Genomic DNA, 144,179 nt, shown 5'->3' on the forward strand with positions numbered 1-144,179 from the left:
TAACTGGATTGGCAGCAGGTGGTAGTGTTCATGGATAAAATAATAAAGTGTCTTTCACAATCACAGGATGTCCCAAAGTGCTTTACAGCTAATTAAATACTTTTGAAGTGTAGGGAAACACAGTAGCCAATTTGTGCGCAGGAAGGTCCCGCAAACAGCAATGCAATAATGATCGGATCACATAAGGGGAGATGGGAGAAAACTGAAGATGTGGATTCAGGTATAAGCAGTGATAGCCGAGGTGGGGTGGGGGTTGGATTGGATTGGTAGGCAAGGGGATGAGGAAAACAGACAGCTGAACAAATAGTCCCAATCTTAGTGATAAAAGTCCATGAGCTCCTTTCATTGTTAGAGGCAAGGGCAGAGAAGGGGTTAAAGGAAAGTTGGTTGTGGAGAAAAGCAGTTGGGGGTTTAATCACTGCTCTCCAAGGTGATTCTGGAGTAGTGAGCAGTTTTGACAGACCACAAAGCCCTTGATCTGGTGATGGATAGCTTAACCAATTGTGCACGAGGTGCACTGAAGTCAGCACTCCTTGGACTTGGATCAAAGATGGGACTATGCTTGAAGTACCAAACACGATGCAAGATCGTAAAGGTTTTGCTGTGACATTGACAAAAGGTGGATGAGAGGGAGCGGTTAAATAGATCAATAGCTGCAGAAGTATTGTAGCAAACATTAAGCAAAAAGTTTTGGGGTTACAATTTAGAAAAGTGACTTGGAGATTTAAAAAAAAACCCAGGACAGACACTAAAGTGGGGTTGGGAAAACAGGGATGGGGAATATGTTTGGAAATGGCTTCTGAAATTAAACCCAGATCTAGTATTGAGAGAAAAGCCCTTCCTTGTTGTCAAGATTCAAATTGAAATTCCAACAGTGAAAAGACATTTGCAATATACCATGGGCCTGAAATTAGTGGTTTCGACAGGGTATGCACAGCGTACGCTGTCAGAAGCCTTCAGAAAGGCCCCGAAAGTGCAAAAACCCAGAACGTGCGATCTGTCAAATTTCACTGACCGATCCTTTGCATCCGCTGCAGAAACACTGTCGCTGGTGCAGTCAGTCTATTTGCCCAACTACTGCCCAGGAAACCCTTATGCATGGCTTTCTTATACCAGCACAATTTAAAACATTTTATTTTAAATCCTCAACACATACACAAAATTAGTTCAGGTAAATTTTGGCCTGTCTTAAAATCTTTCTTTATTTTTCAAGAACTATTTTTTTTATTTTCAATGCTTAATTGAAGTCTTAATGTTGAACAAGGGAACATTTATTTTTATCTAACTGATGTGAATTCTTATTTGGGGATTGCCAATATGCTTTTGGGAATTCTGTACATAAATGGAATCCACCCCCCACCCCCAATGATGGGAATCTCCTTTTTGATTGATTAACCAGGCCCATGTGATCCCAGGGACACTAGCAAACTGTGCGTGCACACGTGATCCAAGGATGCTTGCGACCTGCGTGCGCCCCGGGATTCGTGGGCCTTTACGCAAGTGTAGCCCTGCAGGCCAGAGAAGGGAACTCTCCGTAGCTGTGGAACCAGGAGTCATAGTACATAAATATTTTGTGGGTTGGAGGCATTCTCAAGGTACGCCTCGGACTACAAATTCAGGGCAAATGCTATTCAGTTTATAAGGTTTAAGCTCCAAATTCATCCTTGAATGAGTCAAAGGATAAGGGCGTCACAATACAGTGCAATGAACCATACAGAGCAACAAGTTTCTAATACAAAAGCAAAATACTGCAGATGCTGGAAATATGAAACAAACAGAAAATATTCAGATAATCAGGCAGCACCTATGGATAGAGAAACAGAATCAAAGTTTCAGGTCGATGACCCTCGGTCAGAACTGGAAAAAGTTAGAGACGTTAACAGATTTTCAAGCAAGTGCAGGGGAAGGGAAAGAGATTAAAAGACAAAAGGGATGATGGTGCAAGGCAAAAGGAGATGGTAATAGGACAAGAACAAAAGGAGTTTCGATGAGGTGTAAATGGAAATGGTAGAATCATCAATAGCCGCCATGTGAAAAAAAGATAGGGGCAGATATTATGGTCTGAAAGGGTTGAACTCTGTTGAGTCCAAAAGGCTGTAAAGTGCATAACAAGTTTGTTTGATTTAGGGTATGTGGTATATTTTTTACTGGGATTAAAATTGCTCTGAATATCCATAGGTTATAGGGAGAACTTGTCCAGAGCTCCCATTCTTGATTGGGTTCAGTAAATTCTGCTACAAGTATACATATGGTCACTAGGGAAAAACAGGATTGGGCTCACCTGTAATGCTCTTACGGTTAAATAGCCAGTGCCTGGAGTCAAAGAGGTCGTAGAGGCCTTGGGATCACAGCTGTATGATTCAGACCACCGCCACCTTCAAACAGAAAGGGTATCAAAGCTAGAAGTGAAGGAAATAAACTTTTGGTATATGTATTGCTCTTTTATAAGACGACAAGAAAAGTTTTCAACTAGAATTTATTTAACAAGATGCTTTTCAGTCTCATTAAACTTCACACCACATTTAGTTACAGGGCAATAGTACATTTTGCATTCTTAAGTTACAGTACACAGATAAACATCCAGTTTTCTATTACTGATGCATTGTACATCAACATTTTTAGTCAACTTCTTCAATGGTTGGTCCAGAAGATCCTCCTCCAGGAGCAGCTCCAGCACCAGGAAAGCCTTCGGGCATCCCACCAGGCATCCCGCCAGGCATGCCACCAGCACCCTGATACAGCTTGGTAATGATGGGATTGCAGATCTTCTCAATTTCTTTCAGTTGATGTTCATACTCGTCCTTTTCCGCAGTCTAAAAAAATTTTTGGCAAGTCAGCCCAATACAATAGGTATACATATATACACACACCATTATCTAGTGCTTTTACTTGCCAATTATATCAAGACTTGAACTGTTTAACTAGATTCCTAATATCAGTCTTCCTTTAAAGGATCTGTCCATCTTGTAGCTACAGAATAAAGATACTCATCTCCAGACAATAGAAAAATATCACAAGCATTTCTAATCACAGGAATATATGGCCCTTTGTTAAAACCCTTCTCTCTTCCCCACCCGTCATACAACTAATTTCTTACAAGTAATTGAACCAAGCAGCAGCTAAGAATCACATTTTATTCATTGCCTTATTGGAAAAGACCCAGCTACAGATTGTTGTAGCTCACTTTGCTCAATATCTTGTACTCAAGGCGGTTTCATAGCAATAGACCATTCAGCCCCTCAACTCCATATCCTTAGATACCTTTACCCAACAAACTCAATCTTGAAAATTTGAATTGACCCAGCATTCTGGGATAGGGAGTTCCAAATTTCAACTGCCCTTTGTGGAAAAAATGTTTTGTATTTTCACTCCTAAATAGCCTAGTGCTCATTTTATGTCCTCTTGTTCTGAAATTCATTGGAGGAAATAGTTTCTCTACCTATTCTATCAAATCCCTTTATCATTTTAAAACAACTCAATTTAATTTTCCCTCAATTTTCCAAACTCACTCAAAGGACTACATGCCAAATTTATGCAGCCAGTTGCCATAATTTAACCCTCCAAGCCCTAGTATCATTGTTGAATCTGCACTGTACCCTCTAAGATCAATACATCATTCTTGAAGTTCGGTTCCCAAAACTGAACACAGTACTCTTGAAGCATCACTTCCTTACTTTTGAATTCCAACCTCCTTGACATAAATGCCAACATTTCATTAGCATGTTTGAGTACCTTTTGTATATGTCCACTTGCTTTTACAAATGTGTACCTCAGTCAACTTCTTAAGTTGCATTCCATTTTCCTCACTAATCTAATTCTTCCTAAAGGAGACAAATCAAGAAAACTTTTTTTCTAACTAGCTCAGTAGTCAATTGCAGCATCTAGTGTGATACTGAGCCATAAACACCAAGAGGGTTCCAGGTTTGAGCCATGTGTCTGCCAAATTAGCAACATGGGCACTACAATTAATTGGTCTCAACAGCCTGGGTGGACAGGGGAAAAAAAGCCAGGGTTTTCAGTCAAGATTCCCATTAGTTGACTCCTACTCAGGAGACATATAGAACTAATTGAGCAGAGACCAAAAGCTTTTACTCTCCTCAGGGAATAACTTGTCAACACTAACCTTATGAGCTGGGCAAGCAACAGGAGGGCTGCTGGCACCAATGGAAACATTTTCCAGCATGAACCAAAACAAAATTGGGGATAAACAGCTTTTAGGTAATATGGACAGCCAGTGGAAGTTTTGACCCATCATCCACATGGTCAAATATTTACCTGTTCCAAGTTTTTAAAAAAACTGTTCCACGTGACGTGAATACAATAATCATCCTATAACACACTAACTTATGAATTTTATTTCTTGCAATTTACCTGGTTCTTATCCAGCCAGCTGATAACTTCATTACATTTTTCCAAAACTTTCTGCTTATCATCATCACTTATTTTGCCCTGTAGTTTATCATCCTCAATAGTAGCCTTCATGTTGAAAGCATAGGACTCCAGAGAGTTCTTTGATGAGACTTTGTCACGCTGTTGTTCATCCTCTGATTTGTACTTCTCAGCTTCCTGGACCATACGTTCAATGTCTTCTTTGCTCAAACGACCTGTTGATTTAATCCAAATGATATTTACTTTATATAAATGCTGAGCTCCACATCATCCATGTTTATGTCCAGTGATAGTGATGTCAAACAGCACACAGGAATTACTTAAAAAATCTGCAGAGCCTCAACCAATGTTCTGTGAAATAGCTCGGGTTGATCAGTGCTTCAGGGAAGTAGTGGCCTTTTGTCAACAGTCCCCAGAGTAGCACAGGCTCAATTCCTAAGCTATATAATGCTGCCATGGTGTCACTTGTTTCAAATTATACTTCTTTTGGCATATGTTTGATGATTTGGATTAATATATTTACTCCATTATGAGTTTTATGGCTGCAAGTTTGCTACAGGATGGCATGAGGCATTTGAATGAGTTTAGCAAAAGCAAATTTTCACAAAAAAATTCCAGCAGCAACAGCTGGAGGAGCCTGCGCAGGACCTCCCAATCAATGTGCAGCCACGCTTCTTATGAGGAACATTGGTTGTAGGGGCATGGTGGGATTTGAACATGAGGATGAGAATTTTAAAATTGAGGCATTTGTGGACTTAGACCCAATGTAAGTCAGTGAGCAGAGAGGTGATGGGTGAATGAGGCTTGGTGTGAGTTAGGATATGGGCAATAGAGTTTTGGCTGAGTTCATGGAAGATGGGAGGCCAATCAGGAGAACAATGGAATAGTTGAGTCTGGGGCTAAGAAAAGCATGGATGATAGGGCTAGAGACAAGCCATGTTCTGGAGGTGGAAGTAGGCAGTTTGTGTGATAGAAAAATATGGGGTTGGAAGCTCAGCTCAGGGTCAAATAGGAGGTCATGGTTACAAATAGCTTGAGACAGTGGTCATGAAGCATTAGCCAAGGCACTTCAAATAATTTATATTAACTATTATTAACTAAAATGGCAAAGCAGTCATTGTCATTGCACCTTTGTCATTTGTGATGGTAATCTTATTTTCCTTTCCAGTGCTCTTATCCACTGCAGACACATTCAAGATACCATTGGCATCAATATCAAATGTCACCTCAATTTGAGGCACACCCCGTGGAGCAGGCGGAATTCCAGTCAGCTCAAACTTGCCCAGCAAGTTGTTATCCTTAGTCATGGCTCTTTCACCCTCGTACACCTATATTAAAACAAGCGATTGTATATATTAACTTTAAATTAAGACACACACACACACACACACACACACACACAATCAACTTCCAGATACTGCAAGTACATGTTCTGCATGGTATACATACACTTCCTTTAGTTGATTCAACAGCTCAATTACAAAAAAGGTGTACAATTGTCACTTGGCTCAAGACCAAGTGTTAAAATTGGTTTAGTGCATTTGTAAGGGAGAAAGACAGTAGAAAGCTAGCCCACAGTTGTATGTCAATGTTGGGAATATTTTCATCTTATTTCTGACAAAGTTGTCCCAAACAAGTGAACTTCTCCCAATGTCCCACTGTAAAAGGAACCACCAGGCATCTTGGCAAGTTGTGCATAACAGAAACCGCCCAGGTTCACTCCCCATTCTGTTGCATTTGCTCACAACCAGGCAGCAGCAGAAATGTTAAACCTGGCTTCACCATTAAACTGAGGGGGTAACCAATCAGACTTCCTTCTCAATTGCTATTTAGTAATTACTCCTGGAAAGTGCAATTGTATGGCTATTAGACAAACAGCTCCAGCTCAGCTGCAATGCTGGCATTCTAATACCAAGTCCAATAGTCACAGTCCAAAGAAGAGCAGCACAAAAGAGCGACATGGACAAATAATTGCAACACTAGCACTCCTTGTGAAGGACACACATCAATTTTAAGATGGGGAGAAAACTTAACTTATTGCCTCACATTAAAGAAATGTACTGTTTTCAAAATCATTACACAACCTTGGCGTTCAATTTCAACATGAACCGAGCTCAGCTTCTGACCACATATCCTCACCATCACAAAAAATGTCTATTTTCATCTCCGTAGAATCGACCGGCTCCACTCACCCCAGCCCAGCTGCTGCTCAAACCCTCATCCATGCCTTTATCACCTTCAGACAGAACTATTCCAATGTTTGCCTGACTTGTTGCTTGTATCCTATCTGGTACTCAGTCCTGCTCTCCCATTAGTACATCTCCCAAGCCTCTTGGGACTTTTTGCTACATTAAAAAGGCACTATATAAATGTTAGTTGTTGTAGTAGTGCTTGCTGACTTGCATCACCTTCTAGTCCACTGATGCCCCAAATTTAAAATTCTTAATCAATCCCTCCATGGCCTTGTTCCTCCCTTTATCTATAATCATCTGCGACCCTGCCAACACCCGTCTTTACATTCCTCAGACTGTCCTCTTGTGCATTTCCTTCCCTTCCACCCACTATTAGCAGTTATGCTTTCAACTGTATGGACCCCACACTCAATTTCCCTCTCTAAACCCCTCTGCTTCGCTACCTACCTCTCCTTTTAATCAGCTTTTTAAAACCCACCTCTTTTGGTCACTCTTTCCCATCTTTCTTTGGCTCAGTGTTCACTTTTTTCCCTCGTGTCTCTGAAGCATCTTGGAATGTTTTTCTACTTTAAAGGCACTATGTAAATGCATAGTTAATATCCTGCACATTTATGTGCCCAAGTATATTAATGTTTTCCAAAATTTAGTCACACCAAGCTTGGATTAAAAGCAAAAATTAAAGTTCTCACCTGGATCAGCACGCCAGGCTGGTTGTCAGAGTAGGTGGTGAAGGTCTGAGTTTGCTTTGTTGGAATGGTAGTGTTGCGTTTGATCAGGACAGTCATTACACCACCAGCTGTCTCAATGCCCAGGGATAGAGGAGTGACATCCAATAATAGCAGATCCTGTACATTCTCTGACTTGTCACCAGCCAAGATAGCAGCCTGCACAGCTGAAGACAATGTTAAATATAAAAAGAGTTTGTTGTTGATTTGGTAATGGCAACAGAAGGCTTAAAAAAGTAGATGCTTTAGACCACAAGAGCAACATTTCCCAGCTTCATGATTACAAAAAAAAGAATTATCCTACACCATTCTCCAGCCAAAAAGAGATGCCCATTGCTGGACCTCCATTATATTTAAGCATTATATGGAAAAAAAGAGAGAATGCTTCCTGGTACTTGCTATTTTCTTTTTCGTTCATGGGTTGTGGGCATTGCTGGCAAGGCCAGCATTTATTGTCCTGATGGTGGTGAGCCACCTTCTTGAACCGCTGCAGTCCGTGTGGTGAAGGTACTCCCATAGTGCTGTTAGGGAGGGAGTTCCAGGATTTTGACCCAGTGACAATAAAGGAACAGCAATATACTTCACATCAGGATGGTGTGTGATTTGAAGGGCAACGTGGAGGTGGTGGTGTTCCCATGTGCCTGCTACCCCCATCTTTCTAGGTGATAAAGGTCAGGGGTTTGAGATGCTGCAGTGCATCTTTTAGATGGCACACACTGCAGCCACGGTACACCAGTGGTAGAGGAAGTGACTGTTTAAGATGGTGGATGGGGTGCCAATCAAATGGGCTGTTTTGTCCGGCTACTTGTGTCAAGCTACTTGAGTGTTGTTGGAGTTGTACTCATCCAGGCAAGAGGAGAGTATTCCATCACACTCCTGACTTGTGCTTTGTAGATTGTAGAAAGGTTTTGGGGAGTCAGGAGGCAAGACACTCACTGCAGAATACACAGCCTCTGACCCACTCTTGTTGCCACAGTATTTGTGGCTGGTCGTTAAGTTTCTGGTCAATGGTGACCCCCAGGATGTTGATGGTGAGGGATTCAGTGATGGTAATGCTGTTGAATCTCAAGGGGCAGTGGTTAGTCTCGCTTGTTGGTGGGTCATTCATGCCACACAAGTGCCAGTCAATGTTACTTGCCACTTAGCAGCCCAAGCCTGAATGTCATCCAGGTTTTGCTGCATGCAGGCATGGACTGCTTCATTATCTGAGGAGTTGCAAATGGCAGTGAACACTGTGCAGTCGGTGAACATCCCCACTTTAAACTGGCTTGGCAGGGGATGAGAACCCAGGAGAGAGCTCTGAGCTAGTTAGAGTGGGTGGGAGCTCAGGTGAACAGAACCCCAAGAAAGAATGCAAAAGGCAGGAGGCAACAGAGCAGAGTAGCACTGGGGTAAGTGTAAACCACAAGGTGATAGGAAGGGACAATATGTATGAATATAAAGGAGCTGTATGAGGGGTCAAAACAAAAAATCATGGTTTAAAAACTAGTATTAAAACACTACCTAAACACACGCAGCATTCAAAATAAAGTAAATGAGTTGACGACACAAATCATTACAAATGGATATGATTTGGTGGCCATTACAGAAACATGGTTGCAGGGTGGCCAAGACTGGGAATTAAACATACAGGGTTATCTGACAATTCGAAAGGATAGACAAGAAGGGAAAGGAGGTGAAGTAGCTCGGTTAATAAAGGATGATATCAGGGCAGTTGAGAGACACGATATTGGCTCTAATGAACAAAATGTTGAATCATTGTGGGTGGAGATTAGAGATAGTAAGGGGAAAAAGTCACTGGTGGGCGTAGTTTATAGGACCTCAAAAAATAACTTCACGGTGGGGCGGACAATAATCAAGGGAATAATGGAGGCATGTGAAAAAGGAACGGCAGTAATCATGGGGGATTTTAACCCACATAATCGATGGGTCAAATCAAAATCACACAGGGTAGCCTAGAGGAGGAATTCATAGAATGCATACGGGATTGTTTCTTAGAACAGTATGTTACAGAACCGACAAGGGAGCAAGCTATCTTAGATTTGGTCCTGTGTAATGAGACAGGAAAAATAAATGATCTCCTAGTAAAAGATCCTCTCGGAATGAGTGATCACAGTATGGTTGAATTTGTAACAGATTGAGGGTGAGGAACTGGTGTCTCAAACGAGCGTACTATGCTTAAACAAAGGGGACTACAGTGGGATGAGGGCAGAGTTGGCTAAAGTAGGCTGGGAACAGACTAATCAGTGGCACAATTGAGGAACAGTGGAGGACTTTTAAGGAGCTCTTTCATAGGGCTCAACAAAAATATATTCCAGTGAAAAAGGGCAGTAAGAGAAGAGATAACCAAGGAAATAAAGGAGAGTATCAAATTAAAAACCAATGTGTATAAGGTGGCCAAGGTTAGTGGGAAAACTAGAAGATAGCGAAAATTTTAAACAGCAAGGAATGACTAAGAAAGCAATAAAGGGGAAGATAGATTACGAATGTAAACTTGTGCAAAACATAAAAACAGATAGTAAAAGCTTTTACAGATATATAAAACAGAAAAGAGAGTGACTAAAGTAAATGTTGGTCCCTTACAAAATGAGAAGGGGATTTAATAAATGGGAAATGTGGAAATGGTTGAGACCTTAAACAATTATTTTGCTTCAGTCTTCAAAGTGGAAGACACAAAAACCATGCCAAAAATTGCTGGTCACAGGAATGTGGGAAGGGAGGACCTTGAGACAATCACTATCACTCGGGGGGTAGTGCTGGACAGGCTAATGGGACTCAAGGTAGACAAGTCCCCTGGTCCTGATGAAATGCATCCCAGGGTATTAAAAGATGGCAGAAGTTATTGCAGATGCATTCGTTATAATCTACCAAAATTCTCTGGACTCTGGGGAGGTGCCATCGGATTGGAAAGCGGCTAATGTAACGTCCCTGTTTAAAAAAAGGGAGCAGACAAAAGGCAGGTAACTATAGGCCGGTTAGTTTAACATCTGTAGTGGAGAAAATGCTTGAAGCCATCATTAAGGAGGAAATAGCGGGACATCTAGATAGGAATAGTGCAATCAAGCAGACGCAACATGGATTCATGAAGGGGAAATCATGTTTAACTAATTGACTGGAATTCTTTGTGGATATAACGAGCATGGTGGATAGAGGTGTACCGATGGATGTGGTGGATTTAGATTTCCAAAAAGGCATTCGATAAGGTGCCACACAAAAGGTTACTGCAGAAGATAAAGAGGAGTCAGAGGAAATTAGCATGGATCGAGAATTGGCTGGCTTACAGAAAGCAGAGACTCGGGATAAATGGATCCTTTTTAGGTTGGAAATCGGTGGTTCGTGGTGTGCCACAGGGATCGTGGCTGGGACCACAACTGTTTACAATATACATAGATGACCTGGAAGAGGGGACAGTGTAGTGTAACAAAATTTACAGATGACACAAAGATTAGTGGGAAAGCAGTTTGTGTAGAGGACAGAGGCTGCAAAGAGATTTAGATAGGTTAAGCAAATGGGCTAAGGTTTGACCGATGGAATACAATGTCGGAAAGTGTGAAGTCATCCACCTTGGGGAAAAAAAACGTAAGGGAATATTATTTGAATGGGGAGAAATTACAACATGCTGCAGTGCAGAGGGACTTGGGGGTTCTTGTGCACGAATCCCAAAAAGTTAGTTTGCAGGTGCAGCAGGTAATCAGGAAGGCGAATGGAATGTTGGCCTTCATTGCGAGAGGGATGGAGTACAAGAGCAGGGAGGTCCTGGTGCAACTGTACAGGGTATTGGTGAGGCCGCACCTGGAGTACTGCGTGCAGTTTTGGTCACCTTACTTAGGAAGGATATACTAGCTTTGGAAGGGGTACAGAGACAATTCACTAGGCTGATTCCAGAGATGAGGGGGTTACCTTATGATAGATTGAGTAGACTGGGTCTTTACTCAGAGTTCAGAAGGATGAGGGGTGATCTTATAGAAACATTTAAAATAATGAAGGGGATAGACAGGATAGAGGCAGAGAGGTTGTTTCTACTGGTCGGGGAGACTAGAACTAGGGGGCACTGCCTCAAAATATGAGGGAGCCAATTTAAAACAGAGCTGAGAAGGAATTTCTTCTCCCAGAGGGTTGTGAATCTGTGGAATTCTCTGCCCAAGGAAGCAGTTGAGGCTAGCTCATTGAATATATTCAAATCACAGATAGATAGATTTTTAACCAAAGTGAATTAAGGGTTATGGGGAGCGGGCAGGTAAGTGGAGCAGAGTCCACGGCCAGATCAGCCATGATCTTGTTGGGTGGCGGAGCAGGCTCAAGGGGCTGGATGGCCTATTCTTGTTCCTAATTCTTATGTTCTTATGAATGTTGGGCAAGTCCAGAACCTGGGGTCACAGTCTAGGGTAAGGGGCAAGCCATTTAGGACCGAGATGAGGAGAATCTTCTTCACCCAGAGAGTAGTGAACCTGTGGAATTCTCTACCACAGAAAGTTGTTGAGGCCAATTCACTAAATGTATTCAAAAAGGAGTTAGATGTAGTCCTTACTACTAGTGGGATCAAGGGGTATAGTGAGAAAGCAGGAATGGGGTACTGAAGTTGCATGTTCAGCCATGAACTCATTGAATGGTGGTGCAGGCACGAAGGGCCGAATGGCCTACTCCTGCACCTATTTTCTATAACCTTATGATAGAGGGAAGGTCAATGGTTGGGCCTGAGGAACTCCTGTAGCGATGTCCTGGGGCTATGAAGATTGACCTCCAACCACCACAGCCATCGCAAAGAAACCCCAATGTACAAAGCTGCATTTTCCATTCATACTAGTTTCAATATTCTCAGAGATTGGTAGTCTGCAAATCAACTAAGTATCCTATTTATCATGAGATTTTGATTCAGCAAACTAAACATCCTCCCCTCTACAAAAATAAACTGGGTTACCTGCACCATATGCAACAGCCTCATCAGGGTTGATGCTCTTGTTCAGTTCTTTGCCATTGAAGAAATCCTGCAACAACTTCTGGATTTTGGGAATGCGGGTGGATCCACCAACCAGCACAATGTCATGGATTTGAGCCTTGTCAAGCTTGGCATCTCGCAAGGATTTCTCCACAGGGTCAAGTGTGCCACGGAAGAGGTCAGCATTGAGCTCTTCAAATCGTGCCCTTGTGATGGAGGTATAGAAATCAATACCCTCATACAGGGAGTCTATTTCAATGCTAGCTTGCGTACTGGATGACAGTGTACGCTTGGCACGTTCACAAGCGGTGCGGAGACGACGAACAGCTCTTTTATTATCAATAATGTCTTTCTTGTACTTTCGCTTGAATTCAGTAATAAAATGGTTGACCATGCGGCTGTCAAAGTCCTCACCACCAAGATGGGTGTCACCAGCTGTAGATTTGACTTCAAAAATACCATCTTCAATAGTTAAGATGGAGACATCAAAAGTGCCACCACCCAGGTCAAAAATCAATACATTTCTTTCAGCACCAACCTACAAAAAAAAACTTGTTTTTAATGGTGGTGCTTTATCTCAAGAACCCAAATGAATTACTTTCAAATGCAGTGCTTCAAATTTACAAATTCTGCAACTATTTAGCATATGACAAAATTCCACAAACTTCATGATGTAAATGACCATTTAATCTCTTCTTGGTGGTATTGATGGAAAAGGGAATGAATATTGGTCAGGCAGAAACAGTATCGTGGGTGAAGATCTACCCGATGCTTTCAGTTGATCACAATGACAATCATCCTTTTTGGCCCCCTCCACTTCCTTATGATGGATTCCATCTCCCAAGCTAAATTTGAAATCCCACATCCCATCCATTTGCACTTTGCTGCCTTTGAAATCTTATATATTTTGTCTTGTTCAGACTCTGATATCCTCCTTGCTAGTCTCCCAATTGCCATCCTCCATAAATGCCAAATTGTCAAAAACTCAAATGCCTGTACCTCAGCCCACACCAAGTCATCCTTCACCAAGGTCCTCACTGACCTACCCTGGCTCCTAGACCTTCAAAAACATGTTTTAAATTCCAAAACCTCACCACTCAACCGATTTTAAGAACTCTCTCCAGCCTTATATCCCCTCCCATATATATATATTTCAGTCCCTGACTGGCGATTTATGCATCACCCCATGGAGGTGGGGGAGGCGGTAGAAAAGAGTAAGACACTCTTCAGCTGCCCTTGCTCCACTCTTAAAAATTCCCTTTGCTTCTCCACCTTTTAAATACACATCTCCTGTTCCTTTTATTGCTCATTTTTTCTCCACCTTCTGTAAAGTACTCTAATTAAGATTGGTTGTTGGTTGTCTCATCTGAAGGACAGCAATTCCAATACTACAGCATTCACTCACTGGAATAGAATGTCAGTCTAGATTAATCCTGCAATAGGGCTTAAATTAACAACCTTCTCATTCATGCAATAACAGTATCAACTGAGCGTTAACTAATAGGTGGTGTTCAAGCTTTTCTGAGAGAGGTCCCTTGCGAATATGGAATTATACTGGAAGCTAATGTCCCAACTTCTGAAAGGCAGGTTGGATAACCAAAATAAAACTATTACCGCAGAAAGGGTATTCAGTAGCAGAAATAAGCCAAGTCAAAAATACAGAAAAAAGTGCAACTGGTGAATCTTGTAGCAAAGGACCCTATTTTTAAAAACTTGTACATTAGTTAATAAATTGTAAATACTTTATCAAATAGAACAGATGCTATTTGACATACCTTTTTATCCAAGCCATAAGCAATAGCAGCAGCCGTTGGTTCATTTATAATACGGAGAACATTAAGACCAGAAATTGTTCCAGCATCCTTAGTTGCTTGGCGTTGAGAGTCATTAAAGTAAGCAGGTACAGTAACAACAGCATTTGTAATAGTCTGCAAGATAAATACTTAAATCCAACAATGCAGTATACTTCAAGATATTGCTCAATCACAGTCATGCACAAGTCATTTGGATTATAGCCACTTCAGTATGTGTATTTTCAATATTGTAGTGGATACAAACACTACCTCACCCCCTCCTCCGTTCCTACCCAAGCACTTCACTGTCAATTGCCTTCTGCAACCAGCCCCTCCTCTTCATCTCTGTTCATTACCTCCCATCTCAACATTTTTACATCATGTCCAACTTACTGGCTGCTACTATTTCTCCTCTAACCTGTCCCAGTACCCCAGGATTGAGTCCAACGTCTTCCCTCTATTCTAGAGGAGGTATATTCGACCACATTCATGGTTTGTGCGGTTGGCTCTCCCAAGGCAACAAATGGCATAGTTCTCATTCCCTCATCACACTGCAAAATAATCCACCTTCTCTGGGAGCAATTCTCCCCTTCTGTCCCCACTGCTCTTTTACCTTTGTAGGTTTCCTACTATCCATCCACATTACCCTTAATACATTTATTTCTTTGCAAATAGGTTTCTCATCACACTTACAGACGAAGAGCTTGGTTCATCTATCCAGAAAGACCCTAGAGTCTCCACATTACTGCAACAGACAACTGAAATAATTTCAGCATTTGTCTACAATAGAGTTCCCCAAAGTACTCCATTTATTGGTCACTAGAAGTAGTAGTACCTCCATCATCAGGTTGGGCAAGTCCAGCAATCTCCTGGGCTTTATTGAAATTTGGCTCCGACAACTCCTTTCCTCAGATGAGGCTGCTGCATCAAGGTACATGTTCCATTATATGCCCTTTCCCAACAGCTATGACATCTGCTTGGCTCTTGTGTCCCCTCTCAACATGACCCCCTTTCCTTTAAATACCTTGCCCTCTACCATCTGTGCTTCAGAAGTTATTTACCACCCTCCAAACGTCACCAAAATCTCCTCCCTCGTCTCTTCCTTGGAGTTGCTGCTCAGTGTAAACAGAGATTTCAACCTTTAACTACCTTCAAGTCTCTATCCTCCAATTTCACTGCACTTCTGGCAGTAGAGTATTACCCTTCATATCAAGCCCCCCATCGACCTAGTTCTTATGGAGGCTATGCCAACTCAGAGGTTCATCAGTGACAAAGCCCTGTCTGCAAATGTTGTGTTTCTCTCTGCCTGCTTCCAATCTGATTATCCACGACCCCTGGAAACTACCCTTAACTCCAGTTTTTGCTGTCCCTCAATCTACCTTAACTCTGCTGCAGCTGCAGACCTGCTCAGCAGCCCTGTTTTTGATGCTCTTGACCTGTCCAAGTCCCTCATTCTTTTCCAAATCCAAGATTCACATGGTACAATTGCCAAATTAGTATCCTTTAAATCTGAGTACAACTGCCACCTGACTGGTCTGGTTATTCAATACCAGATCTGGTTGGTTCACCTCAACTAAACCTCCCTCTCCATCAAGAAATGCTCCTACCACTCCAGTATTATACTGGTAGGTAAAGACAACTCTGACCCCTTTTCTCTGACTAGCCAGCGCCTCTTATTCCTTAATCAAGTGAGGGGAGCTTGGGGGTGGGTTAAATAATACTCAGCCATCTCCACATCTGCCTGATCTACCATTCTTTGACTCCCTTACTTCAATTTTAGCTTGTCTCTTGCAATCACCCAGCTAATTTCACCACACAAGACCCACCTCCTACAGCCTTGTGCCCATAGCACTCCAATGCTCAATGACTCTTTCCTCATTCTGTCTCTCTACCAGTCAGGAATGCAGTCATCAATGCCCTCAACAAGTAAATGTTCAATCTCTGAACCCTCAGTTACCCAAACTCCTCCAACAGGCTATTTTCTAGCTCAGTGTCCAGATTTCCCATCACTCTCCTTTCAAATTTCTTCTGCCCAGCTTCCACGTTGACCATAACAAAACAATGTTTTGATAGCAACAGATGGAATAAGGAAAAAATAGTTATGAAAAGCCAAAAACAAACTTTCCTGCAACATTACTTAATTGCAATACTGGTTGATCCATCATGGTATTGCAGAGTCAAGACAAAATATTGTCTTCAGGTGAATTGGGGTAGAAGCAGGGGATAATTGGATCAGGACATGCTGATGTAATTCAGTCCCTATTTTAAAGTCACACATTCTATATTATAAATTCCATGTCTGCATTTATTATAGAAACGGTCTGTAAATCAATCTACTCCTGTTTCTATGCTCCCAGGTCAACCATATGAAATACATAAGTAAACATTTAAAAATTCAGGATCTTGCAGATAGGAGGCAAAGATTCATTAAAGATATCAAAAGCATTATATAGGGTATGGGCTTATCACATTGAAGTGTTACATACCTTTCCAAGGTAAGCTTCTGCAATCTCCTTCATTTTTGTGAGCACCATTGAAGAAATTTCTTCAGGATAAAAAGACTTGCTTTCCCCTTTGTATTCCACCTGAACCTTGGGACGACCTCCATCATTTACTACGTCAAAAGGCCAGTGTTTCATGTCAGCCTGAACCACAGTGTCTTCAAATCTACGTCCAATCAGGCGCTTGGCATCTGCAAAATTCAAAAAGTTTTAACCCAATTAAACAAAAAAGTAGTTAACACTCAAAACACAGAAAAATAACCTCTCCTGCCATAAGACAGGTCCTTATACTAGTGTACGAATTTACAGATTATAGCAGTGTTCTAATGCCACTTTTCCCCCATGTGAATCTGGACACTGGTCATTGGTCATTGCCAGCACACCAATCATTGCGGCATGTGAGGAAAAATACAGCCAACTGCTATCCTGTCCTCAACCAATGCACACATATATATGCAACAAGGATTCTTTCTGCTTCCCCTTTCTGCAACCCCAAACCAACTCTTGGGACACTGCTGCTATTTGTAGTGATCCTCCACCAGCTGCAATTGGTCAACTTAGCTCAGTCAAGGAATCAAAGCATGGGTGGAATTACCCAATATTTATGGCTTAATATTGGGACGACCAAAGCCAGATATCGGTCCCCGCCACAAACTCCATTCCCTTTCCACTGACACCATCCCTCTCTTGGGCAACTATCTGAGGCTGAACCAAACGGTTTGCAGCTTTAGTTATATTTGACCGAGATAAGCTTCCTACCACATATCCGTGCAATCATTAAGAACGGCTACTTCCACCCCCACAGCATCGCACATCACTGCCCTTGCCTCAGTTTATCTGCTGCTGAATCCCTCCATCCATCCATGCCTTTGTTACCTCCACACTATTCCAATGCATTCCTAGCTGGCCTCTCATTCTACTCCATAAACTTGAAGTCACCCAAAACTCTGCTGCACATGTCCCAACTTGCACCAAGTTCCACTCACCCATCTACTGTGCTTGCTGACCTACAATGGCTCCCAGTTAAACAACACCTCAATTTTAAAATTCTCTAGTTTTCAAATTCCTTCATGGCCTCGTCCCTCTCTATCACATGGTTTTGGGTGGGGTGGAGTGTGTATGTTGTAATGCACAAGGTAGCGCAATTGTGTAAGACAGACTTGATGGACCAGATGGTCTTTATCTGTCCATCATTGTTCATCTCAAGCTCCTCCAACCAAACCATCCCACCCCCAACCCACAAAGCACACTCCAACCCTCATGTTTGGATGTAGACATAAAAGCAGAGGAATTAGTATACCAGAAATGTGCACTAAAATACCAGAGCAAGAGTGCAAGAAAACATTTTATATATGGTCTCAGAAGTTGTTCATCTACACAAGAACAAACTTTATGTAACTCACCAAAGACTGTGTTGGTTGGGTTCATTGCCACCTGATTCTTAGCTGCATCACCAATGAGCCTTTCTGTATCAGTGAAGGCAACATAGCTTGGAGTGGTTCGGTTGCCTTGGTCATTAGCAATAATTTCAACTTTTCCATGCTGGAAGACACCTACACAGGAATAGGTTGTCCCAAGATCAATACCAACTGCTGGTCCCTTAGACATTTTGCTGCAAAAAAATAAGCATTTAAACATTTAAAAATTGTGGTACTTTGTATTTATTCATCAACAAAAAGGTTGGACTGTATGTGATTGGCAAGGTTGCATTAATTTCCAATCGTGAATCTTTGCAACCATTGAGTACGACTGATGTTGATTTATTTAATTGGATGCTTGTAACTTGGAATTGGGATACACAATTACCTCAACCCTTCCCTGCTCTCAGTAACAAAAACATTAAGTCAAAGATATATTCATGTCAGCACCATCAGGCCCAGAGGAAATAGAATTTGAATTTAATTTGTTACAGTTCATTTAAACAGTCTCATTAGTTTACAGGTTTTATTGATTGTGCATCCTTAACAAGGGGGCACATGGTTGGCTTTTAAGAGTCAGTATGTTGAAAAGCACATTTCTGATCAGTTAATTAAAAAAATGAACAGAAAGTCATGAGATATGATCTCAATACCCATTCACACAGCATTTGCACCTGTACTTAAACCCTTTTTGTGCATTTGTTGGTTAAATGGCAAGATAAAAGGCAGAATGCACAAGTGCTTTTTGATCAATGGGAGTAGGTCATTCAGTCCCTCAAGCCTGTTCCACCATTCAATGGGATCATGGTTGAATAGGAGTGCTTTACTTCTGCAGTTATTGAATGGTCATGTTTGTTAAGTAGATATATACACATGTGACATACATTTACCTATGGTGTATTCAGTGTATATAGGTACAAGGCATTTTCTACTAAAATTAGTGCAGGTGGCTAGTCAGCAATTTCTATTGGACAGCACCAAACTACAGAACATCCTTAATCAAAAATGTAACATTTTAAATATATTTTAAATTATGAAGTGTTTAATAATCATTCCTTTGGGATTGTAATTCTTTAAATCCACACTGAATTGCAAACATACCCCAGACACACATTCCTGCTGATATGTCAATGTAACATCTTCAGTCCAACCATGCAAAAAATGACGAGCAGAATTATTTATTTGGACGTTAACAAACATTCAAATAGCTATTTTTTTTTTTAAAAAGGGGTGGAGAAAGAGATCATACAATTTCCCACACCAAGCTTGAAGCATCTGCAACATAAATCATAAAAATTGCAGATGAACCCTAATCATTAAAAATGGTAATGATTAGAGCTTCATATAATTTTTATTCAATTCATTTAAGATAATCTTCAGATTGTTACGAGTGATTCGTGAACATACCTCCTGTCTGAATCCCCGAATTAACATTATTTGAAAGAGCAATTTGTTGGCTGCTAAAAGCCGCGTGATAAAACATGTACAATCCCATTATCCAACCTGCCAGATGTCACTTTTTCCTCAGGATTGGTTTCTTAAAACTTGCACAGGAACGAAAACTCCCAAATCTATTGCTAAATTAGCAGAACTCTGCCCCCCGCCCGCCCCTGGCTGAGAATTAAAAGCCCAGTTTATCAATGGGGGCAAAAAGGGACATTTTTTTTTTAAAAAGGATGGTAAGGTGCCGAGATGGGGATTTGGTCCAAGCAATGTCACCTTGATGTGTCCGCAAGAGCGGCAAGTTTAATTATTTCAAGCCAGTGAAATAAATCCGCTTTCCCTGCCAGACATGATTTGCCCATTTAAAAAGGAAAGGTGTGGAAAATTATCATGTTTCCATGATTACTCCCAACAGTAAATTATTTTAACCAACCAGAGCTGCAGGATATTTTTTTCTTACAATAAGCTAGTATTTAATAAAAAAGAGTACTTACTTTTTTATTTTAAAAGAGTCCTAACGTGACGACAGGCTCTTTTTAAAAATTAAAAAAAAAAGAAATCACCCTCACGGCGGTCCAGCTCTCAGCTCACACCGCTACTCAAGCGCTGGCTCCACAATCGCCGCAAGAAGCTTCTGGAAAGAACTGGAAGCTTCCAGCCAATCAGCAGCTGATAACCAATCAGAAGCACCGCCTCTGGGATTTACGTCACCCGGCCCCGCCCCCCGCGGAGCTCAAGCGACCAATCGTAGAGCCAGCTGGAAGCCGGCCGGTCTCAGGTGGTCGGCCGGTGGAAGCATCTGGAAGGGAGCTTCGTGTTTCCAGGTGACCGCCAATTCAATGATCGCCCGTCTGACGGGGTGGCGGGGGAAGGCTTAAAAAGCTGCAGGAAAGAAGTGTAAGTCCCTCAGGCGAAAGAAAAGATTTCTGAACATATAAATTAGGCCCGTAACATAATTTATCCGGCTTTGTTCCCCTCCCCCAAGGTTTCGCATTGTCGCAGTTTATAATCCAACCTTCATCGTCGTGTTGCCAAGATTTATTATTCAATTTTAAAAAACATGCAATCGTGAACTCAATAAACAAATTGTGAATCAAATACTGCAAATGTTGCAGATTTTCAGTTTTGTCCCAAAAATAGGAGGTTTACTTGTCTTTCCCAGACCAGCTGTGCATTTGCTGCAGTTTTTATTTCAAATTGCCAACCTTCGTCCCCTCTCTTTCAAATGATCGTATAAATTATTTCTTTTTGTTTAGCGGTTGTATTGCACCGTCTTAAAATACCCATATATCCATTTTGCTGATTCCAAGCCAGAGCAGAGGTGGACCACAGTTCAAGGTGATGACCTTATTCCTGAGTGCATAATGTCATTACTAGGGATGAATGCTGAGATTATTTTCGGGCTGCAGTTACAAGTGCCTGTAAAATGTGATTATATGTCAAGCCCAAGATCCAATCCAGGGTGCAAGCTATTCTAGTCCACTCGCAAACACAGATGAGTGCTTCATTTTAGCACAGAGAATAGAATACATTGCTTTGTCTGCGCAGAGATGGAATGGATGCAGGCACCACTTCTAGGCCAATCAGCAAACTGACAGGGAAAATGGATGTCCCTTCAGCCGGCAGCAGTTCTCCATCCATCAGGCCACGAGGACCCAAAACATTTACATTTTATTTGTTTGGGGTTCATAGACAGCTGCTGCTTGCCTCAAGCTGTAATGACAAAATGGATTTGCAAATGGCAGTAAGCAGAATAGAATGCTCCAACATAAGGCTCTACAATAGTGTTATTCTGAAGTATTTTTTTGTCCCTCTCAAGTTCTTTTATCTCCAGAAGCTGCTGATTTACGGTTGGGATGCATTTCCATGCACAGCTCTCCCAGTTTGGGATTGAGTCTTTACGATGAATGGGATAAGCTATTTAAATATGGGGCATATCACAGTTAAGAACATAAGAACATAAGAATTAGGAACAGGAGTAGGCCATCGAGCCCCTTGAGCCTGCTCCGCCATTCAAAAAGATCAAGGCTGATCTGGCCGTGGACTCAGCTCCACTTACCCACCTGCTCCCCATAACCCTTAATTCCCTTATTGATTAAAAATCTATCTATCTGTGATTTGGATACATTCAATGAGCTAGCCTAACTGCTTCCTTGGGCAGAGAATTCCACAGATTCACAACCCTCTGGGAGAAGAAATTCCTTCTCAACTCGGTTTTAAATTGGGTTCACCATATTTTGAGGCTGTGCCCCCTAGTTCTAGTCTCCCCGACCAGTGAAAACAACCTCTCTGCCTCTATCTTGTCTATCCCTTTCATTATTTTGAATGTTTCTTTAAGATCACCCCTCATTCTTCTGAACTCCAACGATTAAAGACCCAGTCTACTCAATCTGTCATCATAAGGTAACCTTCTCACCTCCGAAATTAGCCGAGTGAATCATCTCTGTACCCACTCCAAGGCTAGTATATCCTTCCTTAAGTAAGGTGACCAAAACTGCACGCAGTACTCCAGTTGCGGCCTCACCAATACCCTGTACAGTTGCAGCAGGACCTCCCTGCTTTTTGTATTCCATCCCTCTCGCAATGAAGACCAACATTCCATTCGCCTTCCTGATTACCTGCTGCACCTGCAAACTAACTTTTTTTTGTGATTCATGCACAAGGAGGCTATGGTGGGATGTGGGCAAGGCTCACGTCCGCGTCTTCTGTCAAGAGTACGCGAGGGGGTCGACCAAGAGGCGGGCGGCCAGAGTCGGGCGCCTAGAAAAAGTCGTCCAGGACCCGGCCCTGCGGACGGTGTACGAAGCGAAGAAGGCCGCGCTGAAGGACCTGCAGCTCGTCGGGTCCCGAGGCGCGTTCGTGAGGTCGCGGATCCGGTTCCTGCGGGATCTGGACCGCGGCTCCCCCTTCTACTCGCTGGAAAAAAGGCAGAGTGTCCGTAAGCAGCTCTTGATGCTGCTGGCCGACGACGGCTCTCTCGTCTCGGATCCGGAGGGCGTCAACAACAGGGCCCGTGAATATTACGGGGCTCTGTTCTCTCCGGATCCGTCCAGCGAGGAAGCGCGTAGAGTTTTGTGGGAGGACCTGCCGAAGGTCAGCCCGGAGGGCGCCGAAAATCTGGAAGCTCCGCTAAGCCTGGCGGAGCTGACCGGTGCCCTCGCCTGGCTCTCGAGGGGAAAATCCCCGGGGCTGGACGGGCTGACCGTGGAGTTCCACAGGGCGTTCTGGGACGTCCTGGGGAGCGACTACGCGCGGGTCCTGGGGGAAAGTCTGGCGACCGGGGAGATGCCCCTCTCTTGGCGCAGGGCAGTCATCATCCTGCTGCCTAAGAAGGGCGATCTCCGCCTCCTTAAGAACTGGCGCCCGGTCTCCCTCCTCAGCACGGACTACAAAATCTTCGCCAGGGCGATGTCTGCTCGCCTTGGTGCCGTGCTGGACCACATGATCCACCCCGACCAGTCCTACACGGTCCCGGGGCCGACAATCCACGATAACATCCATCTGGTCCGGGACCTCATCCATTGTTCCCAGGAGGCTGGTCTGTCGGTCGCCTTCCTATCCCTCGACCAAGAGAAGGTGTTCGACAGGGTGGATCACGACTATCTGCTCGGAACTCTGCGCGCTTTCGGGTTCGGGACGCATTTCGTCGCCCGGATCCGACTTTTGTACGCCGCCGTGGAGTGTCTGATTAAGGTTAACGGGTCCTTGACGGCGCCCCTTCGCTTTAGGAGAGGGGTGCGCCAGGGATGCCCCATGTCCGGCCAGTTATACGCCGTTTGCGTGGAGCCTTTCCTGTGCCTCTTGCGGACGAGGTTGACGGGACTGGCTCTGCAAGGGCCGGGCGTGGAGGTCGTCCTCTCGGCTTACGCCGATGACGTGCTCCTCGCGGTAGAGGATCCAGCTGACCTGCGGAGGATGCGTGAGTGCCAGGAGATTTACTCGGCTGCGTCCTCCGCCAGGATCAACTGGGAGAAATGTTCCGGACTCCTGGTGGGCAGTGGCGGGTGGACTCCCTGCCGGAGGAGCTCAGGCCTTTTGCCTGGAGCACGACCAATCTCCTCTATCTGGGAGTCTACCTTAGCCCCGACGAGGGAGCCTGGCCGGCAAACTGGCAGGAGCTGGAGGCCAAGGTCGCCGCTCGCCTAGGGCGCTGGACAGGACTGCTCCGAGTGCTGTCCTACAGGGGTCGAGCGCTAGTCATAAACCAGCTAGTGGCCGCAATGCTGTGGTACCGGCTGGTCACTTTGACCCCTCCCCCTGCGTTTGTCGCCAAGATACAGAAGAAGCTGGTGGACTTCTTCTGGAACAACAGGAAGCACTGGGTCTCTGCTGCGGTCTTGAGTCTCCCGCTTGAGGAGGGCGGTCAGTCGTTGGTGTGCGTCAGCGCCCAGCTCGCGACTTTCCGTCTTCAGACCCTGCAGAGATACCTTTACGTCGAGCCCCCTCCTAGGTGGTGCGCTCTGGCGAGGTATTTCTTCCGACAGCAGCGCGACCTCAATTATGACACGCAGCTCCTGTTTGTGAACTTGGGGGGTGCCAGGACTGCCCTCCGGGAGCTGCCTGTCTTTTACAGGGAACTCATCAGGGTCTGGAACAAAGTCTCCACCAAGCGCAGCTCTCCGCCGGCTGGAGTGGTGGCCGTCCTGCAGGAACTGCTGCTCGGGAATCCGTACCTCCACGGCCGAGGCTTTATGTGGCGGTCGGAAGAGAGGGCTGTGGCTGGTGAGGTGACCAGGGTCAGGGACCTGCTCGATGGTGGAGGAGCGGGCTGGATGGCGCCAGACACGCTGGCGCGGCGCCTAAATTCTGCCAACGTCCGCCACGCGGCCGATGCCATCGAGTCGCTAAAAACAGCTCTGGGCCCTGACTCCGTTAGGTGCATCGAGGAGGCTCAAGCACGTGGGGAGATCCCGTCCGAACTGACCCCCGTCCGGACGGAATTCCTCATCGGCGCCAAACCCCGGAACCTCCCTCGGGGGCCGGCGCCTCACAACTTGAGCCGTCTCGGGGAAATCCCCTCCGTGCCTTTCAGTTCCGCGCGGAGGGGTTTCCTGTACGGGCTGCTCCTGCACACCCTCAACTTTGCCATCCTCGCCGTCCGGACACGCCATGGCGTACCATCTTGCCGTCCGGAGGAGGCGGGGGTCCCCAATGGAGGGCACTCTACGCAGGGGTCCTCCCACTATTCATCGGGGACTTGGCCTGGAGGGTGGTGCACGGAGCAGTGCCGTGCAACAAATTTTTAAGCCGGTTCACGGACTCCCAGGCCGCCTGCAATTTCTGCGGTCTGGAAGAGTCCGTGTTCCATGTTTTTATGGAATGCACAAGGTTGCAGCCGCTGTTTTATTATTTGAAGGGGCTGCTCCTGAAATTCTGGCTGCACTTCAGTCCCACTCTCCTGATCTTTGGGCACCCTGTGCGGAGGGGAGCGGGTAGGTCCGAAGGCCTCCTCGTAGGACTGCTCCTGGGCACGGCCAAGGGTGCCATCAGCCGGTCCAGGCAGCGGGCGGTCGAGGGAGTCGTTCAACCTGACTGCCTGCCTCTCTTCCGCTCTTACATCCGGTCCAGGGTGTCCTTGGAGATGGAGCACGCGGTGTCCACCGGTACGCTCGCGGCCTTCCGCGAGAGGTGGGCACCGGAGGGACTGGAGTGCATCATCACGCCCGGCAACCAAATTTTAATTTGATTTTACGTTTTAAAGTTTAATTTGTTTTAATTGCCGGTGCTTTTAGTGCCCCCCTTCCCTTTTATAGGGGGCACTGGGGATAATTGTGATTTTAGTGCCCCAAAAAAAACCAAAAAAAAAGAAAAACACAAAAAAAAAGGGGGGAAAAAAAAAAGGGCCTTGTAAATGTCTGGAGTGTCACCCAGGTCGGGTGGCACCGTTTAATGTTTTTTTGTTTTGCAGATGAACTCCAAAAAGAGTTTCATGCACAAGGAATCAGCCGGTCCAGGCAGCGGGCGGTCGAGGGGGTCGTTCAACCTGACTGCCTGCCTCTCTTCCGCTCTTACATCCGGTCCAGGGTGTCCTTGGAGATGGAGCACGCGGTGTCCACCGGTACGCTCGCGGCCTTCCGCGAGAGGTGGGCACCGGAGGGACTGGAGTGCATCATCACGCCCGGCAACCAAATTTTAATTTGATTTTACGTTTTAAAGTTTAATTTGTTTTAATTGCCGGTGTTTTTAGTGTCCCCTTCCCTTTTATAGGGGGCACTGGGGAAAAATTGTGATTTTAGTGCCCAAAAAAAAACCAAAAAAAAGAAAGAAAAAAACCCCCCAAAAAAACCAAAAAAAGGAAAAAAAGGGCCTTGTAAATGTCTGGTGTGTCACCCAGGTCGGGTGGCACCGTTTAATGTGTTTTGTTTTGCAGATAAACTCCAAAAAGAGTTTCATGCACAAGGAATCAGCCGGTCCAGGCAGCGGGCGGTCGAGGGGGTCGTTCAACCTGACTGCCTGCCTCTCTTCCGCTCTTACATCCGGTCCAGGGTGTCCTTGGAGATGGAGCACGCGGTGTCCACCGGTACGCTCGCGGCCTTCCGCGAGAGGTGGGCACCGGAGGGACTGGAGTGCATCATCACGCCCGGCAACCAAATATTAATTTGATTTTACGTTTTAAAGTTTAATTTGTTTTAATTGCCGGTGCTTTTAGTGTCCCCCTCCCCTTTTATAGGGGGCACTGGAAAAATTTGATTTTAGCGCCCCAAAAAAAACCAAAAAAAAAAGGAAAAAAAAAAAAGGGGCCTTGAAAATGTCTGCTGTGTCACCCAGGCGGGTGGCATGGTTTTAATGTTTATGTTTATTTTCAGGTAAACTCAAAAGAGTTTCATGCACAAGGAATCAGCCGGTCCAGGCAGCGGGCGGTCGAGGGGGTCGTTCAACCTGACTGCCTGCCTCTCTTCCGCTCTTACATCCGGTCCAGGGTGTCCTTGGAGATGGAGCATGCGGTGTCCACCGGTACGCTCGCAGCCTTCCGCGAGAGGTGGGCACCGGAGGGACTGGAGTGCATCATCACGCCCGGCAACCAAATTTTAATTTGATTTTACGTTTTAAAGTTTAATTTGTTTTAATTGCCGGTGTTTTTAGTGTCCCCTTCCCTTTTATAGGGGGCACTGGAAAAATTGTGATTTTAGTGCCCAAAAAAAAAGGGCCTTGTAAATGTCTGGTGTGTCACCCAGGTCGGGTGGCACAGTTTAATGTTTATGTTTTGCAGGTAGACTCTAAAAGAGTTTCATGCACAAGGAATCAGCCGGTCCAGGCAGCGGGCGGTCGAGGGGGTCGTTCAACCTGACTGCCTGCCTCTCTTCCGCTCTTACATCCGGTCCAGGGTGTCCTTGGAGATGGAGCACGCGGTGTCCACCGGTACGCTCGCGGCCTTCCGCGAGAGGTGGGCACCGGAGGGACTGGAGTGCATCATCACGCCCGGCAACCAAATTTTAATTTGATTTTACGTTTTAAAGTTTAATTTGTTTTAATTGCCGGTGTTTTTAGTGTCCCCTTCCCTTTTATAGGGGGCACTGGGGAAAAATTGTGATTTTAGTGCCCAAAAAAAAACCCCAAAAAAAGAAAGAAAAAAACCCCCCAAAAAAACCAAAGAAAGGAAAAAAAGGGCCTTGTAAATGTCTGGTGTGTCACCCAGGTCCGGTGGCACCGTTTAATGTGTTTTGTTTTGCAGATAAACTCCAAAAAGAGTTTCATGCACAAGGAATCAGCCGGTCCAGGCAGCGGGCGGTCGAGGGGGTCGTTCAACCTGACTGCCTGCCTCTCTTCCGCTCTTACATCCGGTCCAGGGTGTCCTTGGAGATGGAGCACGCGGTGTCCACCGGTACGCTCGCGGCCTTCCGCGAGAGGTGGGCACCGGAGGGACTGGAGTGCATCATCACGCCCGGCAACCAAATTTTAATTTGATTTTACGTTTTAAAGTTTAATTTGTTTTAATTGCCGGTGTTTTTAGTGTCCCCTTCCCTTTTATAGGGGGCACTGGGGAAAAATTGTGATTTTAGTGCCCAAAAAAAAAACCAAAAAAAAGAAAGAAAAAAACCCCCCAAAAAAACCAAAAAAAGGAAAAAAAGGGCCTTGTAAATGTCTGGTGTGTCACCCAGGTCGGGTGGCACCGTTTAATGTGTTTTGTTTTGCAGATAAACTCCAAAAAGAGTTTCATGCACAAGGAATCAGCCGGTCCAGGCAGCGGGCGGTCGAGGGGGTCGTTCAACCTGACTGCCTGCCTCTCTTCCGCTCTTACATCCGGTCCAGGGTGTCCTTGGAGATGGAGCACGCGGTGTCCACCGGTACGCTCGCGGCCTTCCGCGAGAGGTGGGCACCGGAGGGACTGGAGTGCATCATCACGCCCGGCAACCAAATTTTAATTTGATTTTACGTTTTAAAGTTTAATTTGTTTTAATTGCCGGTGCTTTTAGTGTCCCCCTCCCCTTTTATAGGGGGCACTGGAAAAATTTGATTTTAGCGCCCCAAAAAAAACCAAAAAAAAAAGGAAAAAAAAAAAAGGGGCCTTGAAAATGTCTGCTGTGTCACCCAGGCGGGTGGCATGGTTTTAATGTTTATGTTTATTTTCAGGTAAACTCAAAAGAGTTTCATGCACAAGGAATCAGCCGGTCCAGGCAGCGGGCGGTCGAGGGGGTCGTTCAACCTGACTGCCTGCCTCTCTTCCGCTCTTACATCCGGTCCAGGGTGTCCTTGGAGATGGAGCATGCGGTGTCCACCGGTACGCTCGCAGCCTTCCGCGAGAGGTGGGCACCGGAGGGACTGGAGTGCATCATCACGCCCGGCAACCAAATTTTAATTTGATTTTACGTTTTAAAGTTTAATTTGTTTTAATTGCCGGTGTTTTTAGTGTCCCCTTCCCTTTTATAGGGGGCACTGGAAAAATTGTGATTTTAGTGCCCAAAAAAAAAGGGCCTTGTAAATGTCTGGTGTGTCACCCAGGTCGGGTGGCACAGTTTAATGTTTATGTTTTGCAGGTAGACTCTAAAAGAGTTTCATGCACAAGGAATCAGCCGGTCCAGGCAGCGGGCGGTCGAGGGGGTCGTTCAACCTGACTGCCTGCCTCTCTTCCGCTCTTACATCCGGTCCAGGGTGTCCTTGGAGATGGAGCACGCGGTGTCCACCGGTACGCTCGCGGCCTTCCGCGAGAGGTGGGCACCGGAGGGACTGGAGTGCATCATCACGCCCGGCAACCAAATTTTAATTTGATTTTACGTTTTAAAGTTTAATTTGTTTTAATTGCCGGTGTTTTTAGTGTCCCCTTCCCTTTTATAGGGGGCACTGGGGAAAAATTGTGATTTTAGTGCCCAAAAAAAAACCCAAAAAAAAGAAAGAAAAAAAAACCCCAAAAAAACCAAAGAAAGGAAAAAAATGGCCTTGTAAATGTCTGGTGTGTCACCCAGGTCCGGTGGCACCGTTTAATGTGTTTTGTTTTGCAGATAAACTCCAAAAAGAGTTTCATGCACAAGGAATCAGCCGGTCCAGGCAGCGGGCGGTCGAGGGGGTCGTTCAACCTGACTGCCTGCCTCTCTTCCGCTCTTACATCCGGTCCAGGGTGTCCTTGGAGATGGAGCACGCGGTGTCCACCGGTACGCTCGCGGCCTTCCGCGAGAGGTGGGCACCGGAGGGACTGGAGTGCATCATCACGCCCGGCAACCAAATTTTAATTTGATTTTACGTTTTTTAAGTTTAATTTGTTTTAATTGCCGGTACTTTTAGTGTCCCGTCCCCCCCCTTTTATAGGGGGCACTTGGAAAAATGTGATTTTAGCGCCCCAAAAAAACCAAAAAAACCAAAAAAAAACCACAAAAAAAGGAAAAGAAAAAGGGGCCTTGAAAATGTCTGCTGTGTCACCCAGGCGGGTGGCACGGTTTAATGTTTATGTTTTTTTTCAGGTAAACTCAAAAGAGTTTCATGCACAAGGACTCCCAGGTCCCTCTGCACCACAGCATGTTGTAATTTCTCCCCATTCAAATAATATTACCTTTTACTGTTATTTTTCCCAAGGTGGATGACCTCACATTTTCCGACATTGTATTCCATCTGCCAAACCTTAGCCCATTTGCTTAACCTATCTAAATCTCTTTGCAGCCTCTCTGTGTCCTCTACACAACCCGCTTTCCCACGAATCTTTGTGTCATCTGCAAATTTTGTTACACTACACTCTGTCCCCTCTTCCATGTATGTATATTGTAAACAGTTGTGGTCCCAGCACCGATCCCTGTGGCACACCACTAATCACCGATTTCTGAAAAGGACCCATTTATCCCGACTTTCTGCTTTCTGTTAGCCAGCCAATTCTCTATCTATGCTAATACATTTCCTCTGACTCCGCGTACCTTTATCTTCTGCAGTAACCTTTTGTGTGGCACCTTATCGAATGCCTTTTGGAAATCTTTATACGACACATCCATCGCTACACCTCTATCCACCATGCTCGTTAATATCCTCAAAGAATTCCAGTAAATTAGTTAAACATGATTTCCCCTTCATGAATCCATGTTACGTCTGCTTGATTGCACTATTCCTACCGAGATGACCCGCTATTTCTTCCTTAATGATAGCTTCAAGCATTTTCCCCACTTGAGATGTTAAACTAACCGGCCTATAGTTACCTGCCTTTTGTCTGCCCCCTTTTTAAAACAGACGTTACATTAGCTGCTTTCCAATCCGCTGGTACCTCCCAGAATTCAGAGAATTTTGGTTGCAGTTCTAACTCAATGTCTTTGCCTACTGTTTCTTTTTCTATTCTACATAGTATTTTATGTACTTCTATAAGGTCTCTTTTTCATAATAAGTATATAAGAACATAAGAATTAGGAACAGGAGTAGGCCATCTAGCCCCTCGAGCCTGCTCCGCCATTCAACAAGATCATGGTTGATCTGGCCGTGAACTCAGCTCCACTTACCCGCCCGCTCCCCGTAACCCTTAATTCCCTTATTGGTTAAAAATCTATTTATCTGTGACTTGAATACATTCAATGAGCTAGCCTCAACTGCTTCCTTGGGCAGAGAATTCCACAGTTTCACAACCCTCTAGGAGAAGAAATTCCTTCTCAACTCGGTTTTAAATTGGCTCCCCCGTATTTTGAGGCTGTGCCCCCTAGTTCTAGTCTCCCCGACCAGTGGAAACAACCTCTCTGCCTCTATCTTGTCTATCCGTTTCATTATTTTAAATGTTTCTATAAGATCACCCCTCATCCTTCTGAACTCCAACGAGTAAAGACCCAGTCTACTCAATCTATCATCGTAAGGTAACCCCCTCATCTCCGGAATCAGCCTAGTGAATCGTCTCTGTACCCCCTCCAAGGCTAGTATATCCTTCCTTAAGTAAGGTGACCAAAACTGCACGCAGTACTCCAGGTGCAGCCTCACCAATACCTTATACAGTTGCAGCAAGACCTCCCTGCTTTTGTACTCCATCCCTCTCGCAATGAAGACCAACATTCCATTCGCCTTCCTGATTACCTGCTGCACCTGCAAACTAACTTTTTGTGATTCATGCACAAGGACCCCCAGGTCCCTCTGCACCGCAGCATGTTGTAATTTCTCCCCATTCAAATAATATTCACTTTTACTGTTTTTTTTCTCAAGGTGGATGACCTCACACTTTCCGACATTGTATTCCATCTGCCAAACCTTAGCCCATTCGCTTAACCTATCTAAATCTCTTTGCAGCCTCTCTGTGTCCTCTATACAACCCGCTTTCCTACGAATCTTTGTGTCATCTGCAAATTTTGTTACACTACACTCTGTCCCCTCTTCCAGGTCATCTATGTATATTGTAAACAGTTGTGGTCCCAGCACCGATCCCTGTGGCACACCACTAATCACCAATTTCCAACCCGAAAAGGACCCATTTATCCCGACTCTCTGCTTTCTGTTAGCCAGCCAATTCTCTATATATGCTAATACATTTCCTCTGATTCCGCGTACCTTTATCTTCTGCAGTAAACTTTTGTGTGTCACCTTATCGAATGCCTTTTGGAAATCTAAATACACTACATCCATCAGTACACCTCTATCCACCATGCTCGTTATATCCACAAAGAATTCCAGTAAATGAATTAAACATGATTTCCCTTTCATGAATCCATGTTGCGTCTGCTTGATTGCACTATTCCTATCTAGATGTCCCGCTATTTCTTCCTTAATGATAGTTTCAAACATTTTCCCCACTACAGATGTTAAACTAACCGGCCTATAGTTACCTGCCTTTTGTCTGCCCCATTTTTTAAACAGAGGCGTTACATTAGCTGCTTTCTAATCCGTTGGTACCTCCCCAGAGTCCAGAGAATTTTGGTAGATTATAATGAATGCATCTGCTATAACTTCCGCCATCTCTTTTAATACCCTGGGACTTGTCTACCTTGAGATCCATTAGCCTGTCCAGCACTACCCCGCTAGTGATAGTGATTGTCTCAAGGTCCTCCCTTCCCTCATTCCTGTGACCAGCAATTTTTGGCATGGTTTTTGTGTCTTCCACTGTGAAGACCGAAGCAAAATAATTGTTTAAGGTCTTAGCCATTTCCACATTTCCCATTATTAAATCCCCCTTCTCATCTTCTAAGGGACCAACATTTACTTTAGTCACTCTTTTCCATTTTATATATCTGTAAAAGCTTTTACTATCCATTTTTATGTTTTGCGCAAGTTTACCTTCGTAATCTATCTTTCCTTTCTTTATTGCTTTCTTAGTCATTCTTTGCTGTTGTTTAAAATTTTCCCAATCTTATTGTATCCCACTAACCTTGGCCACCTTATACGCATTGGTTTTTAATTTGATACTCTCCTTTATTTCCTTGGTTATCCACGGCTGGTTATCACTTCTCTTACTGCCCTTTTTCACTGGAATATATTTTTGTTGAGCTCTATGAAAGAGCTCCTTAAAAGTCCTCCACTGTTCCTCAATTGTGCCACCTTTTAGTCTGTGTTTCCAGTCTACTTTAGCCAACTCTGCCCTCATCCCACTGTAGTCCCCTTTGTTTAAGCATTGTACGCTCGTTTGAGACACTACTTCCTCACCCTCAATCTGTATTACAAATTCAACCATATTGTGATCACTCATTCCGAGAGGACCTTTTACGAGGAGATCGTTTATTATTCCTGTCTCATTACACAGGACCAGATCTAAGATAGCTTGCTCCCTTGTAGGTTCTGTAACATACTGTTCTAAGAAACAATCCCGTATGCATTCTATGAATTCCTCCTCCAGGCTACCCCGTGCGTTTTGATTTGACCAATCGATATGTAGGTTAAAATCCCCCATGATTACTGCCGTTCCTTTTTCACATGCCTCCATTATTCCCTTGATTATTGCCCGCCCCACCGTGAAGTTATTATTTGGGGGCCTATAAATTACGCCCACCAGTGACTTTTTCCCCTTACTATCTCTAATCTCCACCCACAATGATTCAACATTTTGTTCATTAGAGCCAATATCATCTCTCACAACTGCCCTGATATCATCCTTTATTAACAGAGCTACCCCACCTCCTTTCCCTTCTTGTCCATCTTTCCGAATCGTCAGATACCCCTGTATGTTTAATTCCCAGTCTTGGCCATCCTGCAACCACGTTTCTGTAATGGCCACCAAATCATACCCATTTGTAATGATTTGTGCCATCAACTCATTTACTTTATTTCGAATGCTGCGTGCATTTCGGTAGAGTGTTTTAATACTAGTTTTTAAACCATGATTTTTAGTTTTGACCCCTCCTGCAGCCCCTTTATATTCAGTGGCCCTTTTTGTTTTTTTCCTTGGGTTTCTCTGCCCTCCACTTTTACTCATCTCCTTTCTGTCTTTTGCTTTTGTCTCCTTTTTGTTTCCTTCTGTCTCCCTGCATTGGTTCCCATCCCCCTGCCATATTAGTTTAACTCCTCCCCAACAGCACTAGCAAACATTCCCCCTAGGACATTGGTTCCGGTCCTGCCTAGGTGCAGACCGTCCGGTTTGTACTGGTCCCACCTCCCCCAAAACCTGTTCCAATGCCCCAGGAATTTGAATCCCTCCCTGCTGCACCACTGCTCAAGCCCCGTATTCATCTGAGCTATCCTGCGATTTCTACTCTGACTAGCACATGGCATTGGTAGCAATCCTGAGATTACTACTTTCACGTCCTTTTAAAGCTGAAAAGTCTTGTTTCCCTTGACTTTCCTTATAGTTATCAATTTGGTTCTATTATAGATACATTCATGGGTCAGTAGCATCAGTCACTCCCTTAAATAGTCTGAACAGCCTACTTTAATCTGAGTGACTCACTCTGTCCTTTATCTACTAATAATGTAACCTGGAAGTGTAAAAATAATAACGGTTGTGTTGTCTGAACCGCACATTGACTTTTGAATAGGTGCTTCTTGAATCTCTTGGTGAGAAGAGACCAGGCATGTATAGGCTAACTATTTTATTTCACAGAAAAGTGAACATACAGAACAGCAGTTACGATCGGACTCAGTTAATTCAATCAGTACACCATAATATTGTGTAATATTCAACCCTACGTAAACTAGAGGTGATCCAAAACTCGGCTGCCCATGTCCTAACTCGCACCAAGTTCCGCTCACCCATCACCCCTGTGCTCGCTACCTTATTTTCAAATCCGTCCATGGCCCGAGATGTCCGTGCTCCTCTAATTTTGCCCTCTTGAGCATCCCTAATTATAATCATTCAACCATTGGTGGCATGCTTTCTGTTGCGTAGACCCCAAGCTCCTGGAACTCCCTGCTTAAATCTCTCTGCCTCTCTACCTCACTTTCCTCCTTCAAGACGCTCCTTAAAACATAACTCTTTGACCAAGCTTTTGGTCACCTGCGCTAATTTCTACTTATGTGGCTCGGTGTCAAATATTTTATCTCATAATACTCCTGTGAAGCGCCTTGGGACGTTTCACTACATTGAAGGCTCTATATAAATACAAGTTGTTGTTGTTGTAATAATATAAAATAAAGAACATGCCACACAAAATGATGTTTAACTGTCGTCTAACAATCCTGACCTCTTGGTTTCAGTGAAAGCTCTTGCAGCTTTCTCTTTAGAAACCCGATTGATTTCTTCTGTCTCTTTTTTAATCTCCCTTTGTTCACAGCTGGCAGGAATCAAGAACTTTTCAACACTATGGGTGTGAGGTATTTTCTAATTGGCAAGATAGGTGAATCAATTCAAAAGTGAAATACTGCGGATGCTGGAAATCAAATAAAAACAGAAAATGCTGGAAATACTCAACAGGTCAGGTAGCATCTGTGGAGAGAGAAACAGTTAACATTTCAGGGCGATGATCCTTCATCAGAACTAGAAAAAGTTAGAGATGTAACAGATTTTTAAGCAAGTGTAGGGGTGGGTGGAGAAGAAAGAACAAAAGGCAAGGTCTGTGATAGAATGTAGGGCCGGAGAGATTAAAACACAAAGAGTTGGTGGTGCAAGGCGAAAAGAGACGGTAATGGGACAAGTTAAGAAACAAAAGATGAGTCTAAATGAGGTGTAAATGGGAATGGCAGAATCATCAACAGCTGATATGTGAGAAGAAAAAAATAGGGGCAGAGGTTGTGGTCTGAAATTGTTGAACTTGATGTTAAGTTCAGAAGGCTGTAAAGTGCCTAATCGAAAGATGAGGTGCTGTTCCTTGAGCTTACGTTGAGCTTTGTTGGAACAGTGTAAGAGGCCGAGGACAGAGAGGTCAGAGTGGGAGTGGAGCGGAGAATTTAAGTGACAGGCGACCGGAAGCTTGGGGTCACGTTTACGGTGGTGATCCGCAAAGCGGTCACCCAATCTGTGTTTGGTCTCCTCTATGTCGAGGGAATCGCATCGTGAGCAACGAATACAGTATACTAAATTGCAAGAAGTACAAGTAAATCGCTGTTTCACCTGGAAGGTGTGTTGGGTCCCTGGACAATGGGAAGGGAGGAGTTAAAAGGACAGGTTTGCATCTTCTATGCTTGCACGGGAAGGTGATGTGGGAAGGGGTGTTGGGGGTGATTGAGAAGCGGTGTTGCGGAGTGAGTGGTCCCTTCGGAATGCTGAAAGGGGAGCGGAGGGGAAGATGTGTTTGGTGGTAGGATTACGCTGGAGGTAACAGAAATGGCGGAGGATGATTTATTGAATGTAAAAGCTGGAGGGGATGAAAGGCGAGGACAAGGGGAACCCTATTGTGGTTCTGGGAGGGAGGGGAAGGGATGAGAGCAGAAGTGCGGGAAATAGAACCACGGTCGAGGGCTACATCAACCACGGTAGGGTGAAATGCTTGGTTGAGAAAAAAGGAAAACATATCGGAAGCACTTGTATTTAAGGTGGCATCGTCAAAGCAGATGCGATGGAGACGGAGAAATTGGGAGAATGGAATAGAGTCCTTACAGGAAGTGGGCTGGGAGGAAGTGTCATCCAGATAGCTGTGGGAGCCAGTGGGCTTATAGTGGATGTTTGTTAATAGCCTATTCCCAGAAATGGAGACACAGAAGTTGAGGAAGGTAAGGGAAGAGTTGGAGATGGACCATGTGGAGATGAGGGAAGGATGGAAATTTGAAGCAATGTGAATTATTTTTTCTAGTTCAGGGCTAGAGCAAAAAATGGCATTGATGTAGTCATCACTGTACTGGAAAAAGGTGAGGGAGGGGTCCCGAGTTTGACTGGAACAAAGAATATCCCGAATAACCCACGAAAAAGCATGCGGGTTCCCATAGCAACATCTTTAATTTGGAGGATGCGAGTGGAGTCAAAGGAGTTGGTCAATGTGAGAACAAGTTCAGCCAGGCGGAGGAGGGTAGTGGTGGATGGGCACTGGACCTCTGTTCAAGGAAGAAGCAGAACGCCCTCAGGACGTCCTGGTAGGGGATGGAGATGTAGAGGGATTTGACGTCCATAGTGAAAAGCAAACAGTTGGGGGAAGTTAAAGTGGCTTTGGGTGTTGGAAGAGTCAAGGATGTAGGTGGGAAGAGACTGGACAAGGGGAGAAAAAAAATAGCCGCGATAGGAAGAAATCAGTTCCGTGGGGGCAAGAACAGGCTGAAACGATGCCTGAATGTGGAGCCGGGTGGGGGGAAAAAAGACATGCATTTATATCGTGCCTTTCATGACCTCTGGATGTCCCAAAGCGCTTTATATTAATTAAGTACTTTTTGAAGTGTAGTCACTGCTGTAATGTAGGAAATGTGGCAGCCAGTTTGACACAGCAGGGTTCCCACAAACAACAATGAGATAATGACTAAATAATCTGCTTTCGTGGTGTTGGTTCAGGGATGAATATTGGCCAGGACACTGGGGAAAACTCCCCTGATCTTTGTCAAAATAGTGCCATGGGGACTTTTGCGTCCACCCAAGAAGGCAGACGGGGCCTCGGCATAACTTCTCATCTGAAAGACAGCACCTCCAATAGTCATCATCATAGGCCATCCCTCGAACTGGGATGACTTGCTTCCACAAGAGTTCACAGATGTTTCAACGAAGGACTCGATGTTCCAGTCCTGAACTCCAGTTGAGGGGGTGGAAGATGCCTGTGTGTGGATTTTTTTAACGTGTGGTGACCGTTGCACATCAGCCACCACACAGGCTTGATAGAGCTAGGCCATTATCCAGTGGCAAGGGTTGAACCAGGACGACTGGAGACCTGCTCTGCACACACATATCGCAGTGTGGGCAGGCCTGTGCTGCCCCTGGGCCCTTAACTCTTCTGGGCCCTGTACCCTCATTCGCTGCACCTTTGCCCATAATGTTCCAGGGCCCGGCGCTCCAGCTCTAGTGCAACACTACCTCAGTACTGCACTAGATTTTATGCTCAAGTCTCTGGAGTAGGAGTTGAATCCACCAGCTTCTGACTTAAACGCGAGAGTGCTACCAACTGAGTCACAGCTGACATGAGAGCTACAGAATTATGAACGTGGGCCACTGCCGGACACCACATCCCTCTCCTCCACCACTACCCCCTCCCCCCACCAGAACATCGCTGCTACTACTCCCATCGCCACCGGTACCCCCCCATTAGCCTTCCCTTATTTGCTGCCACTATCACTTCCTACCCTGGGCACCGTTACCTCCCCTGTGTCCACCCCCTCTCAAAACACCACTACCTGACAACCCAGTCGCCCTGCTTCCCAACCCAATTTCCCCCTTCCTGTTCAACCCCTTCCTCACTTACAAGAGGGCTACTGTGACATCAGCAGCGGCCCGATCTTCAATCGTGCGAGCTGCCTGTTGCTCTCTGCCAATTGTGCTATTGCTGCCAATAGACTGAGTCTTCTTGCCTCAGTCCTGCTCCCCCCCACCCCCCCTCCCACTGCAGCTGCTAATGGAAGAGTTTCTCGCTTCAGTAAACTGAGTGAGAACTCATACAAGAACAGGAGTCATCGTCGCTAATACAGGAGTACTTTTTTTTCCAAAAATATACTTTATTCATATAAAATTTTCACAATACATTGGAAAATAGTTCAGTACCTTGCGGTCAGCAATTCATACAATTCGTTTGGATGCTGACAGCAGTTCCATACAATGCACCAGCGTGCATTTCATTTCAATGTACAGTTTAGTACAATCCTTAAATCACATTACATGTAGTGCTGTGCAAATAAGAGTATTACATGGAGCAGATGGGAACAGGTTTACATTACAGGATACATTTCAATACCGATCACGAATCACGTTACATGTAGCACTATGCAGATGAAAGCAGTACACGGAACGGATGAGAATACATTTACATTTCTTTACAAGTTACTAAATAGTGCAGAGACTTTCATTATACATGGCACAACACAGGTGTTTTTCAGTACATGGTGCTCTATATACAAGCAGATTAACGAGTACAGCCCGAGGGGGGTCTGGTTCCATCCCCTGGGTTTACCGTGACGGAAGGGCCTTAAACTGTGGCTCTTCCCCTTCATGCCATTATGGCGACTGCACCAATCTTTAGTGTGTCCCTCAGCACGTACTCCTGGACCTTGGATTGCACCAGTCTGCAACACTCGGCCGTGGACATCTCCTTGCTCTGGAAGACCAGCAAGTTTCGGGAAGACCAAAGTGCGTCTTTCACTGAGTTGATGGCTCTCCAGCAGCAGATGATGTCTGTCTCGGTGTGCGTCCCTGGGAACAGTCCGCAGAGCACAGAATCCTGTGTTACGGAGCTGCTTGGGATGAACCTCGACAGCAACCACTGCATCTCCTTCAAGACCTGCCTTGCAAAGGGGCAATCTCGAAGGAGTTGGATGACAGTCTCTTCCGCACCACAACCAACTCGGAGGGAGAGTGCCATGTCTCTGAAACCCCGGCTGTGCATGAAGGATCTGACGGGTAGGGCCCTTCTCACTGCCAACCAGGCTACGTCTTGGTGCTTGTGTGAAAGCTCTGGCGATGAGACATTCTGCCAAACGAGTTTGACAGTCTGGTCGGGAACCGTCCAACAGGATCCATTATCTTCTTTTGTAGGGCGTCCAGGACCTTGCATGCCGACCACTGCTTTATGGCCTTGTGGTCAAAGGTGTTTTTCTTGAAAAACTTTTCCATGAAGGACAGGTGCTGAGGCATGGTCCAACTGGTTGGAGCGTTCCACGGCAGCCTGGCCAGACCTATCCTTCGCAACACCCGGGACAGATAGACTCTCAGCATGTACTGACACTTGGGTCTATGCACAACTTGATGCAGCTGCACACAAAGGCGGCCATCAGGACGAGGGCCACGTTCGGAACGTCCTTTCCCCCCTTGTCCAGAGATTTGTACATCGTGTCTCTGCGGACACAGTCCATTTTCAATCTCTAGATGAAATGGAAGACAGCTTGGGTGACTGCCACAGTACAGGAGTGGGGTATGGGCCAGACTTGCGCCACGTACAACAACACCGAGAACACCTCACTCCTGATGACCAGGTTCTTTCCTGCAATGGAGACTGAGCGTAGCTGCCACCATCCCAGTTTATGTTTGGCTTTAGCGATACGCTCCTTTCAGTTTTTGACGCACGCCCCGTCCGCTCCGAACCATATTCCTAACACTTTCAGGTAATCTGACTTCACAGTGAAGGGCCAGCTTCCAAAGAACATGGCCTTGCTTTTGCTGCGATTTACCTTCGCCCCCGAGGCCAGTTCAAACTAGTCACAGATTGTGAGCAATCCGCGGATTGACTGCGGATCCGAGCAAAAGACGGTGACGTCGTCCATGTACAGGGAGCTCTTGACCTGAGCGACTCCGTGTCTGGGATTGTCACCCCCCCAATGCATTCTTCCTGATGGACTCGGCAAAGGGCTCGATACAGCACACAGAGGAGAGGGGACAGCCTTGCCTGACTCCAGACCTGATCGGAAAGCTTTATATTTCCCACCCGTTGATTAGAACTGTGCTACTGCTGTCTGTGTAGAGCAGTTGGATCCAATTGCGGATACCCTCCCCAAACCCCATCTTGGAGAGCACGTCCATCAGGTACGTGTGTGATATCCTGTAAAAGGCCTTCTCCTGGTCTAAGCTAATTAAACAGGTGTCCACCCTCCTGTCCCGCACGTAGGCGATCGTATCCCTGAGTAGTGTGAGGCCACACCTGGAGTATTGTGTACAGTTTTGGTCTCCTAACTTGAGGAAGGACATTCTTGCTATTGAGGGAGTGCAGCGAAGGTTCACCAGACTGATTCCCGGGATGGTGGGACTGATCTATCAAGAAAGACTGGATCAACTGGGCTTATATTCACTGAAGTTCAGAAGAATGAGAGGGGACCTCATAGAAACGTTTAAAATTCTGACGGGTTCAGACAGATTAGATGCAGGAAGAATGTTCCCAATGTTGGGGAAGTCCAGAACCAGGGGTCACAGTCTAAGGATAAGGGGGAAGCCATTTAGGACCGAGATGAGGAGAAACTTCTTCACCCAGAGAGTGGTGAACCTGTGGAATTCTCTACCACAGGAAGTTGTTGAGGCCAATTCACTAAATATATTCAAAAAGGAGTTAGATGAAGTCCTTATTACTAGGGGGATCAAGGGGTATGGCGAGAAAGCAGGAATGGGGTACTGAAGTAGCATGTTCAGCCATGAACTCATTGAATGACGGTGCAGGCTAGAAGGGCCGAATGGCCTACTCCTGCACCTATTTTCTATGTTTCTATGTTTCTATGTTTCTATGCTATCAGATCTTCCTGCCGGGGACAGCGCAGGTCTGGTCCGGGTGGATCACCAGCTCCCGAGCAGACTTGACCCTTTTTGCAATGACCTTCGACAGGATCTTGTAGTCCACATTGAGCAGCAAAATGGGCTGCCAGTTTTTGATTTCCTCCCTCTCCCCCTTCTGCTTCTAGATGAGGGTGATGATGCCTTTTCTCATTGATTCTGACATGCTGCCGGCCAGAAGCATACCCCCGTACATTTCCAGCAGATACAGGAGTACCTTCCACAAGCAGCAGCAGCACTGAGACAAAAGTAGCCTGTTCCCATCCATTATTGCCAGCAGTGAGTGAGGTAGGAATGGTCCACAAGAAAGAGAAAAATGGATGGCAGTGAAGGGTAGAGGGAAAGTGAGGGAGCTGAATAGAAATGGAGAGGGGAGGGAAGGAGGCAGAAGCTGGGATTTGTGCTTTGGGAGTAGAATGCCGGAATACCTGTGAGAGGTACTATGTAAATGGGAGAGACAGGAGAGTGCGAGCATTAATTGAGATGCAGTGGAGAGGGAGAGCGCCAGAATTAAGGAGATGGAGTATAAAAGCAAGGAAGTCTTGCTACAGTTATACAGAGTATTGGTGAGGCCACACCTGGAATATGTACCGTTTTGGTTTCCATATTTACGAAAGGATATACTTGCTTTGGAGGCAGTTCAAAGAAGGTTCACTAAGTTGATTCCGGGGATGAGGGGGTTGACTTATGAGGAAAGGTTAAGTAGGTTGGGCCTCTACTCATTGGAATTCAGAAGAATGCGAGGTGATCTTATAGAAACATATAAGATTATGAGGGGGCTTGACAAGGTGGATACAGAGAGGATGTTTCCACTGATAGTGGAGACTAGAACTAGGGGGCATAATCTTAGAAAAATGGGCCGTCCATTTAAAACTGAGATGAGGAGGACTTTCTTCTCTCAGAGGGTTGTAAATCTGTAGAATTCTCTGCCTCAGAGAGCTGTGGAAGCTGGGACATTGAATAAATTTAAGACAGAGATAGAAAGTTTCTTAACCGATAAGGGGTTATGGGGAGCAGGCAGGGAAGTAGACCCGAGTCCATGATCGGATCAGCCATGATCGTATTAAATGGCAGAACAGGCTCGAGGGGCCTTATGGCCTACTCCTGCTCCTATTTCTTATGTTATGTTCTTAATTAAATAGGGCAGGAAAGGTGCAAGCATGAATTGGGCATCCAACTCTCCAATCCACACTCTCATCCAGCAAAACTGCTCCCAGCATCCAAAATATTACCTGCATAGAGTCATAAAAGTGTTGCATTCCCTAGCACTGACAACTGTCAATTAAATGAGAACAACAAAATCATTCAAAATAAATGTATTGTAAAAAGGAAAAAAAAAATATTTTATGTGCAAATAGCAATAAATATAGGTGCAACTCTTATGTACAACAAAACCATTTAAATACACTTACATTTCACAGTTTGGAAACAGTATTTTAAAGAAGATGCATTTCTGATTCACATTCAGTCAACTGGTGCAGTACTTTTTTATATACATTACAATTTTTCCCAAAATATATATTGAAATAAGTACAACAAAGAAAACTATTTGCAAAAATACTTCCAAAAAATTACAAACTAGACAAGTTTTGCAATATAACAGAACAACTTATACTGCGCTCTCCTTTTCCAATGTATTCATTTGATCTTCAGAGATATAATTAGAATATTGCTTCATTTGTTCCTCTGAATTTATTTGAATTGCGTTATGCATGCCAAAATTGGGTTCTGTACAGGAGCAAAAACAAAGAAATAGTTAGAACTTCAAATTTTCAATACTTAACTCAGATTTAACAATAATGACAACTTCAGCACTCATCACTGTTATGAAGCATTTAAAATTATACAATTGTCATTGAGAAAATTTAGTGCAGTGTTATCACAAGGCTTGTTAAGAATATTAGTACCAGTAAACAAGCAAAACCCTCATTTAGGCCGACAAGCTTCAGTGTTATGATACTGTTCATATGATACTTTGGACTAGACTTTCCACTTGGTGGCTAAGGCCGAAAAAAATGGGCCTTGTTCCAGCGATGCGGGACGTATCGCTAGTGCTGATCGCTGGCTGAAGACCCATTTTTTTTTTTTGCGATTTTCCACTCGGCCTTAGCCCAGCGATGTCAAATGGACGATGTGATTTCTCGGCGATCTCACGATCGCCTGAAGAAAACGGAAGTGAATGGAAAAAAAACGCTTCCCTAGCAACGCATTACTGCGCATGTGCAGGCTGATTTTTATTTTCTTCAGTTTGATGCTCCTTCCTGCGTTTTGAGAAGTCAAGGGTCTTCACACATGCTCAGAAGCTCTGTGCGGGTCTGGGAGAGAGATAGAGAGAGAGGAAAAGAGGAGAAAGGAAGCAGGTATTTTGACAAAGCCTTAAATCATATAAATTTAAAGAATGGAGGGATCTGCAGAAAGGCGAAGGGCCAAGCCCTTCAGCGAGGAGGCCAATGAGGCCCTAGTGAACAGTGTTAGCGTGAGGTGGAAGGATTTAGTATGGGGTGGGCATCTAATGAAGCCCGGACACCGGACCAGTGCCGCAAAAATGGAACAGTCTACTGGCGGCTGCAAGAGTAAGTTGAAATTTATATTTGAAATCATCCATGTTTATTATTTAATGATGTATGGAAATTCTAATTAGAATCTGCAATGTTATCTCGTAATCTTTAAGCATAACTAAATAACTAAATTAGGATTAAATTATGATTACATTTATGCACCGCAACATAAATTTGAATGTTACAGTATGAAATATCTTATTCCTATGCAATGTAGTGCAAACTTGTAATTGAACTTATAAATCTGTCAGTCCTAAATGTTTATTGCCAAATCCATCTGCTTATGCTGTGCAATGTTACCTTATCGATTACAGAAGAAGATATCCATCAACCAGCGAGAGCAACGCAGGACGGGCGGGGGCTGTGCCATGCTGTAGTCGCTCAATGCCTATGAAGAGCTTGCAGTGGCCTTGGTGGGGCCAGAAAGCCGTTCAGTCACAACCCGTGGTGTGGCCGAACCCATCCTAGAGTCACGTGAGTAATGAGAACTGTGCCTTGTGCAATCAATAGTAAATATTTGTTACGCGGGTAATCCTATGCAATGATACTTTAATTTGATATATAATTGAGTTATACTATTGATATGTACTATTGATCTTCAAATGAGGTCATGTTAGGCCTGGTGAGCGCTTGGGCTAACGGTAATGTTTTGAGTTCTTGAAAAATTGAGATGAATTGATTTGAATTGTTAAACATTGTTTATAACTTCCATTTGTCTTTCAAAGGTCAACAAGTATTACTAGAGTCAACGGACACGTCCACTTAACAATCAGGAACCTTCCAGGAGGAAGAGCCAGAGGAGGAGCTGAGGAGGAGGAGGAAAGAGATTTTTTTTGTGGGGGGGAGGTGGGGGGGATAGATGAGGCACCGGGACCAAGCGGTGTGCAGGTGGTGACGCCAAGGCGCGTGACATTGCAGACGCCGACCCCCACGGCGGTCCGGTCAGCGTGATATGCACTCGCCTGCCACGGAGGACCAGACGGAGAGCTTACTTTCCCTGTGCAGGGAGACGGTCGCGATCGGTCGCGACCTTATCCAGGGGTTCACGGGTTTCTCAGCCAATTGGAGCCAGTTCTCCACATCCTGGAGCGAGTTCTGCTCGCGCTTCTCCAGATGGTCTTCTGAGCAGTCACAGACTGCTCGGGAGATGTTGGAGGCGACAGGGAGTAGATAGTCGCAACAAATGCACCACGGCATGCGTTGCTGGCTGGACACGGCGCTGCACCCCAAGGTCCACTCGCAGCGAGACCCCAAACACACAAGTGAGTACGGAGGACACAGTTCCTCCTGACTCGGAAGTAGAGCCTGAGGCTTCTGCTTCCGCTCCGTTACCTCCACCACGGCAGGAAGTCTTGGCCGTGCCACTCTGCGTAGACCAAAATGGGCGGGTGGGGTTCGAACACGGGGTGTGACACAGGATCTGGAGGGAAATGTGGCCGCAGGTAGGGAGGGTGGAGTGCTTTTCAATAGTTCACTTGTTTCAAAAATGTTCGCTTGTTATTATCACTTTATTATTCTTTTGTTGTTGTTGCTAAATTGGGCACTTGTATTCAATACTTAAATGTTCACTTGTTATTATTACTGAACTGTTCACTTTCCATTCTTACTGAAATGGTCACTTGTTATCGTTACTGAAATGGTCACTTGTTATCGTTACTGAAATGGTCACTTGTTATCGTTACTGAAATGGTCACTTGTTATTATTACTTAAATGGTTGCTTCTTATCATCACTGAAATGGTCACTTGTTATTATTGACTAAATGGTCACTTGTTATCATCACTGAAATGGTCACTTATTATTATTATTTAAATGGTCGCTTCTTATCATCACTGAAATGGTCACTTGTTATTATTACTTAGAAGTTCACTTGGTATTATTACTTAAATGGTCACTTGTTATTATTACTTAAATGGTCACTTGTTATCAACACTTAAATGATCACTTGTTATCATTACTTAAATGGCCACTTGTTATTAATACTTAGATGTTCAATTTCTTCTTCAAACGTTTTGGGGATTTTGAGGGAAGGGTGGGTCGGTGTGTGGGGGGGTTGGAGGGAGGGTGTTATTCATTAGTTCTTAAAAAAAATTGTGTTTCTTAATTAAAAAACATTTCTACAACTTTTGTACCTTCTCTCTTAGTTACTTACAACGTACAGTTTTTTATGCATATTTGTTTTTTTTTTCTGTTTCCCCACGGAAATGAAACTTTTGATTCACCGTAACTGTAATTGAACGGTTGAATATCAACAATAGTAGTTCATGCGAAGCGTTCATTAATGAGCTGCTGACGCAAAAGCTTAGTGGCCGTGTAACTGCCACTAGCTACTGGTCTTCGGGAAAGGTGTGGTGGTACCAGTGCTAGATCGCCATGCTGACTAAGCTCTCCTATGTCCTCGCCCATGTCCTCTCCCGCCTGTTCCTCCTCTTCATCCTCGCCGGCTGCTTTCTTCTGTCTCATCTCCTTCTGGAGGTGGACCTTCAGCATGATCTGGCATTATTTGTCCTCTCTTTATAGCTAGGTTATGCAGCATGCAACACACCACAATAAACTCTGCTACCTGATCAGGGAGGTACTGGAGGCTGCCTCCGGAATGATCCAGGCATCTGAAGCGCTGCTTTAGGACTCCAATTGTCTTTTCAACGATGTTGCGAGTCGCTATGTGACTTTCATTATACCGTTTCTGTGCTTCAGTGACAGGATTACGCAGAGAGGTCATGAGCCAACTGGCAAGGCCATATCCTTTATCCCCCAGCATCCAACCATGATCTTCTGGCTGATTGGCAAACAGGTCAGGGATAGCACTTTCACGCAAGATGTGCGCATCATGGATGCTGCCAGGAAATGTAGCATTTACTGTCATAATTGTTTGATTGTGGTCGACAACAAGCTGCACATTTAGTGAGTGGGACCCCTTTCTGTTATGAAACACCTCCGTGTTCTTTAAGGGTGCTTTCAGGGCAATGTGCTTGCAGTCTATTGCTCCCTGCACCTTGGGGAAGTCTGCTATTCTCGAGAAACCCAAAGCCTTCTCGGTCTGTGCCTCCCTGGTCATTGGGAAGCTTATGAAGTCCAACCTGCGAGTGTAAAGGGCTTCAGTCACCTGTCGAATGCAGCAGTGTGTAGCGTGCTGAGAGATATGGCAGATGTCACCAGCTGAAGCCTGAAAAGATCCCGATGCGTAAAAGGCTAGGGCAGCAGTAACCTTCACCTCAACGGACAGTGCGGTTCTGATGGTGCTGGAAGGCTGCAGATCATCCTTGACGAGTTGACATATCTCATCGATGAGCTCCTTCCAGAATCGCAGCCTCCTAAGACGAGTACTTTCAGACAAGTTCAGGTAGGATTGCTTTTCCAAGTACCTTTGTTGGCTATACGGTCTCCTCCTCTGTCTTCGTCTCTGTCTACGCATTACTGTGCCACCTCTTCGATTGATCCTTTCAGTAACCAGTGTGTGAGCAGTTGCAATTAAAGGCAGGGAAAGCATAGGCCCAATAATCACTATCAATAATTACTTTCACTAATTTTAATAATCTCTCTACTCTATACTCTCTAATCACTGTAGTCTGCCCTCTCTGTACTCTCTAAGCTGTATACCAGTCAGTTTGATAGGCCCCAACAATATCATTAAATAACTTCACTATGTAAAATCTATTTACTAAATAATTCCAATATATTAGCATAAATAAGTTGATAATACCTATTTATGTTCCTTGTCCCAAATTTCTGAGTACAATTTTCTTCAATTTTACTCTCTAAATGACTCACAACTAATTCTCCACCCTTCTTCCAAAGTTAAAAATGGCGTTCGTAGTGCCCATTTGCTTCGCTTAGGCCCTGAAAAAGCAACTATTTTTCAACACTCTTTTGGGCTTTGCATCGGCCCAGTGAAGTGCATGCTAGGTGCCGAAACTTGGGATGGGCCTTGTGTGGGCGATCATTTGGGCGATCATCTCGGCGATCAAAGTGGAAACTTAGGCACCTGTTTTTCCGGCGATGTTTTGGGCCTAGTTTCCACTTTTTGCTCAAAATGGGCGCTAGAGGCCCATTTTGGGGGATAGATGGGCCATAGATGGGCGATGTGAAGTGGAAAGTCTAGCCCTTTAATTCATCACCTCAAATTGGTCCCACCACTATCAACAGCAGTGGCAGATCTGTAATAACCTCAGCGTTACCCAGCAGCTCAAGATACTCTCTGCAGAAACAAGCCAAGTTTCTAACTGCAGTGTGAATATGTTTCATAAACCCACCATTAATCTTCAATGAAACTAATGAAACAACAATAAGTGCAAAATAGGGAAATAGGATGGTAATCAATAGTTTAGATAGTTCAAATTGAGGTGCATTGTTGTGAGAATAGGTGACCTGAAGTCCTATCAATGAAAGAATTTATGGAAAGAGGCGTTACATTTTCACTTGTAGAGGTGCTTCAGTGTCATGAGTAAAGATAATTATAAACAGGAAATTGTGCTTGGAAAAATAGCAAGGACAATTTCTGCAAGTTGAAAAGAGCTGTGCTGGTAGTATAGATAAGTACTGGATTATGAACAGAGGAATAATTGTTTTGTCAAGAACACTGACTATAGTAACCAATTCAATTACACTACAGAAAGTATACCAGAGTTATTCTCTTGTAAACTAATTTGGATAGATGAAAAGTAACTCTTTTGAAATTGTCTATTGTTAGATGAATACCAAGGTACCACTTTCATTGCCTAACAATTTTGAAAACTGATTTATTTAAATCTTATTGAACAAAATTAAAATTGATTTAGTTTTCTTTCAAGGTTTGAGGTCTATGGAAATTATTTTTCTCAAGTATAAAGGGAATGTTTTAATCTTAATGTCATACACGCTAACAGACATGGACTGTACTAGGTCTCTTTAAACCCTTTGAGACTTAAAAGCTGGTCTTCTGAGAGGCAATCTCTGTCTTATCAATAATTTTCAACCCCTCCCTCCCCTCCTTCATCTCTTTCTTCCTCTCTCTCTCCCTTTACTGTCTGTTGTATCAATATTACAATGGTCAGTGCTTCTCTGAAATTTCATTTCTTGTTCCTTCCAAGATCTAAATATGTTATCCGACATGCTCTTCCTCCCCTCTACATGCTCACTGTTTTGAAATCGAGACTCTTTGCAGCCTCCTACGTGATCAAATTTTCTCCAGGAGCTCAAAGTTGTAGAATTCCCTCCCTCCCAAAGGACCTGAAATTGCTGGAATGACGTGTTTGGCACCTTTCATCTTCCTGTTCATATAAATCAATATTTATGCCGTAATTTGCTGAAACGCCGATTCATTTACGACATGGCAAGGACAATGGTGAATCAAGGACCTCGTGACGGCACAGTCAGTGGCTTATCCCGCAGACTAAACACATGGCATTATAAATACTTGAGAACAGATGCCATAAGTCAGGTTGAGAACAGTGGCACTGGGAAGTAAGTGAGCTGCAGTTCTAAAATCAACCTAACTCAACTTTAAAATGTTAATGACAGTAAAAAAAATGTTTTAAATTGCTATAAATAGTAATCTCTAGTGTCTGCACATTCCAATCGTGAGCACTTCCCCGATGTTTTGACTGGGTTGAGGCTTCATATCTTTAATGGTCCTTTTATTGATCTCCCAGGCTGGGAGTCACGTGTTGGTCATAAATCACATTACCAGGTCACCCACGTCAGTATTTTTCAGTCTGACTGGCTGTGGTCTGAATAATGGCATAAATCCAGCAAATTGGCGATCACCATTGACTGCAGTGGAAGGCTGAGCTGTGAGAAAGGACTTTTATCGGCTTTGGCAAGGCTAACAATGGAGGGCCGCAAATATGCCAGCAAACTATCGGGCAATGCACCTCATGGCACAACTCCATTATTTCCTGGAACTTTTACATATTAACCATGGTGCACACCATTAATACATAATTACTATCAAGTTTGCAACAAATTCAGGCCCATTCTTTCCTTCCTTCAATAATCTATAGGCTTTTTGAATCCAAGCTTGTCATCACTACTTGTTGCTTTGGTTTGTCTTTGCTTTTAACTCCATTCACTTTGGTGTTTCTCTTAACACCTGTTACAGAGACTGTAATTCCCATATTGGACTGTACAGTCACATGAAAACTCACTTCTAGAGTGGAAGCAAGTCTTCCTCGATTTCGAGGGACTGCCTATGATGATGATGATCTCCTAATTCCTCAATTTAAAAAGAATTAAGTGTGAATTTAATTTATGTATCTCATTTCTTTTTTAATATTATTTTTGTGAGACAAAGCGACGAAAATTGCCCTGCGCTGGGTTTGGCGTGGTCAAATTGACATTGATGGGTTTTTTGCACCGACGGGGGAAGCACGGCCCCGGCGCGGAATTGTCTTTATAGAACAAAAATGCTGCTTGCAGTAATTGTGTTGTTGCTCGTACAGCGCATGTGGCGCACGACGCTCAGCGTCGCGCTCCACACATCAGCGTGGCACTGATAATGTCAGTGCTGATGCACCACGTCATGCCGCTGTGTCGCAACATCCCTTCCCTTCTCTTAAAGGGGGGGGGCCGCTGCGATCTGAGCAGCAACTTCAGTGCCGCCCACTGGGCCACCAGGGAGGGTCTCCGTTGGGTCAGTGGTCCAGCACCCAAGAGGGGGTGTCGGGCTGCCTGTTGGTGGCCCGGCCGAACCAGTGGCCGTCATTGTTGGGCCGACTGAAAAGTTGGCCGACACGAAAAAGATGGTGGCCGCCATGGCTCCACCTCACCTTTAAGGGCGGCCGGGCCACCATAGTCACCGCAGCTTCTTGCACCGAGAAGCTGTCTGTGGCATCACCCTGTGCTGACCTAGCTCCCGCGGTCTAATTTCTTCCGCTGGGCGCAAAGGGGTCGGCACGCACGGCGATGACTTAGTCAACATGAGTGTGCTGCGCTGCTATGATAATTGCGGGGCGCAGCGCTAAGCCCACTGCGCACTCAGAGCCCTGGGGGAAATGCTCTTAATGCCATGCCCGGTCGAAAACCCTTTAGCGTCCCGTTATCGCCGGCTCTGCACAAAAAGGCAATTGCGGCCCCGAATGCTCCAAATTAGAATTGATCAAATGGAGCAGGACAGTCAATTCATAGTATTCATGGCATAAACTCTTAATGATGTTATGTTTGAAATGCTACCAAAGTCCTCAGCTGATCATCTTCCCTAGCTTACCTTGATTATTGTGTTCTGGTCGACCATTTTCTTCATTGCTTGACTTGTTTGATCTGTTACTGTCCACCGTTAAATCAGAGTCATCTTTTTCTGAAATAAGCAAATTTAAAATATTTTATGGTATCTATAAGTGCAGTGACAAAGTCTTCAAGGTTATTGTGGATGCATTGGTTGTAATTTACCAAAATTCCCTGGATTCTGGGGAGGTCCCAGCAGATTGGAAAACTGCAAATGTAACGCCCCGATTTAAAAAAGGAGGCAGACAAAAGGCAGGCAACTATAGACCAGTTAGCCTAACATCTGTGGTTGGGAAAATGTTGGAGTCCATTATTAAAAAAGCAGTAGCAGGACATTTGGAAAAGCAAAATTCGGTCAGGCAGAGTCAGCATGGATTTATGAAGGGGTAGTCATGTTTGACAAATTTGCTGGAGTTCTTTGAGGATGTAATGAACAGGGTGGATAAAGGGGAACCGGTGGATGTGGTGTATTTGGACTTCCAAAAGGCATTTGACAAGATGCCACATAAAAGGTTACTGCACAAGATAAAAGTTCACAGGGATGGGGGTAATATATTAGCATGGATAGAGGATTGGCTAACTAACAGAAAACAGAGAATCGGGATAAATGGTTCATTCTCTGGTTGGCAACCAGTAACTAGTGAGGTGCCGCAGGAATCAGTGCTGGGACCCCAACTATTTACAATCTATACTAACGACTTGGAAGAAGGGACTGAGTGTAACATAGCCAAGTTTGCTGACAATACAAAGAGGGAAGGAAAAGCAATGTGTGAGGAGGACACAAAATCTGCAAAAGGATATAGACAGGCTAAGTGAGTGGGCGAAAATTTGGCAGATGGAGTATAATGTTGCAAAGTGTGAGGTCATGCACTTTGGCAGAAACAAAATCAAAGAGCAAGTTATTATTTAAATGGAGAAAGAGTGCAAAGTTCCGTAGTACAGCGGGACCTGGGGTACTTATGCATGAAACACAAAAGGATAGTATGCACGTACAGCAAGTGATCAGGAAGGCCAATGGTATCTTGGCCTTTATTGCAAAGGGGATGGAGTATAAAAGCAGAGAAGTCTTGCAACAGTTATATAAGATATTGGTGAGGCCACACCTGGAATACTGCGTGCAGTTTTGGTTTCCATATTTACGAAAGGACATACTTGCTTTGGAGGCAATTCAGAGAAGGTTCACTAGGTTGATTCTGGGGATGAGGGGGTTGACTTATGAGGAAAGGTTGAGTAGTTGGGCCTCTACTCATTGGAATTCAGAAGAATGAGAGGTGATCTTATCGAAACATATAAGATTATGAGGGGTCTTGACAAGGTGGATGCAGAGTGTGCAGAGTGGATGTTTCCACTGATGGGGGAAACTGGAACTAGAGGGCATGATCTTAGAATAAGGGACCGCCCATTTAAAACAGATGAGAAATTTCTTCTCTCAGAGGGCTGTGGAAGCTGGGACATTGAATAAATTTAAGACAGAAATAAACAGTTTCTTAAACGATAAGGGGATAAGGGATTATGGGGAGCGGGCGGGGAAGTGGAGCTGAGTCCATGATCAGATCAGCCATGATCTTATTAAATGGCGGAACAGGTTCGAGGGGCCGTATGGCCTACTCCTGTTCCTATTTCTTATGTTCTTATTGTTCTACCATGCATTGGCCCCGAAAAAATAAATTATCCGATCCTGTGCTCTCAGTGAGGGCCTCACTTGAAAACTGCAGCGGTGGAAGATAAAGCTACAACCGTGCCAAAACTCAGCCCCTTTGAGCAAGAGTCCCCAATGGCAGTGCAGGACCTGTGAATGTATTCATATTAATGGTATTGAGCTTGGCTGTGATATTCTCCACAGATGGGTAGCCTGCCAATCCTCACTGTCAAGCCTCACACATATATAATGGGCACTTGGGTGAGGTATAAGAACATAAGAAATAGGAGTAGGCCATTCGGCCTCTCGAGCCTGCTCCAGCATTCAATAAGATCATGGCTGATCTTCTACCTCAACTCCACTTTCCTGCACTATCCTAATATCCCTTGATTCCCTATCGATCTCTGTCTTGAATATACTCAACGACTGAGCCTCCACAGCCCTCTGGCGTAGAGAATTCCAAAGAGTCACCACCCTCTGAGTGAAGAGATTCCTCCTCAACTCAGTCCAAAATGGCTGACCTCTTGTTCTGAGATTGTGACCTCTGGTTCTAGACTCCCCATCCAGGGGAAACATCCTCTCTGCATCTACCCTGTCAAGCTTATAAAGAATTTTGTATGTTTCAATGAGAGCACCTCTCATTCTTCTAAATTTTAGAGAAATATAGACCTAGTCTACTCAATCTCTCCTCATAGGTCAAACCCTTTCCCCATCCCAGGAATCAGTCTGGTGAACCTTCGTTGCACTCCCTCTATGGCAAGGAGACTCCTTTGGTAAGGAGACCAAAACTGTACATAATACTCCAGGTGTGGTCTCACCAGGACCCTATATAATTATACTAAGACATCTTGGGACGAAATTGCCCGGTTGTCCGTTTGGGGGTGGTAGGCTTCCGGGCCGGGACTTTTCCGCCCAGACGAGAAGTTCCGCCCTGGCGTAGAATTGCCCTTTGCGCCCCTCAAATGAGGCGGAGGGTTGTCTCAGGTGCTCCCGATCCTGAGGTCAGCTACACGCTGCATAGATCAGCGGTAGAGCTGACACACCACAACGCCCCGCCCCTTCAGTTAAAGGGGAGGGCCACTGCGGACTCTGAAAGACCTTTGGTGGCCACCACTGGGCCACGAGGGTCAATCTCGACCGGTTCAGCGGCCCGGCACCTAAAGAGGAGTGCCGGGCTGCATGAGGGTCACCATTGTCGGGCTGACAGAAGAGTCGGCCGACAAAAGAACATGGCGGCCCAGGGCGCACATGGCCATCCTTTAAGGGGCACCCCAGGCACGGACATTGGCCCGCGCCAGCCTCACGTCCCCTGGGCGCAAAGGGGTCAGCGCTGGGCGGTGAGCGGTCGGCGCTGACGTCATGGCTGGGTGTGCGCTGGCCCGGGGTGCAAATCATGGACCTCAGCACTACCAGCAAATCATCCCCCAAATCCTGGGGGCAATTTCGCCCCAGGCGCAAGTACCACCCACCTCTGGGCGAAAAGACAATTGCGCCCCGTTAGCGCCTCCCAGCGGCCAAGGGGAGGCGGCCAAGGGGAGGGGGGGGGGGTTCCGGGTGGCGGCTGAGGTAAGGGGGGATGGGTGCGAGCAGGAGAAAGGTCCGAGCGGGGGAGAGATCCGAGCCGGGGAGAGATCCGGGTGGTGGCCAAGCGGGGGAGAGATCCGGGCGGTGGCCGAGCGAGGGAGAGGTCCGGGTGAGGAAGTCCAGAGGTGGAGGAGTCCAGCGGGGCTGGGTGGCGGCGGGTCCGGATTTCAGATGACCCCACCACAGATCGGTCCGGATTCCGGAACATTCTGATTTTCGGAACTCCAGATTTCGGACGCTCAACCTGTACTAATTTCTTTCAGTTCCTCATTCTCGCTCGACCTTTGGTTCTGCACTATTTCCGGGAGGTTTTTTGCATCTTCTTCCGTGAAGACAGATACAAAGTATTTGTTTAATTTCTCTGCCATTTCCTTATTCCCCATTATAATTTCTCTTGTCTCAGCCTCTAAGGGACCAACATTTACTTTCGCTAATCTTTTCCTTTTTTACATACCTATGGAAGCTTTTACAGTCTGTTTTTATGTCTTTCGCTAGTTTACTCTCATTCTATTTTCCCTTTCTTTATCAATTTCTTGGTTCTCCTTTGCTGAATTCTAAAATCCTCCCAATGCTCAGGCTTACTGCTCTTTTTGGCAACATAATAAGCCTCTTCCTTTGATCTAAGACGCTATCTTTAAACATAGAAACATAGTAAACAGGTGCAGGAGTAGGCCATTCGGCCCTTCGAGCCTGCACCACCATTCGATAAGATCATGGCTGATCATTCCCTCAGTACCCCTTTCCTGCTTTCTCTCCATACCCCTTGATCCCCTTAGCCGTAAGGGCCATATCTAACTCCCTCTTGAATATATCCAATGAACTGGCATCAACAACTCTCTGCGGCAGGGAATCCCACAGGCTAACAACTCTCTGAGTGAAGAAGTTTCTCCTCATCTCAGTCCTAAATGGTCTCCCCCTTATCCGAAGACTGTGTCCCCTGGTTCTGGACTTCCCCAGGTTCTGGACAGGTTATAACTTCTCTTGTAGCCACAATTGGACCACTTTTCCTGTGGGGTTTTGGTGCTTTAAAGGAATGTATATTTGTTGTAAATTATGTATTATTTCTTTAAATGCTAACTGTTGCTTGTCTTCCATCATACCTTTTCATGTAGTTTCCCGATCTACCTCAGTCAACTCGACTCTCATACCTACGTAATTTGCTTTGTTTAGATTTTGCTTTGTAAGACCCTAGTTTCGGATTTAACTACATTATTTTAAAAATTAATATAAAATTCTTTCATATTATGGTCACTTTTCTCCAAGGGCCCCTTTACTACAAGGTTATTAATGAACCCTTTCTCGTTGCACAATACTAGATCTAAAATAGCCTGTTCCCTATTTAGTTCCTCAACATACTAATCCAGAAAACAATCTTGTATACATCCCATGAATTCATCCTCCACATTATTACTGCAAATTTGGTTTGCTCAGTCTATATGTAAATTAAAGTTCCCCATGATTACAGTATTACCCTTGTTACATGCACCTCTAATTTGTTGATTTATACTCTGCCCTACTGTTTGGGGGCCGATAGACAACTCCCACCAATGTTTCTGCCCCTTGCTGTTTCTTAGCTCCACCCAAACTGAATCTACTTGATTTTCGGAGCTAAGGTCCTTTCTCTCTACTGTCTTTATCCCATCCTCTATTATCAGGGCTACCCCTCCTCCTCTTCCATTTTGCCTATCTCTTCTAAAAGTTAAGTATCCTGCAATATTTAGTTCCCAACCATGGTCACTTTGCAACCATGCCTCCGTATTGGAGGGTAACCGTGTGGAACTGTATTTCAGCAAATAAGTCAGTACTTATTATGCGGGTAGGGGACAGCAGGAAATTTTCAAAGCTATAAATGGCATTAAAAATAGACTTACGTTTTCTCCATTTTAAATGCTCCTTCCTTAGTTTCAGCACAAATAATTGGACCACAATGAGTAGACCACAGATCAGGAAAGCTACGAGTATCAGTAATAAGGCACCACTCTTATTCATTTGTTGTTTCTCCTGCTTTTCATTATTTTCCACTGTAAAGAACACAAACTAGGTTAATAATGATTACCTGCAAGTAGAAAACATAGAGAAATCCATTTTTGAATGGTCTTTATATTACTGACAATTACAGTAAATAATCCAACATAGAATTCTTTCCCTGCCCCTGCTCTTGCTTAAAATCTGTTACATTTGTATCTTTTATCCAGTTCTGATGAAAGGCCATCGATCTGAAACATTAACTCTGTTTCTCTCTCCAGAGTTGCTGCCTGACCTGCTGAGTATTTCCATCATTTTCTGTTTTATTACAGAATTCTTTTATATATATCCTCCGTCAGCATAAAAACACAGTAATTGCATTCAGCCACCACTTCTGAGTCTGCAATGATTTCCTCATATTCAGATCGCTGCACATTTTCCAAGAAACAGATTTGTTGGATTGATTGATATATTTTGAAATATATCTTCTTTATAGATTTTATTTTCACTTTGATTTATTCAGAATCTTGGTTGATTAACTTGCCAAATATTTGTAAACATGTCTTTATATAATACAGATGAAAAAAACAGCAAGTGCTGAAGAAAAAGCAGACATATACAGCTGGTCCATCAGCATTCACCCTTTTTCCAACTCTGCTGGGAAATTCCTAATATTTCAGTTTTCAGTTCTGATGAAGGGTTTTCCTGAAACATTAATCTGTGTTTCTCTCTATACCAGTGCTGACAAATCTGCTGTATAATCCTCATTTTCTATTTTAGTTTCATGTTTTATATATATATATATATCCTTATTCTGTAAGATCAATTTTGATTCTTTTATCACCTTGTTATGACTACTGCTCGCCTTCATCTTGGAGGAAAAGACTAGTTGAGGAGTGAAATTGAACTTGTGGAATTGCTTTTGCTGGCCATTATATCACACAGTCAATATTCATAGAAACATAGAAACATAGAAAATAGGTGCAGGAGTAGGCCATTCGGCCCTTCTAGCCTGCACCGCCATTCAATGAGTTCATGGCTGAACATTCAACTTCAGTACCCCATTCCTGCTTTCTCGCCATACCCCTTGATCCCCTGAGTAGTAAGGACCTCATCTAACTCATTTTTGAATATATTTAGTGAATTGGCCTCAACAACTTTCTGTGGTAGAGAATTCCACAGGTTCACCACTCTCTGGGTGAAGAAGTTCCTCCGCATCTCGGTCCTAAATGACTTACCCCTTATCCTTAGACTGTGACCTCTGGTTCTGGACTTCCCCAACATTGGGAACATTCTTCCTGCATCTAACCTGTCTAACCCCGTCAGAATTTTAAATGTTTCTATGAGGTCCCCTCTCATTCTTCTGAACTCCAGTGAATACAAGCCCAGTTGATCCAGTCTTTCTTGATAGGTCAGTCCCGCCATCCCGGGAATCAGTCTGGTGAACCTTCGCTGCACTCCCTCAATAGCAAGAATGTCCTTCCTCAGGTTAGGAGACCAAAACTGTACACAATACTCCAGGTGTGGCCTCACCAATGCCCTGTACAACTGTAGCAACACCTCCCTGCCCCTGTACTCAAATCCCCTTGCTATGAAGGCCAACATGCCATTTTCTTTCTTAACCACCTGCTGCACCTGCATGCCAACCTTCAATGACTGATGTACCATGACACCCAGGTCTCTTTGCACCTCCCCTTTTCCTAATCTGTCACCATTCAGATAATAGTCTGTCTCTCTGTTTTTACCACCAAAGTAGATAACCTCACATTTAACCACATTATACTTCATCTGCCATGCATTTGCCCACTCACCTAACCTATCCAAGTCGCTCTGCAGCCTCACAGCATCCTCCTCGCAGTTCACACTGCCACCCAACTTAGTGTCATCCGCAAATTTGGAGATACTACATTTAATCCCCTCATCTAAATCATTAATGTACAGTGTAAACTGCTGGGGCCCCAGCACAGAACCTTGCGGTACCCCACTAGTCACTGACTGCCATTCTGAAAAGTACCCATTTACTCCTACTCTTTGCTTCCTGTCTGACAACCAGTTCTCAATCCATGTCAGTACACTACCCCCAATCCCATGTGCTCTAACTTTGCACATCAATCTCTTGTGTGGGACCTTGTCGAACGCCTTCTGAAAGTCCAAATATACCACATCAACTGGTTCTCCCTTATCCACTCTACTGGAAACATCCTCAAAAAATTCCAGAAGATTTGTCAAGCATGATTTCCCTTTCACAAATCCATGCTGACTTGGACCTATCATGTCACCTCTTTCCAAATGCACTGCTATGACATCCTTAATAATTGATTCCATCATTTTACCCACTACCGATGTCAGGCTGACCGGTCTATAATTCCCTGTTTTCTCTCTCCCTCCTTTTTTAAAAAGTGGGGTTACATTGGCTACCCTCCACTCCATAGGAACTGATCCAGAGTCAATGGAATGTTGGAAAATGATTGTCAACGCATCCACTATTTCCAAGGCCACCTCCTTAAGTACTCTGGGATGCAGTCCATTGAAGTGAATGGAACTGAATATCAGGCGGGGCGTATAACGGGTGACTGATATGATACCGCCTGTTTTGTGTTGCTATCCAATTTCATTCCCTTTGTGCTGTAAACTTCTTTGTTAATCCCATCAATGCTAAAAGTATGGGTGACAGAACATGGAATTTCTTTGTGCTGGACAAGACTTCCACCTGTTTTCTTCCACTGACTGCTCAAGAAGACTTTCTTCATTTTGAAAGGCAACAAGTTCTTGTTCACAAAGTGCAATCAATATATTTAATAGTATTCTAGACAAGGTAGGGGAGGCAAAAAATAAAGCTGCTTTTATATTGCGTTTAGTGAAGTAGATTCACTCCCGCCGACGGTTGGAAAGGGGTTGCCACTAGTTACATCAAGCACACGCGTTGGAGCTGGCATTTCTAGCACTCCACTAAACCCAATAGAAAAACAGCTTAAGAAACAGTTAAACAGTTGAATACTGTCATTAGAAGGGGAGGGAACCTTAGATTTGTTCTGATGGATAAGTTAGAATGGGCCAGAAGGCTTTCCCTGCCTATATTTATATCATGAGTTTTCCCTGCCCATATTGGAGAGTCAGATGTGGCTCAGTGGGTAGCACACTTGCCTCTGAGTTTGAAGGTTGTGAGTTTAAGTCCCACTCCAGGGACTGGAGCATATAAATCTAGGTTGACACGCCAGTGTGATGCTGAGGGAGCGCTGCACTGTCGGAGGTGCCGTGTTTTGGATGAATCGAGGCCCCGCCTGCTCTCTCAGGTGGATGTAAAAGATTCTAGGGCATTATTTCAAGGAGCAGGTGTCCTGACCAATTTTTATTTCTCCAACAGCATAACAAAAAAACAGATTATCTGGTCATTATCACATTGCTGCTTGTGGGAGTTTGCTGTGCATCATTTCCCACATTACAACAGTGACTACACTCCAAAAGTACATAATTGGCTGCAAAGCACTTTGGTGCTCATGAAAGGCGCTATATAAATGCAAGTCTTGGTGATCTTGTGTCGAGGCTTTGCCTAGCAGCCTGGGTGAGCAGTGCTGTAACTCACCCTTTCAGGGTAGTCAAGACTGAATGGGGATGAAATCATGGGCGGTAGCGAATCGCCAGCCTGTTTTATATCCTGCCTAATTTCATTGAGGTCAATGGAAAAATAAGTGTAAAACAGACTGCTGATTTGCTATTGCACATTTTGCACCACCGACCAAGACCAATTTCACACTGAATGTTATTTGAGGGTAATACCTGTACTGAAACTTTAAACTCTCTCTGAAAAGGAATTCAACTCTGCTAGTAGAGACACTGGGCCCAAGTTTCGAGCCGCGCCTAGAACGGCGCAGTCCCGACCTGGACGCCCGTTTTTCGCGCCACATAGTGCGCCTAAAAAAACCCTCCAGATTCTCCACCTCTCTGCAGGTCTTCTGGCCCTCGGCGCAGCGCAGCACAAGCTGTAGGGGGTGGAGCCAGGTCCCTGCACTGAAAACAGTGCCGGGACCTCTGCACATGCGCGCTCCAGGCGCCCGAAACTGTGTGGGAGGGGCCTGAAGCATGCAGCCCCTAGCCCTGGCCGAATGGCCTCACTGGGGCTGCGTGAATAAGGCTCCTCCCACGCCTAGCTCCTGCTTCCTCCCAACCCGACTCGACTCCCGCTTCCTCACCACCCCCCCGCCCGCGGACCCGACACCGACCCGACTCCCGCTTCCCGCCCCCCACCTCCAGACCAGACCCGACACCGAATGGACTCCCGCTTCCTCCGGACCCGACCCGACCCGACTCCCACTTCCCCCCGCCCCCCCCTCCCGCCTCCGGACCTGACCCGACCCAACTCCCGCCCCCCCCGCCTCCGGACCCGACCCGACTCCCGCTTTCCCCACGCCCCCGGACAGGACCCGACTCCCGCGCCTCCCCCGGCTCCGGACCTGACCCGACTCCTGCTCCCCCCCCCCCCCGGACCGGACCCGACCCGACTCCCGCTTCACCCCCCCACCCCCCGGACTGGATCCGACCTGACCTCCCTCCCCCCGACCTGACCTCCCTCTCCCTCCCTCCTCCCGAACCGAACCGACCTCCCTCCCACCAACCCCCCGACCCGTGCTCCCCCCGACCCGACCCAATGCCACCTACTTGTAAATCTGGTGCTGGGGACAGGCCTTGCCCGAAGTCTCGGGCCCAGCCCGTTCAGCCCCCTTCCCCCTTCTCCTTCCCCCTACCCCCCCATCTCCTTCCCCCCATCTCCTTCCCCCCATCTCCTTCCCCCCATCTCCTCCCCCCCATCTTCTTTCTCCCCCTTCTCCCCTTTATCCCCTTCTCCCCCCCTCCCCCTTCTCCCCTCTCCCCCCTCCCGCTTTCCCCCCTCCCCCTTCTCCCCATCCCTCCCCCTTCCCTCCCTCTGCTCCCCCCCTCTCTCCCTCTACCCGCCTCCTCCCCCTCCCCTCGCTGTCAGAAACACAGACACTGACAGACAGAGAATGAGAGACACACACAGACAGACAGAGAGATAGAGACACTGACAGAGACACACTGGGGGGGGGGGGGGGGGCGGGGGAGGGGGGGAGGGGCATCCCAGCACGCTGTTGGAGGGCTCCCGGTGCTGCAATCGGTAAGTAGAAAATTTTTTATTTATTGATTTGAAAAAAAAATTATTTCTTATAAATTTTTTTTGATTGATTTATTGGTTGATTTATTGATGTATTTATCATTTATTATTGATGATGGCTCTTTATTTGTAAAACTGAAGTGTTTAATGTTTGTAAACTTTCCTTTAAACCCCCCCCCCCCATTCCCTACACCTGATTTGTAACCTACGCCTGATTTTCTAAAGTGTAGACAAGGTTTTTTCGAGCGTACAAAAATCTTCACTTACTCTATTCTAAGTTAGTTTGGAGTAAGTTTTCACTCACGAAACTTTGAAAACAGGCGTAAGTGGCCGGACACGCCCCCTTTTGAAAAAAAAATTCTGTTCCAAAGTGAAACTGTTCTAACTGACTAGAACTGGAGCAAACTAAATGACGAGAATTCCGATTTCTAAGATACTCCGTTCTACACCAGTTGATCCTAAAAATCAGGAGCAAATCATGTGGAAACTTGGGGCCATTGAGCTGCTCTAGGTATCATTCATTACAATATAATCTTTCTTCCAGTGTTGTTTTGCTTATTTCACTCCTATGATTGTGGATTTCATAATAACATAAAAGTTAGTTTGCAGACTGACTTACTGTTTTGATTGTTTTCACATTTTGTTGTGGCAGTTGTGTTATCGTCACGTTCCAGTGATGAAGAGTTTGTTTTACTCCAGGCAGTTGTAGAGTTGAATATGGTCCCTTTGAAAAATAAATACAGAATTGCACTTTGTATTACTGCACACATCAAAGTAAAATAGTTATTGATTCATGGATACTTAGAATAAATATAAAGGTATTTAAGGAGGGGTGTTCAGGTTATGCTGAATCAGGAAAGCCAAGTTTTAACACTTTTATAACATGATCTGAAGCGCAAGGTTATGGAATCTGTTCTTAAAGTGCACGGTTTTACTTTTCTGTGTATTTGTGGTTAGTCTTCTAATTTTTAGTCATTTTTGCTTGAATTAAAAAAAATTATTCAGTAGTTTCAATTAAGCATTTTCATAAAATAGCACACAACCTTTTGCACAATTTATATTAAATAACATAAAGATATTTTGGATTAAGAAACTTCAAGTTTGAGGAGTAAGCTTTATTTAATCTGCTGTGAGGGGTTGTCAGCCAATGTCAGTGAATGTTGGTTTGCTGGATGATGTGTGATGTCCATTATACAAGAGTATTGCAACTGTGACTTATCACTGCAGATATACTAATGGTCACCAGTTAACCAGGAGTAAATTCTACATTCAGCATTTAAAGTTGAAGAGTTTTCCGAAACTGATCAGTCCCTTGATACAGTTAACTGCAACCCTTTAAATATTTTATTACTGATAGTTTGAAGATCCAGTATGTTCAAAAGCAAATACAATACTGCTGTATATTATGTAATGTTTTCCAAACTTTTCTCTGTAGGATCCTTGAAAATATTGACATACTGCCAAAGACCACAGGCTCTAATTTCTGAAAGATAATGTCAGCTACCCAAAGGAAAACAATGCTATAATTGCAGAAGAGATACTCCCCAATCTCAGACCAGTTGATGTAACACAACAACAACTTGCATTTATATAGTACCTTTAACATAGAAAAAGTCCCATGGCATTTTGCAGAGGTGTAATCAGACAAAAATGGATGCAGAGACAAAGGAGATATCAGGAGGGGTTGGTCAAAGAGGTGGGTTTTAAAGAGGGCCTTAAAAGAGGTGAGAGAGGTGGAGAGGCATAGGACCTAGATGGTTGAGGACATGTCTTCCAATGGTGGGGTGAAAGGAGGGGGAATTCACAAATGTCCAGTAAGAGGAACAGAAATTTGGAGGGATGATAGGTTAAAGAACTAGGGAAGGGCAAGGACATGATGGTATTTAAACACTCAGATGAGAATTTTTTGCGGTGTATTGGAGGATGGTAGCCAATGTAGGTCAGCAAGGTCAGGGATGATGAATGTGTGGGACATGGTGTGGGATAAGATCCAGGCAGCAGAGCTTTGAATGAGCTGAAGTTTGCAGATGGTGAGTATCCCGACAACGTCCCTGTTTACCATAGCTTTGATAAAGCCCTCTTCCTTGGTAAACACTGATGCAAAGTACTAATTTAATACCTTAGTCATCCATGCACCAGCTCGAGTATTCTGCAAGGATGTGAGGCTTTGGAGAGGGTACAGAAGAGATTTACTTGCATGGTTCCAGGGATGAGGGATTATAGTTATGCGGATAGACTAAAGAAGCTAGGGTTCTCTGGAGAACAGAGAAGGCTAAGAGGTGATTTGATAGAGGGGTTTAAAGTCATGAAGGGTTTAGGTAGAGTAAATAAAGAGAAACTGTTTCCAGTGGCTGAAGGGTCGATAACGAGAGGGCAAAGATTTAAGGTGATTGGCAAAAGAACCAGAGGTGACACGAGGAAAAACTTTTTTACGCAACGAGTGGTTAGGATTTGGAATGCACTGCCTGATAGGGTGGTGGATATAGATTCAGCAATAGCCTTCAAAAGGAAATTGGATAAATACTCAAAAAAGAAAAAGTTGCAAGGATATGGGGAAAGAGCAGTGGAGTGGGCTAAATGGATTGCTCTTCGAAAGAGCCAGCGCAGACTTGATGAGCTGAATGGGCTCCTTCTACGCTGTACTATTCTATGATTCTATGAAATGGAGAAAAGCACACTGGGAAGGGTTATCAGGAACAATATTGAGATTTGGAGAGGGGGACATATTGCATACAAAAAATATTTAGGAGAGAGATACACCATTCTCAGCCCCCCAGCCGATTGGTTACTACAATGGATTAGAGTGTATAAGTAGATGTTAAAGAAACAATTAATTGTACGGTCACCTATGTGTTGAAAATGACAGGATATGTTACTATCATTCACATTTATAAATATTGAGGAAATGTATTTTATCAACGTAAAGAATGTAACAATTGCATACCATTTGTCTCTTTGTTTTCAGTTGAATTGAGGGGATTGCTGTTACTTGCTGAAAAATTAAAAAATTGAGTTAAAAATATATGAATTATACTTTTTAAAAGAAAATATTTTTGTTTTATAAACAGCTAACTCACAGGTGAATGCATCTGCCATATTCTGGAAGGTGTTTTGTTGAATCTCTGTGACAGGTAACTCCGTGCTGGGTGTTGAGTTTCGACTTGATGCTGTCTCACTTACTGCTGGTGGGGGCAAAAAACATCAGGTTTTAAAGGTCAATCCAAAAAGAGGTGGCAAATGTTTTTAAACAAATAATCTCTTCCTGTAACAAGTTTATATAAATGTTAGTTTAGCTCAGTTGATAGTGCTCTCGTTCTATGAAAAAAAGTTATGCGCTTATGCTCAATACCTGGTTTTAGCCCATAATCTTGGTTGACACTTCAGTTTTGTGCTGAGGGAGTATTGTATTGTCAAATGTGCCATTTTTTAGATGAGATGTTAAACCAAAGTCCCACCTGCCCATTCAGATGGATTTACGAGGTCAAATCGCTCTTTTTCAAAGATGAGCAGGGAGTTCTCCGGGTATCCTGACCAGCATTAATCCCTCAGCCAAACCACTAAAAACAAATTATTTGACATTCATCTCATTTTGTTTGTGGGATTTTGCTTTGCACAAATTGGCAGTGTATTTGTGTACAAAACAACAACAACTACATTTCAAAAAGTAATAAACTCAATGTGAAGTGCTTTGGGATGTCTTACGGATGTATAAGGCACTAAATTTAGGCTGATACTTTAATACAGTACTGGGGGAACGCTGCATTGTCATCCTTTTGATGTGATAATGGCCTGTTTTGGAAGTTCAGGTGGGTGTTCAATATCTCAGTGGTCTATTCTTGATAAAGTGCAACATCCCCTCCGGCATCTGGGAATCCCTGGTCCAAGACCGCCCTAAGTGGAGGAAGAGCATCAGGGAGGGCACTGAGCACCTCGAGTCTCGTCGCCGAGAGCATGCAGAAAACAAACGCAGGCAGCAGAAGGAGTGTGCGGCAAACCAGACTCCCCACCCACCCTTTCCTTCAACCACTGTCCCACCTGTGACAGAGAATGTAATTCCCGTATTGGACTGTACAGTCACCTGAGAACTCAATCTTAGAGTGGAAGCAAGTCTTCCTCGATTCCTAGGGACTGCCTATGATGATGGTCTATTCAAAGCAGAGCAGAGCAGAGAGTGTTCTTAGCATTCATCCCTCAATCAACACCAGCAAAAGAGCAGATTTACTGAGGTAAAACCAGAAAATGCTGGAAATACTCAGCAGGTCAGGTTTAACGCTGTCAGACCTGCTGAGTATTTCCAACATTTTCTGGTTTTATTTCAGATTCCAGCATCTGCAGTATTTTTCTTTCAGATTACTGGGAGTTCATCTTATTAATATTCATGGATGATCCTTATGAAGAATGGCTGCCTTGTGTGCCTACATATTTCAAAAGGTTATGCCAAGTGCTTTGTGGGAAGTGATGTTTGACCAGAAATGCAAGTATTATTATTTAATACTATTAAACTGTTTTTCCTCTGGTTTCAGCTACCGCTCCAATACAATGAAAAGAGGCAGTCCCGATACTGCTAATGGGGAACACTTCTTCAAAAGAGGTTTAAAACAATGGATTAATTTGCACTTGGAACGCTTGGGATCACTAGCTTGAATTTGTCAATGCTATTCTGAGTTCTTTTCAGTTAATTCTTACTTTAGAGATACAAAATGATGCACTATTTTGAAGCTAGTCATGCCATAGGTACAAAATGTCATCAATATTTCATTCCTCTGACAGTGAGAAGAGACCGTGCATTGAAACAATACAATACTGCATTACAACTACAACTAAACACAAAATAAGACTATCATCACATAAGAACCAACTGCTCAATTTTTTTCTAACTTCATCCAAAAATATTTACCAAGGAGGATAAATTCATGTTTTAATGAACAAACAGGAGTATGCCTTTTTTAACAGAGAATCCCTGTTTTTCTCACTAAATAATAGCCCCAAAAGAATCGCAAGAATGCATAGTTTTGAAAAGCGCAATTTCTTTTTTGTGCCATTAATTATAGAGAAAACCAGGAATTTTGCTATAAACAAGTAACTTCATTCCTGGAGTCTTGAGTTTTACATTTTTATATAGGGCATTGTAATTTGGGCATTGCTTGACATGAGTGTTAAAAATAATGCAAAAATTGCTATTTTTAATTCAGATCTGTGATTTGTTTCCTCCTGCAAGCTGAAGAGAACTCCAGCTTATACATGAAGACTACATTTAGACAGGAACAAAAACATGATATCTATTACAGGAGCTACATGGTATTCTATAAAAACAGCATTTCAATGTCACAATTGTTTTTACATTTCTTTATTTGTTCTACATCCTAGAGTATAGTTGGTTCCTGATTAAAGCCAATTATAATTTAGAAATAAAACATTTGAATGTAAAATCATTTTTGTTTCAGATTCAAGCCAACCTGAATGAAAAAAACTCTACACAAACTAATCTTGTGCTTGTTTTCATTGTTTTACATATGAGGTGCAATGACAAGTCTGGAATTGACACTGTCACTTCTTTGGAAAGATGGGATGTCTGTTGTCTATATGATTTGATGTCTTCATTTTGTTGCTTCAGTTTAGTTTATCAACCTGTCAGGATAATCTGATAGCTGTATCACTTTAAGTGAAGTTTCCACTGTAACTATAATTCAATCCACATATCCTTCATCATTAATGAGAGGCGAGGATACAATTTCAGAACTGTTTGTCTTAAAATTATCATAAGTTTAAAATGGTGAGGTAGCACATTGCATTGGAGTGCCATTATGCAGTGTCATCGAGTCATAGAATATGGGCTCATCCCTGTTATTTTTCACATGATTAGTGACTTGCTGTCAGGAAGAGGTGCAATGTGGAGAACCATCACTAGCCACAGAAAGAGGAAAAGAATATCAGTGTATGAACCACCAAGGTTATCTCATGCCCCACCTAGTGGCCAGTTACAGACTAAGCATACGCTGGAGAAGTACCACCAGCGCACCAATGCCACTGTTCTCGATCAGGCCAACATTCCCAGCATCGAAGCACTGACCACACTCGACCAGTTCAGTTGGACAGGTCACATCGTCCGCATGTCCGACACGAGACTCCCAAAGCAAGCGCTCTACTCAGAACTCCTACACGGCAAGCGAGCCCCAGGTCGGCAGAGGAAACGTTTCAAGGACACCCTCAAAGCTTCCTTGATAAAGTGCAACATCCCCACCAGCACCTGCGAATCCCTGGCCCAAGCCCGCCCTAAGTGGAGGAAGAGCATCCGGGAGGGCGCTGAGCACCTTGAGTCTCGTCGCCGAGAGCGTGCAGAAACCAAACGCGGACAGTGGAAGGAGCATGCGGCAAACCAGACTCCCCACCCACCTTTTCCTTCAACCACTGTCTGTGCCACCTGTGACAGAGACTGTAATTCCCGTATTGGACTACAATCACCTGAAAATTCACTTTTAGAGTGGAAGGAAGTCTTCCTTGATTTCGTGGGACTGCCTATGATGATGAATGTAACAGGATGCCTGTCACCCAGTGAATAATGGGTGGGATATTGTTTTTATCTGTTCACGGGATGTGGGCGTCGCTGGCAAGGCCAGCATTTATTATCCCTCCCTAATTGATCTTGAGAAGGTGGTGGTGAGTCACCTTCTTGAACTGCTGCAGTCCGAGTGAGTGAAAGTACTTCCATAGTACTTTAAGGGAAAGACTAACTGAGAGGAACGGGAGAAAAATATCTAAAATAATGGAAGCCCATGACATTAAAGGAGCAGTGACACTGTGGACACGAAATTGGCTAAGAGACAGCAAGCAGATAGTCATGGTGAACAATGTTCCCTCAAATTTTTTTTGGCCTGCACGGCCCCTTTAACGGGCTACATGGGCCGTTCAAAATTCTGCACATGTGCAATTTTTCTATTTAAAAGCCAGCCCACCGGCTGCGCGGAACCTCCAGAACGGCTGCGCAGTTTTAAGGAAACATTGGTGGTGAATAGTTGCTAATCAGACAGGAGGGAAGTATACAGTGGTGTCCTCCAGGTGTTTACTGTGATTGAAAGGCTGCATTAGAGGGCGCAGCGTCAAGACCATCAGCAGGTCGGGGCCATCAGAGGGAGCAGCGTTCGGCAGCATACCACTGCAGAGAGCGACGGCTGCGAAGCCAGGTCGCTGATTGCAGTGCGGGCAGGCACAGCAGGAGGGGCGAAGGAGCGGCAAGAGTTGCTAGAAGGAAGTGACCGGGGCCCAGGAGAGGCGTGAATCTGGGGCCCAGAAGAGGCGAGGGTCCAGGGGCAGCACGAGCCAGCCCACACTACTATATGTGGGCGTGCTCGGTCCGTGCAGCAGAGCTGGTCTCCAGTCGTCTTGGGTAATCCTTGCCACTGGACCAAGACCTTGCTCTGTCAAGCCTGTGTGATGGCTGGTGTGCAACAGCCACCACACGTTACAAAAATCCAAGCATAGGCATCTTCCACCCTCCAAGCTGTAGTTCGGGTTCTGGAATATTAGGTCCTTCATTGAAACACCTGTGAACTCATTCCTTTTTGGCGTGGAAGCAAGACATCCTCGCTTTGAGGGACTTCCTATGATGATGATGTTGGGACCACTGCTCTTTTTGATATATCCTGGACTTCGGTATTCAGGGCATAATTTAAAAGTTTGTAGATGACACAAAGCTTGGAAATGTAGTAAACAATGAGGAGGATTGTAGCAGACTTCAGCAGGACATAGTCAGAATTGGGAAATGGGCAGACACGTGGCAGATGAAATTTAATGCAGAAAAGTGTGAAGTGAGGCATGTTGGAAGAGAAAAATGAGGAGAGGCAATATAAACTAAATGGTACAATTTTAAAGGGGGTGCAGGAACAGAGAGACCTAGGGGATCACATACATCTTTGAAGATAGTAGTACAAGTTGATAAGGATGTTAAAAAAGTATACAGGAACCTTGGTTTTATAAATAGAGATGTACAAAAGCAAGAAAGTTATGGTAAACCTTTATAAATCACTGTTTAGGCAATTACACTTTTGGAAGGATGTTAAGGCCTTGGAGAGGATGCAGAGGCGATTTACCAGAATGGTACATGGAATGAGGAACTTCAGTTATGTGGAGAGACTAGAGAAGCCAGTATTGTTCTCCTTAGAACAGAGAAGATTAAGGGGAGATTTAAGAGGTGTTCAAAATTATGATGGGTTTTGATGGAGTAAATTGGGAGAAACTATCCCATCTATTGTGAACCTTTCATCTACTCATTTTTAACTCTGTATACTGGAGACTTCTGAATTCCGGATCACATTTTATCAACATTCAAAGGATAAATGAGTTTGATGAATACACAGTTAATAATAAAGACAATCTTGGGAAATGTTTTGAAGACGTCATCAAAATAACTATTTTTGGAATCTTTTCCACAATATTGACCTGCAGTTTCAGACCAGCTGATGGCAAGTAATGGTATCGGGATAAAGTTCTCCATACATCTGCTTACAGCTTTTGACTGAAAACAGTGTCTTACCTCATTTGGATCTATCCATTGTCTTGTATCCCGTTCAAGTAACAGCTTTTACTGTCATGTATTTAACTGTCATTGTAACCCATGTATAAACTGACCTAAGTTGTACACTGTGAGAACCTTGGCCACTAGGTGGTGAACTTGTGGGAGACACTCCTAACCTGGACTTTCAGGTATAAAAGGGAAAGCTCCACCCACCTTCATCACTTCAATGCTGGCTAATAAAGGTTACTGGTCACAGAGTGACCTTCTCTCATGTATGGACCTCGTGTGCATTTATACTGTATAGTAAGGACATATCGGCGTCAAGAAAGTGGGATTTAAACCACGCAAGCATGGCCATTAGCAGCACAGACGAGAGGTACTGTGTTGGTGATGATTGGGACGATTTTATTGAGAGACTGCAGCAAAGTTTCGTCACGAAGGAATGGCTGGGACAGGATTCGGCCGACAAACGCAGGGCTCATCTCCTGACGGTTTGTGGATCCAGGACATATTCCCTGATGAAGGACCTTTTAGCGCCAGAGAAGCCGGCGGACAAGACTTTTGAAGAGCTCAGTAAGTTGATCGGGGAACACTTTAAACTGGCGAGCAGCATGCACATGGCGAAACACCGGTTTTACACACACCGGCGGCGAGAAGGGCAAAGTGTTCCAGACTTCGTGGCAGACCTCCAGCGACTGGCGAGCCTATGTAAGTTCCCAGATGCATGCAGAGCGGAGATGCTGCGAGACGTTTTTATTGAGGGCATCGGGCACGCTGGGGTTTTCAGGAAACTGATTGAGACCAAAGACTTGACCCTGGAAACGGCGGCTTTCATGGCCCAGACATTTATCTCAGGGGAGGAAGAGACCAGAATGCTGTTTGACAAAAATCCTGGTTGAAATGCAGCAAATGGACAGGGAGTCAACATTGTTAACGTGGCACACAGTTCTCCAGGCAGACAGGGGCAATCAGACATGTCCGAGCATGTAGTTGAACCCAAAGGGGGAATTCAACAGAGAAAATGGCTAGCTGAACGGCGATTCATGCTATCGCAAGGGACAATGCGGCCAGTAATGGGGCCATCAACACCTGTCAATGGTGCGCTTAAGGACAGTTACAGAGACAGTCAGAGACGATCGACTGGTAATGGACCTTTTGTTTCCAACAATGGCTCATGTTGGAGGTGTGGAGGCAAATACACAGCCAGAGCATGCAGGTATCAGCAATATACCTGCAGAAACTGCAATGTCAGCGGTCACTTGGCGCGTATGTGCAGGAAGCCTGCAGCCAGGTTGATGTACGAGGAGGACGGGGACGATGTAAGCCCTACGAGGCCAAATGGACACTGGGGGAAATCGCTGGAAGCTGAAGTTCATGAGTTCATGTGGAGCACATATGCAGTTTATACACCAGGAAGCCACCGATAATGATGAAAATGCTCCTCAATGGCATCCAGTATCAATGGAGCTAGACACGGGGCCAGCCAATCCCTGATGAGTATCAAATAGTTTGACATGTTGTGGGCATCCAAGGACAGGAGGCCAAAATTATTGCCAATTGACGCACAGATACGGACATATACAAAGGAGATCATTCCGGTGCTAGGCAGCGCCATGGTAGTCGTGACCCACAAAGATTCAGAGAACAGGTTGCCACTCTGGATTGTCCTGCACTGTTGGGGAGGAGTTGGCTTGCTGTCATGAACTGGAAATGGGGCGATGTCAATGCAATTTCTTCTGTGGAGCGAATATCATGCTCACAGGTCCTGGACAAATTTGACTCACTATTTCAACCCGGCATTGGCACTTTCATCGGGACCAAGGTAGTGATTAACATAAACCCGGACGCCAGGCCAGTACATCACAAGGCCAGAGCGGGGCTCATCTCCTGACGGTTTGTGGATCCAGTGTCCATTTGGCCTCGTAGGGCTTACATCGTCCCCGTCCTCCTCGTGCATCAATCTGGCTGCAGGCTTCCTGCACATACGCGCCAAGTGACCTCTGACATTGCAGTTTCTGCAGGTATATTGCTGATACTTGCTGAGGGAAGACATCATCTCGCCAGTCGAATTCAGTGACTGGGCGAGCCCAATTGTGCCGGTGCTCAAGGCGGATGGGTCGGTCAGGATATGTGGTGATTACAAGGCCACCATCAATTGGGTGTCACTCCAAGACCAGTACCTGTTACCGAGAGCAGAGGACCTTTTTGCAACGCTATCTGGTGGCAAACCTTTTTCAAAATTGGAGCTGACCTCAGCTTACATGACCCAGGAGCTGGCGAGTGAGTCGAAGAAGCTGACCACCATCACGACACACGAGTACAACAGATGTCCGTTTGGGATTCGTTCGGCCGCCGCGATCTTTCAACGAAATATGGAAAGCCTCCTCAAGTCGATTCCAAGGACAGTGGTTTTTCAAGACGACATCCTCATCATGGGTTGCGATACTGAAGAAAACCTCTGCAACCTGGAGGAGGTGCTACGCAGACTGGACCGGGTAGGTCTGCGACTGAAAAAGGCGAAGTGCCTCTTCCTAGCTCCAGAGGGATTCCTGGGGATGAGGGTAGCAGCAGACGGGATCAGACCCACTGCATGTAAGAAACTCGTCTCAACGTGCGACGCGTCATCCTATGGGGTTGCCAAGCGCCAGTTACGGCCGGTAGCTTATGCCTCCAGAAGTCTGTCCCAGGCAGAACGGGGCTACGGGATGGTAGAAAAGGAAGCGCTTGCATGTGTAAATGCTGCAAAAAAAATGCACCAGTACCTGTTTGGCAGGAGATTTGAGCTGGAGACAGCTCACAAACCCCTAACGTCCCTTTTGGCTGACAACAAGGCCATAAGTGCAAATGCATCGGCCCGCATACAGAGGTGGGCACTCACGTTAGACGCCTATGACTATACAATTCGGCACAGACCGGGCACTGAAAACTGCGCTGATGCATTCAGCAGGCTCCCACTAGCCACCACCGAGGGGGCAACCGAGCATGCTGCTGAGATGGTCATGGCTGTTGAAGCTTTCAAAAGCGAAGGCTCACCAGTGACAGCCCATCAGATTAAAGTCTGGACAAACAGAGACCCGCTACTGTCTTTAGTCAAGAAATGTGTCCTGAATGGAGACTGGGCAGCCACGTACGGGGCATGCCCTGAGGAATTCAAACCATTTCACAGGCGCAAGGATGAACTCTCGATTCAGGCCGATTGCCTACTGTGGGGAAACCGAGTAGTCATGCCCAGATGGGCAGATAGATGTTCATCAGAGAACTCCACAATGAGCACCCGGGCATTGTCATGATGAAGGCAATTGCCAGGTCACATGTTTGGTGGCCAGGGATAGATGCAGACCTGGAACTTTGTGTTCGCAGGTGCAACACGTGTGCCCAGTTAGGCAATACGCCCAGGGAAGCCCCCCTTAGCCCCTGGTCCTGGCCCGCCGGCCATGGTCACGCATCCATGTGGACTACGCAGGTCCTTTCATGGGAAAAATGTTTTTGGTTGTAGTAGGCGCCTACTCCAAATGGATCGAGTGTGACATTCTCCTTTCAAGCACATCCTCTGCCACGGTAAAAAGTCTACGGGCAATGTTCGCCGCCCATGGTCTACCGGATGTCTTGGTCAGTGACAATGGCCTGTGCTTTACAAGCATTGAATTCCAGGACTTCATGGCAGGAAATGGTAACAACCATATCAGAACGGCACCGTTCAAGCCGGCCTCAAACGGCCAGGTGGAACGAGCAGTGCAGATAATCAAATGGGATGCTCAGAATCCAAGGGGATTCCCTACAAAGCCGCTTATCATGCCTCCTGTTGGCCAATAGATCCTGACCACACTCACTCACATGGGTCCCACGCGCAGAGCTGCTAATGAAAAGGACGCTCAAAACCAGGTTATCCCTTATACACCCCATCATGAAAGAAATTGTTGAGAGCAGGCGCCAGTCACAATGTGACTACCATGACGGGAATACGATGTATTGATGTCAATGACCCTGTCTTTGTCCTCAACTACGCTGCAGGGCCTAAATGGCTCGCAGGCACTGTGATTACCTGAGGTTTTGCCTGAAAGAGAGTGCTGGCTCTTTTCATGCATTGCTGCTCAAAGGCACCCCCTGCTGGCTCTCGGTCTTTTGGCTAAGATCAAGTGTAGTATCTGTTGATTGGGCATTCATATGCAAATTGACTGATTGCAGAAACTCGTTTTTTTTGCCGGGTTTGCTGGCTCTGGCCTTCTGGCTTGGGCCAAGCACCAATTGGAGAGAAGAGGAAAATCTGCATGTCGACCGATCATTGGGCAGGCCCGGAGATTGAAGGCTTCGAACAAAATACACATCGAAAGGAGGAATCTGCAACCCGGATGGCGGCCAACCGAGCGGCGAACCAGGGCGTCCGGAACACCATCCGAGTGACGGTAAAGAAAGTGGATGGACAGACAACGATCAACCGGGAGCTTTTCGTGAAGAAAATCCTGCTGGGAACATGTGGCATGAAAGTCGCCGACATCTTCGCCTTGCAGGACCTCCCGAAGAGAGGTTACTTTGATGTGACCTTCAGAACCCTATGCCTGAAGTTCCTGAAGGGTTTGAAGGACGCGAGTGAATCACTGCGCTCAGTGCTGACTTGGGAACCACTGTTCACCCTCCCGTCGCAGAGAAGACGCACTATCACAGTGCAGATGTACAACCCCCACATCCCGGTCATTGATGTGCTGACTTTCCTCGCCAGGTATCTCGATGGGACAGGAAACAGCAGCGACTTGAAAGACTTGCACGGGATTTGGACCAGCAAGCGCCAGATCCAGGTCACCATGAAGGTGGACGCCAGCGGAACCATCCTTCACCACCCCCCTCCAGCTTTGCCATCGTAGGAAGTCGGGGCTACATGGTGTACGCTGGCCAACCCAACATGCACCGGACCTGTGGGATGGCAGGCCATGTGGCGGCAAGCTGCAAAACTGTCATCTGCCGAAACTGCAAGAACGAAGGCCACCAGACAAAGGACTGTAAGGAGACCAAGTGCTGCAACCTCTGTGGTCTGGCTGGGCACCTTTCCAAAAACTGCCCCAAACGCAACTACAGCTATGCGCAGGCAGCAAAGAACACTGCACGAGAGGAGGAGGAAGCTGAGGAACACAACGCTCCAGAGGAGACCTACACCCTACCCCCGACCAACGCCCTGGGCAAAGAAGCAACCGCCCTCGTGGACTTGGAACAAGTCGGTGAGGAAGAGAAGCCTGCTACGGCGAGCTGTGAGACACCAGCAGCCAGCAGCGAAGCTCTCCCCCATCGCACCGAGTCCAGGAACGAGGAGACAGCGGACGATGAAGCGGGATGGGAGACCGTCAAGAAAAAGGCCCGCAAGCGTAAGGAGAACAGGCAAGCAAGGGCCCCTGCGGAAACGAAAGGGAAGAGGCGGCTAACAACCACGACAGACGGCAACGACGGCAGCTCGTCTGATGAGGAAAGGCGAGACAAAGCCCCTCACTACCGCCACCAAAACAAGAGGCAATACGCCAACCCACAGCCACAGGTGACCGGGAGCAGTGAAGCGACCAGCGCAGACCCGCTCCGGGAACCCGGGAGCAGCGAAGTGCCCAGTGCACATGAGCTCCGGAACACTGGGAGCGAAGAAGCGACCAACGCAGACCAGCTTCGGGACAACAAGAGCAGCGAAGTGCCCAGCACAACCCACCTCCGGAATACCGGGGGAGCGACGCAGCGATCGAAGCACAACAGCTCGAGAGCGCTGTGACTGATGAAAAGAGGGAACCACCAACACCAGGCGAGGACAGTGCAGAGGACATATCGGACTTTATCACAGCACTGCAGCAGTCCCCTGGTCGAAACACTCCCACAGCAGAGGATGACGACCATGCCAGCCCAGGTGCAGTAGACTTTTATAGTTTAAACCGATGCATGCCGGAACTGGCCACTGGGCAAACCTCGAACTTAAAGGACGATTTATTTGAAGTGTAATGTTTGTAACTGTAAACAGTAACTTTAAAATGGATTAAAAAATTGCCACTATTAACGTGCGTAGCGTAAAATCCACTACACGATGTGTTTCCACCTTGGGGTACCTCGCCAAGGTCAAAGCGGACCTGCTGTTCTTGCAGGAGTGCGGTCTGCCGCATTCCAGCAGTTACCGGCAGTGGTCACGATGGTGGGCCCATGGACCATCCATATGGTCAGGAGGCAACGACTGCCGGTCTTCCGGCCTGGGCATTCTGCTGCGGGGAGACCACTTCACCATCACCGAAGTTAAGGAGATGGTGGGCGGCCACCTGCAAGTAGCAGATGTAATGTACAAAAATTCCCCTCTAAGGCAAATTAACGTGTATGCCTCACCTCTCAGAAGCGAGTGGCTGGCCCTCTTCCAGCAGCTCCCACTGCAGCTGGCGATGTCCAGGCCAGTCATTCTGGGCGGTGACTTCAACTGCATCATCGATGCGGCTGGACGATCCAGCAGAGCCGACAGCAAGCTGGACACCATGTCCAGACACCTGATGGACGCGGTAAAAGACGCCAAGCTGTGCGACGTCTTCAGCAACCCTGCAGACGGAGCACCGCGCAGATACACCTGGTCGAGACCAGACGGGTCCGTCCGTTCCAGAATAGACTTCCTGTTTGTGTCCCACACGCTCAAGGTCAGATCCACCGACGTCACGCCGGTGTTCTTCTCTGACCACTGCCTCCTCCTGGCCGACTGTCACCCACAGGAAAACCAGAAAGTTGGCAGAGTGATATGGAAGCTGAATGTGAAACTGTTGACTCCGGAAAACGTGGAGGAACTCAAGAGGGATTACAAAGGTTGGAGAACTGTAAAAACCCCTCTGCGATTCCCCGATGCACTGGTGGGAAACAATCAAGACAAACATCAAGAGGTTCTTCATCCTCAAAGGTGTTCATGAGGCAAGAGGGAGACAGAGGGAATTGTCCCAACTCCAGAAGAGCATGCAAAACCTGCTCCTGTTGCAGTCGATGGGGGTCGATGTCGCGGAGGAACTCGAAGAGGTGAAGGGGCAGCAAGCCTCGCTCTTTGCCTCAGAGTCCTCCAAAATCATTTTCCGCTCCAGAGTCCGCTCCGTCGAGCAGGATGAGACGTGTTCGCGCTTCTTCTTCCAAAAGGTTCACAGGGGGAGCTCTGCGATCACCAGCCGAAAGGAAGAAGATGGTTCTGTGACGTTTTTGCAGCCTGACATGCTGAGGATCAGCAAATCCTTCTATGCCAGGCTGTATGACATCAAGCCCACAGACCGCACGGCCTCCCAATCGTTCCTGTCGTCTATCACGGAGGTCCTAAACGACAGCGAGCGGGAGAGTCTGGACCACCCGTTAACTCTGGACGAGATGACAAAGGCCCTTGCGACGAGTAAAACTCCCGGAAGCGACGGCTTACCGGTCGGGTTGTCTTCGGCTCTGTGGGACTGGATGGGCCCAGACCTGCTGGAAGTGTACGAGGGTACGCTTCTGGCTGGCAGTATGTCAGAATCAATGAGGAAAGGCATCATCACCCTCGTCTACAAGCAGAAGGGGAAGAGGGAGGAAATCAAAAACTAGCGGCCCATTTCGCTGCTCAATGTGGACTACAAGATCCTGTCAAAGGTCATCGCCAACAGGGTCAAGTCTGCTCTTGAGCTGGTGATTCACCCGGACCAGACCTGCGTTGTCCCCGGCAGGAAGATCTCAGGGATACGATCGCCTACGTGCGGGACAGGGGGGTGGACACCTGCTTAATCAGCTTAGACCAGGAGAAGGCCTTTGACAGGATATCACACACGTACCTGATGGACGTGCTGTCCAAAATGGGGTTTGGGGAGGGTATCCTCAATTGGATTCAACTGCTCTACAGAGACATCAGTAGCACAGTTCTAATCAATGGGTGGGAAACTGAAAGATTTCCGATCAGATCTGGAGTCAGGCAAGGCTGTCCTCTCTCATCTGTCTTGTTTGTGTGTTGTATCGAGCCCTTTGCCGGGTCCATCAGGAAGGATAGAAACATAGAAACATAGAAAATAGGTGCAGGAGTAGGCCATTCGGCCCTTCTAGCCTGCACCGCCATTCAATGAGATCATGGCTGAACATGCAACTTCAGTACCCCATTCCTGCTTTCTCGCCATACCCCTCGATCCCCCTAGTAGTAAAGACTACATCCAACTCCTTTTTGAATATATTTAGTGGATTGGCCTCAACAACTTTCAATGGTAGAGAATTCCACAGGTTCACCACTCTCTGGGTGAAGAAGTTTCTCCTCATCTCGGTCCTAAATGGCTTACCCCTTATCCTTAGACTGTGACCTCTGGTTCTGGACTTCCCCAACATTGGGAACATTCTTCCTGCATCTAACCTGTCTAAATCCATCAGAATTTTAAATGTTTCTATGAGGTCCCCTCTCATTCTTCTGAACTCCAGTGAATACAAGCCCAGTTGATCCAGTCTTTCTTGATAGGTCAGTCCCGCCATCCCAGGAATCAGCCTGGTGAACCTTCGCTGCACTCCCTCAGTAGCAAGAATGTCCTTCCTCAGGTTAGGAGACCAAAACTGTACACAATACTCCAGGTGTGGCCTCACCAAGGCCCTGTACAACTGTAGCAACACCTCCCTGCCCCTGTACTCAAATCCCCTCGCTATGAAGGCCAACATGCCATTTGCTTTCTTAACCGCCTGCTGTACTTGCATGCCAACCTTCAATGACTGATGTATCATGACACCCAGGTCTCGTTGCACCTCCCCTTTTCCTAATCTGTCACCATTCAGATAATAGTCTGTCTCTCTGTTTTTACCACCAAAGTGGATAACCTCACATTTATCCACATTATACTTCATCTGCCATGCATTTGCCCACTCACCTAACCTATCCAAGTCGCTCTGCAGCCTCATAGCATCCTCCTCGCAGCTTACACTGCCACCAACTTAGTGTCATCCGCAAATTTGGAGATACTACATTTAATCCCCTCGTCCAAATCATTAATGTACAATGTAAACAGCTGGGGCCCCAGCACAGAACCTTGCGGTACCCCACTAGTCACTGACTGCCATTCTGAAAAGTACCCATTTACTCCTACTCTTTGCTTCCTGTCTGACAACCAGTTCTCAATCCATGTCAGCACACTACCCCCAATCCCATGTGCTTTAACTTTGCACATTCTCTTGTGTGGAACATGGTCGAAAGCCTTCTGAAAGTCCAAATATACCACATCAACTGGTTCTCCCTTGTCCACTTTACTGGAAACATCCTCAAAAAATTCCAGAAGATTTGTCAAGCATGATTTCCCTTTCACAAATCCATGCTGACTTGGACCTATCATGTCACCTCTTTGCAAATGCGCTGCTATGACATCCTTAATAATTGATTCCATCATTTTACCCACTACTGAGGTCAGGCTGACCGGTCTATAATTCCCTGTTTTCTCTCGCCCTCCTTTTTTAAAAAGTGGGGTTACATTGGCTACCCTCCACTCGATAGGAACTGATCCAGAGTCAGTGGAATGTTGAAAAATGACTGTCAACACATCTGCTATTTCCAAGGCCACCTCCTTAAGTACTTTGGGATGCAGCCCATCAGGCCCTGGGGATTTATCGGCCTTCAATCCCATCAATTTCCCCAACACAATTTCCCGACTAATAAGGATTTCCCTCAGTTCCTCCTCCTTACTAGACCCTCTGACCCCTTTTATATCCGGAAAGTTGTTTGTGTCCTCCTTAGTGAATACCGAACCAAAGTACTTATTGAATTGGTCTGCCATTTCTTTGTTCCCCGTTATGACTTCCCCTGATTCTGACTGCAGGGGACCTACGTTTGTCTTTACTAACCTTTTTCTCTTTACATATCTATAGAAACTTTTGCAATCCGTCTGAATGTTCCCTGCGAGCTTCTTCTCGTACTCCATTTTCCCTGCTCTAATCAAACCCTTTGTCCTCCTCTGCTGAGTTCTAAATTTCTCCCAGTCCCCAGGTTCGCTGCTATTTCTGGCCAATTTGTATGCCACTTCCTTGGCTTTAATACTATCCCTGATTTCTCTTGATAGCCACGGTTGAGCCACCTTCCCTTTTTTATTTTTACGCCAGACAGGAATGTACAATTGTTGTAGTTCATCCATGTGGTCTCTAAATGTCTGCCATTGCCCATCCACAATCAACCCCTTAAGTATCATTCGCCAATCTATCCGAGCCAATTCACGCCTCATACCTTCAAAGTTACCCTTCTTTAAGTTCTGGACCATGGTCTCTGAATTAACTGTTTCATTCTCCATCCTAATGCAGAATTCCACCATATTATGGTCACTCTTCCCCAAGGGGCCTCGCACAACGAGATTGGTAATTAATCCTCTCTCATTACACAACACCCAGTCTAAGATGGCCTCCCCCCTCGTTGGTTCCTCGACATATTGGTCTAGAAAACCGTCCCTTATGCACTCCAGGAAATCCTCCTCCACCGTATTGCTTCCAGTTTGGTTAGCCCAATCTATGTGCATATTAAAGTCACCCATTATAACTGCTGCACCTTTATTGCATGCACCCATAATTTCCTGTTTGATGCCCTCCCCAACATCACTACGACTGTTTGGAGGTCTGTACACAACTCCCACTAACGTTTTTTGCCCTTTGGTGTTCTGCAGCTCTACCCATATAGATTCCACATCATCCAAGCTAATGTCCTTCCGAACTATTGCATTAATCTCCTCTTTAACCACCAATGCTACACCACCTCCTTTTCCTTTTATTCTATCCTTCCTGAATGTTGAATACCCCTGGATGTTGAGTTCCCAGCCCTGATCATCCTGGAGCCACGTCTCTGTAATCCCAATCACATCATCTTTGTTAACATCTATTTGCACAGTTAATTCATCCACCTTATTACGGATACTCCTTGCATTAAGACACAAAGCCTTCAGGCTTGTTTTTTTTAACACCCTTTGTCCTTTTAGAATTTTGCTGTACAATGGCCCTTTTTGTTCTTTGCCTTGGGTTTCTCTGCCCTCCACTTTTCCTCATCTCCTTTCTGTCTTTTGCTTTTGTCTCCTTTTTGTTTCCCTCTGTCTCCCTGCATTGGTTCCCATCCCCCTGCCATATTAGTTTAACTCCTCCCCAACAGCACTAGCAAACACTCCCCCTAGGACATTGGTTCTGGTCCTGCCCAGGTGCGGACCGTCCGGTTTGTACTGGTCCCACCTCCCCCAGAACCTGTTCCAATGCCCCAGGAATTTGAATCCCTCTCTACTGCACAAGGATGAGGGCATTAGAGGGGTGATGATCCCAGGCAGCGGAGGCGCTCAGGTCAAGATCTCCCTGTACGTGGACGACGTAGCCATCTTTTGCTCGGATCCGCAGTCGGTCTGCAGATTGCTCACAATTTGCGACCAGTTTGAACTGGCCTCAGGAGCGAAGGTCAATCGCAGCAAAAGCGAGGCCATGTTCTTTGGCAACTGGGCCGACCGATCCTTTATTCTCTTCACCGTTAAGCCAGATTACTTGAAGGTGTTGGGAATATGGTTCGGAGCGGACGGGGCGGCGCCAAAAACTGGGAAGAGAGTATCGCCAAAGTGAAGCAAAAACTGGGATGGTGGAAGCTGCGCTTCCTCTCCATGGCAGGAAAGAACCTGGTCATCAGGAGTGAGGTGCTCTCGGAGTTGGTACACGTGGCACAGGTCTGGCCCATCTCTTGCTGCTGTGCCGTGGCAGTCACCCGGGCCGTCTTCCACTTTGTCTGGAAGTCCAAAATGGACCGTGTCCGCAGAGACACAATGTACAAATCTTTGGACAGTGGAGGAAAGGATGTTACTGATGGCCACCTTTGTGTGCGGCTGCATCAAGCTGTGCACAGAACCCCGGTATGCAAACACCAAGTGTCACTACGTGCTGAGGTTCTACCTGTCCCCGGTGTTGCGAAGGATGGGCCTGGCCATGCTGCCGCGAAACGGCCCCACCAGCTGGACCATGCCTGTCCACCTGTCCTTCGTGGAAAAGTTTTTCACAAAAAACCCGTTTGACCACAAAGCCATAAAACAGTGGTCAGCACGTAAGGTCCTGGACGCCCTACGAAAGAAGGAGAGGGTGGACCCTGTTGGGTGGTTCCCTGAGCAGACTGTTGAACTCGTTTGGCAGAACGTCTCATCGCCAGAGCTTTCACACAAGCACCAAGATGTAGCTTGGTTGGCGGTGAGGAGGGCCCTACCCGTCAGAGCGTTCATGCACAGCCGGCGTCTCAGCAGCACGGCATGGTGCCCCCGAGTCGGCTGCGGGGTGGACGAGACTGTCACCCATCTCCTTCAGGATTGCGCCTTTGCAAGGCAGGTTTGGAAAGAGATGCAGTGGTTGCTGTCGAGGTTCATCCCGAGCAGCTCCATAACACAGGACTCTGTGCTCTACGGACTGTTCCCAGGGACACACACCGAGACAGACATCACCTGCTGCTGGAGGGCCCTCAACTCGGTGAAAGACGCACTTTGATCTTGCCGAAACTGGGTGGTCTTCCAGAGCAAGGAGATGTCCACGTCTGCGTGTTGCAGACTGGCGCAATCCAAGATCCAGGACTATGTGCTGAGGGACGCACTAAAAATTGGTGCAGCCACCGCAAAGACACGGTGGGGAAGAGCCACAGTTTAAAGCCCTTCCGCCACGGTAAACCCAGGGGATGGAATCAGTATAAAACTCCCCTCGGGCTGCAATGGTAAACCTTTTGTATACATAGAGCACCGTGACCTGCAAACACCTATGTAGTGCCATGTATAATGCAAGTTCTGTTGCGTAATGCATGTTGGAAACAAATGTAACTGTACCCTCACTGCGCACCGTATGGTGACACATGTAATGTAACTTGATGAACGTACCACAATGTATCCTGGATTGTATGAATCGTACCTTGAAATGTAAAGTAAAGAAATGTATTGAACGGAACTGCGGTCAGCATCCAAATGTAATGTATGCAATTGCTGACCGCATCCAAATGTCCTGAACTGCTTTCGAATGTATTGTGCAAATTGTTATATGAATAAAGTATATTTTGAAATAAAAAAAAACTGTGATTGCCAAAGAATAGGATTCTGGTAGTTAAACTTACCAATGGACAAATCTGCCGCAAACACGTGGATCATACAAAAAGGAGGTTCAGCAACCCCATAGAAGAAGCAGAGGAAGAACAGGATGTAGAGTTCACTCCTCCACAGGTGACGTTCTTTTATATTATAGGAGTACAGTTGATGGGAGATGTGCAGATTACGCTTCATAATATAGAGTTTGGTAAATTGACAGTATTGGCAGCCTATGGACATGTGCATCTACGTATGTGCCATCAGCTTGAGCTTGCTTGTCCCCTGATACAGCAACTCGGTCCTTATGTTTCTGCAGAAGAGTCCAGCATGATTCAAATCTATCTTTAAAAATAAAAGAAAGCGAGAAACACATGGAGGCCACTCTCTCCAAGCAAGAAGGAAACAATTAGGCAAAATAAAAGTATTTTTTGGTCTGTCTGCCCTGCAGCGCTTGACAAAAGGTACACGCAATAAAACAACAGCTCAATAGAAATGAGTGAGCAAAATGATGGCTTCTATAAATAATATATCTAACAGGTACACATTTAAGTGGAGAAAGTGAATAAGTAGATGTTAAAGAAACATTTAAATGTACTGTCACCCATGCGCTGAAACTTACAGAGCATGTTACTTATAATTCCCATTAATATTCTGCTGCTTTTCCACAAAATTCTTTGCATTTATAAATATTGAGAAAACATGTTTGGTTAACATGAAGATGAGAACAATTACATACCATCTGACTCTGTGGTACCTTCAGTCGAATTGTGGGGATTGCTTTTATCTGCTGAAAGGTAAGAAAATCAGGTAAGGAGGTATCAGAACAATAAGACAATTACATTTTTTTCTAAATAAAATATTTTAACTTACAGGTGGATGAGTCTTCTGTAATCTGGAAGGGGCTTTGCCCTGCCTTTGTTGTGAGTAATTCTGTGCTGAATGTTGAGTTTAGACTGGATTCTGTTTCATTTTCTGTTGGTGGAGAAAAAGGTCAGGTTTTAGAAGATCATTAAAGGGATCTTGCAAATGTTTTTTTAAACAAATAATAACCTTATTTTGTATAAACCTTTATATGTATTGGATTGACTCAGTTAGTAGCACTATTGCCCCTGGATCTGAAAGTTATAGATTGGAGCTCAAAATCGAGCCTAACAATCCAGTGCAGGACCCAGGGAGTGCTTCATTGTTAGAGGTGCTAATCTTCAAATGAAATATGAAACTGAGGTCCTGCCTCTTAGTGTCATGGGATATTTAGCATTCATGTGAACTGTTTGAAAAGTAACATGGATTTCACCCAGCCAACCTTTCTCCCTTATTCAAGATTTCAACCAGCCAATATTACCCCCATAATCTAAACTGCCAAAAAAACAAAAATGATCTGGTTTCATTGCCTGTTTGTAGGATGTTGCAGGTGCAGAGTTGCTGCTTTGTTTACCAATATTGCAACAGTCACGACTACAAAAAATGATTCATTTTGTGCAACACCTCAACTCACTTTGACATAATAAGGCTCCATAGAAATGCAATTATTGTATATAATCATGAAACACATTTTCCTACAGCTGCAACAAAGTGAAAGGAAGTAGTCAGATATCTGAAAGATGAACTGACTTTTAAAAAATCCCTTTGCAGTAATAGAATTTAACTAAACAAAGTAAAAAAAATTCAGTAACAATTCAAATTCTATTTTATGATAATCCTATTTTATGATATTAGGGCCATAAAACTATTTTTACAGAACTTATGGGATGAAACAAATGTAATAAGGATGTTTTATAATCTATTTTTTGGTTCGAATCTTTTAATTTAATTACATTAGATATACAGCATGTTTTGGGCTGAATAATCACTTAAGTCAATCAGTATAATTTATACCAAATTCAGAAAAATTTAAAAGCATTTCTAGTGATTTTAGAAATCTTTTTGGATGCAGATAGTTTCCGACAACATCGGTACAGGGGTAGGCCATTTAGCCTCTCGAGCCTGTTCTGCCGTTCAATGAGAACATGGCTGATCTGTGACTACCAGTGACATTTTGCAGTGCCGTTTCTTCTGGTTTAGATCTAAAGCTAAATGATTTAACTTTCCTTTCAGTGTGGAAAGACTAAATTGGTGACAGTTCCCGAGATACTTCTTATATGGGAATCTTAAAAAAAATTGCTCTTTCGTAATTACTGCTAACTGTTTAACTTAATCACAATGAATTACCATTTGTAAGCAGTGTGGAATCTTCGATTGATGTGAGGAAATCATCTGTTAAATTAGAAGGAAAATTAATAAGTTTTTACATTTGTTCCAATAAATGTCTATTTCTATTTAAATTTTGCATTACAGACCTACACGTTAGACACATTGCATTGTGTACATTATATTTCTTTTTACAAGTAGTTTGCAGAAATATATATATTTCAAATTTATTCATGGGTGTCTCCTCCTTGGATTCCATTCTTGCTGATATTCTAGATGTTTCTGAGTATTATTCTGTCATCACTTAATTGGAATGCACAAATTTGGCTTGTCCAAGTCTATAGTATTAGCACCATTGGCAGCCCTAGTGTGACAAGTGGACCAAATTTGATTTTGTGAATTGTATTCAACACTTGAGGCAAGAATTCTTGAACTCACCTGCACACCCACAACACATATATACAATAATGCCCCATTTAGCTATATATACAGCCCACCTCTTATAGTTGGTGTTAACTTATTTTCCCCCTCTCTGTGATGGATGGTAAAACTAAAAACTGAAGTAACCAAGATATCTTTAAAAAACAGGCAATCTCCATTTAGCAACTGCTTCTCCTAATTGTTAATAGTCGCAACCGGAGTCGCATCTCTAAAGGATTAACGAGGCGCGAACAGCTCAATGAAACCGCTTGAAGACCTGACTTTGCCTGAAATCAGCATAGCTTTATCATTGTTAAATACAGGGTAAGTATTTATTTAACTGCCCAAAATAGTCGACCTGCTTAACTACATAAAATTGCATAGAATTACACAGAATTTTATAACACAGAAACATGACATTTGGCCCATCAGGTCTATGCAGGTGTTTATGCTCCACACGAGTGTCCTCCCACCTTACTTCATCTCACCCTATCAGCATTGTAAAGTCCTGTCCCCTCAGTACAGATTCACACGAGGCATGTAGTGAAGTCAAGGTCACTGTGGACCTGCACCTTTATTTCACAGCCCTGGAATGCTGCACTTGCCTGAGACCTGTCCTTATATACCTGTCTCTTGCAAGTGCATCCCTGGTGGTAAGGTATGCTGGTGGTTACAGGTCATATCTTATTGCAATCATGTATAGCATGTTAGGATACAGTTATATATAATAATGTAAGATACATGACAAGCATATCATTCGATTCCTTTCTCTTTCATGTACTTATCTAGCTTTTCTTTAAATACATCTATTCTAATCGCCTCAACCACTCCATGAGGTAGCGAGTTCCACATTCTCACCACTCTTTGAGTAAAGAGGTTTCTCCTGAATTCCTTATTGGATTTATTAGTAACTGTCTTGTATTTATGGCCCTTAGATTTGGATTATCCCACATTATAATACAATTGGTTTTAGGAGTACCTTGGGTGCTATCCTCCTCCTCTATGCCTGTTTTAGGTTGCTCACTGCCAGCTGTTGAATCTGGGATGAAGGTTGTGGCAAGGTCTGATCATAAAAAAATGACTCAAAGTTAAGGAAAAAGCAATATCATTCATAAGCTGTTTAAAAAGCTGCAGTAGTGGCTTACTAGTACACTGAGTTAGTGAACTAATTCACTGCCGTGCAGAAGTAGACCGATTCCTGCAATTCCACAATCTGATTTTGGAGGATGAGCCAAGTGGAATGAAGGCATTTCCCAAGAAGGATAGGCTTCAGAGAGAAAATGAGAAGACAGGTCTGTCTGCTCCATCCTGTGACACCTTCCAATGGCATTTTAAGAACATCAGTGGCAGAGACCTTTCATTGTCACTCTATCGAGAAATCATAGGAGGACCTCAAGGTATTAGGGTAAAGGAAGGCACAAAATGGGCAAATTTTTTTGAAAAATGAAAAAGTTAGTATAAATCCTGGAAATTATTGTTTGATAATTAATGGGCAGAAAATACAGGTAGTTCCTTTCTGCTGCAAATGTGATGATGTTAATTAACTCTGTTCAGCCACTAGATGGAGCATCTTAGGAGATGGGATGGTCTTAGCTCAGGAGAATGTAGCAAATGCTGCCTGACCCGCTGAGATTTACAGCATTGCCAGAAGAGGCGAGAGCCCAGGGGCAGCACGGGCCAGCCCACACTGCGATATGTGTACGCACTGGGTCTGTGCAGCAGAGCTAGTCTCCAGTCGTCTTGGTCAATCCTTGCCACTGGACCAAGACCGAGCTCTGTCAAGCCCGTGTGGTGGCTGGTGTGCAACGGCCACCACACGTTAAAAAAATCCACGCACAGGCATCTTCCACCCTTCAACATGTAGTTCCGGACGTATATTAAGTCCTTCATTGAAACACTTGTGAACTCAACCCTTTTTGGCGTGGAAGCAAGTCATCCTCGTTTCGAGGGACTTCCTATGATGATGAGCAAAATAGCTCAAATGGGCTAAGGGCAAAATCTCATGGCCAATTGGAGTGGAGCAACCCGCTTAATGTTTTGCCTGTGTCACTCTTATAGCCAGTAATCAGCCCAGATGTGTGCTGTAGAAGAGGGAGTACAGAGCGTATTAACTGCACCCACATTAACACAGGTGGATGAGGCTATTTGCAATCCAGCCACATTAACAGAACTAAAAAAATTGTTTTTTTTAAAGTCATTCAGTTGGTCCAAAGGAATTGCCTGTGCCAAATATAATATTCATTATATACAAGTTGAAAAGCCAACATTTTTAAAAATGATATCTGATAAACATATTTTGCTCACAAGTGACAGAGGTGATGTTTCCATCCACCTCAATCATTTCTGGGGATATTGTACAAATGTTTGCCTCTGAGAGAGAAGTGCCAATATCAAATAACGCACTGAAACAGATTGAATCTGACCTCTCACCAAGTGCTGCTTTTATTGAGCATCAATTGGTACAGAATTTCTTTCTCAGCCATTAGGTGGAGCATCTGAGGCAAATGTCTCAACTCAGGAAAATACAGCAATGGTGGCCAAAAGCAGCTGAGCATGCAATCTCAGGGTGGGGGGCTAAAAATTAGAGTGGACTCCACATCCTATTCTCCCATCCTCTAAGCTAAAGGAAGGATCAACAACAGGTTGTTGTCATTAATGAACCTTTTTGAAAAACGAGATAATGTATTGTTTTCTGCACTAATTCTGACATTGGCTTTCGTGCCAATGGACTAAATTGTATTGCCAAATAAGTGAGCTTCAGATTCCTAGTTACTGCACCTACGCTTCCCATTTTGGAATAGCACTGAGAAAAAATGTCAGTGTACAGTATAGTCTCAAATGAGACAGAATAAATTACCATTGACAGTCTGTCACTTGTAAAATCATTAGCAAAAGAATAATACTTGCATAATGACATTTGCTAAAATAATCACTTCTACCCCTACTTTTTTGTGAATTTTATGGTCAAAGTTAAGTGATGTTAGTATTGGGGAATGGGATACTTTCCATTTTGTTCTCCTGTATCAGTTTCAAGCATTTTGAGGTCAGCTATAGCAGTTAGATGGAAGTAAACCTCTTTGAGCAAGATTGCCAGTTTGTGCCAAATAAGGGGTAGTTTGTGTTGTGGGCCCAGTACCCACTGGGAACTGAAGTGAAATGATCCAAACTCAGTTTGCTTTTACAAGGCTGTAAACTCACAATTGGCTGTGGAAGTATTTTGTGTGCTGTTTTCCTGAGTGACTGATTCAGATAATTCACTGTCGGTTGTTGATTCTGGCATGGAGGTCGTGTTCATTTCTGATCATAAAAATAGGATGAGAAATTAATGTTTAGTTACCCATCACTAAAATGAGGTATAAACAGGAAATATGTCTGTGGAAACAAAATGCACCTACAGAACAATCCAGTGCTTTAACTCAACTACTTAAAAAACAACAGTTAAACTGCTTGAATTATGGAATACATTCTATTCTTTATGAAACATTTGGCAATGTTTATTGCAATGTAGTAAACAAGGAAAGTGAAAATAACATGATTACATTTTTAAAATTCAAGCAGAAAATATATTTGGCTAAAGTTTACTTTAAATATGCAAATAATCGCTTTCAGAGCCTTTAAAGAAATAGTATATTGTTACAAGTGGGCATCAATTATGTTTAAGTCAGTCATATGCCCCTGATAGTCTCAAATTGTCATCTCAAATTGCTCCCACCACTACCACCACCAGCGACTGATCTGTAATCATAATTATTTCACCCTATGTTAGATAGCACAAAATGCTTTCTTCAGACACAGTCAAAGTTTTGGAAAGACATGGGCCTAGAAATTCTGCTGACACTTTTGAAGCAGCAGAAGTGCAGGAGGTTAGAACATTGGCCTGTTGCTATCTCCATCCAATGGGATGGAATCACTTAAATATGCAGGTTGGGTGCCCTTGCCTGTCAGGGATTGGAGGGGCACTATGAAAACTATCATTTGGGATTGATTTCCTTAATTTTCTTCATTCATGGAGCCTTCTTAAAGCCCATAGCAGGACCTATGCCTGCTCTTTTATAAATCGTGATAGCCTAGTGGTTATGGTACTGGACTAGCAATCCATGGTTATGAAACTGAATTCAATACCTTGTGGGCAGGAAAAATGACCATGAAAGCTGGTGGATTGTCATAAAAACCCATTGGTTCACTAATGTCCTTCAGGAAAGAGAAACTACCATCCTTACCTGGGCTGACCTACATGTGACTTTAGTCCAACACTGCATCGTCCTTTTCTTCTTCTCTTCCATGTCTGGTGGTACATGAGGCAACCCATTCTGTCGATTTATATCCAGGAGATTGTGCTCTGGGTCATTTCCGACCTGCCCACGTAGCAAAGTCCCTTATTACGTGGGCAGGGTGTTAGCCTGACTCATAACTTCCTACCAAGAGAGCTAGCTAGATGTGGTGAGGCGGGGCGCCAACAAAGTCTCTGAGCATTTGCTCCAGGTAGTCATCAAACTCACATTGTCCTGCAAGTCGCCTTAGCTCGGCGACGTAGCTCGCCACTTCCTGACCTTCAGATCGCTGGCACGTGTAGAACCGATACCTCGCCATCAGCACGCTCTCCCTCGGGTTAAGATGCTCCCGAACCAGTGTACATAGCTCCTCATACAACTTATCTGTAGGTTTCACCGGAGCCAGAAGATTCTTCATGAGGCTGTAGGGGTCGGTGTCCCGCAGACCGTGAAGGTCAGGACGTGGCGAGCTACGTCGCCGAGCTAAGGCGACTTGCAGGACAATGTGAGTTTGATGGCTACCTCGAGCAAATGCTCAGAGACTTTTTTGTACTGGGCATTGGCCACGAGACCATCCTATGAAAACTTTTGACTGTAGAGACACCAACCCTCAGTAAAGCCATTGCGATAGCACAGGCATTTATGTCCACCAGTGATAACACCAAACAAATCTCTCAGCACACAAGTGCTAGCAATGTTCATAAATTAACTGGAACTGTGTTTGCGAACAGAAATGTACAGGGCAGAAACCATAAGTCTGCAACTGCCAGCAGACCTCAGGTGACCCAGATGACTCAGAGTCCGCAACAAAGGATGAATGCAAGGCAATTCACACCTATGTTCAATATTTGCTTTTCAAAATGGTTATCCAACTTATTTTTATGTTCTGTTCCACCATTAATAGGGCATTCCATGTCCTAACAACACTGTGCATTAAAAATTTCTCCTCACCTCTCCTTTTGTTGTTCTGCTGATAGTCTTAAATATATGCTTTCCGGTTACTAACTCACTGACCAATGAAAACAGTTTTTCCTTGGTTACCTTATCAAAAACCCCTACCCTTTCCCTCTTCATATCCACCAACCTGTTCACCACCCCATCCCCCTTTTCCCTCTCTACCCTGATCTCCCCCTCTCTTCCCATTCCTTCCCTCTGCTTCCTTCTCTGACTTCCCTTCTCACTCCCTCTCTATTCGCCAACCCCCTCTCCATATTACCTCCTCCAGTTTCCTTCCTCGTACTCCTCACCCCCCCCTCCGCCCCCCCCCCCAGCAATCTGGGTCCAGTTATTCACGGCTTGATCTGAACTGCAGTTGGTCTTGATTCCCCATATGCAACACCCCAAGAGATCATCTAGTATTTGAAAAAAATCAAGTAATATTTTCTTTCGCCCCCTTCAGCGAGTGTGTGGTGTTTTCGTAAAGTTTATGCGGGGTTTTGCAAGGCTCGCAAAAATACTTGACGTGGTCTTGACTGTCTCACTTGACATTTCTCCTGTTTCCCCTGCATCACTTTTGCAGCCTGCACCTCAGAGAAACTGAGTTCAGAGTGGGCCAGACACTGTAAAGAGGATGTGCAGCCATACAGCTTCAATCTGCACCCACATTACCACAGGTGGAGGAGGATGTATGCAATTCAGTCACATTGACGGGAGGGTGAAAAAGTAATTGTGTTAAAGTATACTAGTCTTTCAATTTGAAACAAAAACTCACCATTTGCACTTTGAGTGTACGACTCGGTAGGTCCAAGGGAATTGTCTGTTATAAACAAAATATGAATTATATACAGGCCGTAGAGATAAAAATGCCTGAGATTTTTTAAATTGGATATTTGGTAAATATTTAGGTCACAAGTGACAGAGCTGATGTTTTCAATGGTGTTGATCTCTTTGACATTTGAAAACATTTCCTTGAATTTCACAATGCTTTTGCTAATTGTACCCAGTTCTGGAGTTGGCATATATGTTGCTGTGAGAGAAGAGATGTCAACATGATTGTGTGGCCTCAAACAGCACACAGAGTGAATTTGGTCCCTCATTACTGCACTAACTCTACATTGATTAGTAAAAACATCTATTTTTTATAGAATAAATATAAATCTGAGCACTGTTAATACAATTACGATGATAAAGATTCTACTCACAGTTGTTATTAAATCTGAAGGTTGCTCTCAGAGTCTTGTTCATTAGACTCTCATGACGAACCAAACAGTCAACTCTGGATTCCTGGTCGTGTACTTTGATTTTCAACATACTGATTGTTGTAAACTTTGTCCCTTTGTTTTCTAGTTTATTTTCTGTGTGTCCTGTGTTTAAAAAAAAAGATGGATTTGTTGGAAGAGGATTGTGAAGTACAGATCACTGAGAAATTCCTGTAGTGAGATGGCGATTAACCCTTACTTACTGCACTTTAGACTCCATTCAGTGGCAGCATTTGTGCTGGACCTGTAGCACCCTCTAGTGTGACATTCTTTATACTTATTCTTTATGTTGTCAACAGGAATTTGTGGCTTACATCAGTTGGAAAATGAAAACTGCCAGTAAGTATATAAATCAACAACAGCTTTTAAAGTGAACATTATGTTTCTGAGTAGTCAAAAAAAAAAGTCCCTGCACAATCTTTTAAAGTATTTAAAAACATCTTTATTCTAACCATTGAGATTGGCTCAGCCTTGGCTTTGTAGCAGCACTCTTTCCTCTGAGTCAGAAGGTGGTGGGTTCAAGCCCCACTCCAACAAAGAATCTAGACCTCAGTGCAGTACTGAGGGAATGCTACACTGTTGGCAGTGCTGTCTTTTCGATGAGGTGCTAAACCAAGGCCCGTCTTCCCTCTCGGGTGGATGTAAAAAACTATTTTAAGATGGCCTGTGGTGTTCTGGCCGATATTTATTCCTCAACCTAAATAAAATATTATCTGGTCATTATCTCATTGATGCTTGTGGGACCTTGCCGTGGGTAAATTGGCTGCCACGTTTCCTTAGATTACAACAGTTTATATTCAAAAGTACTTAATTTGCTGTAAAGTACTTTCAGACGCTATATAAATGAAAGTTCTTTCTCTTCTGACTCAAATGTTGCTGTCATCTTTAATTCTCTGAAGTACTTTTTGGTTACATAATAAAATGTTGGCTTGTAGAAGACTGAGGATATCGAAGTTCCGAAAAGATTTATAAGGATGTTACAAGAATTGAGAAGATACAACTGTCAGGAAAGATTGAACACTCTTGGGCTTTTTCTCTGGAGAAGAGATGATTAAGTTAGAGGTCTTTAAAATTGTGAAGGGGTGGATGTGGAGAAACTGCTTCCACTTCTGGATGAGTCTCCTTACAGATTCTGATTGACTAGCATATTTCAATTTTTATCTGTTTGTATTTCAGATTTCCCACTTTCCCCATTATTGGTAAGACACAGAACATACAGCTGTGATAGGGTCTGCCACTGTATCATCACACTGCTAATGGAAGGATGATGTGTGTAAACATGATGGGGTTGAAGAAAAAGGAGAACATGGAAAGAAAAATAAAAGGGATACAAACCCCAGTCACTATTGAAAAGTTCCCTACCATGCAATTCCAGTCTGTTGTTCAAGAGCCAGGTTATTTGGGGCATTGGCTTGCTTCCAGTGGTGAGACAACTGATCACCATCTGCTCACTTCCCTTCAGCAAAAATTTGGTGATGTTCAGCACAGGAGGAGATGGTGGTGCTGGGGAGATAAGAAAGATGCACAATTGCTTTGAAATGCTTCCATGCAGACTAAATCTCTTATCAAATGATAAAAACTTGAAAAAACAATGAGTGTTTTCCTCAACACTGGCTTTCACTTCCTTCAATCAAATGATTAAATATTATTACACTTTCTTATCCTTCCATTATACATACCTAAAACAGTGAGGTACATTTGTTTGGTTGCGATTTGGTGGTCATAATGTAAGCAGGTATACAAGCCGTCATCCTCCACTGTGGTATTGAGCAGGGTGACAATTAACCTTGAGCTTGAGTAATGCACTAATTTGTATCTTCTGTCCCTTAGCGCTGTTGAAAAAATAATTTCTTAATCAGAATCTTTATTATTAATATCCAACCAATCATACAGATATCTGAGAATATGAATGATGTCTTCACTGAAAGATGAAGCTTGAACATTCTAAAATGTTAGAATTTTTCATCTACGGATTATTTTATTACTTTTGACTGATAGTTGTTCATCCTGTTCTTTATCGCAGCCATTATTCCTACAGTAGGGCACCAATAGATGTGAAAAATGACAGTTTTAAAATGGTTTACGTGATGGCAACATGAACCAGATTAACAATATAGCGGCAGTCTATTTTTCTAACAGTGTAGCTATATTGTGTTGCCACAAAACACTCCCATCTGTGGTCTATTCGCACGCCAAGATCAGTTAGCTTACTAAGTAATTCCAGCATGCTATGTCTTAACGATAATTACCAGTAAACTTATGACTGGTACCAGACTTGGCTTTACCTGCAAACTCATGAGAAACAGAAACAGAAGAATATAAATTGTATACTATTGTCCTTCTAAATGAACTGTGTTTACACTAGATATATAAAAAATACTAATTGAATAAAGTTACTTAGGTAAACAGGCAAATTATATTCTTTTTAGGGATTGGTTCCTGTGTAGTTGATGTGTAATCATTGTTGAAACAAAAAACAAAATACTGTAGATGTTGGAAATCTAAAAAGAAAACCTGGAAAATGCTGGAAACACTGAGCAGGTCAGTTAGCATCTGTGAAGAAAAAAGACGAGTTGTGACATTTTACTTGTAGTCCCTTCATCAGAGTGATGAAGGTTCCACACCCAAAACATAAACTTAGCTGTTCTCTCCACAGGTGTTGACTGATCTGTTGAATGATTCTTGCATTTTCTGTTTTTGTTGCAATCATTATGGATATACTTGAAACATTATTGTAATGTATGCTCACAGGTTTGAATGGCGCACCATCTTGCTGTCCAAAGGAGGTGGGTCCCCAATGGAGTGCTCTCTACGCGGGAGTCCTCCCTTTATTTATTGGGGACTTGACCTGGAGAGTGTTGCATGGAGCAGTCCCGTGCAATACGTTTTTAAGTTGGTTCATGGACTCCCAGGCTGCCTACAATTTCTGCAGTCTGGAGGAGTCCGTGTTCCATGTTTATGTTGTATGTGTGAGGTTGCAGCCCCTCTTCCATTATTTGAAGGGGCTGCTCCTCAAATTCTGCTTGCACTTCAGTCCCACACTCCTGATCTTTGGGTGCGGAGGGGAGCGGGCAGGTCGGAAGGCTTCCCCGTAGGACTGCTCCTGGGCATGGCCAAGGTGGCCATCAACTGGTCCAGGCAACGGGCGGTCGAGGGGGTCGTTCAGCCCAACTGCCTGCCTCTCTTCTGCAGTTACATTCGAGCCAGGATGTCCTTGGAGATGGAGTACACGGTGTCCACCGGTACGCTCGAGGCCTTCCACAAGAGAGGTGGGCACCGGAGGGACTGGAGTGCATCATCACCCCCGGCAACCAAATTTTAATTTGATCCTTAATGTCTAAAGTTTAATTTTTTAAGTTTGTCAGTTTTAGTGCCCCTCTTTAATCAGGAGGCACTTGATTTATTGTTTTACAAAAATAGTTGTAGAGCTATTGAGTTGGGAGTGGCTCAGCCAGTCACGTGATATTCACAAGACTCAATAAAACCCCAGCCAGTTGGGTTCGGGGGATCCATGATGAGGCATGTGATTGTGAGCCTGGTGGATGAACAGGTAATGTGATTGTTAAACCTTTGCTAATAAACCAACTAGTTCTTAATAGCAATTTGTTGCTATGAATTCTTAAGCAAAGAACCTATGAAGCAAATGCATTACAATTATCAACAACATTTCAAAGAAAAAGCCATTCAAATAGAAGTAACATATATGATATCCATTTCTGTAATGGTGCTTTTATGAAAAAGCCTAACAGATTGTATAGTACCTATCATCTTAATAAGGAACTGACTTGTAAATAAACTGCATTAGTGCGATAGCAATGTGAACTCAAGTCCCCACACAGTGTGATCTAATGATCTATTTCACTAGATCACAATTGACATAGACGAAAAAACATGGAGAGAGCAGAAATTCAGAGAGCAAGAGAACTGTGTTGGTCTCATGGATCTAGGTTGAAACTGGTGTTGATTTGTAAAATTACCTATTTTAATGTATGTAACCTTTAAAAATATAACTTTACATTGGGCTTATATTTATGTCTCTTGCTAAACAACATTTTCTTGCTACCTGTATTAGTATATGCTGAGACACAAAGGAATTGCAGAGGAGGCACTAATAACAAATTGAGGAGAAATGGTGAATATGGTACAAAAGGTGAAGCAGATCATTATTTTGTCACTATATCTAGAACAAGCTAAGTTGTGTCAGACCACAGCTAAGTCTGTACAGTGGTTTCACAGGCTGTGGACAGGAAGAGCTTAAACATGCAGACACTGCATTCACTGTCCATATACAAAAACTGCAAGCTAAAGGCCTGGCCACAACATCACAACTGAAATATCTAATGTAGTTTGAGAAACATTTCTGCATGACTTTGACTTTAAAACCTACCTCTTTGACCAAGGTTTTGGTCACGTCCTAATATCTCCATATATGGCTCGGCGTCAAATTGTATCTGATAATGCTCCTGTGAAGTACCTTCTATGTTAAAGTTGCTATATAAATGCAAGTTGTTGCTGTTGGGTTAATCTGATTAATTAATTCAGCACAGACCGATGACTGAACCTGGGAATTTCTTGCTCTCTATATATTTCAGTCCCAAGACCGATTCTTGAAGGTAATTTCATATCCTAATAATCTTCTGTGTAAAAAAAAATCTAAGTGCTCCCTTCATTGTTTTTTTGCTGATTTTAAAATTTACTGATCTGGAAATAATTTTTCCCTATTTACCTTATAAAAAACCCTTAAAATTTTTAACACTTTTACTATTATAATAAATAAAGAATCTTAGTAAATATTTCAGGGAATGATAGACCCATTAGTTTGACTTCAGTAATAGGTAAATTGTTCAAAAGGATCATAAGAGATGCATGATCACCTAAACAGAGAAGGAGTCATCAGGGATACTCAACACATCTTCTGGAAAATAAATTTTTGTTGCACTATTTGATCAAATTTGTTGAAGGAGTGGATAGAAACATAGAAAATAGCAGCAGTAGTAGGCCATTCGGCCCTTCGAGTCTGCAACGCCATTCAATGTGATCAAGGCTGATCCTCTATCTCAACACCATATTCCTGCTTTTCCCCCATACCCCTTGATGCCTTTTGTTTCTAGAAATCTATCTATCTCCTTCTTAAATATATACTTGACCTCCACAGCCTTCTGTGTTAGACCACCCTCTGAATGAAATATTTTTTCCTCATCTCAGTCCTAAATTTCCTACCCTGTATCCTGAGACTGTGACCCCTTGTTCTAGACTTCCCAGCCAGGGGAAACATCCTCCCCGCATCCATTCTATCCAACCCAGTCAGAATTGTATACCTTTCAATGAGACCCCCTCTCATTCTTCTAAACTCTAGTGAATACAGGCCTAGTTGACTCAATCTCTCCTCATATGACAGTCCTGCCATCCCAGGAATCAGTCTGGTGAACCTTCGCTGCACTTCCTCTATGGCAAGTATATTCTTTCTTAGGTAAGGAGACCAAAAGTGCACACAATACTCCAGGTGCGGTCTCACCAAGGCCCTGTATAACTAGTAAGACATCCTTGCTCCTGTACTCAAATCCTCTTGCAATGAAGGCCAACATACCATTCCTTCCTAACTGCTTGCTGCACCTGCATGTTTGCTTTCAATGACTGGTGTACAAGGACACCCAGGTCCCTCTGTACATCGACACTTCCCAAGCTATCAACATTTAAATAATACTTTGTCCTTATGTTTTTCCTACCAAAGTGAATAACTTCACATTTATCCACATTATACTGCATCTGTCATGTGTATGCCCACTCACTCAACCTATCTAAATCGCCTTGCAGCATCTTTGCATCCTCCTCACAACTCACAATCCCACCTAGTTTTGTGTCATCAGCAAACTTGGAAATATTACATTTGATTCCCTCATCCAAATCATTTATATATATATTGTGTATAACTGGGGCCCAAGCACTGATCCCTGTGGTACCTCACTAGTCACTGCCCACCACCCCGAAAAAGACCCATTTATTCCTACTCTCTGTTTCCTGTCAGTCAACCAATTTTCAATCCATGCCAAATCATCACCCCCAATCCCATGCGCTTTAACTTTGCACAATAACCTCTTATGTGAGATTTTATCAAAGGCCTTCTGAGAATCCAAATACACTACATCCACTGGTTCTCCCTTATCTATTCTATCAGTTAAATCCTCAAAAAACTCCAGTAGGTTTGTCAAACATGATTTTCCTTTCCTAAATCCATGTTGACTTTGTTTAATCCCATTGATATTGTCTAAGTGTGCTGTTATCATATTATTTATAATGGACTCCAGCACTTTTCCTATTACTGATTTTAGGCTAACCGGTCTGTAGTTCCCCATTTTCTCTCCCTCCTTTTTTAAATAGTGGGGTTACATTTGCCACCCTCCAATCTGCAGGAACTGTTCCATAATCTATGGAATTTTGGAAGATGACAACCAGTCATCTATTATTTCCATGGCTACCTCTTTTAGTACTCTGGGATGCAGATCATCAGGTCCTGGGGATTTATCAGCCTTCAGTCCCAGCAGTTTCCCCAGCACTACTTTCTTACTAATAATAATTTCCTGTAATTCCTCTTGCTTACTAGACCCTTGGTTCCCTTGCATTTCTGGGACGTTAATTGTGTCCTATTCCGTGAAGACAGAACCAAAGTATTTATTTAATTATTCTGCCATTTTCTTGTTCCCCATTACAAGTTCTCCCATTTCTGTCTGTAAAGGACCTACATTTGTCTTCATTAATTTTTTTCTTTGTACGTACTTGGAGAAACTTTTGCAGTCGTTTTTTTGTGTTCCTTGCAAGTTTACTCTCATACTCTATTTTTCCCCTCTTAATCAATCTCTTGGGTCTTTTTTGCTGAATTCTAAACTGCTCCCAATCCTCAGGCTTACTACTTTTTCTGGCAACTTTGTATAACTCCTCTTTGGATCTAATACTATCCTTAATTTCTTTTGTTAGCCATAGTTGGGCCACTTTTCCTTTTGTGTTTTTACGTCAGAAAGGAATGTATAACTGTTGAAATTCATGCATTCGTTCCTTAAATATTAGCCATTGCCTATCCACTGTCATGCCTTTTATTGAATCTTCCCAATCTATCATAGCCAATTCATTCCTCATACCTTCGTATTTCCTTTTTTTAGATTTAAGACCCTAGTTTCGGATTGAACTACTTTACTTTCCATCTTAATAAAGAATTCAATAATGTTATGGTCACTCTTTCTTAAAGGACCCCGCATAACAAGACTGTTAATCAACCCCTTCTTGTTACACAATACCCAATCTAGGATAGCCTGTTCCCTTGTAGATTCCTCAATATACTGGTCTAAAAAACCATCTCGTACACTGTTGTAGGCATTAGGCACCTGCTGAATATATCAAAACCTAGGGAAGCGGCACCTGTAGCATAAGGATAGAACTAAATATGTAACTCTAATACCATAAAAATGGCTACCCGTGAAGCTGAAATAGACCGCATTCCTGGAAACTGATAATTGTTGTTTCCCACACACAGGACTAACAAGCAAACTTTGCAGATGTCTCTAATCAGCCAGGCCTCAGACGAAATGTTCTGGTAGGACAATGTGACTCTGTAACAGGATTAAGATAAGGAGGCTACCCAAAGACAGCACCCAAGGACAGTAAGATAAGGGGGGTCTGGACCATGTTACAAGATACATGAGTCATTCCTAGCAACACACCCCTTAGCAACACATCTCTTGGCAACACATGAGCCACTTTACGTTTAGAGACTAACTCTATCTATTGGTCGAATTGAATCTATAATCAGTATGATTGGATAGTATCCAGCCGAAATGGGCTGATGTAACTGTCGTAAACTGTTGTAAAACATATAAAAATCCATGAAACCCTTTGTTCGGTGGAGAGTGGAATACCTGGAGTTAACCAGAGGCTCTCTCCCCACCGGTGAAATAAAGACCGCTTTGGTGTTGGAACCGATTCTGAGTGTTGAGTGATTCTTCCGAGAAAACACTAACACTAACAGTACACACTTCAGGAATTCATCTGCCACAGTATTATGAACTGGTTTGGCCAGTCTATATGTAGATGAAAGTCACCTATGATTACTGTAGTACTCTTGCTACATGCATCTCTAATTTCCTGTTTGATTCCTGTTGGATGAGGATAAACCAGTAAACATTGTCTACCTGGACTTTCAGAAAGAGAAGGTACCTCACAATAGGTTTCTCTGCACGATAGAATCTTGTGGAATTTCTCCCCCAAAATGCTGGGCCTATTGAAATTTTCAAGACAAGATCGCTAGATTTTTGTTAGGTAAGGCTATCAAGGGATATGGATCAAAGGCAGGTAAATGGAGTTGAGGTACAGATAAGTCATGATCTAATTGAATAGCAGAACAGGCATGAGGGGCCTGTTTCTACGAACAATAATGTTCTTGCTTACCTTGGATATTGTTAAAGTATATAACCTGCCGCCGCGGATTTGTCCACTCGGTAAATGAATTCTCACTGCTATCCATCAGACAATTGAGAACTACTGATTCCCCCTCGATCACAGTGATGTTCTCTCTCTGCAGGGTGTGTGAGCTTGCTGGAAGTAAAAAAGGTATGTGAAGATTTTTTCAAACAAGCGCTTGATTTACATGCATTTCATAGGAAATGTGACTCCTTACAATCCTGCTGTCTGAAGAGACAATTTCTTTGACAAATCCAAATGGTTATTCTAAGGTCCTTTAGAAAGTCTTGTGAGCCAGAAATGTATTTAAGGACTAAACAAGGTATTGTAATTGTCAGTGTGTAAGCAACTTGGATCATAGCTCTTTGAAGCTTTCCAAAAATATTGGGGGTAATTTATTGAAGTCAATGGAAAGGAAAATCAAGAGAGGTGTTTAACGGGCAGCTGATCTGATATTGTGCGTTTGACACTATTGCAAAAAGCTAAAATGACCCCATCTGAGTTAATTATAGACTCACTCAGCTACTGTCTTTGAATTAATCATGATTACAAGAATCTCTGGCTTATAACCATAAGTTCCTGATAGTAATTTCCCTTTAACAATAATCCTATTTGAAAAAAAGCAGAACATTTTTGATTTTATAATACGTATAGAAGATGCTAAATAACCATGTTTTTTCCCCCTGAACCTCCTCCCGAAGGAAGCTTCCAGCAATATTCAGCAACTCCTTGCATCATGATGAATTATAAAAGGGGTTCACCATTTCATTCCCTAGGTAGTTCTGAATATTGGTTTGTTACCAGTTTCAGCGACAATCACCTTTGATGTTTAATTCCTTGAAGTCAATCGCCAAAGAGATCATGATAGACTTGTTTTACTGTTGGTGCTTCTGGAAGTGAAAAATTGATGCTCTTTATAATTAGGGTAACTATGACTGCCAAGAAATTAGGTAAAAGTTTAAAGACAGACTCTTCAGTAACCTTATGCCCTGTGTGACACATACACACTGCGTTTGCATGATTGGTTTTTCAACCTTTGCATAACCCACAATTTTTTTCCCTCCTCTCCTGAACTCACTGATTCCTGCTAGATACAGTTCCACAGCTGCCAGACGCCCCCCTCCCCAACCTCCAAGTGGCCATTTTGCGTGTGTGACACACAATGACTGTAGACAAGGCATTTGATCTTGTGGGTTTTACAGCAGAGCCTAACCAAATAATTCAATACACAGTGAATTGAATCTAGGACCCTTCCTGCTCTATATGTATTTCAGTTCCACATTGAACAATTGCTTTAACAATTGAACCATTGGGAAAGTAGCATGACTACTGTATCTGCACAGGTCTCAGGAAAGAAACTGGTTGCACATTTTTGGAAAAATCAATATGCTTGATGAATTTAGTAAGATATAACTATATATAATCTATTTCTGTATTATATTTATCCATATGCAGTACAATTGTGACAAGCCATATTAATTAAAACTCTTGGGTAATTTGGATATTCCCAAAATGTGCTTTCCCAAGTTTATACATAGTACCAAAGTTCTGCAAATTTAGAAAATCACAGAAATTCCCATTTGATAATTTAAAATACAAACTGTGTAGCATGATGGGAGGAAGTGAGAGAAAAAGCAGATTATGATAGTGCAAGCATTGAAGGGAGATCACATGTGCCGAAAGTTTGTAATATGACCAGGATGAAAACTGTGACTTTCCAACAGTCATCTTGTTTGCAGAACTAAAAGAAAAAGGCATTTAAGAAGAATGCTAGTCTGTAAGATTCTAATTGTTGCAACAAAATGTGAAAAGGAGAAGAAAAATAAAATAACGCAAGGATTGTGACGTTTTAATGCTTTGATATTTTCTTTAAAAAAGGTTGCTATATCATAATCTTCCCTCCCCCACCTCACTCTCGGTAACCACAGTGGTCTTTCCTGTGTGAATGCAATTACAAAAAGTTATGATTCATTGTTAACACTTGAAAAGCCCCCTCCGGAAAATTATTTAGATGCAAGTCAATGGGTTTGTCAAAGCTATGTAGGCTATAACCTTGAATTATTCACATATCTATTTTAAATACATTAGGGGTAAGATGACTTTTATTTTGCAATGCGCCACCCCCAGCTAAATGTTTAAGTCAAGACAAATGAGTCAATGATACAGTTAAAACCACAAGCCATACTGTAACTTCACTTAGTGAACCAGTGGAATCTTTGATAACAATAACTCAAGTTACTAATGCCCCAAAAATTCGCTGAAGCTGTTTTTGTTGGTTTTAAATGCATTCGTGTAATATCAGTTAACCAGATGGGATAACCCAAGCGATGGTTTTGCCAGCAGGACTGTATCCTCCACACCTGGTAAAATAAAAATCTTTGTTGGCTTCCTCAAATGTTAGAAAATGGAAGAATTAGATCCTATGAAACCCTGATACAATTCCATATGGAAGGTGGAAACATTTACCATTGACTTGAAATACTCCACTTTTCCTCCGAGACAGCTGATAAGTCAACTGACTGCTAATGTCACTGGAAGAGTACATGACCTTTGTCCTCTCAGAGGACCAATCAATATCTCTAAATGTAGTCATACTAAAATGACCTAGAGAACAGTCTCAACGGATGAGAAATGGGAGGTAATTACTTGCCAGTAGCTAATTGAAAATCTTACACTGTGCTATCTCTTCTCAACACAGCTATATTGCTCGAACCCTTAATACCAGATGCCTGCTGGAGGCTGTGGAGGAGATGTCGGATTTGCCAGCATTTTCTGGACATGGCCACAGATTCAACTACACAGAAAAAGAATCAAGGCCAATACTCATATATGTTAAGCATTTAAGATTCAACATGACTTTGAAATTATGAAGAGGACATAAACAGTTTTGAATCAAAGTCTGGTGCCTTTTCTGCTGATGAACTGAAGGTTGGCAACAGCCTTGTCTCCCATGTACTGGATCCATATACAATAGGCACATGTGGGTAGGGAAAGAAACACAATTTGTAAATGGGGCAAATTGTTTGCTTGACTTTGTTAGATACCAAATCTGATATAAAATCATTGTAAATACTGTTTCAGCATAATTTTATCCAACTATAGCATGTTTGCATTAAAAATGCGGTATTTGTAGGTTAGGTCCATTTACTAGAATTGATGCAAATCAAATTAGAGATGTTGGATTTTTTTATTAATTAAAATCAACTCTACTGATTTTGAGGGTGTAATTATATTTCCACTTTGGTCTCACTGGAAAAGGGACCCCCCTGGAAGGCTGTCTTACACTGTTTAATTGTAATAATGCACAATGGTATAACTCCAGCACATTTTTGAACCAGATTTAAAACCAACATCACCAAAAACAGATTAACTGGTTATTCATCTCTTTCTGCTTGTGAGAACTTGTGTACAAATTGGTTGCCTTAACAAACACTACTTTTTAAAGTAATTCATTATTTGGAAAATGTTTGAACCACTTCTGAAAGATGTGAAAGGGCTTGATATAAATGTAAGTCTTTATATCAGAAAAGTTTTCTTATCAGAATTTGACTGGATTGCCCTAAAGTTCAAGATTGGCTTCCTGTATGGTGATTTACTCCATACTCAAATATTGCTTTGATCCTACAGCCATTAGTAGATGATTGTATCAGAACGTGGACAGTGGTGTTTGAATTTGATACTCTAAACATGATGACAAGTATTAGTAAAATATTCTTACAATGCAGAAGTTTAGTAAGAGTATAAAGGAGAATCTAGCAGGATTGCTAGTAGAATGGGTAAAAGTCAGCAAGTTAAAGGGCGAGGTGACATTCTTTTCCTGTTACATGAAGGGAAGCAAAACTGCCAGTCTGCTGTAGCCTCTCTTCCTGTCATGCTATGCTGTACTAATGTGAACAGGCACAGTAAAACATGAATCGTCACAAGATATGAATCAAAATCAAGACATGAAAAGCCGCTAAAGCAAAACAAGTTTGAATGCACTGTTTTTATTGTTAGTTTGTCACAGTTTGGTACAAAGCTGTAGTATATTCCTGGGACTTAAATTACTTTATAAATTATTTCAGTTCATTTCAGCATCTAAACTCTTTGATGATGTTAAAAACTTTGTAGCATGCTATAACTATCATTAATTTGTAGTTAGTAAACCACTGGCATAGAATCAATGTGCTGTCTTGAATGTGGTTGCGTTTTAAGTTCTTACATTAAAACTATAGCATTTAGCAACAGTGTTAATGACGGTGTTAAGTTCTTATGGTCATGAAAAGATATGGAACTATTGAAGAATTCCTCAAAGCCCAGTATTCACTCTTAATGCACTCCCATGCACGAAAGGGTGACAATATTGCAGCAATATCATAAAATGTGTTCATGCTGATTTCCTCAGGTATTTCCAGTGAGATTGTAAGTGTGATCATTTACAATATGTTCATGATTTTTCTGGAAATACTAAACAGAAGAAAACTTCACAAAAATCTTTACAATGTCATTCAACTGAAGAAATTTTTATCCCAATATTTCTAATTGGCTGCTGGATGAATTCTTTGGATAACTTGTCACCCAAATCTACCTGCCTGAAGTTAGGATGAACTTGTGTCCATTCCTGTCCAGGTCACAAGATGAACCCGCAGGAGAAACATAAGCCAATCCAAGAGCAAGGGACGTAAAAATCTGAACTTGTCCATCTCTCATGCATAACATATGTTTTGAATAATTCTGATGACTGCATGACCTACTTTAAACTATTTTAAAACTATACAAAATTATATTACTGATTTACAACCTTTAGTAGTTTCCACAGAATCTCCAATTTAATTTCAAATATACCAACTATATTTTCAAAGTAAAATAAAAGGGGGAAAATTAGTGTTAAAAAGCTTTTTTGACCTGGAAGGGGTGCAGAGGAGCAGGGGCTTCACAGCCAAGATTTAGTAGCTAACTCAGTGGCAGAGACCACATGGACTGCAGCGGTTCAAGAAGGTAGCTCATCACCACCTTCTCAAGGGCAAATAAGGATGGGCAACAAATGCTGGCCTTGCCAGCAACGCCCACGTCCCATCAATGAAAGAAAAAATCAAAGTCTGGACTTTTATACTGTCTGTGTCTCCATTTCACTTTGGACACTGTCAACTGAACCACCAGGGAACAGTATGACAATTCAAATCTGTAACCTATACAGTTTTAATTTTGAAGCTTTTTTTCCCCACAGCAAATTTAGCAACATTTTAACCACAATAATCCATTTTCCAATTTAAACAAATCAATAAACTTTATTTAATTATTTTAAGGTAACCGATTGTCTGCTGTCTATTATATAAATGAGAATATAATGAGAAAGTGCAGTACTTGTGAGGAATGCCTTTGTCACTCATGCATTACAATTGAAGACTTTCTCATTAGCAGAATAAACTGGACAATGCCACTGCTCCAGATTGGCGTCATCTCTGTTTATTTACCATTACAATTTGAAATACCAAATTTCATACTAAACATATTACTAAATGGCAGAGTGGTACTGTCACTAATAAGAAGTACTTACACTATATTTACATGTACTTCAATACAAATTCATCTACCGTAGTTTCATAGAAACAAATATGATTTTATTTAATGTCCAGGTGAGTGGCTTTAATTAAAAAAATCAAGGTTGATTCAATGGTTTCTTCAATTCATTTCTTTAGTGATTACAATAGTATTTATTCAGGTAAATTGTACTATTTTAAAAAAAAGCCTCAATTGTGCATGTAAACTCACTGCACCATTGTAACTATTCTTTATGCATTTTAGACTTGAGCACAAAATCTAGGCTGACACTCCAATGCAGTACTGAGGGAGTGCTGCACTGTCGGAGGTGCTGTTTTTCAGGGTGGACATAAAAGATCCGACTTAAAAAAAATTCGAAGAAGAGCAGGGAAATTCTCGATGGTGTTCTGGCTAATATTTATCCTACCTCACGAAAACAGGTTATTTGGTCATTTATCTCATTCCTGTTTGCGGGACCTTGCTGAGGTCAAGTTGGCTGGCATGTTTGCTATATTACAACAGTGACTACACTTCAAAAGTATAATCAGCTGTAAAGCGCTTTGGCACATCCTGAGATGTGAAAGATGCTCTATAAAAGCAAGTTCTTTCTTTTCTGTTGACTTGTTGAGGTACAGCTCCACAAGCACTGGGTGCTCTCAGATACCATGACCAAGTGACCATTGTTCCTGTGTGAGCTTGACAATGAGTGTCAACAGTGTATTTAAATGTGAGGGGGCATGACTGCTCACCCATCATTCACACATGCCAACTTTCTTTAGGCATTGCTGAACTGGAATCAAGAATAAGAAATCCATTTGATCATCCTCTTACCAACCCAAGAGTGTTGAGCCTAATTGTACTACTCCTACTACTTAAGCTAATTTAGCATAGACAAGGGATTGAACCTGGCAACTCCCTCCTCAGTAGGATCCAACTATGCACTGGATAAACTCAAGTGAGGTACCACGAGGGACACCTATTTCAACCTTTTAAATATACTGGCCGAACTCCAGTAGTATTTATTGCTCATGCTCAGTTGGAAGAGCGTGTTGGGGAAAGTGTGATGAGAAAAGTGCTACAAAAGCAAGTGTGACATGTGCAGAAAGTGCACGCTATATGCAAGACTCTTAATATAGATTATTTTTACTATCATTTTAAAACACAATTAAAATAATTGAGGTGAAATATGAAATACTCCAATAATTAAAAAAAATCATAATATACTCAACGATTCTCCCGAATCCTCTCAGCTTTCAGAATTGGTTGGGTAATAATAACAATAATGGTAATGTTACAAATGTTTTCACAATACACATAGTACATATTTCAGATAAATTCCCCTCGTTCAAGGCAAACAAAATTTGTTTTATGAAAATACAGGTGTAAAGAATGTCAATGTGGTTAAGAACAATGCCCACAACTTGAGGGCTTTTCACGCTTGTTACAGAAAAGCATTAGGGTTTGATATTTCTAATTTCCCCGGTCCTGTCCTGACGGTATTCATTCTGCCTGGGACACAGTTCCACGAGCAGTGGGTTGGTTTGGCAACCTCACTTAGGAAGCCAATATTCATGTGTGAGTCCTGACAGCGAATGTCAGTGGGATATTTTCCCATGGGAGCATCTTGGCTGAGCCTGATCTTGATATGCACACTTGCAGCAGGGTTTACACATTAGCAATTGGCAACTAGAACCCTTGCTGATTTTTCTCTGTCCTTACTCAGGCACATACACCAATTACAGCACCCTGAATGCTGCTCCAGCTGACATAAACTAACTCAGCACAGACTAAAGATTGAACTTGCGACCTTCCTGGTGCATATGGGTTAACTACTGCATTAACTCACCGTGCTGTCTGAGAAAGATTTTATAAATAATTTATACTTATTCCTCTGAGGAGGATTTTCTCAACATAAGATGTCGTACAGATAGCGTGACTGTAATTAACCGCAGTGAATCACCACTTTTAATCATACGATCAATAAATATAATTGATATGAATCTGCAACGAATAAAATATCAATATTAACTGTATAGCACTTTCACAGAAAAGTTCCTCTAGCTCAAACATCTCTTTCTGTAATAAAAATCAAATATTAATTTCCACTATAAAAAGCTTCATATAAAAGTTCTCCAGCTAAGTACATCTGTACTTCAGCCTCATTATACACATTATTCTGTGGTTTTCCAGCTTGGTTAAAAATAAAATTATTTTCGTTTTACTTCCGAGAAGAAAAGTAAAGCTTGTGATTTACCTTGCAGCGCTAAAAAGGCTAGAACATACAGCACTGAACGAACAGCCATGGTATCTTTTCACAAAGTGTAGACTGTCTGGTCTCTTCCTGCTGCTGCTGTATTTAGTAAAGTGCCCTGGTACAAGACAGGACGTGGGTTACCGTGACGTCACAAAGCCGTAAGTGGTAATGGACTTTCCATCCAGTTTTAAATCTATGTAAAGAGCAGACAGCAGTCTGAGTAAACATTACAATGTCTCAACACCTTTTAGTTTCAAAACGAATATAGCAATATTCATCACCAAAATATTAGCAAGAATGGCTGCAAATTTCCTTGTATAGTTCGGTACATGAACGGCACAGGCACAGCATTAAACAGTAACGCAAACGATTAAGGAAATTCGGTGTATGTGATTTAAACCTATTTTTAGGCTGTGTTCAAGTTTCCTGGGTCTTTAGTGGAACCTCCATGCTCATTGGTGTAACCCCATTCCAGCTCCAAAAAATTGGAGAACCTTATTTTCCTGCATCTACACCCGTTCCGAAAAGGCTGTAAATTTACACCTAATGTTTTCGGTACAGCAGGACACAATCATATTTCTAATGTTTTATGGTTATTTTTTCAAGGATATTATTTTATTTTGCCTCACTAAATCCTACACGTCTGTATTTCTGGATGCATTATCAGAATGAGCTACACTAAAAATTGAAAAGCTTCCACGTTTGCATTTTCTTAAATATGCTTTGCCTACTTTGATTAAATGTATTAAAACTTTAATTTTCACACATAAAAAGCATTTAAACAAGGAATATTGGGCAAGTTCTGCGCTTTTCTTGGGCCCTGATTTCTGCTTTTACGTTCCACCGTATGCTAATTAGATTCTCAGGAAAATTTCATCTGAAATTGCCATTGGCAAGTTTTTAAAATAAATTTGGGCATAAATTCTAGGGTAACTTGCTGGTTACAACTTTGCCGGAAATTCTGGTCCAATAATGGGCCAATTTCTACTGTCCATGCCGGGTGGGAACATGGCAGTTAGCTCTGACAATCGCAATGCTGAATTTACTGCCCGGTCGGTTCTGATTCACCCACTGACAGTCAGAGGATCCTGATGCTGTTTTGAGGTACCAATGGGTGGAGCCTGTGCAGTGCATGTTCCGCCCATTGGTGCTCAGCGTAGAATGGCCTAACCAGCTGTCCTTATATGGGCTGCTGCAGGCTACTCACAACTGCCTGGAAATGAATGCTCCTCCTGGACCCACAAAAATCTTCGGGTCCACTGGCGGTCCTTTCATTGCTCCCTCAGAGAGTGACTACCCTCCTTCAACCTCGGCTCAGTGAAGGAGCCACTGAATTTCCCACTCCCCCGACCAACGAGCTGTCTCTGTGGTGATCTCCTTTCTAAGGATATCATTCCAATTCAGCGTGTTTGGTTCGCTGGTGCAGCAGTGGACCCTGCTAGTGTATGGGCATTAGGTTTTGACTTTCAATGTTCCAGACAAAGAAGTTAAGAAAATTATTTTTAGGGCTAAATAAAATTAGAGGCTACCCAATGTATGCATCAATTGTTTGCTGAATTTCCCACATGTTACATGGAAACTGGACTGAAGCGAAAAGCCCACACTGTGCTTAGATCACGGCCATGGTCTGGAAAAAACAAAAAGCGACAGCCCATGCAGAATGATTTTGAAACTGATGTAAGTGTTGGCGGTGCAAACCAATGTCCACCAATGACCTTCAGTTACGCCCACAACCAATGAAGTCAGAGTTGAGTTGCTATCGTTTAAAATCAAGAGTGGGATAAAGCATCACACCCCTCCCCCCCCCCCCACCCCGACTTTGGTTCTCACTGTAAGATCTAACCCACAAGGAAAATACACACAAACAAGTAGCCACAGAGTTACTCATGAGTGGGGGCAACTGCTCCATAGCAGACTGCTTCCTGTTCTGCAGTTTGATAATACTGCATAAAATGTATCAGTTTGGTTTAAGAAAAACGTGTACATAATGAATACTTTCCAAAAAAAAACAAAGATTCTTAATTTGACTAATAAGTAATTGATTAATTTGATAAGTAATGTTTAATCTAAGTCTGATCGTAAGTATGTTTTGTCTATTTCTTAATCTGTATGTGACATGATTGTGCGCTTTATCTTTCTCCATATCTCCACTTAATCATAGTTTTTGATCAAAATGACAGGTTGGCCAAGACGAAGAAGTTATTTGTTTAAAAACTTACTATGGCTATCTGGTAACTCTGATAAGAGATATGAAGGGAAAGTGTAGTATCTGTAAGCACTCTAGTAATGACTCCACGAGGTAAGGTATTGCACTTGACCTGTTGTGACTGTCGTCCATTTATTGCAGCTCCTGAATGAGGTTACAATAAGGTGGGCTCCCTTTGATATCTGGTTACCTGCGGTGTGCAGGTGACTTCTAGGTCTCCACCAGTTGCATCCTCTGGTGGTACAGGCATATTGTGTACAGTGTAAAGATACATTCATTGGTCTTATGTAACTATACATTGAGTGTACAGGGTATATACATACACAACATCACTCCCCCTTAAGTCTTGTGCCACTGGCCTTTGCACTGGGTGCTCTGGCCCTTGACTTTTTTTGTGCTTGGGAATGGCTCTCCCCCTGTGGACCCCCAAGTCTTTATTGCTACAACAGTGGAAAATGGTCAGCAGTGGACGGTTGGAGGTTGAAGTGGGGGTTTGAGTGGATTCTGGGTGTGATCCATGTATCCATGGCTACATACCCCCATTTCACCCACAATCCCCCATACATAGACCATGTGTGTGGCTCGACAATTGCATTTGCATACTTGTACAAAAGATAGGATTGGTTACATGACTGTTTGGGTTTAGCAGTAGTGGAACAAGTACATTTTACAGGTAAGGTAATATGTGGTATTACAGTCTTGCCCCTGGGGTATAGGTACAGGTGGGTGAGGACGCTAGTTCCAGAGTAACCGGACTGTGTCCAGGTTGTCAGATGGCGGTGCTGCGCCCCCTGCCAGCTGGGTGGGCTCGAATCGCTCTCTTGGCTGGGTCACAGGGCCTTTGCCGTTGCAGCAATGTGTGGCCTCCCTGTCCTCCTTTGAGGGCTGCAGTGCCCTTCAGCGGTAGTGGGAGCCTGGTCATCCCAGGTCCCATCGCGAGGGCTGGAGGGTGCTGGCCTCTTGCTCCTGGTGCTGGCCCTGGTGGAGGGCTGATCTGGGGTAGGGTGCCAGTGGTGGTGCCTGTGCCGTCCGCTGATCACTGGCCCTGCAATGGGTAAGCTCCCACTGTATGTGGCCACATTCCCTGGGGCATCACCTTGGTCCCGGAGGTGCAGGCTACATGATTGGGTAGCCCGCTGGACCTGGGTGCTTCAAACAGGAGATTGCCCTTGGTTTTGTCGGCATGCATTTGAACCCGGCATCACACATTATACCATCGTTTACATTCATGATACATTGGCTCCGGTCGCATTCAGGTACTAGTTCACATTTGTCAATTACATCTTTTCCCTCAATTACATATTTTCCCTGTATATTACCGGCATCACTGTACAATGTTACACTTAGATACTTGTGTTCATCAATTATATCTTTTCCACATATCCTACCAGCATCGCTGTTCAACGGTACATTTAAATACTTGCATTTGTTAATTACATCTCTCACATTAGTATCACCGGCATCATTGTACAAAAAGTGGAACTGTTCTGGTTTGCCGGTCTCCTTTAAGAGGGCCTTGCAATCTTTACCTCAAGCAGGTTCGCTGCTCGACATCACTTGTTGCTCCCTCAACGCAGCCCCTCGTGGTCTGGTCGCGGCCACCTTGATTTCAGGCACTTCGCCTCGTGGTGTGGGCGCCATCTTTTCACTCTCCTCGAGGTAGGCTGCGGTGATCCTTCTCTCCCCAGGTTCTGCCACTGAAGCCGGGGATTTACCTTCTGCGTCGATCTTCTCCCTTCGGAGTCCTGTCACGGCCCGGAAGGTGAGTTCTGGTCGTTCGGGTTGGATCATCTTGCCGTTGGGTAGTGCACTCTGTGTCGTCACCGTGCAGTCGAGTTGGATGGTAGGATCTTCAGGTGCTGTGATGGATCCAAATTTGGGGCCGCCTAGGACATTGATCGTTGGGGCCTGGAGGCTTTCCCAGCTCCAACAGATTTGGATTTGCTTCATCCAACTTCTTCCTAGCAGCGTTGGGCCATCACCAGCAATAATCCACAAAGGTAGCTTGTGCATCGCGTCGCCATTGTACACCTGGCCATCCACGCTGCCAACGACTGGGATGGTGGTGTTTTTGTAAATGAGCAGCTTCGCATGGATTGGTAGCATTTTAGGTTGTCCGATAGGGTCGTCCCAGAGTTTCTCGAGGGCCACCTGGTTCATCAGCGATTGGCTCGCCCCTGTGTCGACCTCCATCGAGACAGGAACACCATTAATTTCAACTTCTATCTTCAATGGGGAACTCTTAGTGGAGCAGGTAAACACTCCGTACACCTCTTCCTGGGGCTGAGCTGCCTCCAGGACTCTCTCTTCGTCTTCATCAGTGCTGGAGCCTGGGTGATCGGCCAACTCTTCAGCAACTCTGTGAGTAAAATTTCATTTACATTCGCTGTAGATGGCCTTTAGTGTTACAGCCCTTGCAAGTATAGTCTCTGAATCTGCATTGGTGGGCTCTGTGATTTCCTCCACAGCGCCAGCATGGGGCTGGCCGGTTGGCCCCCTGCGGCGGACACAGGGTTGCGGGGCTCGGGGTCACAGTCTTGCCTCTGAAAGGCGCCATTCGGTTCACTGTACTTGCCATGTTGGAGTCCTGGGGTTGTGTCATCATCCTTCTGGAATCGCAGGCCAAGGCCATGAATGCTTGGCTCACGTTAATTGCTTTCTGCAGGGTGACGGTGGTGTACGCAGAGAGCAGCCTGTGAAGGAGGCCTTCGTGGCCGATTCCAATAACAAAGATGTCCCTCAGTGCTTCGGTGAGGTGGTCGCCAAAATCACATGGTGCAGCCAATCGTCTCAGGTCTGCAACATATTTTGTGATTTCTTGGCCTTCGGGCTGCCAGTGTGTGTAGGACCGGTGTCTGGCTGTTAGGATGCTCTCTTTTGGCTTAAGCTGTTCCTATATCATCGTTACGAGCTCCGCATATGTTTTGGTTGTTGTCTTTGCTGGGGCTAGCAAGTCCCTGACGAGGCCATAGACTGTGGGCCCACAACTGCTGAGCAGGATAACTCTGCGCTTATCATCCAGTGAGGTCGGGTTGTCTCCCGCCAGGTCGTTCGCAATGAAAAAATGTTTGAGCCTTTCCACAAAGGCCTCCCAATCTTCCCCCATTGGCGAATTGTTGAAACGTGCTAAAGTTAGCCATTTTCACATGAAAATTTGTAATCTCGTCGCCAGTTATTGTGTCTGTAAGCACTCTAGTAATGACTCCACAAGGCAAGGTATTGTACTTGAACTGTGGTGACCTTAGTCCATTTATTACAGCTCCTGAATGAGGGTTCAGCATGGTGAGCTCCCTTTTATACCTGGTTACCGGTCGTGTACAGGTGACCCCTAGGTCTCCACCAGTTGCATCCTTTGGTAGTACAAGCATAGTGTATACAGTGTGAAGGTACATCCAATAGTCTTATGTAACTGTACATTGAGTGTACAGGGAGTATAGTTATATTATATATCCACAAAACATAGGGAAGTAATAGTATGGGATGCTAACTATACAAATATTGATTGGGACAAATTTAGTGTGAAGGTATAGAGGAAGCGGAATTTTTGAAATGTATTCAAGAGAACTTTTTTAGTCAGTATGTAGCAAGCACAACATGAGAGGGGGCGGTCTTGGATTTAGTTTTGGGGAATGAAGCTGGGCAGGTTGAAGAGGTATGAGTGGGAGAACACTTGGGTGCCAGTGACCATAATTCAGTCAGATTCAAGTTGGTTATGGATAAGGACAAGAATAGGCCTGGAATAAAAGTTCCGAATTGGGGAAAAGCTAATTTTGCTAAGTTAAGGAGTGATTTGGCCATAGTGGACTGGAAATAGCTACTTGTGGGTAAATCAGTGTCAACAGTGGGAGGCATTCAAGGAGGAGATCCGGAAGGCTCAGGCCAAACATGTGCCCTTAAAGAAAAAGGCTGGGAAAAATAATTCTAGAGCCCCCTGGACATCTAGGGACTTACAGGGGAGGATTAAAAAAAAAAGGGACACTTATGTCATATACCCCTGTACCAACGGCTAAATGCATTAGAATCTTTAGAGGAATATAGAAAGTTGAGGCAAAATTAAAAAGGATATTAGGAATGCTAAGAGAAAGCACGAGAAATTCTTGGCCAGTAAAATTAAGGAAAACCCTAAGATGTTCTATAAATATATTAAGAGTAAGAGGGTAACTAAAGAAAGGGTAGGGCCTATTAGAGACCATGAGGGTAATCTTTGTGTGGAGGCGGAAGATGTTGGTAGGGTTCTGAATGAATACATTGCATCTGTTTTCACAAAGGAAAGAGGTAATGCAGATACTGCTATCGAGGAGGAGTGTGATATTCTGGACGAAATAAATATAGCGAGAGAGGAAGTATTAAGGGGTTTAGCAGCTTTGAAAGTAGATAAGTCCCCAGGCCCAGATGAAATGCATCCCAGGCTGTTGAACGATGTAAAAGAGGAAATAGCAGAGGCCTTGACCATCATTTTCCAGTCCTCTTTGGATCTGGGCATGGTGCCGGAGGATTGGAGGATTGCTAATGTAGTACCCTTGTTTAAGAAGGGATAGGCCGAGTAATTATAGGCCTGTCAGTCTAACCTCAGTGGTGGGAAAATTATTGGAAAAAATCCTGAAAGACAGGATAAATCTGCATTTGGAAAGGCAAGGATTAATTCGGGACAGTCAGCACGGATTTGTTAAGGGAAGATCGTGTTTGACTAACCTGATTGAATTTTTTGAGAAGGTAACCAAGAGGGTCGATGAGGGCAGTGCATATGATGTAGTATATATGGACTTTAGCAAAGCTTTTGATAAGGACCCACATTGTAGACTGGTCATGAAGGTTAAAGCCCATGGGATACAGGGCAAAGTGTCAAGTTGGATCCAAAATTGGCTTGGAGTTAGGAAGCAAAGGGTAATGATTGATGGATGTTTTTGTGACTGGAAGGATGTTTCCAGTGGGGTTCCGCAGGGCTCAATACTGGGTCCTTTGCTTTTTGTGGTATGTATCAACAATTTAATTTGAATATAGGGAGTATGATTAAGAAGTTTGCAGACGACACTAAAATTGTCTGTGTGGTTGATAATGAAGAGGAAAGTTATGGGCTGCAGGAAGATATCAATCTACTGGTCAGGTGGGCAGAGCAGTGGCAAATGGAATTTAATTCAGAGAAGTGTGAGGTGATGCACTTTGGGAGGTCTAATAAGAAAAGGGTATACACATTAAGCGTAGACCACTTAATAGTGTAGATGAACAAAGGGATCTTGGAGTGCTTATTCACAGATCCCTGAAAGTAACAGGCCAGGTGGATAAGGTGGTTAAGAAAGCATATGGAATGCTTGCCTTTATTGGCCGGGGCATAGAATATAAGAGCAGGGAGATTATGCTTAAATTGTATAATACTTTGGTTAGGCCACAGCTGGAGTACTGCGTGCAGTTCTGGTCGCCGTATTATAGGAAGGACGTGATTGCACTAGAGAGGGCACAGAGGAGATTTACTAGGATGCTGCCTGGAATGGAGAATCTTAGTTATGAGGACAGATTAGCTATGTTGTGTATGGAGAAAGAGTCAGACTGATCACTGTGAGCTCAAAGTAAAGTGTGACCGTAGTCTTTTATTGCAGGTCTCCAGAGTGCCTCTCCAACCTGTGAAGCCTCCTTAAATACCTGTGCTCCCGAGAGATTATGGGATCCCTTGGGACTCCAGGGGATGAGCCCTCTGGTGGCTATACAGAGTAAATACAAGTATACATATATAACAACACTCCCGCACCCTCCCCCCCGCCTCCCCCCCCCGCTCCCCGTCCCCCCCCAAAGTCAATAGTGTAACTATTTACAATGTGAGTCGATCTGGGCCCCTTCTTGCCTTGGTTGATCGTCTTGGTGTGAAAGCTGGTGTTGTTGAATCATTTGTTGGGCCCTCGTTGGGCTGCTGTGCAGCTGGCCTTGCTGGGCTGCCTGGTGTGTTGGGCCCTGCTGGGCTGCTGTGGATAATGAGTTCTGCTTCGTGGTCAACCGTGGTGCCGGTTGTCACTGGTGTGTATGTTGGGGGATCAAAAAAGATAGGGTCCAAGGTGGGTTGCTCAGGATAGTCCGTGAATCTGAGTTTGATTTGGTCCAAGTGTTTCCGGTGAATGAGTCCATTTGAAAGTTTGACCCGAAACACCCTGCTCCCCTCTTTGGCCACGACAGTGCCGGGAAGCCACTTGGGACCTTGTCCATAATTTAATACAACTACAGGATCATTGATTTCAATCTCATGTGACACATTTGCGCAATCATGGTATGCACTTTGTTGAAGCCGCCTGCTCTCTACCTGTTTATGTAGATCAGGGTGAACTAACGAGAGCCTTGTCTTGAGTGCTCTTTTAACGAGCAGTTCAGCAGGTGGGATCCCAGTGAGCGAGTGGGGTCTCGTTGAGGTAGCTGAGCAGGACTCGGAATAGGTGAGCCTGCAGTGAGCCTTCAGTTACCCTCTTCAAGCCTTGCTTGATGGTTTGCATTGCTCTCTTTGCTGACTGCTTTAAATGGGGCAGATGTGACATGTTTGATCCCGTTACGTGTCATGAATTCTTTGAACTCAGCACTGGTAAAACATGGCCTATTGTCGCTCACCAGGACATTGGGTAGGCCGTGTGTGGCAAACATGGCCCGCAGGCTTTCAGTAGTGACAGCGGACGTGCTAGCCAACATTATCTCACATTCAATCCACTTGGAGTGCACATCTACAACCACAAAGAACATTTTACCCAAGAACGGGCTTGCATAGTCGGCGTGTACCCTAGACCATGGTTTGGAGGGCCAAGACCATAAACTTAGCAGCGCCTCCCTGGGTACATTGCTTAACTGTGAGCATGTATTACATCTGTGAATACAGGACTCTAAGTCCGCATCGATACCGGGCCACCACACGTGGGATCTGGCTATCGCTTTCATCATGGGTGGGTACTCTGGAGGTCATTGATGAAGGTGCCTCTGCCCTTCTTGGGGACCACGATCCGATTGCCCCACAGAAGGCAGTCTGCCTGTATAGACATTTCATCCTTGCGCCGCTGGAACGGCTTAATCTCTTCCTGCATTTCCACTGGGACACCGGACCAGCTCCCGTGAAGCACACAGCTTTTGACTAGAGATAATAAGGGGTCCTGGCTTATCCAGGTTTTGATCTGCCGGGCAGTGACGGGTGATTGCTCTCATCAGTTGTTGTGTATGGAGAAATAGTCAGACTGAACACTGTGAGCTCAAAGTAAAGTGTGACCATAGTCTTTTATTGCCAGTCTCCAGAGTGCCTCTCCAATCTGTGAAGCCTCCTTAAATACCTGTGCTTCCAAGGGATTAGGGGATGAGCCCTCTGGTGGCTGTACACAGTAAATACAAGTATACATATACAGCAGGATAGGCTGGGTTTGTTCTCATTGGAACAGAGGAGATTGAGAGGAGACCTCATTGAGGTGTACAAAATAGGGGCCTGGGCATAGTGGATAGTAAGGGTCTATTTCCATTGGTGGAGGGATCTATTACAAGGCGGCATAGTTTTAAGGTGGTTGGTGGAAGGTTTAGAGGGGATTTGAGTGGGGGCTTCTTTACGCAGAGGGTTGTGGGGATCTGGAACTTGCTGCCTGGAAGAGCGGTGGATGCAGAAACCCTCACCACTTTTAAGAGATGGTTGGATGGGCACTTAAAGTGCAGTAACCTGCAGGTTTACGGACCTAGAGCTGGCAATTGGGATTAGACTGGATGACGGTGCAGATATAATGGTAAGTACTACAGGGAATCGAATACGGTCAGGGTGATCTCCTGGACTAGTTTTGATCGCCTGGATGGGTCGGAGAAGAATTTCCCAGATTTTTTCTTCCTAAATTGGCCTGGGTTTTTATCTGGTTTTTGCCTCTCCCAGGAGATCACATGGCTCCGGTTGGGGAGGAGTATAGAATGTTTCAGTATAAGGGGTGTCGCAGTTGTGTGAGGTGGACTGGTTGGGCTGGGTGCTTTTTGCCTTTCTGTCATTGTTCATAGATTTATATATAACCTTTAGGGCTGCTGACCAAGGGCCGTGCGGCTCTTTGTCGGCTGGCACGGACACGATGGGCCGAAGTAGCCTCTTTCTGCACTGTAAATTTCTATGTTTTTATGTTTCTATAGAGCATTGGTATCCGAAATTGGCCCTTGTTGTGCCTATTTTATGTCCATAAAATGGGCCGAGATCCAATTTCTACATCATAGTGTCCCAACGCATTAAAAACATGAAATTTGAATGTATCAACCTTAATTTTGATTCATATTTATGTCTTTCTTTATAGTATTTTGACAAGACTTGAACAGGACTGTACTCAACAAGAACTACCAATCTCACACATGTTCTCTGTACAAGCCTTGACAAGTAAATGATCAAGCACAGATCTAGAAATATCCACTGGGAGCAAAACCTCTTCTCAATGGCTACTAGTCGCAATGCTATATCTCTTTGACGTAGAGTCCATTCAGGAATTTTGTTCCTTCTCTGTTACTTTCATGGCCTCAGAATACCCACAGAGAATAACCTGAGTCTGTTCTTCATGGGTGAAAAAATACAACTCTCCGTAAGAATTAAAAAAAATCTCTGCATGGATCACTGAGAATAAACAGTATCTGTGAAATTGTTGAGAATTTCAGTCATATGTGAGTAACATCGTAAACTTGGGAGTTCTCAATATGGTTGGGGAAAATCTGTAAAGTTAACCTTATGCAACTTCGGTGTATGTTTTCAGGGAATATAACAGCCTTGTGATGTGAAATTCAATTAGAAACATGGAAAAGGGAAGTTTAAAGATTAGCATGCAGCTAATGAGAAATAAGTATATGTGCGGCGATTAAAAATTATTTAACTACAGGCAACTCTCGATTATCCGGGTCCCTCGGGGATTGGGCTATGCCGCGTAAACGATTTCTCCGTTAGAGCGATTGACATTATAAAGTTAAAACCTGATGCCTTCCCGGGCTGAAAGGACCTCGGATGCACCGGCCCGATGCCATCCTGGGCCAAAATTTTAAATCCTGTTACAATGGTTTCCCGTTGGATCCGTGTGCGGATAATCGAGAGTTGCCTGTTGTTTCATTATCCAATGGATAGCTGTCGGTCTCTAAATTGTCAGATTGCTTGTCCGACATCCAGTTCTGGATGAGCAGAAATTTTCTCCAATTGACTATCGGGAAGATCGAAGCCATTGGTTTTGGTCCCCGCCACAAACTCCGTTCCCTTAGCCACTGACTCCATCCTTCTCCTAAACTTCTATTTGAGGATGAACCAGACTGTTCGCAACCTTGGTGTCATATTTGACCCTGAAATGAGCTTTTGACCACATATCCGCAGCCTACTTCCACCTCCGTAACATTGCCCGTCTCAGCCCTTGCCTCAGCTCATCCTCTGCTGAAGCTCTCATCCAAACCTTTGTTTACTCTAGACCTGACTATTCCAACGCACTCCTGGCTGACCTCCCACACTCTACCTTATGTAAACTAGAGGTGATCCAAAACTCGGCTGCCCATGTCCTAACTCACACCAAGCCCCGCTCATACATCACCCCTGTGCTCGCCGACCTACATTGGCTCCCGGTTAACCAAGCCTTGATTTCAAAATTCTCATCCTTATTTTCAAATCCCTCCATGACCTCACCCCTCCCTATCTCTGTAATCTGCTCCAGCCCCACAACTCCCCGAGATGTCTACGCTCCTCTAATACTGCCCTCTTGAGCATCCCTGATTATAATCGCTCAACCATTGGTGGCCGTGCCTTCTGTTGCCTCGGCCCTAAGCTCCGGAATTCCCTGCCTAAACCTCTCTGCCTCGTTACCTCTCTTTCCTCCTTCAAGACGCTTCTTAAAACCTACCACTTTGGCCAAGCCTGCCCTAATTTCTCCTTATGCGGCTCGGTGTCAAATTAAAACAAAAAATCTCATAACGTTTCACTACATTAAAGGTGCTATATAAATGAAAGTTGTTGTTGTTGTTGAATTTGAAAAGTATTCTGCACTGTGACTGATAAACTAGAGTGTTAATTATCTGGGTGCTGGAGAGGGAAATTATTCTTTACCCCTGTGGAATAAATTGAGAATTTTGTTTGAGCCAATGAATTACGTTGTTCACCAAATGTTAGAAACCATCAATTCTCAAAGACACTTCTTACTTAGAAATAGAATAATATCAGTAATCAGACGCTATACTTATGAAGAAAGAGTCAAAAAGTTGGGGCTTTTCATTAGAACAGTGAAGGTTAAGAAAATATTTAATTGAGTTTTACAAAATTATGAAAGATTTTGAAAAGATAAATAGTGAAAATAGTGAATGGTTGGCAAATCAGTAACAAGAGGCATAGATTTAGGGTCATCACTAGAAAACCAAAGGGGGAAGTAAGAAGATTCTTTCTCACAGTGAGTTATTGGGACATAAAATGCTTTACTACAAGTGGCTATTGAGGCGGAGACTATAACGTCATTTATTATGTATTTGAAAAGAATGTAAAAGGATGAAGGGGAAGGTATGGAAATAGAGCAGGTAGCTGCAATTGAAGAGTGAGCATCTGCATTGACCCAGTGAACCAGTCATCTCATCTATGAGGACCTACAATCAACGCTGGATTGATCATATGTGGGTGGTTGTATGTATGAAGTCTTGTAAGATTATTGGTGCACTGCTTGAGGTTGGGGTTTTGAATCTGTCTTGAGAAAAATAAAATGTTAAATGATAGCTCGTGTGTCTTGTGTAATTGCACATAAGCTTCAAGTCCGGACTTTATAGGGCCCAAAATTGGCCGATGAATAAGGTCCGCCCATTTCTGGCAGTATGCCGGCGGTGCATCGCTTCAAACCGCTGGCATATCGCCGAGACCGAAGATGACAAAATTGGTAAAAAAAAATGTCAACGTAATGTCGGCGGTATGCCAATGGTCTGTAGCGGGTGGTATGTAATCTAGTAGTCAATCCAGATCAATGGATGGGGCGGCAGTGAACTGCACATGTGCGATTTTTTTTGGTTTCCGTTTCTTTTACAGAAACGTTTTACCCGCGATTTCGGGGGTCAGGGGTCACCCGCGCATGCGCAGTGACTTGAAGAGGAGGGAGAGAGAGTGACAAGTAGCAGCAAGCTAGTCCACGGGCAATGACTTTAAAAACAGAGTTAAAAAATATTCCTAACAACTAATAATTCTACAGTTTGAGGAATAAGAAGACATATTTTACAAAGCAAAAATCAAAACAACAGAAATATTGTGGAAATGTTAAAAAAAAATCAAAGCGCAGAAACATCAAAAAGGACGGAAGGTTGAGGGCACTGACAAGAGGATCAACGCAGTGTTTTTTTATGTGTGTGTGTGAGATCCTGTGTGTCTGCAATGTTAAATGGATTGAAGATTTTTACTTTAATTTACTTTACTTTCTGTAGAAGAAGACATTTGCAATAGCAGCCGATCAGCGGCATACAGGGGGAGGACCCACAACCCAGGAGCCTCTGACTGACATCGAGATCCGTGCCCTGTCCCTGGTCAGGGATAGCAACCATGCCACCACCGGCATTGGAGCTGACCCACTCACACAGGATGGTAAGTGAATAAAATGCAGTCTGTGTTGCGGTCCTCTCATGTCATGTAATGTAACTAACTGTAATGTTGGCCTGATGTAATGTAATGCAAGTTTATTGTACTGTAATGTTGGCCTCATGTGATGTACTGCTGCAATGAGGGCACTCAGCACCTCAAGTCTCGTCGCCGAGAGCATGCAGAAATCAAGTGCAGGCAGCGGAAGGAGCGTGTGGCAAACCAGTCCCACCCACCCCTTCCCTCATATGACTATCTGTTCCACCTGTGACAGAGTCTATGGTTCTCATATTGGACTGTCCAGCCACCTAAGAACTCATGTTAAGAGTGGAAGCAAGTCTTCCTCGATTCCGAGGGACTGCCTATAATGATGATGATGATGTTGGGGGCATGTAACGCAATGCATATATGTATTGTTTGTCTGTGATATGTAATGCAGAACTGCAGCAATGTGGACATTTAAGTAAGACTGCGATAAGTCACTGTATTATGTACTCATGTAACCCTGACCCCTCCCCTGGTGCCAAGTTTTTAAAAATGTTGTTTTGTACTTCCAGACTTGATGATTCAGACCACACTGACACAGATGACAGACCCACTGCCTCCACCTCTGGTGTCACCCAGCCCGCTCCCGACTTCACCACTGGCAGAGATGAGGAAGACGAAGAGGAACAGGCAGCTAGTGGAGGTGGGGTGGAGACGGAGGAGGATACACCAGCTCCATGTGGGACAGCTGGAACATCCTCCACCACGATGTCTGTATTCAGGGGATTCCCCAATGGCTCCTCTGATTCTGCGGGACCAAGCCTTGTGCAGCAAGGCAACCCCAGTGTTGCAGCGCCTTTGCTGCAGCGACGGAGGTTGATGCAGCAAAGGTCCGTTACTGTAGGCGTGTACCAGGACATGGTGCGTCTATCACAGGCCAGTGGTTAACATAGATCGCGAGCTGCTCAAGGCCATGACTACAATAGCCGCAAACATCGCAGCTCTATCAGAGCGGCAGTCGGAGGATATGTCGCATATGATCACCGCGATGGAGTGGACCGCCGACGCCATCGAAGCCATGCGGCAATCGACAGGATCGAGACATGGCGCGAAACCCCTCCCTGTGCCATAGTAGTCAGGTCGACAGCACCTGAGGGTGGGGAGCTGACATCATCTCCCAGCCCTGAAGCATCGCCTTCCACATCGCGAGCTTCTCCTGAGGGCCCACTTATTGCACCTGCAATGTCTGACCCCCAATGACAGCAACAGCACTCAGGGTGCGGTGCTGCATGCCGGCTTGGTACCAGCACAGAAAGGTCCAGGCTCAGGGGCACTGGGAAAAGGAAGGGCGGGAGTAAGAAAGTGGGGAATAGTCCTAAGGGTACTGTAGCACGTGGTCGAGGCCGGGAGCGAGGTCGTGGCCGAGGCCAGTAAAGGGTCTTTTTGTTGTACTTGTTCATTAAATAATTGAAGTTTGATTTGTAAAAGTTTATTCAAGTTGAAAAGTCTAGTTAAAGTTGTTATTAAAGTAATTAAAGTTTTGTTAAAGTTGTTATTAAAGTTGTTAGAGTTGTTTTATAGTTATAAGTTTTAAACTTTTGGAGTAACAGTCATCAGGGTAAAGCCTCCTCCTCCTCATCAGTCTGCGACCTCCTCCACTACCCTTATAACTCTGCTCAATAAACCTTCTCACATTTGGTTTCTCCATTAGACAGGTTGTCAGCAATACAGGCCGAGATAGTACAGGCCCCATTCTTTTTAAATCTCCACAATATTTTTCGATGAAAGAAATGTAACTAAAATGCCTTCTCTCTTAATAAGTTACTCAGGAACAATAAAAATATCTACTCCACTGAAAATCACACTGTAAAATCGCTGTTCACCTCAGAAACACAGAAGTGATGCTTTAGCTGACAGTTCCCGATTTCCAAAATGGCGGATCCATGCACTCCGCCCATTCCTGCCCAGTTAACATCACGTAAAACCATATTTTCCAGGACGGTATGCAGCTCCGGTGGTATGTCAGCGGTAGCGATGAAAATCGGAAATTTTGGGAGGTATGCAGGTGGTCCTGCATGGCGGACAGTGTGCATTCCACTCGGAGATATGTCAGTGATAAATATTCCACCGAGCTATATGTCGGTGGTATGTAGGTAAGGGGTGGTATGTCGACCAATTTTGGGCCCATAACCTGTAAGACAGGGCGAGGGTTAATTCCACACATCTTACACCGTTTACTCCCAAGTAGAGATTTTGTCAGGGTCATATTGACCTGATAGAAACCTGATTTTCAGCAATGTGTGAGGCTCCTGCCTAACTCAGATGGGCACCTCACCCCAGAGAAAACAAGCATGTTTAAATTGCAGACAAGCATGAATGGAGTTGGTATTTCACCCGCTCTGTTTCAATTGCCCCTCATCCCAGTTTCCATCTGACGGGGGAAGCTAAAATTTCCACCTTCTTTAGTTAAAGTAAATACTTCTGCATTACAGTTTCATTGGGCTGACGAGGGCAATCTGTCAAACCTTTAATTTCATGGAATTGACTAGAGATTTAGCATTGTCTTCAGGAGTTACAGATCAGTCCAATATATTTGGAGCTGGATTTTCGTGTTTGGGGGCTTTTTGGATGAAAACGGTAGCGATACATGAAAATTACCGTTTGTGCTTCACCTACGATTTTAAGCCGAACTTTCGGCCTTTGCGGCATGTGTAAGGGAGGCTTTGCACAAGCATTTGCGGCGCAAAACGTGATCCTCACCAACTTTGGGACGGGTCGTTTGCTCTGCAAGAGAGGCCTTGGGAAGGGGAAAAAAATTCCAAAAAACATTCCAAAAACATTTACAAGACCCTGAACTAAGTAATCGCTGCAAAAAAATAAATAAATAAAAACTTTAACTTACCTTTTTTGCAGGTTTTCTGACTTATCGCTGCTGGCAGGGCTGCACCGACAGGTTTGACCTGTCGCTATTCTGGGCGCGGCGTACGGGTCGGGAAAGCGCTGAAGTTTGATCGTCAAAGGCAATCGGAGTCGTTGCACATCGGCGCACCTCTCCCCGGTGGTACTTGGAAGCGGCGCCACAAACAGGTATCCGAGGATCCCGCCCGGGCTTTGCGACCGGGCTTTCGCTGCGGAGGGTCAAATTGCGGGGAAAACACGGTAGCAAACCTCTCAAAAATCCGGCCCAAGGCCTCAAGTTCTCAGGTATTTTTGTTTTCAAATTATTAACTAAATTCTAGTGGGCTGGTGCAGTTCAGCTGCAATCCTCCCAGTTAACTCTATTTTACCAAGCAGGAAGTAAGCCTTCAGTACTGCAAAGGACTTGAGGCCCAATTTTAACCGGAAGTGGGAATTAGGTAGGCAGTGCAGGAGGCAACGTGAGCAGCAAACTCCTTGGCTTCAGCAGCGTGAGGCCCAGGCTATTTTCAAACCTGGGCCTCATTTTCACGCTGGGTGGGAGGCGGTAGCTGGCCAGTGGGCGGGTACTGGAATATTTTGGGCAACAAGAGGACACCAGCTGGCATCAAAGGAACAGTCGCCGTCAACAAGGTAAGCCGTGGTGAGCGGGTTTCAGTCAGGGAAGGCCTAAACTTTCCTTAAAGGCCTGAAGGCCACTCCTGCTCCTCATGGCTCCACAAGGAAAGTAAAATAATAAAACTTAACTGCTTCTGGCAACGGATCCTCTTCCTGCCGTCTTCACCTGGATTCAGGTGGGCATCCTTGCCACCTGCTCAGAATAACAGGATAAAATAGAAAACAGTGAGATCAGTGTGCGGTATTAGCGGGTAAGTCACCTGGCCGATTTTAACTGTCTGTCCGCTTTCTGCTGGGTGGATAGGGTTAAAATTGCTCCTTTGATCATCGACCAAACAATAGCTTTAACAAATGTATTTTCTAGTCAGACAGATGTTTTGAAAAAATAGTTGCTGAAATGCATTTAAATAGTTTTGTCTGAATGTTCAAGCCTCAATAGTACCCATCGCCATCCCTGCCTCAGCCCATCTGCTGTTGAAACCCTCCTCCATATCTCTGTTACCTCCAAACTCGTCTATTCCAATGCTCCCCTGGCCAGCCTCTCATCTTACACCCTCCATAAACTTGAGCTCATCGAAAACTCAGCTGCCTGTATCCTAACTGGCACTGTTCCATTCGCCAATCATCATCGGCAGTCCCTTGAATCGAGGATGACTTGCTTCCACCTCAAAAAGTTCACAGGTGTTTCAATGATGACCTAAAATTCCAGGTCCGAACTAAATCTTGAAGGGTGGAAGATGCCTGTGCTTGGATTTTTTTAGCGTGTGGTGACCGTTGCACACCAGCCACCACACGGGCTTGACAGAGCTAGGTCTTGGTCCAGTAGCAAGGATTAACCAGGATGACTGGAGACCTGCTCTGCTGCACGGACCTAGTGAGCACACATATCGCAGTATGGGCTGGCCCATGCTGCCCCTGGGCCCTCGCCTCTTCTGGGCCCCGAACTCACACCTCTTCTGGGCCTTGATCACGTCCCTCTACAATCTCTCGCCACTCCTTCGCCCCGATCTCGCTGCTCCTGCAGTACCTGCCCACGCTTCAATCACCGACCTGGACCTTGGTGACGTCCCTTTTCACTGCCGTTGCTCTCCTGCTCCAGCACGTGCTGCTCCCTGGAGTGGTATGCCGCCACACTGCTCCTTCCGCTCCCCGGCCTGCTCCGATGGTGCTCGCAGGCTGGGGGCCTCTCCCAACACCCGTGTGCTCGCTGACGTACATCAGTCCCAGTCCAGCAACGCCTCAATTTTAAAATTCTCAGCCTTGTGTTCAAATCCTTCCCTGGCCTTGACCCTCCTTATCTCTGCAATCTCCTCCAGCGCTGCAACCCTCCGAGAACACTGCATTCTTCTTATGCATCCACGATTTCCTTCGCCCCATCCTCCCTTCAGCTATCTTGGCCCTAAACTCTGAAATTCCCCTTCTGAACCTCTCCACCTCTCTCTTCCTTTAAGCCTCACTTTAAAACCTAGCTCTTTGACCAAGCTTTCGCTCACCTGTCCTAATATCTCCTTATGTGGCTCGGTGTCAAATTTGATCTCATAAGGCGCTGTATGAATGCAAGTTGTTGTTGTTTATTGCATACAGTGAGAAATTAGAATTCTTATTGCATTTTTAGTCTTGCATGTGCGCGCTTATGAAAGTTCTGATGTACCACACCAGCATCATTAAGTTCTAGTTTTTAAGTATCAGAGGCTGGAATTTTATTATACTTGTTTCTCACTACTTCTTTGGAAATCCCCAATGGGACAATGTTTCGTTTCGATAAGGAAGAAGTTATAATTAGGCAGTGTGAACATGTAGGGAGGGACTCTAAAACTGAATCTAGCTGCGGGAAATAACTGATGCAGCAGAGAGTGTCATTGTTCATAACAGGTTCTCAAAACAAAATTCCTTTTTTTGAAAATCACAAAATTGTTTGCGATTAAAAAGCGATTAACTGAGAATGGATCTATATTTCATGTCAGTTTATTTTCTGACTTACATTCTTGTGGTAAACTTTGTGCTCACCAAGGTGACAGATACTGCACTGGACAAAGGACCCAACCTTAAAGAGCATATTCCCTCTGCATTATGAATGTCCCATTTCTCATACAATCCATATCTATGGATGTATTAATGTCCACTAGCAACTCCTCAATTCATTTCACTTATGTAAAGTCCTGTCCCCTCAGTACAGATTCACACGAGGCATGTAGTGAAGTCAAGGTCACTCTGGACCTGCACCTTTATTTCCAGCTCTGGAATGCTGCACTTGCCTGAGACCTGTGGTTATATATCTGTCTCTTGCAAGTGCACCCCCGGTGGTAAGGTATGCTGGTGGTTACAGGTCATATCTTATTACAGTCATGTATAGCATGTTGGGATACAGTTATATATAATAATGTAAGATACATGACATCACCCTCCCCCAAGGTCTTATTGTCTTTATAAGTTCAGTCTCTCAGGTGGTCTACGCTCTCGCGTGGAGCGTCTGAGTTGTGGTTCAATTGTTTGCCTTGGTGTCTGTTTTTCTTTGGGTGTAGTTGCTGGTATCTTGCCTGGGCTGTCTGTTTCAATTGGTGTGATTGTTGTTGACTCGCCTGGGCTGTCTGTTGGGATTGCCCTTTCCTCAGGTTGTTTCCTCTGTCTGTCTACCAGGTGTGGTGCGAGTTCCACATTGTCGTCTGCCTCTGGTTCCGCAGTGCTGTTGGTAAATCTGCTTTTGACTTGGTCTACATGCCTCCGGCAGGTTTTGCCATTGTCCATTTGTACTACCAGTAGTCTGTTTCCTTCCTTGCCCGTTACTGTCCCTGCAAGCCATTTGGGACCCCTGCCATAGTTTAGTACAAACACTTTGTCCCCTATCTCATTCCATCTCCCCCTCCAATTTCTGTCATGGTACTCAGTCAGTTTACGGCGATTTGCCTCAACAATTTTGTGCATGTCTGGGAGGATTAATGAGAGCCTTGTTTTTAAAGTCCTTTTCATCAACAGTTGCGCGGGGGGGGATCCCAGTCAGTGAGTGCGGACGAGATCTGTATGCCAACAGCAGTCACAACAGGCGACCCTGCAGCGTGGGACCTTGGATTTTAAGCATGCCTTGTTTAATGATTTGCACTGCTCTCTCCGCCTGGCCATTGGAGGCCGGCTTGAACGGTGCCGTCTTGACGTGATTTATGCCGTGGTCAATTATAAAGTCTTGGAATTCTGCGCTGGTGAAGCACGGACCATTGTCACTGACTAATATGTCAGGGATTCTGTGCGTTGCAAACATGATTGCGAGGCTCTCCACAGTAGTGGAGGTTGTGATTGAGTTTAAAATGGTGCATTCGATCCACTTTGAAAATGCATCTACAACTACGAGGAACATTTTGCCCATGAATGGGCCCGCATAGTCTACGTGCACCCGCGACCACGGTTTGGTAGGCCAGGGCCAGGGGCTCAGTGGAGCCTCCCTGGGGGCATTGCTGAGTTGGGCACAAATGGTGCACCTTCGGACGCAGAGCTCCAAGTCCGCGTCAATACCAGGCCACCAGACGTGGGATCTGGCTATGGCCTTCATGAGAACGATCCCCGGGTGTTCGCAGTGGAGCTCCCAGACAAATGCCTCTCTGCCTCGCAGAGGCATGACTACTCGGCTGCCCCACATCAGGCAGTCTGCTTGTAGTGATAGCTCATGGATGCACCTGTGAAAGAGTTTTAATTCCTCGGGGCAGGCATCGCGAGCCTCTGCCCAGTCACCGGTTAGGACACATCTTTTTATTAAGGATAACGTGGGGTCACTGGCTGTCCAGGTTCTGATTTGGAGAGCCGTCATGGGCGAACTTGTGGACTCAAAGGCATTGATTGCCATGACTATCTCACAGTCCTGTTCGTCAGATACTTCCGTGGTCGCCAGGGGTAGCCTGCTGAGTGCATCGGCACAGTTGTCTGTACCTGGTCTGTGCCTTATGGTATAGTCGTAGGACGGCCAGCATGAGTGCCCACCGTTGAATTCGCGACGAGGCGTTGCCGCTTATTGCATTGCTCTCGGATAGGAGGGAGGTGAGGGGCTTGTGGTCGGTTTCTAACGCGAACTTGGCCCCGAAAAGGTATTGGTGCATCTTTTTGACACCGTACACGCACGCGAGCACCTCCTTCTCTACCATTCTGTACCCGCGAAAGTGACCTGGAAGCATAAGCTATGGGTTATAATTTGCCCGCACGATTGACATGTTGCAAAACGCACCTAACCCCATACGCTGATGCATCGCATGTGAGAACTAGCTTACCTGGATCAAAGAAAGTCAAAACACTGTTGGAACACAGAAGGTTGCGTGCCTTATTGAAGGCGCGTTCCTGGGCGTCCCCCCAAAACCAATTGCACCCCTTCCTGAGTAGCACGTGGAGAGGCTCCAGCAGCGTGCTTAAGTTCTGCATAAAGTTCCCAAAGTAATTGAGTAGCCCGAGAAAGGCGCGCAGTTCTGAGACATTCCGGGGCCTAGGTGCCAGGTGAAATGCTTCTGTTTTGGACTCTGTTGGGCGGATTCCATCAGCGGCAATCCTTCTGCCCAAAAATTCAACCTCGGGTGCGAGAAACAGGCACTTGGATTACTTGACTCGTAGGCCTACCCGATCTAACCGCTTTAGTACTTCCTCCAAATTACGGAGATGGGAGTCGGTGTCCCTGCCCGTGATAAGTATGTCGTCTTGAAATACAACCGTCCCCGGGATGGACTTGAGCAGACTCTCCATGTTGTGCTAGAATATGGCAGCTGCCGACCTGATGCCGAATGGGCATCGATTGTACATGAAAAGGCCTCGATGTGTGTTGTGGTGGTGAGTAGCTTGGATTCCTCGGTCAATTCTTGCGTCATATACGCAGATGTGAGGTCTAATTTTGAGAAATGTTTACCTCCAGCCAATGTGGCAAATAAGTCCTCCGCTCTGGGCAGCGGGTACTGGTCCTGCAAGGAAACTGTGTTTATGGTAGATTTGTAGTCCCCACAGATTCGTACGGATCCATCAGGCTTCATGATTGGGACGATGGGACTTGCCCAGTCGCTAAATTCCACAGGTGATATAATGCCTTCCCGCAGAAGCCTGTCGAGTTCGTGTTCAATCTTTTCCCTCATCACATAGGGTACAGCTCTGGCCTTGTGATGGACCGGTCTAGCATCCTGTGTGATGTAGATTTTGACTTTTGCCCCTTTGAAAGTGCCCACACCTGGCTGAAAGAGATGTTCAAATCACTTTATACCTGTTGAGCAGGAGGTCCGTTCCTCTAATGACATGGCATGGACATCATCACATTTCCAGTTTAGTTTTGCCAGCCAGCTGGGGGGTCTCCGGGGACAATCCACAGGGAAAGTCGGTTCACTGTCCCTTTGTGTGTGACAGCGAGCATGGCGCTGCCGAGGACTGGTACGATTTCTTTGCTATACGTCATAAGTGTGGTGTCGACCCTTGTGAGTTTTGGTCTGTCTCTTTTATGCGGCCACAGTTGTTCAAATTGTTGAGTGCCCATGAGAGATTGACTCGCTCCTGTATCCAGCTCCATGTTGACAGATATCCCGTTGAGTAGGACCCCCATCATTATAGGAGGCGTCCTGTCGTAGGAGCAGCGGCCATTGATCGTGTTGACCCGCTGTACCTCGGTGTCCTGGGTACTGTCCCCACCGTCTTCTGGTCCGCTTTCCAACCCATCCGATTCGTAAACCAGCTGAGTTGCCGTTTTTTTGCACATGCGGGCCAAATGCCCTGTATATTCACAGTTCCTGCAAACAGCCTGCTGAAATCGACATTCCATTGATGAGTGCCCACCCCCACACCTCCAGCACAGACTGCTTGCAAAGAATGAGCTGTGTCTGGCTGATCTCTCTTGAGCTTTTCTCAGTTTGTAGTTGATTGCTCGCATTGTGGGTTGATGAGGTGTGAACGGCCGTTCCTGTGGCCCCTGATGGCTTCTGTTGCCACTGCTTGCTGTCGAAAGCCTGTTCTGCTGGTTTTGTCTGTGTGTGGGGGTAGCAGCTTTTCTAATGCTGTGAACTCCTTGTTCCATTATTTCGTTAGTTGTCGTACCTGCATTGTACTTTTCATCTGATCCGTTGTTCGCAATTCTGTGGATTCTGTAATCCCGTAACCCGTCGCCACTGTAAAGTCCTGCCCCCTCAGTACAGATTCACACGAGGCATGTAGTGAAGTCAAGGTCACTCTGGACCTGCACCTTTATTTCCAGCTCTGGAATGCTGCACTTGCCTGATACCTGTCTCTTGCATGTGCACCCCGGTGGTAAGGTATGCTGGTGGTTACAGGTCATATCTTCTTACAGTCATGTATAGCTTGTTGGGATACAGTTATATATAATAATGTAAGATACATGACAACTTAGAACTCTAATAGCCAACAAAGAAATTAGATTTCCATCCCATTAGCCAGGACTAGATTCAAATCCCAGATTATAGAGAAAAAAGGGACATTCTTCTAACCTTTAAGGTAGATTTTAACCAACTTGCCTGGCATGAATGAGTTGTTAAAATAGTCGGCGGGGTGGGGGGGGGAGGGGCGGCGAGGGGGTGTTGTGTTGTGCTGTGTTGTGTTCCCGACGTGTTCTTGCACCCATTCCCTGACATCTTAACTCACCTCAAAGCAGGCATGAGGTACTACAGTTATACAGGGCCTTGGTGAGATCGCACCTATAGTATTGTGTGCAGTTTTGGTCTCCTTACCTAAGCAAGGATATACTTGCCATAGAGGGAGTGCAGCGAAGGTTCACCAGACTGATTCCTGGGATAGCAGGACTGTCGTCTGAGGAGAGATTGGGTCGACTAGGCCTGTAGCCACTAGCGTTTAGAAGAATGAGAGGGGATCTCATTGAAACGTATAAAATTCAGACCGGGTTTGATAGACGGGATTCGGGGAGGATGTTTCCCCTGGCTGGGAAGTCTAGAACAAGGGGTCACAGTCTCAGGATACAGGGTAGGAAATTTAGGACCAAGATGAGGAGAAATATTTTCACTCAGAGGATGGTGAACCTGTGGAATTGTCGACCACAGAAGGCTGTAGAAGCCAAGTCACTGAATATATTTAAGAGGGAGATAGATAGATTTCTAGAAACAAAATGCATCAAAGGATATGGGGAAAAAGCTGGAATATGGTGTCAAGATAGAGGATTAGCCATGATCATATTGAATGGCAGTGCAGACTCGAAGGGCTGACTAATATAAGACTACTGCTCCTATTTTCTATGAGAGGGCCGTCCGCTCCAGGCAGATGGGGGCCTACTTTACATTCAAAAGTTGCAGCCTGATGATGTCATTGGTGCCACGACACCATTTTAACTCAAATATTTGGGAGGCCCTCATGAGGCTAAAGACGACAGGAAGACCTGGCACCAGTCAGCTGAATTACCAGAAGAGGCCAATAATTCCCTTGATTTATCTTTTCTGAGGAGCGCAACCCCCAGCCCCGCAAGGAAATCTTTGGGCCTCCAGACCCGGCCTTCCCTCTCCCTCTCAATGACGGCGCCTCCTGTAAAACCCTAAAATCTAGTTTTAACATCATGCCATAATCCATTCCCTTGGGTACCCAATGTCCTCTTGCTCCTGCCAGCTGGAACCGCCTTCACTCCAGTCAAGAGACAGCTGTACCCCATGCTAATGAGGCCTCGGCCTCTGCCTCACATTCAACTCTTCCCGCCCTGCAGCCGCCCACCCACCCCAAATTCAAATCGACCCTCCTGTGTCACAGTCTCATTGTTTAATCAATGAGACCAATTGAACAAGTACTTTGGTTCGGTATTCACGAAGGAGGACACGAACAACCTTCCGGTTATAAAAGGGGTCGGGGGGTCTAGTAAGGAGGAGGAACTGAGGGAAATCCTTATTAGCCGGGAAATTGTGTTGGGGAAATTGATGGGATTGAAGGCCGATAAATCCCCAGGGCCTGATGGACTGCATCCCAGAGTACTTAAGGAGGTGGCCTTGGGAATAGTGGATGCGTTGACAGTCATTTTCCAACATTCCATTGACTCTGGATCAGTTCCTATGGAGTGGAGGGTAGCCAATGTAACCCCACTTTTTAAAAAAGGAGGGAGAGAGAAAACAGGGAATTATAGACCGGTCAGCCTGACATCGGTAGTGGGTAAAATGATGGAATCAATTATTAAGGATGTCATAGCAGTGCATTTGGAAAGAGGTGACATGATAGGTCCAAGTCAGCATGGATTTGTGAAAGGGAAATCATGCTTGACAAATCTTCTGGAATTTTTTGAGGATGTTTCCAGTAGAGTGGATAAGGGAGAACCAGTTGATGTGGTATATTTGGACTTTCAGAAGGCGTTCGACAAGGTCCCACACAAGAGATTGATGTGCAAAGTTAGAGCACATGGGATTGGGGGTAGTGTACTGACATGGATTGAGAACTGGTTGTCAGACAGGAAGCAAAGAGTAGGAGTAAATGGGTACTTTTCAGAATGGCAGGCAGTGACTAGTGGGGTACCGCAAGGTTCTGTGCTGGGGCCCCAGCTGTTTACACTGTACATTAATGATTTAGATGAGGGGATTAAATGTAGTATCTCCAAATTTGCGGATGACACTAAGTTGGGTGGCAGTGTGAGCTGCGAGGAGGATGCTGTGAGGCTGCAGAGCGACTTGGATAGGTTAGGTGAGTGGGCAAATGCATGGCAGATGAAGTATAATGTGGATAAATGTGAGGTTATCCACTTTGGTGGTAAAAACAGAGAGACAGACTATTATCTGAATGGTGACAGATTAGGAAAAGGGGAGGTGCAAAGAGACCTGGGTGTCATGGTACATCAGTCATTGAAGGTTGGCATGCAGGTGCAGCAGGCGGTTAAGAAAGCAAATGGCATGTTGGCCTTCATAGCAAGGGGATTTGAGTACAGGGGCAGGGAGGTGTTGCTACAGTTGTACAGGGCATTGGTGAGGCCACACCTGGAGTATTGTGTACAGTTTTGGTCTCCTAACCTGAGGAAGGACATTCTTGCTATTGAGGGAGTGCAGCGAAGGTTCACCAGACTGATTCCCGGGATGGCGGGACTGACCTATCAAGAAAGACTGGATCAACTGGGCTTGTATTCACTGGAGTTCAGAAGAATGAGAGGGGACCTCATAGAAACATATAAAATTCTGACGGGGTTAGACAGGTTAGATGCAGGAAGAATGTTCCCAATGTTGGGGAAGTCCAGAACCAGGGGTCACAGTCTAAGGATAAGGGGTAAGCCATTTAGGACCGAGATGCGGAGGAACTTCTTCACCCAGAGAGTGGTGAACCTGTGGAATTCTCTACCACAGAAAGTTGTTGAGGCCAATTCACTAAATATATTCAAAAAGGAGTTAGATGATGTCCTTACTGCTAGGGGGATCAAGGGGTATGGCGAGAAAGCAGGAATGGGGTACTGAAGTTGAATGTTCAGCCATGAACTCATTGAATGGCGGTGCAGGCTAGAAGGGCCGAATGGCCTACTCCTGCACCTATTTTCTATGTTTCTATGTTTCTATTCAGCAAAAAAATTAAGAAACATGGGTGAACTTTCTTCATAAAATTGGCAACATAAACTAATATAAAAGTTAATCGTAAAAAAAAAGCTAATAAGTGTTTCATAGCTCCATCCCTCATGAAACTCCCTTTAGGCCCACTATAGATGGGCCAATTTTAGTCAATTATTATTCACGTTCTGATGGTTGTACAACAAGGGCTCAAATTACTGAGATCTTGCTCTGATGCTGAAAGTGTAGTGGGTTGGGACTTCTGTCTGCTGCTTGGAGAAGACACTAACCCCATTCCAAATCCCAGGATGAGGGCATTTTAATATTTGGGGTGGGTAGCACTTAATGGGCCAAAGAGTATAATCCAAAAATTCTTCTTTCCCCACAGAGAAACCAGGGCATGCATTCTGTGGTATTCCTGGCCGTCCGTCCACCTTGCACACTCCATAAACTTGAGCTCATCCAAAACTCTGCTTCTCTTTTCCTAACTTGCACCAAGCCCTATTCAGCCATCACATCTGTCTTACAATGGTTTCTGGTCCGGCAATGCCTCGATTTTAAAATTCTCAACCCGGTTTGCAAATCTCTCCATAGCCTCACATCTCCTCCAGCCCTACAGCGTCTGAGATCTCTGTACTCCTCTAATTCTGGTCTCTTATATATCTCCAATTTTAATCGCTCCACAATCGGTGGCCATGCCTTCAGCCGCTTAGGCCTTAAGCTCTTGAAGTCCCTCCCTAAACCTCTCCCCTCTCTACCACTCTCTCCTCCTTTAAGCCATTTCTTAAAACTTATCTCTTTGACCAAGCTTACCTGTCCTAATATCTCCTTCTGTAGCTCAGTGTCAAATTTTGTTTGGTAATTGCTCCTGTGAAGCGTCGTACCATTTTAAAGGCCCTATACAAATGCAAGTTGTTATAATTGATCTCCGTGAGATCGACGAATACGGTAAGTTATGAGTTAAATTGAGTGTGGATGCAGGGTGGAGGATACGTGTGTGCCAGCAGTTGGCACTCTAGGTGACTGAGGGATCGCCTATCAATGACCAGCCGTATACATCATCGTATTGCAAACAGAAAACTACGATACAATAACTCATCAGAATACGAATGGCACACCATTTCCCGAGATGCTTTGCTAGTCAAACTATTCCTGTACTTGCACAATATGAAATTGTAAGTATAAAGGGGCTAAAATTCATCAGCCCCCCAGCCTGCTGCCGCCGACTGCCGACATTCCTCCTGCAGATCCGCCCAGTGCCACTTTCGGGGTGGCCTGGAGCGGCAGGAGGGGAGAGCCGCCGGGAACCGCCCGCTGACGTCAGTGAACGGCCGAGTGGCACAACTGAGCTCCCGCCCACCGAGCTCCCAGATTCCTGCGGGCGGGACTCGGCGGCAGAACACTGGCTGGAGGCTGGTCTGTCCCCAACGGTATGAAGAACCTGAAAAAAAGGCAAGTGAACATTTTAAAAATTGTTTTCAACAGTGACTTACCTGCATGGGGTCCCGGGGAGGTCTTCCAATAGTTTAAAAAAATTTTTAGTGGTGATTTTTTTTTCAGGTCTTCGACCCTCCGTGGGCCAGACTCCATCCTTGGCGGCACTTGGGGGGCAAGCGCCTCTGCCGCCGAGAATGAGACCTCCCGCCCGCTGTCTCCCAGATTGGTGGCGTATGTCGTCCATTTGCCGCCCGCCGACCTTCGAGGGACCTCGGCCGTGAATATCCCGCCGAAAGCACCGTCCGGTACCTTGGCGGCCATTGGCGGCACTTGGATGGGCAGAGGCCTTGATGAAAATCGTCCCCAAAGTGTTGAGGCAGGCAGTTAACATTTATACATCACTAGATTAGCTAATATTGACATATTATTAGCACTCTCTACGGGTCCAAGCATGGCTTTCTGGATTACAATTTAAATATAGACAACAAAATAAACATTTCCCTGCATTTTGGGGAGAAGTGACATATTGTGAGTAAATTTTCTCTTTGCTGCCATCAGATAACTGTAGTCTTATGTTGCATTTTGCTTCAGCGTCTGGGATGGGTGTTACACAGGCCGGAATTTTCTCCTAAACAAAATGGGTAAGTTTGGAGCATGGGGGCACTTCATTAAAAAAAATGTGAATCCCTACCTGAGCCCGCCTTCAACCCACCCACTTCCGGTTTCCCCGGAGGTGGGACAGGGGAGGGATTGGGTCAGGCAGCCAACCTGCTCCCAAAGGGCAGGTACATCAGTTTAATTATTGTAATGAGGGTTGACGCTTCTATTTTCTCCTCCATTTTGTGTTTAACTGCCTGTGGATGGGTGTTAAACCAAGGCGGGAACCGATGCATCCAGTGGGTAAGTGGATTATACATAGAAACATAGAAAATAGGTGCAGGAGCAGGCCATTCAGCCCTTCTAGCCTGCACCGCAATTCAATGAGTTCATGGCTGAACATGAAACTTCAGTACCCACTTCCTGCTTTCACGCCATACCCCTTGATCCCCCTAGTAGTAAGGACTTCATCTAACTCCCTTTTGAATATATTTAGTGAATTGGCCTCAACTACTTTCTGTGGTAGAGAATTCCACAGGTTCACCACTCTCTGGGTGAAGAAATTTCTCCTTATCTCGGTCCTAAATGGCTTACCCCTTATCCTCAGACTGTGACCCCTGGTTCTGGACTTCCCCAACATTGGGAACATTCTTCCTGCATCCAACCTGTCCAAATGCGTCAGAATTTTAAACGTTTCTATGAGGTCCCCTCTCATTCTTCTGAACTCCACTGAATACAAGCCCAGTTGATCCAGTCTTTCTTGATAGGTCAGTCCCACCATCCCGGGAATCAGTCTGGTGAATCTTCGCTGCACTCCCTCAATAGCAAGAATGTCCCTCCTCAAGTTAGGAGACCAAAACTGTACACAATACTCCAGGTGTGGCCTCACCAAGGCCCTGTACAACTGTAGCAACACCTCCCTGCCCCTGTACTCAAATCCCCTCGCTATGAAGGCCAACATGCCATTTGCTTTCTTAACCGCCTGCTGTACCTGCATGCCAACCTTCAATGACTGATGTACCATGATACCCAGGTCTCGTTGCACCTTCCCTTTTCCTAATCTGTCACCATTCAGATAATAGTCTGTCTCTCTGTTTTTACCACCAAAGTGGATAACCTCACATTTATCCACATTATACTTCATCTGCCACGCATTTGCCCACTCACCTAACCTATCCAAGTCACTCTGTAGCCTCATAGCATCCTCCTCGCAGCTCACACTGCCACCCAACTTAGTGTCATCCGCAAATTTGGAGATACTACATTTAATCCCCTCGTCTAAATCATTAATGTACAATGTAAACAGCTGGGGCCCCAGCACAGAACCCTGCGGTACCCCACTAGTCACTGCCTGCCATTCCGAAAAGTACCCATTTACTCCTACTCTTTGCTTCCTGTCTGACAACCAGTTCTCAATCCATGTCAGCACACTACCCCCAATCCCATGTGCTTTAACTTTGCACATTAATCTCCTGTGTGGGACCTTGTCGAAAGCCTTCTGAAAGTCCAAATACACCACATCAACTGGTACTCCTTTGTCCACTTTATTGGAAACATCCTCAAAAAATTCCAGAAGATTTGTCAAGCATGATCTCCCTTTCACAAATCCATGCTGACTTGGACCTATCATGTCACCATTTTCCAAATGCGCTTCTATGACATCCTTAATAATTGATTCCATCATTTTACCCACTACTGAGGTCAGGCTGACTGGTCTATAATTCCCTGCTTTCTCTCTCCCTCCTTTTTTAAAAAGTGGGGTTACATTGGCTACCCTCCACTCGATAGGAACTGATCCAGAGTCAATAGAATGTTGGAAAATGACTGTCAATGCATCCGCTATTTCCAAGGCCACCTCCTTAAGTACTCTGGGATGCAGTCCATCAGGGACCCAACCATACGCACCCCCAGCAATCGGCGACCTCCCCAACAGGCCTCCAATCTCATTCCCAGGCCTCCCATCCCCCAAACCCCCTCCACTCCGGCCTCTATCAAACACCCAGGACTCCCCCACCAACGATGATGATGAGACCGGCCATGATCCTCCAACCCACCCCCCCCCCCCCGATCCCTGGCCTCCACCCGCTTCCCGTGATCACTTACCCCACTCCCCCGATCACCAACCATCCCCCCTCCCCCGATCCCAGACCCGGACCGGTGATCCTAACTGAGGCTGGCTGGCTGTGGGCGGAAATCTGAGGATTCACATTCAAATTGGGCCCTGCCGGTAAAATCTGCAGGGCCTACGGGAAATTCAGCCTCCCGGGTTTCCTGGCCACCTTGGACCACCCCCCCACCCCGATTCCCCACCCCAAACCCAAACCCGTCTCCCTGGGGAAAATTCCGGCCATAGTCTTTGCTTGCAAGTGGAAGTTTGCTTTACGCAAGTACTCGGGTTGCAGTCGTTTTGATGATGTGTATTTCTACATGTGGAAATTAACAGAACACTGGTTTCTACACAGCAAAGGAATACAAAGACCTGGTGAATGAATTTGCATACCTAGTGCAATTCTCTCTTCCTATTTTGTGGAGACTGATAAACCCACAGCAATACTATTGCATGAAACCCCAGTGAAAGTGGAAGGTTTTGCTTAGCGGTGATGCATTCAGGATATAGAAACGTGACAAAGACGAGGTACTGTAACTCATCTGCAGATCTATCAGCTTGAAACATATGTTTCTGGGCCTGAAAATCAAATGTATCCAGAATTGTGCCTGTTTTTCAAACAGTTCTTGACTTGTTTAGGGTCAATACACCTACACAAGTCACACCACTTTCCTCCCCTGCATGTTTCTGCATCCTGAATAGGAAGAAAAAGCTTCCAGTTTCACTGTAGTTTTATCATACTGTGTTTTGCCCACAGTTCTCAGCAGTGCGCTATTAGCTTGCCATGTGTAACTAGACAACCAACATTGGATGCAAGTGGAAGTATCAAGCTCACCAAGCCTCAACAAGCATGGGATGCAGTGGTGGTTTTACTAGAAATGCTAAATGTGGGATGAATGTGAGGATGGATCAATACTAATGTATTAAACGCAATTGCCAATGGATTTAGAATATTTTTGCCACCCCAAAAAAGTGGGACAACACCAGCCTGGCATATTCATCCTTTATCTGTTCAGTCGTTATCTGAGGTTAGGGGGCAAAATTGCCCTGCACTCCGATTGGGGGCGGTAACCATCTGGGGCTGGCCCCTGCTGCTAAATTGAGCTTACTGCCCGTCAAAGGAAGTGGAGCATAATTTTGGGTGCTCCACTTCCTTTGGGGGGGCGATTCCTGGGGCACTCCTGGGGCGGTAAAGGGGAGGGTCGCTGCGCACTCAGCAAGGCCTCCGATGGCCTCCACTAGGCCACCAGGGCAGTGTGGGACCGAGTCTGCAGCCCAGCACCCAAAATGGAGTGCCGGGCTGCACGATGGCGGCCTGGGCCACGCTAGAGTCGCCATCCTGGAGCCGACCCGAGAATCGGCACTCCAAAAAAGATGGCGGCCCGGGGTACCAGCACCCGCTAGCAGATGTTGGCTAGCTTCTCGACCTGCGAAGCTGGCGTTGACATCCACTCGCATCAATTTCCCCCGCAGGGTGGTGAGGGGTCGCTGCGCATGGCAATGATGTCATCGCTGGTTGTGTGCCAGGCCCATGGCAGCACCTCTGCAAACTCCCGGACAAATATCCCGGGCAATTTCCCGGGCGGTAGCGCCCCCCCCTCCCCCGGGTGAAAAGTATCCTCCGTCCCATTAGTGCCCCCCCGAGGCGCTAACGGGCCTTTAAAAAAGGGCAATTTTGCCCCCTTAGTGTTTCAGTCATCTTGACTTGTTTTGTGAATGCTGATTTCAATGGTTTGTGTAAAATGCCCAACAGTGATCTTTGCTTCAAATACTGGATTACTGACCTAATCATAATCAGTCAATTTTATACTTGATGTTTTCTCTTCCTGCATATAAAAACAAATATGAACAGATCAAGGAATGGTATGGGAACAATCAAATGTTAGATAAAATGCAAGAAACTAAATTTACATTTTCAGACCATGGGCAGATGACATAATTTTTCCTCCATTTCCCTGACTTTCATTTTCGGCGGATTTCTTGCTTTTGAAACAAAATAAATTGCAAATGCTGGAAATCTGAATAATAAACAGAAAATGCTGGAAGCAAACAAGAGATCAAACAGCTTCTAAAAGAAGAAAGACAAGTGTCACAGCACTTGAATGCACAAGGAGAAATTTAGCAATCCAAGCACAGAACTGTTCATAAAGGAACGATGGGTCGGAGATGACACAACAGTGTTTGATCCCGAGCTGTGACCTGTGCCTCCTTTGGGTGTGGCTCCTCACTGGGAGCATGGGATTGCTTAATTTACCGTATAATTTAGGTTGACACACCAGTCATCATCATCATGGACAGTCCCTCGAAATCGAGGAAGACTTGCTTCCACTCTAAAAGTGAGTTCTCAGGTGACTGTACAGTCCAATACGGGAATTACAGTCTCTGCCACAGGTGGGAAGACAGTGGTTGAAGGAAAGGATGGATGGGGAGTCTGATTTGCCGCACGATCCTTCCACTGTCTGCGCTTGTTTTCTGCATGCTCTCGGTGACGAGACTCGAGATGCTCAGCGCCCTCCCGGATGCTCTTCCTCCACTTAGGGTGGTCTTTGGCCAGTGTTCGAAGACACAGCAGTGCGGTTCTGAAAAAGTGCTGCATTGTTTGGAAAAGATTTACACCGAGGTCCAGTCTGGATGTTCGAATGGTTCAGCTGATGTTAACTTATCACATGGCATTGCTGTTTGTGGCAACTTGCTGTGCACATCTTGGTCACCACATTTGCCTGCTTAACAACAGTGACAGCACTTTAAAGTAATGTAACTGCTTTGAAATTATGCGACAACGCCTCAATTTTAAAATCCTCATCCTTTTTTACAAATCCCTCCATGGCCTGGCCCCTCCCTAACTCTGTGACCTCTTCTAGCCCTACAAGCCTTCGAGATCACTGCACTCCTCCAGTTCTGGCAACCCTGATTTTAATCGCTCCATCATTGGCGGCCTTTTCCCTAAGTGTCATGTATCTTACATTATTATATATAACTGTATCCTAACATGCTATACATGACTGTAATATGATATGATCTGTAACCACCAGCATACCTTACCACCAGGGGTGCACTTGCAAGAGACAGGTATATAAGGACAGGAACTTGGAGTGCAGGTCCACAGATCCCTGAAGGTAGCAGGCCAGGTAGATAAGGTGGTTAAGAAGGCATATGGAATATTTGCCTTTATTCATCGAGGTATGGAATACAAGAGTAAAGATGTTATGCTTGAACTGTATAAAACATTGGTTAGGCCACAGCTGGAGTACTGTGTACAGTTCTGGTCACCACATTACAGGAAAGATGTGATTGCACTGGAAAGGGTGCAGAGGAGATTTACAAGAATGTTGCATGAATTAGAAAATGTTGGTTATGAGGAAAGATTGGAGATGCTGGGTCGGTCTGTCTTTGGAACAGAGGAGGTTGAGGGGAGACCAGATTGAGGTGTATAAAATTATGAGGGGCCTGGATAGAGTGGATAGGAAGGACCTGTTTCCCTTGGCAGAGGGGTCAACAACCAGGGGGCATAGATTTAAAGTAATTGCAGGGAGGTTTAGAGGAGATATGAGGGGAAAGTTCTTTACCCAGTGGGTGGTGGTGGTCTGGGACTCACTGCCTGAAAGGGTGGTAGAGGCAAAAAGCCTCACCACATTTAAAAAATACTTGGATGTGCGTTTGAAGTGCCGTAACCTACAGGACTACGGACCAAGAGCTGGAAAGTAGGATTAGGCTGGATAGCTCTTGGTCGGCCGGCATGGTCACGATGGGCTGAAATGGCCTCCTTCCGTGCTGTAAATTTCTATGATTCTATGATTCTAAGTGCAGCATTCCAGAGCTGTGAAATAAAGAGTGACCTTGACTTCACTACATGCCTCGTGTGAATCTGTACTGAGGGGACTGGACTTTACAGTGGCGACGAGTTACGGGATTACAGAATCCACAGAATGGCGAACAACGGATCAGATGAAAAGTACAATGCTGGAGACAATTAGGAGGACTTTATAGAAAGGCTCCAGCAAAGCTTTGTAACCAAAGACTGGTTAGGAGACGACAAAGCAGACAAGAGAAGAGCCCATCTCTTGACCAGCTGTGGCTCGAAAACATACGCTTTAATGAAGGATCTGCTGGCATCCGAGAAACCAGCAAGCAAGTCGTTTGAAGAATTGAGCACACTGGTAAGAGACCACCTGAAGCCAGCGAGCAGCCTACACATGGCCAGACACAGGTTCTACAACTACAGACGCTGTGTGGGCCAGAACATACCTGACTTAGTGGCGGAACTTCGGAGGTTGGCTAGTTTATGTGAGTTCTCCGAAGAACTGAGGAGAGAAATGCTGAGGGACTTTTTCATTGAAGGAATAGGCCACGCAGGCATATTCTGAAAGCTCATAGAGACCAAGAACCTGACCTTAGAGGCAGCAGCACTGATTGCACAGACATTCTTAGTAGGGGAAGAAGAAACGAGGTTGATTTACAATGCAGGTACGACAACTAACGAAATAATGGAACAAGGAGTTCACAGCATTAGACAAGCTACTACCCCAACACACAGACAAAACTGGGAGAACAGGCTCTCGATAGCAGGCAGTGGCACCAGAAGCCATCAAGGGCCACAGGAACGGCCGTTCACACCTCATCAATCCACAATGCGAGCAATCAACTACAAACTGAGAGAAGCTCAAGAGAGATCAGCCAGACGCAGCTCATTCTTTGGGAACAATGAAAGCAGTCTGTACTGGAGGTGTGGGGGTGGGCACACGTCAAGGGAATGTCGATTTCAGCAGGCTGTTTGCAGGAACTGTGAATATACAGGGCATTTGGCCCGCATGTGCAAAAAGACGGCAGCTCGGCTGGTATACGAATCGGATGGGTCGGAAAGCGGACCAGAAGACGGTGGGGACAGTACCTGGAACACCGATGTACAGCGGGTCAACATGATCAATGGCCACTGCTCTTACAACAGGACACCTCCTATAATGATGAGAGTCCTACTCAATGGGATACCTGTCAACATGGAGCTGGATACGGGAGCGAGTCAATCTCTCATGGGCGCTCAACAGTTTGAACAACTGTGGCCGCATAAAAGAGACAGACCAAAACTCACAAGGGTTGACACCAAACTAAGGACCTATACCAAAGAAATCGTACCAGTCCTCGGCAGCGCCATGCTCTCTGTCACACACAAAGGGACAGTGAACCGACTTCCCCTGTGGATTGTCCCCGGAGACCCTCCAGCACTGCTGGGGAGAAGCTGGGTGGCAAAACTAAACTGGAAATGGGATGATGTCCATGCCATAATGGGATGATGTCAATGCCATGTCATTAGAGGAACGGACCTCCTGCTCAACAGTTATAAAGTGATTTGAACATCTCTTTCAGCCAGGTGTGGGCACTTTCAAAGGGGCCAAAGTCAAAATCTACATCACACAGGATGCTAGACCGGTCCATCACAAGGCCAGAGCTGTACCCTATGTGATGAGAGAAAAGATTGAACACGAACTAGACAGGCTTCTGCGGGAAGGCATTATATCACCTGTGGAATTTAGCGACTGGGCAAGTCCCATCGTCCCAATCATGAAGCCTGATGGATCCGTACGAATCTGTGGGGACTACAAATCTACCAAAAACAGAGTCTCCCTACAGGACCAGTACCCGCTGCCCAGAGCGGAGGACTTATTTGCCACATTGGCTGGAGGTAAACTTTCCTCAAAACTAGAGCTCACATCTGCGTATATGACGCAAGAATTGACCGAAGAATCCAAGCTACTCACCGCCATCAACACACATCGAGGCCTTTTCATGTACAATCGATGCCCATTCGGCATCAGGTCGGCAGCTGCCATATTCCAGCGCAACATGGAGAGTCTGCTCAAGTCCATCCCAGGGACGGTTGTACTTCAAG

At 44.7% G+C, this 144,179-nt stretch overlaps 2 protein-coding genes, 1 long non-coding RNA gene and 1 pseudogene across 3 annotated transcripts; 2 read left to right on the forward strand and 2 right to left on the reverse strand.

Annotated features, from left to right (window-relative positions):
• Positions 1–2,457: 2,457 nt before the first annotated feature.
• On the reverse strand, positions 2,458–20,026 carry LOC139276437 (heat shock cognate 71 kDa protein). Its single transcript, XM_070894427.1, has 9 exons — positions 19,892–20,026; positions 17,940–18,148; positions 16,522–16,727; positions 14,018–14,170; positions 12,225–12,780; positions 7,271–7,473; positions 5,519–5,717; positions 4,372–4,604; positions 2,458–2,813 (listed from the first exon to the last, which is right to left on the reverse strand). Exons 2-9 carry the CDS (start codon positions 18,142–18,144, stop codon positions 2,619–2,621), a joined length of 1,950 nt encoding a protein of 649 aa, XP_070750528.1. The 5' UTR covers positions 18,145–18,148; positions 19,892–20,026; the 3' UTR covers positions 2,458–2,618.
• Positions 20,027–20,173: 147 nt separating this feature from the next.
• On the forward strand, positions 20,174–43,929 carry LOC139275912 (uncharacterized). Its single transcript, XR_011595793.1, has 3 exons — positions 20,174–20,294; positions 43,394–43,553; positions 43,805–43,929. It is a non-coding gene; the product is annotated as an uncharacterized lncRNA (long non-coding RNA).
• On the reverse strand, positions 42,131–107,475 carry LOC139275911 (cytotoxic and regulatory T-cell molecule-like). Its single transcript, XM_070893127.1, has 17 exons — positions 107,427–107,475; positions 99,641–99,787; positions 92,884–93,036; positions 92,567–92,707; positions 91,148–91,309; positions 90,718–90,762; positions 87,934–88,032; positions 85,697–85,798; positions 84,337–84,381; positions 82,999–83,100; positions 82,865–82,915; positions 63,672–63,776; positions 63,539–63,586; positions 61,214–61,318; positions 55,373–55,522; positions 50,262–50,351; positions 42,131–42,249 (listed from the first exon to the last, which is right to left on the reverse strand). Exons 1-17 carry the CDS (start codon positions 107,473–107,475, stop codon positions 42,131–42,133), a joined length of 1,713 nt encoding a protein of 570 aa, XP_070749228.1.
• On the forward strand, positions 73,213–73,353 carry LOC139276611 (U2 spliceosomal RNA; annotated as a pseudogene).
• Positions 107,476–144,179: the final 36,704 nt, after the last annotated feature.

The sequence above is a fragment of the Pristiophorus japonicus genome, chromosome 11 (genome assembly GCF_044704955.1).
Source record: "Pristiophorus japonicus isolate sPriJap1 chromosome 11, sPriJap1.hap1, whole genome shotgun sequence".
Classification (NCBI taxonomy): domain Eukaryota; kingdom Metazoa; phylum Chordata; class Chondrichthyes; family Pristiophoridae; genus Pristiophorus; species Pristiophorus japonicus.

Coding starts and splice junctions, on each gene's coding strand:
- LOC139276437 (XM_070894427.1), bottom strand. CDS start 18,144: ATGTCTAAGGGACCAGCAGTTGGTATTGATCTTGGGACAACCTATTCC. Junction 14,171..16,521: donor CAGAAGCTTACCTTGGAAAG/GTATGTAACACT, acceptor TTTATCTTGCAG/ACTATTACAAATGCTGTTGT. Junction 5,718..7,270: donor AGCCTGGCGTGCTGATCCAG/GTGAGAACTTTA, acceptor GTTTTAATATAG/GTGTACGAGGGTGAAAGAGC.
- LOC139275911 (XM_070893127.1), bottom strand. CDS start 107,475: ATGGCTGTTCGTTCAGTGCTGTATGTTCTAGCCTTTTTAGCGCTGCAA. Junction 88,033..90,717: donor GTACACTCAAAGTGCAAATG/GTGAGTTTTTGT, acceptor TTTTATGATCAG/AAATGAACACGACCTCCATG. Junction 61,319..63,538: donor TGAAAACAAAGAGACAAATG/GTATGCAATTGT, acceptor TATTTTTCAAAG/GGACCATATTCAACTCTACA.